Source organism: Mus caroli, unplaced genomic scaffold (genome assembly GCF_978045245.1).
Source record: "Mus caroli unplaced genomic scaffold, Mus_caroli_1 scaffold_2, whole genome shotgun sequence".
NCBI lineage: Eukaryota > Metazoa > Chordata > Mammalia > Rodentia > Muridae > Mus > Mus caroli.
This window is the reverse complement of record NW_028227257.1, coordinates 6,509,964-6,654,142: the sequence shown is the minus strand read 5'-3', so window position 1 is coordinate 6,654,142 and position 144,179 is coordinate 6,509,964. Positions and strand designations below refer to the sequence as shown.

The following is a 144,179-nucleotide window of genomic DNA, read 5'->3' as shown; positions in this document are numbered from 1 at the left end:
AAGTATGAGGACCAGAATTTGAGGTCAATGTAGGATGTGGTTTGGTGGAAAGGAAGGTATTTAGATGAGGGTCTCAGATACCTCCTCATGAAGTCCAGGGAGAAATCACAGCGACATAAGACCATGCATGGGGTCACTCTGGTAAACTCAGCAGCCACCAGGTATGAGGGGCTCCTTAGGTAGGATCCAGTGAATTCAACGTCAGTTCCTTGCCCATACCAATGTGCAGAGGCTTTGCCACTTACTGGGGACAGAACAGACTCAAGGCCACTTCCACAAGACAGTAAGCCCTGCTGCTCCCTGCTAGCAGAGGGACAGAGCAGGAGTATGTGGCTCTAAATGCTCAATGAGAACCCCATAGAATACTCCAACCCGGCATCATCCAGATGGCTCGTGTCCCCAGCACGGTTAGAGGTGTGAGTCTAAGAGGAAGCATATTGACAGCTAAAGAAACAAAGCAAGTCAGGGAGAGTTTCAGAGCCATCACACTCCCACGGAAGGTTCTAGAACCTTCCAAGCCACCTAGAACTGTACAGGGTGGATTTCACCTCCAGCCTTTTTTTCCCTCTAAGCTTTTATTTTTGTTATATACCTGCTTAGCATCCACGTATGACTGTGTGCCACATATATGCTTGGTGCCCACGGAGGCCAGAAGTAGGCAGAAAAATCCCCTAAGAACTGGAGTTGCAAGTGGTTATGAGCTACCACGTGGGTGCTGGGAATCAAACCTGGGTTCTTGGGAAGAGGAGCCAGTGCTCTTCATGAGCCATCTCTCCAGCCCATCCTCCACCCTTATTAAGCCACGGTTGATGAAGTGAGCATTGTCAGAAAGTGTTTGGGGGCACAGAACTCTAGCGGTGGGGACTTGCTGCTGAGTTTTGGTTACCCAAGTCCTGGCTGAGTGAGCCTGGTTAAAGTTTGAGACAATGCTGACAACCCCCTCGAGGACGGGGACTTTGTTATAAGCACACTAGAACAGGCGGTTTACAGGAGGTGGGCCGGTTGGGACAGCAGATCATCAGGAACCTGGATCCCCAGCCATCTTTTAACCCAGACAAAAGAAAGAAGAGGAGGGACCACTGGGGTAAAAAGGCTCAGTTATCAGTTGGGCCACCTGCCTTTAAGCAGCAAACTGCTTCCTTTTACACCTCACTGGCCACATTAACCTGGGATTCTAGACAGATTGTCACCAGCTGGGCCACAGAGTCGGGGCTCTCTTGGAAGAAGAGAAGCAAGGAGGAAAGACACTGGCTAGGTGCCTAGCGACCCCAGGACCCAAAACAGGCTTCATGGTGCCTTTGTCTCCACACTCACAGGAGGTTTGGAAATCCAGCCAGACACATGGATGCAGGATGCAGGGTAGACTCCCAAACTCTACTGTCTAGGGAGGGAGTGATGGGGCCTGCAGCAGCTGGGAGCAGCCAGGCCTGTCCTGGGTTAGCACCCAGCCTGTGAATAAGTTCTAATTTTTGCTAAGTGAATTTAGTATCCCAGAAAGCCCAGGGTCTGGGAAGAGGCTCAGTGGGTAAAGTGCTTTGTCCCCAACACCTATGTAAAAGGCAGCCCTGGAAGGACACACAGGTAATCCCATAACTGGGGTTAGGGGCTGAGACAGGAACACCCCTGGGCTAGTGAGAAATCCTGTCTCAAAAAACAAGTTCCAGAGAAATAGAGGCGGGCACCTGTGTCAACCTCCAGCCTCCACATGCACACAGGTTTGTGCACACTTGCACGGATGTGTACACTCTCACACGTGCAAGGAATCCAGATCACAGAACCCAGTCTCCCAATTTCTGAATGCCACATTTGTAACTATGTTTCTGAAAGTTTTGAAAACAGATCTGGAGGCAGCAGTTAAGAGCACTTACAGAAGGCCTGAGTTCCACTCCCAGGACCCACATAGGGTTACAGCCTCCCGTAACCCCAGTCCAGGGGATTCAGTACCCCTGGCCTCTCTGGGTACTTGTAGGAATGTGCACACATCCACACAGGGACACACATACGCATGGTTTTAAAAGAAATTTTAAGAGCACGGTCAGAGCGTTCTTTAAAAACATCAACACAGTTTGACTGCGGGCACTGGGTTATTCTGCAATGAAAAGCAATTGGCTTCTCATCTAAGGCCCCACCCCATCCTGGAACTCTCCGATGGATTCAATGTAACCCCCTGAAAAGAGAATGAGGAGAGACATGATCACTAAGGCTGGGTGACTAAGACCATGGGTGCCTGCACTGCAGTGGGCCCCAGTGGGCCTGAACCACACAGCATCACGGGATCCTGGGTCCCAGTTCAACCTCCTGGCTTGCCATAGGCACCGACGCTCCCAGGCTACCCAGCAAGACTCTGCTAAAGGAGCGTGGGTAAGGGACACAGCACGTGGCTCTGCGAGTGCCTTGTCAAGGGTGGGACCTGTCAAGTCCCAGCCTGTTCCCACCACTGCCTTCTCCCACAGCTTCTGGGTGTGTCACTCTGGGACTGAGCCAGGTCTCAAAGCCTGGGTCTGGAAACTCAGGGCCTGAGCGACACACAAAAGCTGAAGGGCACGGGCTGACCTCGAAGAACAAGCTCCAGGAAAGGCCCCTGGGCTTCACGAGGGCTCCCTGGGTTCACTGCCGAGACCAGTGCTGCCGTGAGCCAGGCTCTGCAGGAGCTAAAGATCCACTAAACATCAATGAGATATCTGTCATGTGCACAAACCCGTCTGCCAGGAGCACAGCACCCGGCTAAATATGCTTCAAGCCAGCACCAAAAAACCCAGACCCTCACCAGATAGCTACTAGCCCCACACCTATCTTCTGGTGAGCACACCCCCTCCACTGGGCGTCCTAATTTTGGCACTGATGGGGTTCCCAAGAGAGGACCATAGACTCCTTCCGCATCTGCCAACAAGGGTCCTGACTGCCCAGGCAGGGGCATCCTGGGACAGAATGGGACAGGGGTACCAGAATGAGCTGGCCCTCTGGCCACAATTGCCTCCCAGGGGCTGGGGCGGTGGCTAAGCTGGTGAGATGCTCACTCTGTAAGAACCCATGTTAAAAATGAATAAATCCCAAGAACCAATGTTAAAAATAAATAAATAAAGCCAGGCATTTGCAGTGCTTGCTTCTAATCCCAGAGGAGAGGTCCCTGGTGTGACAACAGCAAGAACAACAGCTGGGTGCTGTGCTGCAGGCCCGACATACCAGCTACTCAGAAATGGAGGCTGGAAGATGGCAAGTTCAAGGCCAGCCTGGGTTACATAGTGAACCTCGTCTCTGGATTAGCTCCAGGGCAGAGCACCTGCTTAGAACACAGACGTCTCTGGGTCCCACCAAATGCAGCAACAGAGAAAACAGCCATTATTCAGGTATCAGAGCATTGTGTGAGCACACAGCAAGACAACTAGAGTGTCTGTCTGCAACAGAGGAGAGCCAGCGTCCCACTTCGAATTCACACGCTTCTGTTTGGAGCGTAACCTTCTCCCACCTCACCCAGTTGTGCGCTTTTATTTCCTTTAAGAATGATTTATGCAGAATTTCCAACTAGCAGAGCAAGCGGGCTCTCTTTAGGTCACAGCCCAACAGGTACACACCCAAGCTCACAGATCTGAAGCAGAGACAAGACTCTCTCTAGCTGGACAACTCCCCAGTCGCAACAGGCCACATGGTCCACACCTTTTCAAGAACAGCTCCCTCGTGTAATTAATTAAGCCTGTAATTACAGACCAATCTTTAAAAACGTAATTTGTAGTTTCTCTACAATACTCCTTCTAAATCTAACTTCTGATGTGGGCTAAATTATATTGGAGCCAATTTTTACTACATGGAGACTCGGGATAAACCAGGCTTCGTTGATGATTGATTGAAACACACTGTTTTCATATTTATTGCTTTAATAGCCGCGATCTCTCTGGAGCCCTGGATCTGGGCTAGGCAGGACTCTGCAGGCTTTATTGCCAGCTCTGGGATAGACCAGGAGGCCCCTCTGCCTGTGGGAAGTAACCTGCCCCAGGGCTGGAGTTCCCACCTGCACCTGGGTGTGCCTCAGGATTTTGGTGCAGCGGGGGCATCCTTCACACACTCCTGCAGCCTCTTTATTATTCATTTGGCGGTTGTTGTTCTTGCTGTTGTTGATTCTTCTAAAAGCCACAGTGCCAAGTATAGCTTTCCCTTACAAGAGTCTTTAGGAGCTAGAGCTGGGGCTCGGCTGGTAGGGTGTTCGCCTACTATGCACAAAGCCCTGCGTTTGATCCTCAACACAGCATAAACTGGGTATAATGGCGCATGTCTTTAATTCCAGCCCTGAGGAGGTGAGGCAGGAGAATGGGAAGTTCAAGGTCAGCCTTAAGTACAGTTTCAGCTTGGAGTTGCACTGGTTCACAGGAGACCCTGTGTCAAAATAAATAAACAAAGCCTCTGGGTTTGAGGAGTCTCTTGCACACAGGATAAAGAGGCAGGGACCTTTAAAAAGAAAGCATCCAGGCCACGGGCGCTTGCCAAATCCTTCAGGCCAACTTTATTGACTTAGCCTAATAGGAAAAAACGGGGCCATGGTGTTCTGGATTCCAGGGTGACTTTAGCTTTGGTTTGTCCCCTGACTCCTGAAGTAAGAAGGCCAGGCTAGGCACAGACTGCCTGGGGGAAAGCTAAAAGAAAATGATTGGGGGGAAGGAGTCAAAAGAAGTTGGGTGGTGGTCGTTGCTGCAAAGCTAGCTGTGAGAGTCCAGCCACGCCTTCTCACCCCTCATGGAGAGCCAGCACCTCTGAACAAAAAGTGCACCAGAGACCACCTCTCAGCTGCCCAGGAAATGGAGGACCACCACCAGCACTAACAAACCCGACCCTGCCCCCTACCTTCCCACCTCCCCCCACCCCACCCCTGTATTTCTGGACCCTTTAGCATAGTCCTGAGAACACCTGGATTTTTTTTTTTTTTTTTTCTCCAGAGCCCTCACCAGGGAAGCCGTCACTGGCTCCTCTTGGGAACGAGGCCTTGCTTTGAGCAAACATCTGCCCAAAGGGTCTAACACAGGCCTTTCTGCCTAAAGATCTCCTTGTTTTGGATTTTCACCCCGGAGACAATTTTCTCATTAAGTGGCTACTAATCGCTCGGGATTGCTCATCCTGACTCTGGGGAGGAGCTGCTCCGCTCCCAAAATACCTTTGAGTCACTGGGGTTTCTATCACCTTGCATAAACTTTGAATTATTCTTTGTGTTGAGAAGATTATTATTAAGAAACACGCCCTCGAGCGGTCTGTACTTGCCTTCCCGCTTCATTCGGCAAAGCTCTGCGGCACAGGGCGGCTGCCGAGCTGCTCCCCAAGGCTTGCCCGTGTGGCCCAGATGCAAAGACCCCTGGGCGGGGCTGCCCCAGAGTCAACTCCTCAAGAGCCCAGACTGCCTTCCCATCCTGTCTTCCCCGACAACGCAGAGTTACAGCGAACTGTTCTCTTAGAACAGGATGCCAGCCCCCTCCCATCCTCAGCAACCCCTCCACCTCCCCCGATTTTTATTTTTATTTTTTTAGTGTCTTAATATGTAGCCCAGGCTGGTCTTGAACTCGCACCCTTCCTCAGCCTTCCGAATGCTGGAATTATACGCATGTGCTATCACACCCAGCTGAATACACGCGCGCGCACACACACACACACACACACACACACACACACACACACACCTTGCACACCTTGCCTCTACTTGATAGAACAGCGGTCTTAAGGACGCGGCTGGCACTGCAGAGCCGGGGGCAGCGGGTTTTAATACTCTCTACCCATTCACACTTGCACCCCGAGCAGGCGTAAAGATAGACACTTCTACTGGGGACGCGATTCTCCTACAAAAACGCAAGGTGGTTAAAGCCTGGCCAGGTAGACGCCACAGAATTCCGTGCAATTCCAGCAGCTGGAGGCCCCGTTGGGATGGATGCGCGCTCCTGCGGCCCCCTCTGCTGGCAGCCTCAAGACTGCGCCTTCCGGGGAGGTGGCCAAGCAGGAGGCTGCACAGCCAAGCCCTCAGACCGGGTTTACAGCTATGGGATGTGAGATCCCAGCCACCATCCCACCATTTCCACAAAAGAGAAGGCGTTTCCAACAAAAACACAGGAGCGCACAACTGCAGAAAAGATCAGCCCACAGCCCGTGTGCAGGCCTTGGCAGTGATGGACAGCTCTGTACGGCATAACTGAGTGGTTATTAGACACCCAGAGAACGTATAATGTCCCCACCGCCCTGGGGTTCTGCACGGTTCTGCCTTACAGTATGCCTCAAGCACCACGCGAGGCGTTCTGAACGTTAAAAGTTGGCTATTTATGGGAATATTCATTTATCTGGGTATTTAAAATATTTTGCCTATTTCTATGTAGCGATGCTTTTTTTTCTCTAGCCTCAGACTTCTAGACTCCATCTTGCTTGTGTTCAGTTACCTGGAACTCAAGGGCTGCTTGCTTCCAAGGATGAAACTTTATTGGTCCCCAACAGTCCTGAAAATCTATTGCTGGCCAGGGACTGGGTTAGAAAGATCATGTGACATAGTTCTGGCCAATGAGACTTGAGGAAATCTGCATCTTTTGGCGCCCGAGAGAAAGCGGTGCGTCAGGTGAAAGAAACCCGGCTTTCTTCCTGTCTGAACAGGCTGAACCACCTTGCAACAAGGAGGGATGCCTGGGGGTGAAGGAAATATGTGAGAACAGCAGAGTAGAAAGATGCATCTCCCCCCACCCCCCCTACCCCACCCCTGGCTCCTGAACCTTCAAGTTGGTGGGTCCTGGAGGCACTGCTAACTGGAGTTAGCAAGGACTAAAGTGGTGCCTTCTCCTCCTCGCTCCTTCCACGCCAAACACAGCCCAGGGACAGGGAGGTTTCCTTGGAGAGGAGCATCCGAGCTTGTGTGTCCTGCTGAGGGACTGCGTCCCACGCCTTAATGTCAGGTTGCTAGCAGCAGATGTGTGTCCCTTAGGGCCATGCCTCATGGCGGAGGAGCCGACTAATGTAAGACCAGCTGGTGGTTTTCACCCTGGCACAAACCTCCCAGAGTGCCAGGGGTCCCAGGTCCCCGTTACGGACGTTTCCTGTTTACCGACATTCTGATTGGAGACTAGGTTGAGCTGATTGGCCTCCTGGCCAGCAACTCAGGACAGTGTCTCAGTTGATTGTAACTGTGTCACTGGGGGCAACAGAGTGCATTGTGACAGGCAGGGGGTGTGGCCAGTGCTCTGAAGCAGGGCTAAAAGGAATCCAACTCTAGAATCCTTCCCCAGGGACCTGGGACAAATGACCTCAATTCTCTCAGTCTCCAGTTCTGTCCTTGGAGGGTCTGGGACCATCAGGAGAGTTCCCAGGGCTCTTGTCTGATGTGAACATAAGAGGACGGTATGCCTCGTGGTCCCAGCAGCCAATGGTGTGACACAAGTCAAGTCAGAAGACTGAGGGGCCTGCATGATGAAGAGGCCCCAGCTCAGACAGGTGAGAACCTAAGGGTTGATTTCTCCTCCCTGTCCATGTCCCCTCTCCCTCATGGGCTGTCCTCTTGCATGGGGAGAGCCTTCTGCTATGCCAAGCCAAGTACGTAGATACAAAGGCAGGTGGCACAGACATTGTGGCACAGGTCTGAAGTCCCAGCATTCAAGAGGCTGAAGCAGGAGGGTACCTGTGAGTTTAATGCTAGCTTGTTCTAGAGAGTGAGACCCTGTCTCTAAATAGAAGAAAAGAAAGGAGGAAGGGAGGGGGAGGGAAGGAGGGCAGCAAAGGCTGGTTTCGTTCAGAGATTCCTCAGACACAGCCAGGGTCACCGTTCCCTCTGGCTGCCCATGGAGCAGAGAAGCCTGAAGTCATTCTATGGCTTGTGGCTCCCAGCAGCTCCTGGAGCAGCAGCCTTCCGGGTGGGACCTGGCCTGAGTTTCTACACAGCCATCTATGCCTGATAACCCTGTTCTACCATCGGGACAAAAGGGACTTGGCCTTGGCCTCAGAGGGCTAGTGTCCTCCCGGGAACTCAGGATCTCCACCTTGAAGGACTGTCCCCAAGTGAATGGGGACCACTGGAGTCCACTCAGCTGACACCAGTTCTCAGCCAGTGCCACGTGAGGTCCATTTCCTGGACAGTTGAAGGTGCAGTTCTCAAAGTGGGGTGCAGTTCCCATTAGGAGGGACCACACCCAAGCGGCTGAGTGTTTTGGCTTGAATGTGGCAGGAGCTTTCTCCCCACTCAGGCTCCTCCTGTGTTAGAACACTTGGACCCCAGCGGGGAGTGGTGTTGGAAGGTTGTAGAACCTTCACAGCAGAGGCCATGGGTAGCCTTCATTAGTGCCAAGAACAAACACGCAGCAAGGATTCCTGGCACACAGAGCCTCCCTGCCATGCCTCGCCTGCAGGCCAGACTCTAACCCCTGGACAGAGAACCAGGGTAAACCCACTTCTTGTGTCTGTCAGGTGTGTTGTTGTCATAGCAACAAAAAAGGTAAATAATACAAGTAGCGACAGCCAGTCAAGTCCTGGGGATGGGGTGGCCCATGCTGGGTGCCCTACCTACCAGTGGCTGGTGGGCTTCCAAATGCGTGACCAACACCAGAGTGGAAACTGAACAGCAAAGGCTGGGTGCCCAGTGTGGCCACCCCTAGCCCCTCAGAAAGCAGGCTCTCAAGGGTCATCAGAGCTGGGTGTGGTGACAAACAGTTTTCTTTCCAGTGCTCCAGAGTCAGGGGCAGGTGGCTCTGTAGGTCTGAGGCCAGCCTGCTCTACTTGGTGAGTTCCAGGACGGGCCCAGTTACATAGTGAGATCCTGTCTCAATCACACAAACAACCCCAAAAAGGTCCAAGGGAGTAAATCAGGGGGGAGGATTCCCCATAAGCCCCTGGGTACCTGGGACCCCAGCTCCAGAGAGATTTCCTTAGACACTTGAAGGCAGAGGTCTGTGACAAGAAAGGTTGAGTGGGGGCATGTGGCCACACCTCATCCTGGTCCCCAGCATCCTTCAGTGACCTAGGAGAACAAAGGTTGACCTTTCAGTCCCAGAATCACAGAAGCCCATCAATCTTTCTGAGGTCATAGGTCACATGGCCAGGAAACTCACCCAATGTTCCTCTCATGAGAAGCTCTAGCATCCCTGAGTCTTCCACGGAGTAGCCCCGGAGCCAGCTGAAGCCCACAGGTTGGCTGTCAGCCTGGGGCTTTTGTAGGGCTGGGGAAGAGAGCCCTGAGACAGAGCTGCCTTCACGAGAGTGGGCACAGCCCAGCTCACGTCAGGACATTTGGAGGCATCCCAGCGTTTCTAGGCTCAACAGGGGCCTGAGTGAGAAAGAAGCCACAGGAATCAGGTGGCCTTGAGTGGAGAGCACGGGCCTTCACTGCTGGGAACGCAGACTGGATGTGGGCTGTTCTGGGTCTCCCAGGACCAGGAGCTTGAGGAGACGGGCCGCACTGTCCCAGCAGGCCTCCATCACCATGGGTTAGTTCGGTGCAGACGTGGGCAGAGGGCAGGACTCAGCCTCGCAGGACTTCTTTTCTGCCTGAGAGGGAACAGCTCAGAGTTCCTGGGGGGCTGCAGTAGACTCGCAGTGGCTAGCAAAGCTCGAAGCTGCCTCCAACTCAGATGGGCCAGGCCCAGATGAGGAGCCCCTCCCCCACGCCCACACCTGTCCCCACATTGCAAATCTTGGGTCTGCCGTATCTGCAGGAAGTCTTGGCTCGGGTGGCTTCGGTCTATCCTCAGGTCAGCCTCAAGCCCAGGGACAATCCTGTGGTTCTCTGTTCTCTAGTTTATTGTGTTCCTAACTGAAGCAACAAAGAGACCCGAATGGTTTCAAGGAACTGAGGGAAGGCTCTCCAGCGCCACAGAGAGAAGCAAAAACACCAGGGGCAGTGGGAACGGAGGAGGGGCACTTAGTAGAGACATTCTGGCCCAGGACATCACAGCCGGGGTGTGGTTCCTCTCTCAGGGGTTCTTCTCCAGCCAGACCAATGGAGGGTGACAGTCACCAGGAGCATCTAAGGCCACCAGGAGATGCTCCTCTGATGCCTGTGGGAGAGTCTCCTGACTAACTTCCTTGACGTGGGAAGATGCATCTTAAGTGGGCTAAGCAGCTGAGCATCACCAAATGCACAGGGCTCATGTGGAAGTGATGCGACCGGACCCTTTCGGCTGCTCTGGCCTCCCCACCATGACAAACTATAACCTGGAACTGCGAGCTGAATAAACCCCTTTCCCCTTAAGGGTCTTTGTCAGGTATTGTCACAGCAGCAGGAAAGAAATGGAGACAGCTATTTCATAAGTCACAGACCTCCTGTGGCAAGGGTCCATTGCTATACCACCTGCACCCAGGGGCTCGTTGCTACCCAGCTGACGCCCTGATAGTTTGTGATGACTTCCCTGTTGGATCCCTGGAATACAAACCTGTGTTAAGATCCAGGGTCCTGAAGAAGGAAGCAGTGACAAGCTGTTTAGCTGGGATCCTTCTACTCCATAATTCGTTTGGTGGATGTCTCCCCCAGAGACCCATTTTACCCCTAACATCAAGAGGGATTGATTTGCTGAAAACAGGAGCTAGCAAACCACAGCCCTCCCACAACAATGCCGAATCCTCCCATGTCAGATACCATGAGCATCACGGGTCCTTCAGAGAGAACTCCGTCAGCCTTGGCAAGTGGTTTATCAAAGGTTGCTGCCCAGAAGGGGTGAGAGCTTTGCCGCAGAGGCTCTGGGTGGCTTTTGGGGAGCCCCTCAGCTCCCATGAGTTCACGTCCCTGTCTATAGACTCAAGGCCTTTTGCACCTAAGGCCCTCAGCACCGTGACTCCATGGTGGCACTCTAGTGGGCTTCAGGGTATTCAACTCACCCCCAAAGAGAGGCTTGTCAGAGGGATTTATGGCTTGCTAACAAGAATCAAAGCATGGCTTACAAAATCCCAATTAACCAAGCTGGCCTTGAGCTTACGAGCATTTGTAAAATTAGAAAGAGCTGAGATTAAACCCTCGGGTGGTTGAGCAACTGGTAAGACATGGGAAACTCGCCCCAAGGCATCTTTTTGGGAGCTTGGGTTCTGGGTGTGGCTCACCCTCTGGGACCCTTGTTGTGAGTTTCGAGGCCAAGCAGGGGTGGGAGGTTGGACAAGAAGGAAGGCCAAGACACCCACAGCGACACACACTGAAGCCTGAGAAGCCCCTCCACGCCTCCAAGGACCTCTTGTCCCAGACACAGGGTGGCTACTGAACAAAGAGCTTTCATTGTGTCCTTTATTTCAAACATCTCCCTCATTAAAAAAATAATATCAAGAACATATGTATTGGCCAATCTGGACACATGTGAGGCCAGAGAACAGCAAGCTATGGGGAGGCCTGCAGGATTACTCCACCCTGAGCCTACAGCCTGGTCCTCTGCGCAGCTGGTAGCTCCACGCCTCAGAGACTCAGTTTCTCCACTAAAAGGGAATCAGGTTTGCCTCGTGGCCAGGGCTCCTGCAGCGCCCCAGCAGGCTGCAGGTGAAATTTAATCCATAAATATGGGCAAGTGGCCAGTGAGGAGAGAGCCACACAGGCCCTGTCCAGCAAGGCAGGCTCAGGTCTCGTTTGAGGTCACACAGCTGGGCCTCAGCACAGCTCAGGATTAGGAGGTCTTGAATATCAGTGATTTCCTGGCTCACACAGCCTCAGTTTACCAACCTCTCTGCCCAGAGAAAGACCTCAGAAACAACTGTTTGTAGGTACAGGGTCTGAGGCCATCCCAGTGTGGGGAGCACAAGGCCTGCCATGCTGAGGAAGGAAAACAGCCTAACAGCCAAGAGTGCTGCTGCAGCGTCCATTCAGCCAGCAGAGGGCAGCAGACTCAGGGAGGAGCCTTGGGCTGTTACCACCAGGAGTTGTTGGGCATTATCCCCTCTCTTTAACCTGTGACAAGGCTGGTGGTGATCTCCGGGGCCCTTGGGTGTACACACATCCTTGAGAAGCATGCTGTATTGCTGTGGCCAAGCCTACCGAAGAGGATGTCTGCCACAGGGTGGTGGGGTGGAGGCCCTGTTGTGGCCACCCTCCTTCAGGGTCCAGGAGCTTCCAGCAGAAGCAAAGCAGAGGCTCAGAACCAAAGTGATTTATCCAGGGGCTTCAGAGCAGTGCCCCCCAAATGTCACCTTTCCATCTTACCCCCCAGAGCCCAGGCGACACTACCTGTCACAGTTGCAGGGACCTCTCAGATGCATCTGGGAAAGAACACTGGCGTGTGGAGATTTTCCTCAGTGGCCTGTGTGCACCCTCACAGGAGGGAGACAAGAATGACAGGAAGGTGTGTGTCATGGATGCTGGGACCCAGCTGCACAGTGTCGGGGAGGCGTCTCGTGGTGAAGGTTACACCTGGCACACAGTAGCTGCTACATAAATACTTCCCAGGGACAGAATGTCTGATGTGCAGAGGGGCTACTCAGCCCTCTGCAGCTCCTGTTGGCTGTCATTATTCTGGGCCTGCGGGGCAGGAAAACTCAACCACCAGCAGGGGGCGCCTGTGACCTTTGACTTCATTGAGCCCAACAGGACACATGGGTTTGCTTGCTCTCTTGCACTCTGTCTCTCTGTCTCTGTCTTTCTGTCTGTCTCTTTCTTTCTCTCCCCTGTGTCTCTCTCCCTCTCTATGTCTGTTTCTCTGTCTCTCTCCCTCTCTCTCTGTCTCTCTCTTTCACACACACAAACACACACTCATACATGCACGCTCACTTCTTTCCACTGAACTGGTATGCCCAGGCAGGCCTGTCACCATGATTAGTGGGCACTTGCCCCTCAGGACCTAAACCTGGAGCCCTGGCCTGGTCTCTACTGATAACACTAAGCCATGCCAGGCAGTGGTGGCGATCGCCTTTAATCTCAGCACTTGGGAGGCAGAGGCAGGCGGATTTCTGAGTTTGAGGCCAGCCTTGTCTACAGAGTGAGTTCCAGGACAGCCAGGGCTACACAGAGAAACCCTGTCTTGAAAAACCAACCAAACAAACAAACAAACAAAAATCACTAAGCCATAAACCTGCAAAGAGAGCCAGAGACCAGGAGGATGGCTGTATATCCCCAGCCTGAGATTCCCAGCTAGGACCACAGGCTGGGAGGGTCCTGATGCAGTCAGCTGGCACAGCTGAAGGTTCCCCCCACCCCATCTCCGTCCTGCAAATACAAACCCACAAACCCACACCTGTGTGACTCTCAGCCCCTCCTACCTCTGTGAAGACTGAGCCCAGACGAGGCAAGGTTGTCTCCTACCCATGTGCCCAGGACACAGCCGATGCTTCTCTTCTGCATGTTACAGACAGAGCACTGGGGTACCTCTGTAACCTCTGATATGACAGACAGAGCATATGTGAAATCAGCGCAGGTTAGCCACGTCTGTCTGACTCCACATCAGAATGTGACTCTAGGCCCCTGGGTGTCCAAAAACAGGAGCTGACAGTTATGCAGAAACAATGATAGCTGTCTCCCGTCCTGCCTGTGCTTGTGTTGCTCCCTGGAGGGGCTAGACATGAAGCCCCCCCCCTCATCACCTATGTAAACAGATTCTAAAGTTCATTGTGGAAGTTGTGTCCACTGACCTCCTTGGGCTTGCTTTTACATGGGCCACATTCAGGTCTGGGTGGAGGGCAATGAAGGGGTGCTGTCTCCAAGGGTATTAGCTGGAGCCACACAAGGGAGAAACCCACTGTGGGGATTACACACCCCCCACCCCCACCCCTGCCTGTCTTGGAGCTGTCCCAGCTTGCCTGCCGACCCTCCCCAGAAGCCATTGCTCCTCTCTTCAGGCTGGGTGGCAAAGATGGGTCAAGACTGTAAAAGCATGCCCTGGAATTCCCTGGAGGCAGGATATCCCTCCTCCCCCATAAAAGTCTCCCTGACTCTGTCGTGGCCAGTTGCCAGGGTAATGGCCGGTTGCCCAGGTAATGGCTGTGTGCAGCTCAGCTTTAAAGCCAAGGCCCAGTAGGTTGTCAGGAACAGGGTTCTCAGAACGCTTTTCCTGGCAGGAAGAGATGGAGCACTGTCTGCAGTCACTGCCTGTGGGAGAGCCTAGCTCGTGGCTTGAAACACGGCAGGGGAGGGACACACAGACTCCGTGTGACCCATAGAAACAGCAACCTAGGTCAGCACTCCGCTCTGTCCATCGAAGTTCTTTGCACCCCAGGGTTTCTCGCCAGAATAAAAGTCCCAGCTCCTTAGATGGCAGGGTAGAGGCTAGGATCTAGAAGACCAGGCTTGAATCTGGGTTCAAGAGTCGTTTGCTTGTAAACTCTTTTATTTTGTTTCTTTTGAGGTTCTGTGGATGGAGCCAGGGCCTTGCAAACACCAAGCAAATGCTCTGCCCCTTAGCCACATACCAAGACCTTTTCCTGGTTTTAATTTGGAAACAGGATCTCACTCTGTTGTCCAGGCATACCTCAGGATGTCAATCCTCCTGCCTCAGCTTGAGTAGCTAGGATTGCAGATCTGTGTCACCCAGCCCAGCTTTAAAAAGCCACCTTTCTGGATCCTGGCTCTGGCCCCAGGCCATCATGCTCACCACTCCACTACCCAGAAAGCCCTTCCCATCTTTCTGAACAGTGGCTCTCCACCTTGAGAACCTGCTAAATTACACCCTCCACCAGGGAGTCCTCCCAGACTGCTGTGGTCACAGACCCACCCTCCCTGGCATCCCTCCTGTTTTCAGGAGCCCTTCACTGATTAACAGTTACCTCTCATGTCTGCCTGGGTAGATTCACCTACTTGTTTGTGGATGTCTCTTCCCCTCAGTGTTAGTCAGCTTTTTTGATTAGCACCCGAGGAGACTGTGTGGAGAGTTTTTTTTCAGTCCTTCCTCCTGTACATCAGGCATGGTGTTGCACACCTGAAACCTCAGAACTCGGAGGCTAAGGCAGGAGAATCATGAGTTGGCTGACCTATGAAGCAAGGTTCTGGGTCCCCAAAATAAAGTTCGTCCAAGTCTGGAGGCTCATGTACCCGGGAGGCAGAGATAGGAAGGTTGCAAGTTCAAGTCATCCTACGGTATCTATCTACACACAAGGTCCTAGGAAAAAGAGGCAAAGGCACACAGTGGGTCTGACTGTGCCCTCCCCCGGCTCAGGTGGAATTGGGTAGACACAGGCTAGCGAGTTCTGACCGGGTTCTTTGTTTTCACACCTAACATGGTAGATCATCCCAGCACAAAGACTGGCCTTTGGGATTCCCTGGTCAAGGCCCAGTGTTAACATTGATTTGCCAACTCAAAAGGTTATAAAGTATCCTTAATATATAAAGAATTCTTAGAGGCCAATGACAAAAAGACAAACCATTCATTTAAAAATGACCTCAAACTGACACATTTCCAAAAGAGATGGCGCCATCAATTGTTAGAGAAATACAAGTTACACATGCATACACACAGACTCACACATACACATAGACATACACAGGCACACATAAACATGCACAGACACATGTACACACATGCACAGACACACACATATATGCATACACATGGCACATATACCCACATGCACACACAGACACATATTCATAAACATATATACAACTATACAGACACATGCACACATATACACATGTATATACACAAACACACATACATGCACATGCATGAACACACAGAGGCACATGCACACACAGATACATACTCGTATACACAGGTACATACGTACATATGCACATACATACATACATGCACACATACACACATGCATACATATACATGCACACATACATGCACACATACACCACAGGCACATGCACACACATACATATGCACATATATGCACACATACATGCACAGACACACATGCATGAACATACACATGCATGCACACAGATGCCCCCCACACACACTCATACACACACAGGCACACACATACACACGCACATACATGCATACATACACTCAAACAGACACAGGTGCACACACATACACATGCATGCATATACACACACACAGTCATAAAGAGGACATAATGTAACAAATGGAGAATTACAAGTGTTGGGAAGAAAGCTGTTGGTAATTTTGTTGAGATTCTCCTTGAGAGTAATCCGTTGCTCGATGAAAATTACAGAACATGCGTGCATCTGTTACCTCTCTGTTTCTGTGATAAAATATCCTAGCAACAGCATCCTAAGGAGGGGAGGGTTCCTTTTGGCATACAATTTAGGTACCATGAATCCTATTGGCTGAGGCGCTAGAGGTGAGGTGGCTGCCGCGTGCAGATGTGGTCAGGCAGCGGATGCTGCATCAATTGTCTTCCTCCCTTTAGTCTCCCAGGACTCCAGCACTCAGGGCGAGGCTGCCCATGCTTAGTGTGTGTGGGGTCTTCCCACCTCAGTGAACCTAACCAAGAAAATCCCTCCCAGGCACACCCAAGCTCCTCTCCTGGGGTTCTAGATCCTCCACGCTGACCTGTGAACTGTCGGTGCTGTCTTTTAAAAACTTTGCTGCTTCTGTTCTTAGAGAAGGTTGGCAGAGGTGGCATACGACTTTAATCCCAGGTAAAGCTAGGCGGGTCTCTGAGTTGGAGGCCAGCCTTGTCTACAGAGCCAGTTCTAAGGAAGCCAAGGCTACACAGAGAAACCCTTTCTCAGAAAAACACAAGAAACTGGAAATAGAGAGAGAGAGAAAGAGAGAGAGTTCTGCTCTGTAGCCTAGGATGACCTTGAACTAGGGGCTTTCTGGGATCTGCCTTCTCAGTGTTGGGATTACAGCTAGGCTGTAACCACCATGCCTGGCTTGGAGATACTTTGGTTTTTTGGGATTTTTGGTTTTTGGGGTTTTTGTTTTGTTTTGTTTTTGTTTTTGTTTTTGTTTTTGTTTTTGTTTTTTCGAGACAGGGTTTCTCTGTATAGCCCTGGCTGTCCCGGAACTCACTTTGTAGACCAGACTGGCCTCGAACTCAGAAATCTGCCTGCCTCTGCCTCCCAAGTGCTGGGATTAAAGGCGTGTGCCACCACCACCCGGCTGGAGATACAAGTTTTCAAAACGTTTTATTGATTCTTTGTGAATTTTACATCATGTACCCCAATCCCAGCTATTTCTTGGTCCTTCCATACCCACCCTCCACCCTTGCAACCTCCCTCTAGAACAGAACAAAACAAAAATCTCATCGTGGAAGCTGCAGTGTGTCAAGTGTGTCCCACAGTGCACCCCTTTGTCCGAGCAGTTCTTCTTGCAAACGTTCATTGCATGAGTCACTGGTCTGATCCGAGGCACCTGGCTTCTGCTACTCACTCTAGCAATACTGGATCCTCACCGGGACTCTTCTTGGATATCCTGTTGTTGCCCTGTATCATGGAGATTTTGAAGCTTTGGATCTGGAGGACTTTCACACATTCCAGCAGTTCATAGATGGGTAGAAGTTGAGGTGGACCAATTCAAAGCCATAGGGCTAGGCCTGATTGGTTGGTCTGACAACTCTCCCACACTCATGCCAATCAGAACCAGCTCTCCAGCACCCATACCACCTGGGTCAGCTCTCTAGCATTGCCCAGGTGAGGGGCGGGGCCAGCCTCCAAAGTGAGGCAGAGAGGGCAGTGCACAACTTGCCCTTCCCCCACACCACAGCTGACATTGACATGACCCCAGGCAGCAGCCCCGACAGACAGGGACATCTGATGGCTTCCTGGTAACTGTCCCCTGCTGCTGCAGGACCACAGATCCAGACATGATCCTCAGCTTCTGCCAGGACCTTACCATGGCCGCAGATGACATCGCTGGCTGCTCACACCAGACTGGTCCTCACTCCCCTCCAGTCTCCAGCTCCCCACCCCTTCATTGTGCATGCACCGATCTGTTTCTCTTTCTCCTCCATCTCTCCACAACTTACTTGCTCATCTTAGTGGTACTAGGAGCCTCTGAGGGTCTGGGGGTCATCTCAGGAGTGCTATGCCCAGCCCATGTGGCACAAGTTTTAAATCTACATCACAAGTCTCTTCATCCTCAAATGTCAGTAAGCTCCACCCTCCTTAATGGAGAGGCCATGTCTACGGGGTCACATCTCAGACCCGGTGTTTGCCAGAAGCGTGGCACGCAGTACTCTGAGACGACAATGGTCCATGCAGCAGTATAGCCAGCTCTACTTCATTGTGGCCAAGACTCTTTGCATCTCAAGAGTTGTCACTCCTGTGACTGGAGGCTGCTGTATGGCACGCGTAACTCTAAGGAAGGCCTGGCTTGGATGGCTCTGCCCTAATCAGGAGACCCCTGCAAGAGCCTCCTGGACAAAATTAGGAGCCTGGAAGATCTGACCTAAGGGCAGGGATGTGGGTCAGTTCCTGAGTGTGTGTGCCCATAGGTTAGGTGTGGTGCTGCTTGTCTTTCATCCCCATTAGAACAGAAGAGGCCAGGTAGTATAGAATGAGGCTGGCTGTAGGAGCTGAGAGGTCTCCTGCCCTGCAGCCTGTGGAGGGGCAGGCTCTGTGTCCTCCTTCCCCAGGGATAAACTCAGCACACAGCATGAGGAGGTGACAAGTTGGGACACCTGACCATGTAAGCCCAGAGCCCCACTGTGCATGGTCTAGCCTCCACACAGCAAAAAGGAAGGGCCATGTCTGCCCCTGTCTGTGGTCAGTCATCTGCAGTTCTGAAGGCTAATGATGCAAATAATGCAAGGTGGGGGCGGGAGTGGGGGTGGGGTGACCCTGAGTGCCTGCTGAGGTCCTTCCCACTGTCCTGGGTCCCCCCCCCCCCGCTCCTAACATGCCTAACATGGTCTCTTCCTGTGAGGACCATGTGCCCACTCATCCTGCAGAATACAAAAAGGCCTTAAGCTCCTCAGGTGGGAGCTGCAAACACTAGCAAGTTGGCACCGGGATGCCAACTTCCAGCTGCAAGGATGAGGGGTGGTTGGCATAGGGGTGGGGGAGGTTGGGCCTGAACAAAGCTCTCTCTTTGAGGTTGGCTGCCAACAGAGAGGCCTTTGTTCTGTGGGGAATTTAAGATTAGTGCTGGAAAGGAAGGGGACACCGTGACACAGTCGTATCCCAATCTGGCTAAGGAGAGTGTATTTCTTGAACTCCTTGGCAGAAGCGAGCATATCACATCGACACTTCCAACATCCGTCTGATATGCTGGTGAGCCCTTGGGGGTCATGGTTTGATGACCTCACGCCAACAGCAGAGAAGTGGGGGAGGGAACCTTCCAGAACATTGTCTCAGAAGGGAAGGGTCAGGTGTGCATCAGCTCCAGGTCCATCTGATCCAGGCTGCGAGCCCCCACCAATAGGAACTTAACACCTATGGTCAGCTTAAAGACTAACGACCAGCTCCTCCTGGCCTTGCCTACATCAATGGTGGTGGCTAAGCGTAGGTTGGGATGGTGGAGTGACTTCACCTGGGCCTCCTGTCCCACAGTTCAGCTGGGCTTGGTTACAGTAATCACAAGCCCCAAGGCTGATGTCTTCTACAACCAGCAAGATACCCCCATTTTACAGGTGGGGAAACTGAGGCCAGGCGAGGAAGTGAGGCAGCATCCTTCCCTCAATGAGGTCAGCACAGCATCCAGTAGGAAGGGAAGGAGGCCACTCACGGTAAGCCACACAGCACTGTGCTATGGCGGAGAACAAAGCTCGAGGGAGTTTGGAGAAATCAGCTATTTAATAGATCTGCCCTGCGTACCATAGGCTGGCCCCATTGTGTGTCTCTCCTTGTACCACCAGGAGAAGGCTAGGGCAGCAGGGAGCTGTTTCCTGCTGTGACTCCATGACCCAACTTTCTGCTTGTATTCTTGAATCCTCCAGCCTAGGATACCCCTGCTTGGCACACTGCTCCCATGAACCTGAGAAGAGTCCCTTGCCGGCAGCCAAGCTAGGCATGTGCATCTCCAAACTCACAGCATTCTGATAACCTCAAAGGAACCAGAGGCTCTCTCTAGTCAGCTATACCCATCCACCAAGTTGTAAGCGCTCCCTCACACAGCAGAGCCCTGACAGCCTTTCTGTAAGGCTGGTTTCCTCGTTGGTCAGAGCAGCCAGGATCCCTGTAGACTGGCAGTAAAAGCTGACCTTTCTTTCAACTCAACTTAATGAGTACGTGAAGGCCGGAGCAGACCCCAGGCGGCTTTGGGGTGAGGCCTCCTGCTGAGGCCAGCTCTGTGCATTGGTCCTGAGCTATGAGCTATGTGTAAGACCTGGGCTCTGAGGCCACAGTTGGAAGAACACCCCTCCCCGGGGGCTGTTCTCAGAGCACCTGTCCCACAAAACTCTGCTCTGCCTGCCCTGAGTGATCTATTCCACAGCTCCATCCCCCTGCCTCACACTGGTTTGAGGCTTGGGCAAGTGGCTTAGCCTCTCTGAAGGCAAAAAGATTATCTGCTAGAAGAGGAATGTGCTCCCAGTTCTGATCGCCACCACAGGTGGGACATACCTCACTGATTTGAACAGCAGGGTGCAAAAGAACAATGTCCAACCTAACATGGAGGACCCTGGGATATAGGGCTCATCTCTTCCATCAGAGAGCAGGGACACAGCCTGAGGGTGGGATCTCATCACCCCAACTGCACCCACTGCTGAAGACACACACCTTCAAGAAGGATTGGAAAACAGCCACAGGGTGTCAACATCCCCTACCATGACCTGACCCCTCCCCTTTACTCCAGAGCATTGATCACAGGCTGCAAAGAAAGTGCCCTTGCTGTGCACATAGAAGGGACCTTAGAAACAGCAGCTTCCGGAGTACAGGGAAGTCAATGCTTTGGAAGGCAGACCCCACCACCATTTCCAAGGCTGTCTGTGCAGGCTGTTTCCATTCCCAGAGAGGACACTGACCCACAGCCTACCAATCACAATGGCCCCTCCCTCCACTGGGAATTCTAGCTAAGTCACCTCCATTCCCTCCCCTAAGCATCAGCAGGACTGGGCTGTTCATGTTCAACACACACACACACACACAAACTATACATACAGACACACATGCATACATATGCACACACACACACTATATATACATACACATACATACATACACACACATATATACAGACACATACATACATACACATACACACACATATATATACATACACATATATACAGACACATACACACACACACATATATACACACATACATACACACATACACACAAACAGACACATATACACATATAACATATATGCATACACTTGTACACACATATACATACATACATATACATAATAGAGAGACATATGCACAGACATGCACACAGACACATATACACATACAACACACATACATACACATGCACATATACATACACACACACACACACATATATATATATAACAGAGAGACACACACATGCATACACAAACACATGTACACACATGTAGCACACACATATACTCACACAGTACATATACAGACACATACATACACATGCACACATATATACAAGGATACATACACATATACAACACATATATACAGCACACATATACTCATATACAGACACATATACATGCATATACATGCACACACATACACAGACACATATATACACACAACAAACACACAACACACATTCATATACATGCACACACATATACATAAACACATGTACACAATACACAGACACACATACAGACACACGCACACACACTGTTCTATTTAATCAGCTCACAAGGGTCAGTTATGTGAATGGTGACTGGCAAACCCAATAGAAAGAAAAACCAATCTGGTACTCAAATCAGATCCCCTGCCAGCTGCGCTTGGCAAAGCATGCTGGTGATGTCAGCAGACGAAGTTCCACCTGCACCAGCATTTAGCATTGTGGAAGCATGCTTCAACTGGAACAATCAACCAAAAGAGGTCAGGGAAGAAAGAAGGAGGGTGCTACACTTCAGATTGGTGGCAGTGGAAGTCAGAGCATTGACCCCTGCTCACAGGGCTCTGTGGGTTCAAGAGCCAAGGCTTCACACTGCAAAGCGTTTGAGCTCTGGAGCTGGGGACAATGGCCTTGGGATCCTCCAGGAGAGATACTGTTTCTATTCTGTGCTCGTAAAAGTTAATACTCCTCCCACCCTGTTCAAGGCCTTGGCATCCCCACCCGGCAAAGCAGGAAACTGGAAGCATGAAACTTAGACGTGGGGCTGCGCCTGGGGCCATCTCCAGGCTGGTCCAGGAGCTGAGTGGCTCTAGCTGTCTGGAGATCCAGCTTCTGAGATTCCGAAGCCTCAGAACCTAGAGATCCCCTGGAGAGTCAGGTGAGAGTCCTACCACGCTTCCCTCCTCGGCTGCACACTGTGCCGGAGAGTGTGGCTGAAACTTGCCTAAGTGGTTCAGGATGTCTCCGTGATTAGTCATGCCTGCTGGGCACAGCAAGGTGTAAGGGGAGACAGTCTGCCACGTTTTCTGATGTGAACTTCACTGTGAGAAGGGGAGCTGGTAACTAGGAGGATGAAAACATACACACACAGACATGCACACACATACATACACACATGCATGCATACATACATACATACATACACACACACATACATTCACACACATACATACACACACATACATACACATGCATACATACACACATATACATACATACACACACAGACATGCGCACACATACATACACACATGCATACATACATACACACATAAACACACATACATACACACACATATATACACATGCATACATACACACACATATACATACATACACAAATACACACATGCATACATACATATATGCATACACACATTCACACACATGCATACATACACACACCTACACACATGCACACACATGCATACATACATATACACACACACACCTACACACACATACATACACACACACACACAGATGGACACAGTGGGACTTTTGTAGATCTGTGAGGGAGCATAGAAGGTCAGCCCAAGAGGAGAGGAGAGAGCAGGCTGGGCCTATGAAGGCAGTAGGGGTGAATGGAATAGTCTCGTGGGAGCTGCCCCCCAGACCTCCACTTCACAGGACTCTTGCTTCTCACTGTGGGAGCAAGGCTCAGTCACCTGTGTCCCTAACTGCGATTCTATTACTCCAACCTTCCTTTGATCCCCTCACCCTGTCCTCCCTCAGGCAGGGTTTCCCTAGGTCTGAAGACAAGCTGATAGTTTTACAGGGTCACTGTGACCCCAACCAGGAAATAAAACCTGCCCGTGGCATCATCTTTAAGGAGGCTGTGCTCCACAGGCCTCCCACTCGCTCTGGCCCAACCTTTGACCATGGCATAGGCTAACAGGTGCCGCCTGCATCTTACTCAGCCTCACAGGCTCAGGAAGGAGAGGCTCTCCTCACTTGGCCCCCTGCAGAGAACTGAATGGGGCTCTTGAGACTGGCAGGGTTTTTGGAAAGCTGTAGTTGAGGGTAATACTAGTCAACATCACCTGGAGGATGGTGCTCCCTCTGCAAGGCCACAGTCCTCCTCTTGGATTTGACAGTGGGTACAGCACAGAACATAAGCTGATCAGCATCTGAGAGCCAAGGGGAAGCAGGCAGGTGGGACAGACAGGGCTCCAACATCTGCTGGCTGCTGCCCTCCTCCTCCCGAATGCCCTCAGCCCTCTCCAGCCTGGGTGTGTGTGTGTCCGCAGCTCAATACAGAGTCTTGTCCTACTCCCTGAAGCAAAGGGAAGGGGGCCACACCTTCTTGGGAATCCGTCCTTCCCACACCACCCTCTCTAAGAAAATCGAACTCAACACTCCTCCATTGTTGGTGGGATTGCAAGCTTGTACAACCACTCTGGAAATCAGTCTGGCGGTTCCTCAGAAAATTGGACATAGTACTACCGGAGGATCCAGCAATACCTCTCCTGGGCATATATCCAGAAGATGTCCAAACCGGTAAGAAGGACACATGCTCCACTATGTTCATAGCAGCCTTATTTATAATAGCCAGAAGCTGGAAAGAACCCAGATGCCCCTCAACAGAGGAATGGATACAGAAAATATGGTACATTTACACAATGGAGTACTACTCAGCTATTAAAAAGAATGAATTTATGAAATTCCTAGCCAAATGGATGTACCTGGAGGGCATCATCTTGAGTGAGGGAACACAATCACAAAGGAACTCACACAATATGTATTCACCGATAAGTGGATATTAGCCCAAAACTTTGGATACCCAAGATATAAGATACAATTTGCTAAACGCATGAAACTCAAGAAGAATGAAGACCAAAGTGTGAACACTGTGCCCCTTCTTAGAATTGGGAACAAAACACCCATGGAAGGAGTTACAGAGACAAAGTTTGGAGCTGTGATGAAAGGATGGACCATCTAGAGACTGCCATATCCAGGGATCCATCCCATAATCAGCTTCCAAACGCTGACACCATTGTATACACTAGCAAGATTTTGCTGAAAGGACCCTGATATAGCTGTCTCTTGTGAGACTATGCTGGGGCCTAGCAAACACAGAAGTGGATGCTCACAGTCAGCTATTGGATGGAACACAGGGCCCCCAATGGAGGAGCTAGAGAAAGTATCCAAGGAGCTAAAGGGATCTGCAACCCTATAGGTGGAACAACATGATGAACTAACCAGTACCCCAGAGCTCTTGACTCTAGCTGCATATGTATCGAAAGATGGCCTAGTCAGCCATCACTGGAAAGAGAGGCCCATTGGACTTGCAAACTTTATATGCCCCAATACAGGGGAATGCCAGGGCCAAAAGAATGGGAATGGGTGGGTAGGGAAGTGGGGGGCGGTATGGGGGACTTTTGGGATAGCATTGGAAATGTAATTGAGGAAAATACGTAATAAAAAAATAAGTAAAGAAGCAACTATTATAGAAAATCACAACTTCACAAAGACCAAATGGTTCTTAGGGTAGAAAACCCCAACAGATATGTATGCAATGCAATCCCCAGAGCAAAGGCGGGGGGAACAAGACAGAAAAAAAAAAAAAAAGAAAGAAAATCGAACTCCAGGCATCTCCTGAGGGCCCTGTTGGAAGACTGTGTGGAACTGACAGCAAAGGGGTCCCTTCCTGAATTGCTTTCAAGAAAGGTTGATTGGTTTAGGACACTGGCTACCATGTGTTCACCATGAGGCAGCCAAGCATGGAAGATGCTGCGGAGGGGTGACTGCATACGGCATCAGAGGCGCCTTGGCCATTATTCTCTGGGGTCCTGGGCGTGAGATGACACAGTTCAAACTAGTTAGATGGCTGTGCGCTCCTCGGTGATAGAAGTATCCCTACTAGGTACACTTGCTGGCTGTGCTGGCTATGTGAGCCAGAAGCGTTCCCCGTGGGCTCATGTGCTCCAATACCTGGTCCCCAGCCCTTGCTGCTGTTTCAGGGGATTGTGGACTCTTTCGTTGTGGGCTTACATACAGACAAGGTTGCTAGGGGTGGTCTTGAAGGTTGTTCCCACTTCCGGCTCCAGCCTGTACCCTGCTTGCTGGTCTAGCAGCCACAGGGTAGCTGTGCACCAGCCTTAACCGGGCCTCCTGCACTGTGTCAGATGGAAACTCTACTGAGCCTGTGAGCTAAAAGCAACTCCTTCTTCCCTCAGCTGCTCCTTCTTTCCTCAGCTGCTCCTTCTTCCCTCAGCTGTTCCTTCTTCCCTCAGCTGCTCCTTCTTCCCTCAGCTGCTCCTTCTTCCCTCAGCTGCTCCTTTGGGTGTTTGGTCAGAAGGACAAGAAGAGTTCTGTGGAGTGTGTGTGTGTGTGTGTGTGTGTGTGTGTGTGTGTGTGTGTTGGTTATGGCGGCCTGGACTGTTGCTCTTCACAGTCCCATCCCATCTCGGTCTCTATGGCGGGACATCTCCTCTACCACCCTGCCCTGCTGCTGGCAGGCCTGGAGGCCTGACTCTCTTTGGCAGAGTCTTTTGAGGTTCTTGCACCCTTTGTGACTTGGTGTGTCATGCCTACCACAAGCAGGCTGCACACAGGTAAGCTACTGCCCCTCTGGGCCCCTGAGCAAGCACCCTGTAGCTGAGAGGATCACCGTGTGTGTCCTTTTAAGGAGGTCTCCGGGGTCAAAGGCTGGAGTGGAGAGCTCTGTCAGGCAGGGCTGCTGCTGGCCTCTCCTATTGCTTTGGCCCCGAGTGCCTCAGCTTGGGATGAGACATTACACAGCATCATGATGTCCACAGCTGACTGATACATGATGGTCACACAAGGGGTTTGCACCCTCTCCTGTCCCCAGGACTCAAGAGTTCAAGAGACAAGGGAGACAGAACCTGCGGAAGGCTGCAGAACAGCCGAGGTGGACTAGGCAGACATGGAGGGCAAAGGGACAGACCGTGTGGTAGCTAGAGGCTCCTGCAGCCACGGAGCCAGTGTCATGTCACAGCTCAGACTGAAACAAGACCACCCAACACCATCTAGAACCAGCTGGAACCAACATGGTTGACAGAGGGGACGCTCACTGTCCTGTGCTTGCAATTACATCTGCATATTGTTAGTCTCTCAAGTTGACGGCTCCCACCAAACATCCCATACCACGGCGCATTTGAAAGCAAATGCAAAGACAAAAGGGGGTCTGTAGTTCGGAGTAAGTCCTATCCTGGGAAAATCTCAATCCACTCCTGGAATCACACACACACAGACACACACACACACTCACATACATAGCACATTCACATACTCACTCAGGCACACACATTCACATACTCACACTCCTCACACACACAGAAACACACACACACACACCCCTTCCCTCCATTAGTGTCCATCAGACACTATCCAAGATCCTGGGCAGGGTGACTCTCTAAGAAGCCACTATGCACGTCTCCTTCCTGTGCCATTTCCTCCCAGTCCCTTACGTTGACTGCCTCTGTCTGGAACATGATCATGATCCAAGAAACACTGGCTACAGGTCTCCATCCTCCCAGCCTTCTCAGTCTTCACCACCAGCAGCACCCACCAGTGACAGAGTCCAGGGGAATTCTCCACATTCCAGTGGATACACAAAGGAGCAGGTGTAGAAAGAACTTCTGTCTGAGGTGCTCACAGGGGTGAGGTGCTCCCCGAGGTGGGGTGCTCACAGAGGTGGGGTGCTTACAGGGGCAGGGTGATCACAGGGGTGCGGCCACTCAAAGCCCCATGGAACCTCGAGAAGTTTCCCTGGGTCCTGGAACTATCAGCCAGCTGTGGATGGGTGAACTAAGGAAGAGGCACAAACCACGGGAGTGGGGGTGGGGTAAAGGGTGACCGCCTAAGTGCCAGGGTAGGTAGCCCAGGCTAGCTATCACTCATGCCTGAGACGCTGTGGGACCCCACAGATGAGAAGGAACACTCGGTGAAAGGGACGACCCACCCCCGTAATAGGGGCTTTAACTAAACATTCACTTCTCTGAGTTTCACTCCTGGTACAGCCGATCAAAGTCCTGCCCACTGTGAAGGCAAACCATTCCACCCCACCCCCCACACGGCCTGCTTCAGCTCTGTCTCCCGCTGCCCTACAGAGGAGCTGCAAATAAAGGCCCAGGGGCAAGATCTGGCCACCGATTCTCTGTGAGTAAAGTTTTACTGGGATAACCACACCCCTTCGCCTGTGTCTTGTCCAGTTTCCTAGGTAGGACACAAATCAGGCTGGCTCCAGTCTTCCTCCCCTTCATCGCGCTGCCTCGACTTTCTTCCGGGTTTCCTTCACTCTCTAGATCCCGCCATACTCTGCTCAGGCCTGGGAAGGAGCCACGCAGCCGGTGGTAACTCAGACCCACGAGTGGGCCTGCCGGATTCCTCCACAGCGCACAGCTCTCCAGACTTTGCCCTCCAGTTAGCCGCTGCTGCGTGGGGCCTGCCCGAGTCACATGGCACTTCTGCCAGTGCCCTCTGTCCACCGACAGTGATCTTTTTTCCAGCCGCTGCCCCCTCCCCACCCTCTCTCGCCCTGTGTTCCTCCAGAGAGGCCCCCAAAGAACAGAGGAGCCTCCGGATTCCAGCCCTGGCCCGACTCCACCCTGCGCGGATGCCAACAGAAACCCCGTGTTTGCCTCGATTAATCACAGGCCCAATCTGCAACTTGAGCCCCATGCACCAGAAATAAATGGAAAAGTGCAACCTGACCACAGAAGTATTATTTTATAAATAAGGCCCTTCAGTAGTGGCTAATTGGATACACATTTTGCAAGATTCGGGGAAACATTAAAACTATCTACTCCAATTGGCTGGGTGGGTTCCTGTTACAGCCGGGTTGGTTTTCTGTCCCACACCAGGCCCCGGCTTGCAGAGTCTCTCCAAGCCGTTCTTTCTCCTCAAGTCCATTGCTCCTCTCCCCAGTCTGCGATTGATAACAGTTCTATAAATCACAAGACGGAACAGCCCCCTAATCCTGCCATCCAGGATTCCCCTGAGGCCAATGCCTAAAGGGGACACCAATCCCCACACCGACATCCCAGCTGATTGATGCCATTCCCTCGTGAGCATCAGACAGGGTCAAGGGGAGTTCTGTCCTCCGTCTCAGAAGAAGGAAGAGCCGTGAGAAGAGACTCTTCAAGGTGATAGAGGCCTTTGCTGTGGCGGGGCAGAGGGAGACCAATACTAAAAGCTGTATTCACGTCTGCTGTAAATGGTGGCTCAGCCACCCCCATCACTCAGAAAGCTGAGGCCGGGGGATTACAAGTTCAAGGTCTCCGTGACAACTTAGCGAGACCCTATTAAAGAGGAAAGAGGACGGGAAGTGAAGCTCCATGGTGGGTGGTGTGATGGTTTATATCTGCTTGGTCCAGGGAGTGGCCACACTATAGGAGGTATGGCCTTGTTGGAGTAGGTGTGGCCTTGTTAGAGTATGTGTGTCACTGTGTGGGGCGTGGCCTTAAGACCCTCACCCTAACTGCCTGGAAGCCACTGTTCCACTAGCAGCCTTCAGATAAAGATGTAGAACTCTCAGCTCTGCCTGCACTGTACCTGTCTAGATGCTGCCATGCTCCCACCTTGATGATAGTGGACTTGAACCTGTAACCTCTGAACCTGTAAGCCAGCCCCAGTTAAATGCTGTCCTTAGAAGAGTTGCCTTGGTCATGGTGTCTACTCACAGCAGTAACACCCTAACTAAGACAGGTGGCTTGCCGGGTGTGAAGGAAGAGGCCAAGCCCAGTTTCTCAACTCACCCATGAAGATGAGCCAGAGAAGGATGGGAGCCTCTCTGTCAGGGCCTTCAGAGTTCCCGGAATCCTCCTGCAGTAGAAGCAGCTTCCCTTCACGTTCGACTTGCCTCCTTGGTGGAATTGAGGATATGTCTCAGTTATTCTCCCAACCCTGTGCTACAAAAGCAACTGGTGGAAAGGGGGTTTATTTTAGCTCCCGGGTCAGAGTCGAGCTCGTCGTGGTGAGGGGTGGGGGTGGGGCAGCCAGCCTGAAGCAGCTGGTCTCTTGCTTGCATCCTTGATCAGGAAATACGGATCGATGACACAGGCTGCTGCCCAGCTCCCTTCTCCACTCAGACAGTCCAGGATCCAAGCCAAGGAATGGTGCCACCCACAGTGGGCGACTCTCTCTACCTCAATTCAAAAGTTGGAAGATCAAATCAAGATCACCCCCCACAAGCATGTCCAGGGGCCCTGTCTCTGGGGTGTTTCCATGATCTGTCATATTGAAAATGAATGCTAACCATTACTGTGGGTTTTCACACTACAATGATATTTTAACTATAAACAACCTAGCCCCAAATGTCAATATAATATCCTTTTCAGAGACTGGGCTGCAGTTAGTTCTTCTGGGACATTTCTGGATCTGTCACCCATTGGTTTGTCCTACAAGCTAAATATGTACCAGAGAAGCCAGGCTTTCTCTGTCTAGCTTAGTGGCTCTCAACTACCCTAATGCTGCCACCCTGTAATACAGTTCCTCATATTGTGGTGACCCCCCAACTGTAAAATTATTTTTGTTGCTACTTCCTAACTGTAATTTTGGTACATAATGTAAATTTTGAATCATGATGTAAGTTTCTGTGTTTTCCAACGGTCTTAGTCGACCCCTCTGAAAGTGTCGGACTCCAAAAGAATTGGGACCCAAGGGTTGAGAATAACGATACACATGTGATTCCGTGTGGCCACAGTTTGAACAGTGGCTCCCCCTGCTGGCTGGGTGGGGTTCTGCAATTTCCACAGTCCTCCACCATCCCCTGGATTCTGGCACCAGGCTTGGGCTCCTGTATCACTTATCTTCATTTGGACCTGGAGTATCTGAGGATGTGGTGTTGTCTTAGAACTCCTGCATTTTGGGTACAGAGTGCTGAAAAGCCACAGAACGCTGTCGGGAAGGCAGCAAGACCTGAAAGGAAGAAAAGTCCATTCACAAAACAGCCACACAGGGATAGGCAAACCAGTGCCGCTCAATGAAGCCTTTTTATTTCCCAGCCTACTTCTGATGCCGCACAAAGTGATGAATTAGAGACGCTTGTTTCCTTTGGTTGAAAGAGGAGAAAGCAAGAGAAAAAAGGCAGTGTTCGGAGAGAAGTATAGGAAAGAGGTAAACGCAACCGGAAGCCTTGGGCAGGTCGGCTTCCTTCCAAGGTCCCCACTGGGCCTCTGCTCACTGACCCAGGAGCATTTGTCAGAGAGTCTCTGGAACTCTTATACATCACTTGGAAGTAAGCGAGGATCAACGCGTTGTTAACTCTTTGATCTCCAAGTCCGAATTAATGATAGGCATTTTACACAAAGGGAAAATGCGAACTTTCAGAGACGATTTAGGCTAACTGAAGACATCCTGAGCCATCCTGTTGAGGTGCGGGCTGCTTCCTGTGGCACAGCTGGTCCACGTTTGCTGTCTGCGGGTGGCTGGCTGGCAGCAAACAGTAATCTGAGCCAGACAGAGGGTGTGGGGGGATGAAAATATGGGAGGGAAGACGCCCAGGGACTGGCTGCAAAGGGGATCCCAGGATGGAGGTGGGATGCTCTGGGGAGAGATGGGAGTGTCTATGCCTGAAGATTGAGCTTTATTTATTCATTCATTTCTTCTCAAAATACTCGCAGAGCCTGACTGGTCTCTGGGGCTCCAGAGGAGACAGCAAAGGACCAATGTCTTTACATGTTGATTTTGAATTTTGGACAAAACCTTTCGACTGGCAGGGACACAGAATAACAAGTAAGAAAACTCCAAGTCGTAACCTGTGGCTTGTTGAAGTGGCTCACCGTTCAATACACTTGTTGCATAAGTTTGTTGATCAGAGTTCGGGTCTCAGCATATCTTGTAAATACCAGACAGGCATGACCAGTATGCAGACGACAGAAAAGTCAGAATTTACCCAGAAGGACCACAGAAGGGAGTCATCTTAGATCAGTGGCTGAGAAAGGCCTCTCGGAAGCCAAGGGTCGGAATCCCCAAGTAAACTGAGAACAGGGTGAGCTAAGCAAACCTCTAAGGTCTGGGCAGAGGCAATAGCAAAGTCTCTGAGACAGTCAGAGGCTTGGAGTATTCCAGTCACCGGGAGGCATAGGAGGGAGGACAGTGGGTGTGAGGGAGGTTACAGGGCAGAGACCATGATATCTGCTCCGGGCATGATACCTCTGTTAGAAGGGTGTTCACTGGCCCAGATTGTGACTCTGGTATTTGAGAGGTGAATCCCAAGAACTGAAAGTTCAAGGCCAACCTGGGCTACAGTGAGACCCTGTCTCAGAAAGCAAACAAAAATGGAATTTAGATCAAATACATAAGGGAGGGAGAGGTAGCCTGGACCACACCCCTAAGCCAAGGGTAGAACAAGAACAGGGCATGTGGCTTGGCACTCGGTGGTGGTTTGAATGAGGATGGCCCCATAGGCTCAAATATTTGAGTGAGTGGTTCCCAGTTAGTGGAACTGTTTAGAAAGGATTAGAAGGTGTGGCCTTGCTGGGGAAGGTGTGTCTCTGAGGGGGGCAGGTTTCCAGTTTCAAAAGCTAGAGCCAGGTCCAGTCTCAATCTCTCTGCCAGCAACTTTCTGACCATCTGTAAGTTCTCAGTTACTGCTCCAGTGTCATGCCTGCCTGCTGCCATCTTCCCCTCTGTGATGACCGTGGACGCACCCTGGAACTGTGAGCATCCCCCAATAATGTTTACTGTTTTAAAATATTATATTAGGGGGACATCAAGATGGCTCAGTGAGTAAAGGTGCTTGCTGCTGAGTCTGACAACCTGCGGTTGATCCCTACACGGTAGAGAGAACCAAGTCCTGCCAAGTCAGTCTCGGGCCAGTGCTCCAACCACAAAAACAAACAAACAAACAAACAAACAAGTGTAATGTTTAAAAAATCAAAGCATTACACTCGACTGGATGTGACAACACACATCCACAATCCCAAGAGTCTGGTGGTAGAGGCAGGAATATCAATATCCAAGGACATCCTCGGCTACATACCAAATTCAAAGCTAGCCTGTGCTACTTGAAACTCTGTTAAGTGCACTTCCCCAATCATAATCTATGACACAGAATCTTCTTGTTTTTGTTGCTGTTTCTTGAGTCTTGCTTCTTTATATTTTATTTTATTTTATTTTAGGCAGGGTTTCATGTAGCCCAGGCTGACCTGTAACTCCTTCCCTATGCCAGACTGGCCTTCAATTTACAGTTCATTTCCCCTGCCTCAGCCTCCCCAGTGTTGGGATTGCAGGTGTGGACCACATGACCTACATGCCTGTGTTTCCATGTAGGGTCTCTCTATGGGGTGCACGCTAGTTCCCAGGCACCTCTTTTTTTTTTTTTTTTTTTTTTTAAAGATTTATTTATTTATTATATGTAAGTACACTGTAGCTATCTTCGGACACCCCAGAAGAGGGCGCCAGATCTCGTTACGGATGGTTGTGAGCCACCATGTGGTTGCTGGGATTTGAACTCTGGACCTTCAGAAGAGCAGTCGGGTGCTCTTACCCACTGAGCCATCTCACCAGCCCCCCAGGCACCTCTTACTAGGAAAGCATAGCCACTTCCCAATGTAGATGCAATGAACCCTCCTCAGTGTCATTTTAATTGGACTTAGGGTCACCAAAAGGTGTGTCTGTGAGGCAATTTCCAGAGAGGCTTAACTGAGGAGGGAAATTCTCCTGGGGTGGGAACAAGCTGGGGTCCCAGAATGAATAAAAAGGAGAAACTGAGACAGCCACCAGCCTTCATCTCTCTACTTTCTGACTGTGGACGCAGTGTGACCAACCGCCTTACACCCCTGCTGCTGTGCCTTCCCTGCCATGATGACCAAGATGGACCCTCCAACTGCAGGCCAAGCAAACCCTTCCTCCCTTTCAGCAGGACAAACATGGCCGTATGTGCACTAGGGCACCAGCAACCTTGTTTTGTTTTTTGTTTTTGTTTTTGTTTTTGTTTTTTTGCCTTATGTATTTGTGTTTGAACATTTTAGGGACACACAAGAAGCTTGTGGCTTAGAAGCAATGGCTGAAGTCAAGGGTGAACATGACAGGAAGGGGAAGGTGGTGGTGTTAATTTCAAGAAGATGCTAAACACAAGATGTGATCATTTTATAGGCAGAGATGAAAATCATGAAGGATAGTGACTGGCGACTGGGGCACTCCCCAGGGATGGTCACAAGCGCAGGAGAGAACCCAGTGGATGTGTGTTAGACCTGTCTCCAGAGGAGGTGACAAAGTCTGGCTTAATCCCACACAGGCAGAGGCATAGTGGGGGCAGAAATGCTGGACTGTACATATTTAGGTTATAGTTAGTTGTTTATTGTGGAAGCATGCATGCACATGCCTGCATCTTGCCAGCAAGAACGATGCTGCAACAGGATCCTTCTGCACACGTTTATTGGGAGAGCTTGATTGTAGAGGCGAAGAGACCCCAAGCCCAGAACTGGTGCTGCTTATATAGACCTAGGAGAGGCGTGTCTCACACCCGGATTGGTTGTGCATTCTACCTCATTTGCATGTTCCTCATCTGATTGGTTATTCTCTCTCAGTACCTCACAAAACCTCATTAAGATACCTCATTTGCATGTCTCACATCTGATTGGTTATTCTCTCAGTACCTCATTATCATACTTCATTTGCATGTCTCACATCTGATTGGTTAACTCTCTTAGTACTTTGCAGAGCCTCATTATCATGCCAGGGTCAGGCAGTGTTTTGGCGAAAAAACTTTACTGCATAAGTACGCATTGGTTGTTTGCCCAAACTTATGCATGGTGGCCAGCAGTAGCCTGCGCCACCCTGCAACGGCACATGTGGCTTCCCACACCTGCGTGTGGAGATCAGAGGACCACTTTGGAGGGATGTCGTCTCCTTCCACCATGAGGGTCTCCGAAATTGAACTCAGGTCCTCAGGCTTCACAGCAGGCACCTTTACCTGCTGAGCAGTTTTGCCAGCCGTGGATTATGAATTCTTGGTTCTGACATCTTCTCAACTCCTGCCAAGCTGAGACCTCACCGGCTACTCTGCTGTGGTGTTTTCTCAGACTCAGCCCGATTCTGCTTTTTTCAAGATTTTTCTGCGAAAAGCCTTACCTTGTATGATGTCCGCTTGTCCTCGGATCCCCTCCACAGCAGAGGACTCTCAGGTTGGGAGAAGGCGTGTGTTAGATGGAGGCCAGAGGTCTTGCTGAGTCCCCATGATGCACAGTGTGGCCCTGCAGCAAAGAAGAGCTTGGTCCCAATCTAGGAAGCCCCAGCCTTTGGCCACCACCATACATCTCTCTTCCTCCTCAAATGACTCTCAGACTGAGGGCCAGGAAGGCGGCTCAGTGGTATGTAGCTGAGGATGCCCTTGGATATTCATATCCCTGCCTCTATCACCAGACTCTTGGGATTGTGGGTGTGCATTGTCACATCTGGTCAAATGTAATGTTTTGTGGAGGCAGATGGATCCCCAGCTAGCTCCAGACCAGTAATAAACACCTCAAAGGAAAGAGGGAAGGTGTCTGAGAACCAAGAGCAGACACTGCCCTATGACCACTACACACAAACGTACAGACTTGCAGCACCCACACCGGAAACAACACACATACACACATGCATACATATACACACACACATACATATACACATACGCGCACGCACACACACACACATGCATGCACGTATGAAAAATTCTGGCCATATACCTGAAGTTGCCCAGAAATAAACATTTTCAGTGACTAAAAACTGTGCTGTGAGCTGGGTATAGTGGCGCACGCCTTTAATCCCAGGACTTGGGCGGCAGAGGCAGGTGGATCTCTGAGCTCCAGTGAGCCTGGACCACAGAGTGACATCCAGAACAGACAGTGCTACACAGAGAAACCCTGTCTCAGACAGACAGACAGACAGACAGACAGACAGACAGACAGACAGACAGACAGACACTGAGCCATCTTTGCTCACATCAAGCTGTCACACGATGGTGGCTTTAGCAAGACCTGGCGTTTATAGAGCCCTGGGTTAGCCAGGTACTATCCCGGGGACTCTAGCACATGTTCTCAGCACTGCCCAATCAGCTCGGTGCAGAAGAGGAAACTGAGGCCCAGATAGGTCGTACCTCCCGGAGGCTGCACAGCCTCTACCCCGGAGCCTAGGTTTGACCCCGGTCCTCTGGCTCACAAGCCTGGGCTGCTGTTCAGAGAGCAGTGTGCGGCCCATGTTAGAAGATTATATACTTTCCTTGGGACTCACTCAAAAGACTTTTGTTATTAAAAGGGGGAAGCAAGCTCATGTTGCATTTTTATATGTCCTGAGTCGCTGTTCATAGAGGAAGAACGCGCCTGCTCTTGCCACCCCCACTCCACCCCTCCCATCTCCTTGCATCGGGCTCCCTCACTACACTCCCTTCCTCTGCCTTTCATTTCCTTTCCATCCCTGAGTGTCACATAAACCATGATGTGGGGGAGTTCACACAGCAAGGACTCTGCGCTGCTTCCCCAGCTGCGACAGAGGGTTGCCAGTCACAAGGCTAGCTCAAGTTCTTGCACCCAGTGTGCAGCTGAGCGGCACAGGGCTGGCTTCCCACTGGCCTACCTCCCTCCTGTACTGGACTCTGCAGACACGCCCAGGGTATACTAGCAACTCCTAGGCAGGGGTCAAGCCACTCAGCCACCCAGAAGAACCTCGGTTCTCTCCATATTTGCAGCTCAAAGCCTGAGGCAATACTGTCAGCTCCTAAGCTGGGCACAGCTGCTCAGGGGTTGGCATTTAGAAGCTGGGCTTGTACTGTATGCACTTGGTCTTTGAGCAATCCTGAAGGTCGTACAATCCTAGGGACAGTCAGATAGATACACATTGGAAGGCTCAGGGACCCTCTGGCACTAAAAGTCGCCCATACCAGAGGGGGAGCCAGGATTCAAATTCAGTTCCTTAACCTTCAGAAGGCAGGCATGCTGACTGCTGTCACAGTCCCTACATGGGTACCTTACCCATGAGCCCCAGGGGGGGCAGCGTGTGCCATGGGCATAGACAGTGACCTGTCCATGGTTGCCATGGCTCTTGTCCCCACCTAACAACTCCCCAGCCTGGCCGCCAGCCTTGGCAAGGATATTGACCAGCTCCAAAGTGGAAAACATGTCTCTATATGCTGTATTAAGGGGGTCCAGAGTAGTGGGGGGTCCCAGGGGCTCAAAGCCAACTCAACCAACCGGCAGCCTTTCCCTGTAGCTATGACAGGAGCCAACCCTGCCTGCTGCCTAAGGGGAGCTCTGAAGCTAGTGTCCTTTGTCCCCAAGAACTGTGTCCCCCACCCTACCTCCCTGGCTCCAGGCAGACCTCTCCACAGGAGGTCAGATCTGGAAGGTGTCAGGGTCACGAGCAGCTGTGGGACATGGGAGGGACAGGCCTGGAGGTACGCCTCTTCATGTGCAGGCCAGATGCAAACCAGGGAGCCCCACCCACATCAAAGTGGATGGATTGGGCAAGCCGAGGAGTCCCACAGCACAAGGACCGAGCCTTGTATCCTGCACAGCCAAGGCAAACTGTGCTCAGAGACAGTGGTCCAGCATGAGGCTGAGAATGTGGGCACCTCAGGCTACTGTGCCTTCAAGTTTAGAGGCTGGGCCAGGCTCTGTCTTGTGAGCCAGACCGTATGAAGTATCACGGTGTAGATTCCAGCACGCCCTGGACCAGGGCCTGGGCTCAAGCTGCAGCCCCACTAAGTCACTAAACAATTCTGGGCCTCAGTTTGCCCATTGATAAAATGGGATTGATAGGGGCCTAGGCAGATGGCTTAGTCAGTAAAGTTTCTGCAACACAAGCATGTAGGTAGGAGCTCTGATTCCCACAACCTACATAGAGAGCCTGGCATGAAGCAGTCGCCTGAGACCCCTGTGCTGGAGAAGCAGAGAGGGGTGACCTCGTGGAACTCCGTGGCTGCTCAGTCTCGCAACTGGTGAGCTCCAGGCTCAGTGACAGAACCCGCCCCAAAGAACAAGATGGAGGGAGAACAGAGAGGAGGCTCAGAGGCAGAGCTCTGGGTGCTCATCCAGAGTGTCTGGGTTCAGTGCCAGCATCCACACGGAGGATCTCAACCGTGGAGGGTCTCGACCACAGAGGGTCTCGACCATGGAGGATCTCAACTGACCTCACTCCGGTTCCAGGAGATCCAGTGCTTGGGCGGTGCAACGTTTGCCTAGTGTGCAGGGACCCCTGGGTTTGGTCCTCGGCTCTGTGTAAGTTAAACCCAGCAAGCACAGTAGTGATCCCTGTCACCCCAGCACTCGGGAGGTAGAGGCAAGAGGATCAGAAGTTCAAGACCATCCTTAGCTACATAGACATAGAAGCCAGCCTGGGCTTCATGAGACACTATCTAAAAGATATCTAAAGGGGGGGGGGGAGGGGGAGGGGAGGGGAAAGGGAGGGGGAGAGAAGAGGAATACACCTGATGGGAGCTTTGATCTATACACCCACACATACACAGAGACACACAGACACACTGACACACCCAGACACAGAGACACAGACACACAGACACAGAGACACATACACACAGACACACAGAGACAGATAAAGACAGGCAGACACACACACACAAAGGTGTTGGCAAGAAGAAATAGGTCAGCTGGTAGCACAGGGCAATGGCCCAGGTAGGCTATCTGAATGCTGGCTGCAGACCTGCTAGCCTCTGTTCTCCCCTTCTGCATTGTCCTTGGACTCCCCAGAGCCAGAGCCTACCCCCAAACATGCCTGTGGTGTATTCGTTCCCTCCCTGACTCACTTCCTTACTCCCCTCCCCACAACACATCCCACAATCCTGTGCCACCTTCTGCAGCCAGCTGAGCCCCACAGATGACTTGTCCAGCCCAAACAGCACGGTCCTTCTGCTGCTACTGCTGCCACCAGCCCATCCCACACTCAGACTGGCCCTGGACAACCAGGGCCATGAATGTCATACCCATGTCTTACCTGGGGCAGGCAGACAAGAGTCAGACATTCTTAGAGGTAACCATCAGGATGGGTTGTTCAGAGTCTGGCATAACCCTATACATTGCCACTGCGTGACAGATGCCAGCCTTTTGAGATAGAATTGGTTGGATCCAGGGGCAGCCTGTGGGTGCAGTCTTTACCCTCATGGAACTCCAAGCGCTGCATAAAATTCTTCTACTTAGGATCTTGTGTGGCCCTGGATGGCTTTGAACACGCACTGCAGCTGACGATGCCTTGAACTTCTCATCCTCCTGCCTCTGTCTGTCTTCCAGATGCTGGGCTGCAGCACAGCACTTAGCTTAAAGGTCCTAGTGAGGTCTCGACATTCTCAATGGCTTCTCAGCGAAAGGCCCCAAGCTCCCATGGTGCATCAGGCTCTGCCTTCAGCTGTGCTCTTCACCTCAGCCCAGCTGCCTCTTCGGCTTTTGAGAATAAACCTGGGGAAGTTAATACGCAGTACTGGATCGGCTGGAGAGTCTGGATGCGTGAGAGTCAGGGCTCACTGAGCACACTGCTCTTCCACACTTCCTCCCCCAAGAATTTTTGTTCTGTTTATTTGTGACAAGGTCTCACGTAGCCCAGGCTGGACTCAAACTCACTGTGTATCTGAGGATGGCCTTGAACTCCTGACTCTCCTGACTCCACCTGCCAAATGCTGAGACAGATGACAGGTACGTGTCGCCACACTTGGCTTATTCGCTTAAAAAATTCTTTTTTAACCAGTTCATTCATCCACCCACATGGTGGTGGCTTTTAATACTCCCAAACATTACTGAGAGCCAGGGCTCTGTCAGTCTTCTGTGTGACTGTCCCTAACTGTCAGACTCCCCCACATGATGAGAGTGAAGAGGACACTGGGGCATGGTGACTGGGTTATAATGCCTCCCCTATCAGCAAGAAGCTCAGCTCTTCAAGACTCTCCGCATTAGAGAAAATGGGGTCAGAGTAGGTTCCTGGCCACCTCTTCCCATAGCCCCCACATGTACTGTAGTGACCACACCAGGAGTAAAGCCTCTGTCTTCCTTTCCCATCTTCCCCACAGTCTCATGAAGCAGGTGCTATAATTATACCCATTTTGCAGATGAGGACACCAAGGCACTGAGAGGCCAAATAACACACCTAGCGAGCGGATGGGTCTGAGATACCACCACCTCAGCATCTTGGATGTGGGCCTCCCTCCTTGCTAGCTGCTACATCTCCAACCATATGCCTTTCGATCTAGTGAAGGACCTCCTGTAGGCAGGTCATTCAGGAATGGGAGACCCCCCAGTATGATCATCAGTGTGATAAATGGTGCCTCCCAAAGGAGCACTTGGATGCCAAGAAAGGCCTGCCAGAACCCACCTACAGACCTCACTGTCCACTCACAGGGACAACCCAGTGCCCTGCCCCTGACTGAGTCCTCCAGCCTCCCTCCAGGTTGCCCCTTTCCACTGCCTGCATCCATCCTGATCTCTGCACACAGCTCTTGTTTGGACTGAAAGCTTTGAAAATGCCGTCTTGTAATTACAGAGAGTGTGCGGGCAGAGCGCACCAGGCCGGCCCACTCTGCCGCCCCCGGCAATTTCGGTAATGATAGTCATGTGCACCGTTTATCTTTGGGGTTTCCAGAAATACAGGGACTTTTCCAGACACTTGTGAGTGCTTGAGATGAGTGACCCAGTCACCGTGATCCCAGGAAGCCTTGGAGATGTGGCTCCAGGGTGGCTCTGCAGGAAGCTCCCGGTAAAGGCGGGTCCAGTCACCCCACCATGGGTGACCTCAGTGGTTCATCAGGAGGGAGGCTGTGCCTAGTGGGGTTTCCTGGGATGAAAGGCTCCCTGTTTGAAAACCCACAAGTCCTAGGCAGAGTAGGACATGGGGTCACATGCGTGCATTTTCTTTTTGCCTTGCTTCAAAGGGAATTATGTGAATTGTTAAAGAAAGATTAAAAAAACACCAATGACAGGCAAAGAAAAGCCCCTGAGACCAATGAATATGAAGTGGAGTGAGGAGGCCCAGAAACAGAAGGCCCAGGAGCAGGAGACCCAGGGAGCAGGAGGCCCAGGAGCAGGGACTCCCCAGTCACATCCCTCTCTGGAAACACACGCAGTGAGTACCAACCTGCAGAGATGAGGCCCAGTGTCTCTACAGCCAGTGACCAGCCAGCCTCCTACAAGAGCAGGCCATGGAGGTCACGGGGTACAAAAGTGAAGCCCTTTGCCTCCTGCCCCAGGGAACCAGAGTCCAAAGCCCAGGCAGAAAGCAGCAGCAGCCAGTGCTAAGGAGGATGCAGGCTCTTGCATCCACCCGGGATGCGTTCTCAGCTTTCCCCAAGAACTCGAAAACCTCCGGTCATCTACCCGCAACTTCTTTGGGGTTTGGGTTTGGGGTTCTAAATCCCCACCCCACCCCACAAGCAGAAAGTCGAGGAGTAAACCGGGAATGGCATGTGGCTTTTGAACCCTCCAAGCCCGCCCACCCCAGTAACACACTTCAGTTGTGGATGGACCTGGTGCTGTCTGTTTGTTGGTGTTAATTCTGCTCTTCTGGGAGGGGCTGCGGAAAAGAAGTGAGTCGTGTACTCAGGTGACTTCTTGTGAACCAATCCCTTAATGAGTAAAGGAGCCAATCACTGGGCGAGTAGGCGGGACATCTGGGTTGGACAGAGGAAGAGAGGAAGAAGCAGGAGAGAGTAGGGTCCTTTCGGACAGGGATAGCGTGAAGACCCGATGTAGTTATGAGTGTCTCCTGGTTTCCATGGCAGATCCATCAGGATTCGCCACCAGAGGATTTAGAATTAATAAGGCATACAAGATAATGTTTTCGTTGTTGTGCCCAGCGATTAAGTTACCGTTGTTTCTGAATTAAGTTTGTGTTGTGTTTTCCTTCACGAGATGTCTCGTCTGGGTTCAAGAAAGGTACGCCAGCAAAGCGTGGGTTTGCCTGAGGTGCACCACAAAGGCTGTGAGGGTTTTGAAGCACGGGGTTGATGTAGTAGTGACCCGCCAGTGGGAACCCAGCGAGCTCGGTGGGTGGAGAGCTCGTGTAGTTCTGAGTCAGAGTCTCCACGACATAAAAACAAGTCGGCCATTGCTGCCAGTGCATGGCCAGCCAGGCCGCCGGGGCAGAGAATTGCCGGCACAAGTGCAGGAATGTGCCGGTTCATTAATACTTCCTGCAACATACTTCCTCCATCAAGGCAACGCCTCTTCAACCTACCCAAACAGCACCACCAACTGGGGACCAACTATGAAACACGTGAGCCCGTGGGGGTCACTGTCAATCAAACCACCACAGAAGGGTTGGTTTCTAAGGACACCATTTGCGAAGTGCTCTACTTTGATTGATGGGTTGGTGATCGCATGGTCACTACTCCTGCTCTGCATGCCCCCTTTTCATAATGCCTCTGATTGCAATCATATGCACGCCCCATTATGCACAGGCATAGACGGTAAAATGGGGATCATCCCTAAACAGGTACTAGAGGGCAGAGTTCTGCCTTACTGAGCATGTACTCAGAACCAGCTCAGGCTAGGTCAGCCCTACTCGTCATCTCCCAACACCTCAAGTATGCTTGAATAGAGACGGTCTAAACTTGATTGTTGCTAGGGGTGGAGAGATCTGTACGATTGTTCAGAGGTGGCATTACCTGAAGTCTGATGCAGGGGGAGAGTTTTATGGACCCTGAGACTTCTAGGTGTACTGTTGTGGAAAGACATGTGTGTGTGTGTGTGTGTGTGTGTGTGTGTGTGTGTGCAGTACATGTGTGAGAAGAAGCTGGGTTGTCAAGTTCACTGTTACAAGAGGTCTATGTTTGCATGGCCCAAACTAAGTGTGAGCCCCAGGGTACTAAACTGTCACCTACGCTTGCTTGCATGAAGACACTAATTCCAAAGACCTTGTCTTGTATGGTCACATCACAGTTAGCTTTAGCTGTCAACTTGACACAAACCAAGGGCCACCAAGAAAGAGGGAACCTCAACTGAAGAATTCTCTCCATCAGATTGTGGCTATGTCTCTGGGGGGGATATTTCTTGGCTACCCATTGATGCAGGAGGGCTCAGCCCATCATGGGCGGCACCATCCCTCGGCAGGTAGTTCTGTGCTGCATAAGAAAAGTGGCTGAGCAAATCAGGGAAAGTAAACCAGTGGGCAGCATTTCACAGTGGTTTCTAATTCAGTTCCCACTTCTGGGTTCCGGTCTTGAGCTTCTCTTTGGTGCCTTAGTTACTGCTCTATCGATGGGAAGAGACATCGGGACTAAGGAAGGTAACTTACACAAGAGAGCCTATCATTGGGGGTTGCTTACATTTCTAGAAGATGAGTCTCTAGACTCATCATGGCATCAGGCAGGCATGGTGCTGGAACAGGAGCTGAGAAGTTACTTCTGAACTACAGGCATAAGGCAAAGTGGGGGAGGGGGAATGAAAAGGAAGGGGGAAAGGGGAGGCATGAGGAGGGGAAGGAGGAGGGAAGGGGGAGGAAGGGAGAGGGTGGGGGATGGGGGACAGAAAGGAGAAGGGAGGGGGAGGAGGAGGGAGAGGGAGAATGTAGTAGCTAGAAATGGCATGAGCTATTTAAACCTCAAAGCCCACCCCCAGTGTCACACGTTTTCCAGCAAGGCCACGCCTCCTCATCCTTCCCAAGCAGTTCCACACCTTCAGACAAAGCCTTCAAATCTACGAGCAAACGGGAGCCACTCTCATTCAAACCACCACGCCTGGCTTTCTTTCCTAATGGACTGTGATATGAAAGCTGACCCCAAATAAATCCTCTGCTCTTCAGGTGGCTTCCGGTCGGTGCTTTACTGTAGCAAAAGAAACCAGACATGTCAGGCTAGGGTACGGATTTAGTCTGGGAATTTGGAGAGGCATGGACATTCAGAGCAGAGGAGTGGGGGTCATTGACAGTAGAAAATAAAGACACACTGTGTGTGTGGTCAGTGTCATCTAAACAGAGACACATGTCAGCAGAGATAAGGAACAAACACAGACCGGCTCTTTGGAAGCCTTGGGGCCCAGACTTCATGGCCTGGTCATTTCCCAGTGTGACCTGTCTAGACAGAACAACAAACGTGTGTCCCCTTGAGAGTCGGTGCCAGTGGTGGGAACCTCCACAGAGCTACTCTGTATTTTCAATCTTGTGACAGACTCAAGTACTTATTTGTCATTAAGGTGAAAGTTTAACCCTGACAGGGTGGTTTTCTGTGGAAAGGAAGGCAACAGGTCCTCCCTCTCAGCACATAAGCCCCGCATCCCCAGCTGACTCTCAGGTTGGGGTAGATCTGAGAGCTCAGAGGATGCCCGTGTTCATCGAGTTTCTGTGAGCCCAAGACAGCTTCCACAAGAGTTTATTCTGGCTTTACGGTTCCAGAGCGTCCTTCACGGAGGAGACAGAATGGCAGCAGGAAGCAGCACCTGCCTGAGCCTTCACACCTTGAACAGTGAGCACAAGGCAACAGGCACCAACAGGAAGCAGTCAAAGCTTTTCTCTCCCACAGCCCGCCTCCTGTAACACACTTCCTCCAGCAAGGCCACGCCATCTAAACAGCCTCACACAGGGTACCAAGTGTGCAAATCCCCAAGACTATGGGAACACTTCCCTTTCAAACCGTTACAGCCACCAGAGGGCTGGCAGTGTTCCTATGAAGGTCAGGGTTAGGGCTGAGCTCCGCAGGCAGTGGCCTTGAAGGCTTGGAGGCTGGACCCAAGGCATGTGACTGGTGGCTAGACCAGGGAGGAGGACTTACGGGACCTAAGTATCCCCGGAACCTAACTCAAAGACTGTAGGAAGCAGCTAGTGTCTCCTTGCTTAAGATGTATATATTTCTACTATTTGATGAGCATTTTTATTTAATGTATGTATTTTCACATATATAATTTAGTTTTTTGTCATTAAACAGATCAGTGCTCACTGGAAATGATCTTAATACTGCAGGGAATAAATGCACCCACTCTTCCATCCTCCCAAGGCCGTTGATACCGGTCTTCAGCTTCTTTTCCATTGTTTTGGTTTAGTGTTAACTTGTTTTGCTTTGTTTGGGAAATGGGGTTTGAGACAGGGTCTCAGGTGGCCCAGATTGCCCCAGAACTCACTAAGTAGCAAGGGTGACCTTGAACCCCTGATCTTCCTGCTCTTAACTGCCGCGGCCTGGGATTGCAATCGGGTATCCAATCCTAGCATCTTTTTCTTTAGAGTCTGGGTGGGAAAGGTGCCAAGCCATGGGTGTCTAAGCTGGAGGCTTGCTGGGCCAACCTGGCATTAGGGGTGAGGTGGGGCCAGGGCTGTCCGGGAAGAGGTCTGGTGGGCACATGGGCACAGGGCACTGGGCAGTGAAGCTGGAGAAGAGGCTCCACTGGGGCCTCCCAAAGTGGGGTTCACTGGACAGGTTTGAAGCTGAGGTGAAGAGGGCTTGATGCTGATCGTAAGAGTAGAGATGGGTGCCTCAGAAGCGGGGGGGAAGCTTTGTCTTGTGGACTTTAGTGGGTCAGAAGGACCTTACAGGAAGCTGCCTATGTGGCCAGAGGACATGTCTGCAGAAAATGGGGAGGGGTTAGGAGGAGTGGGGGAAGCAAAGGGCTCTTCAGAGTCATAACCACATGTGAACAGCCCCTGGGTACATGTGTAAAAAGCTCAGCCTAATATTGATGCAGGCTGGATGCAGGTGAGCCTAATATTGGCCAAGCCAGAAAACCAGCTCATAGATGCCAGAGTCTGGGTCAGAAAGGGATTCTACAGGGTCCAGGACAGTCGGAGGGACCCAGATCCAGATCTCTGGAGGAACTGGGAACAATTCAGAGAGGCCGAGTCACACTTGTGCCCAGATTCTCATTGGAAGTACAGTGTACCCCAAGAAGGGGGATTCTGTAACCAGAGGGCACGGGGAACTGTAACAGGGGCTCGAGGAGAACCAGGCAGAGTCATCTTCATGAGGAGGAGCAATGGAGAGAAGAGACATATGGTCAGTGTCTGCGTAGGCAGGAAATAGGAACCACACAGCTGTCCACATGGCCACCACCCCAGCGGAGCGGCAGGCAGGCTCCTGCTTGCTGGGCTCAGTCAGCGTGCTCCTAAGTAAACCACAGCAGCAAGCTTATGACATCAGCCTCCCCCTCCCGTCTCACAGGTGTGAACACGGACTCAGAGGGAGCCCTGCCAGCCCAGTGTCCGCAAGCAAGAAGCCCGGCCCTCACCCAGCTGCCTCATGCTGGCCACTTGACCAACGACCCCTCGCTCGCTCCTCAGCCTGTGCCCCTTCTGTGGTGGCAGTGATGGACACATGTGCTCAGGAGAGAGGGGTTGTTTGTGTTCCTCCAGGACTCCGAGAAGCTCGGGAGGATGCCTGGGTTTCTTGCCTCTCTCTAGTCACTGGGATAGGAAAGTTAACCCACTGTATACTCATTCCCTTGCCCCAAATCCATTGAATTGTGGTACACGTGTGGAGAGCGCCGTGTGAGGGAGATGCAGATGGTGGTGATGATGATGACAGAAGGGGTGTTGTTGATGGTGATGATGGTGGTAAAGGTGATTTTGGAGCTGATGAAGGTGCTGTCAACTTCACACGCGCTCTCTCTGAACCAGGCTCACCTCTGAGTACTGTACATCTTAACTTATTGTGTCTTCCCATCCCTTTTATGAGGTTCAAGAATAATTTTCACGCATCAGAACTGAAAAAGGGTGGCACACGCCTTTAATCCTAGCACTTGGGAGGCAGAGGCAGGTGGATTTCTGAGTTCGAGGCCAGCCTGATCTACAAAGTGAGTTCCAGGACAGCCAGAGCTATACAGAGAAACCCTGTCTCGAAAAACCAAAAAAAAAAAAAAAAAAAAGAACTGAAACAGGGGATGGAAATATTGGAGGCTTATATGTGTTCACTCAGAAGTCGATAGTAGTGCCTGGGAGGCTGAGGCAGGAGGCTGTTAAGTTTGAAGTTAGCCTGCGCTATGACATGGGACTCTGTGATACAGTGCGTCAAGGGAATAGGTTACAGAGACGAAGGACAAGCTTTGTTGACATGGGAGAGACACCCACAGGGAAGTCTGGCAAATGTTCAGTGTCCGGCAAGAAGAGCCACTTTCTGGGCGGTGCCTCTCCTCTTCCCGTATGCCCTTCCTTATTTCCTAATCACGGCTGGGAAAACCGAATGAGTGCCAGCCACAGCCAGGAGACGCTGCGGGTGGGCGCGATGGCGACACTAAAACAAAGCATCCTTGACCAGCACAGCTGGGCCACGGCTGCACCCTGAGGCAGCCCCTGGATGTCCCTTGACCTCACAGCCTCAGTCATGCAGGCAGACTGCAAAATGGTTCAAGGTGTCTGTCGCATACCAGGTGCGCCCACTCTGACTCTGCCAGCAGGTGTCGAACCCGATGGAATATCATCGGGACAGCGGATGCCAAGGCCTGCCCGTTCATCAGGGGCTCTCAGGCACTTCTCCATCCGGGCCCCAGCATTCCAGGAGGACCTGCTCGCTCGGCATTATCAGCAGGCTCCGCCAGAGATAAGCAGCCTTAATTCGACCCGCTAATGGTATTATTTTAGGGACCACTCAAAGGACATGTTGGAATGGAGGCCCGGGTCACCTGTCATTCTTTCTGTCACCGACACCCTAAACAGGTCAAACAAAGACCAGTACTTGTACACGGAGGGGGTGGGGGCATGGGAGCACGCACCACTGAACGACTGGAGAGAATTCTCGAGCTGAAAACAGCCGCTCCCAAGAAGCGGCAGGGGAAAGAATGTGTTCAGAAAGCCTCCGCCTCTCACAACACTCCTGGGTGAACAACTCCCACACTGCAGCCAGGGTAACCGTACAGGGCGGAGGCAGAAGGCTCCTACCACGCAGCTCTGTGTTGAGGAGACGTGTTAAAACCTGCTCAGACAGACCTCTGGCCATCTCTGGCTTCTGTTAGGAAGGGTCAGAGCTCACATGTGTAATTCTCTGCTTCCTTCAGTGGCTGAAACTATTTTTTTTATGCAGTGTAACTGTTAGTTAAGCTGGACGCTCACCATCAAAGGTCAGGTGGGAAGGTGCAGACTTCTGAGCTCATGGTGGCCAGGCTCCATGCCCCGCCATCCTCCACCACCCTCCCACAGCCTCCACTGCGCTCACGTAAATCATCCTGGGAGAGTATTTAGTCTGTTACTCGTGGCTTGCCTATGGCATTAAACAATGACGTGAGTTTGGGCAAGCAGGCGGCTAATGTGTCCTTCTTAGCCTCCCTAGTCACTTCCTACGAGAAAAACAGTACAGGAAACAGCTTGTGTGGAATGAAGGTCTCGGCTCCCTCAGAGCCCATGGTGTGCACATCTGTGAAACTCAGCCCAGGACCACCAGAGTCATAGAACAAAATCCCACTGAGTTGAACATTGCATGGCCCGGAAGACCAGCACGCAGGCTTTCTCCAAGGTCACCTGACTGGTTGGTGCAGCACCCACATCTCCTGACTCCCAGACTGTTAATAACAACAGACATCTAGTCATCCAGACCCATCCAGTCAGCAGTGCTGAGTGTGAGCTTCCACTCGGTGACACAACGTGGATAACATCACTGGTCATCAGTGGCTGCCTGGGCCAGCAAGCCCTGCTCCTTCAGTCCTTGAGGCTGAAAGTTCAGCTCTCTTGACCCCAAGGGTCTTTCACTCAACATTAAGAAACACCATAAGAGCCCGACAATGGTGGTACACATCTTTAATCCCAGCACTTGGGAGGCAGAGGCAGGCAGAGCTCTGTAAATTCAAGTCCAGCCTGGTTTACAGAGTGAGTTCTAGGCCTACACAGAGAAACCCTGTCTCAACCCCCACCCCGAAACAAACAAAAACAAAATAAAAAACAACCAACAACAATGAAAACAAACCAACAAAACAAAACAAAACAAAACAAACAAAACAAAAAAAACTCAAAAATCACCATAACCTCGGGTATGGTTGACAAGGTTTGCTGTGAACGACAACAGATGTTCTTGTGCCTACCAAGGAATTCCAAGGGTGTCAGAAACTGTGCTAGAACAAACACAGAATTCTCCTCCTCCTCCTCCTCCCTCCCCCTCCCCCCCTAGGCTAATTACTAGTTTATGTGTTGGGTATTTTGCATGCCTGTCTGTGTACCAAGCGCATGCAGTACCTGAGAAGGCCAGATGAGGGCATTAGATCCCACAGAACTTGAGTGACAAACACTGTGAGCAGTCGTGTGGGTGCTGGGAACTGAACCTGCAAGGGCAGCCAGTGCGCTTAACTGTGGAACCATGTCTCCAGCCCTCCACCCTCCTTTTTAGGAGACTTTGGGGACAGGAAGTTTAAGCGACTGGGCCCAGCTCACGATAAGCCCGCCCCAAACTCTGCCCCGCCCCCTGCTTCTCACGTGACCCATGCCCATTCCCCCCCCCCCCCAGGGTCATAGCTTGAGAAGACCTTCTGGGACCCTGGGTACACTCTGGTGAGAACTTGCTGGTGTCTGGCGTTTTCCTTGATGGCTTATGGTTCTCTGTATTGTCACCTGCAAAAGGACCTCATCTGCTCTTCACAGCGCGCCATGCCCAAGACACCACCTAAGTTAACACAGAGACTCTAAGAATGTCCTTGGTGAGTGATATGTGAAAGATGCCCCACTCTAACCTTCGGGCACAGGATCTGTGGGGCCCCAGGGGAAATAAAAACATAGGGCTCTTGTCCAAAGGCAGCAATCCAAGCCAGCCGCAGCAAAATGTCAGACAACATCCAGGGCCTTTTGGAGGGTGGCGCCTGTGCCCTGGGACCAGATTTGAGGTGGCCTAGGAGAGCTGATAATTTATGGGTTCCAGTCAGCCCTTACTTTCTGAATTGATCAGAGTATTGGCCTTGCCCTGCAATGAAGAGCAGTCTGGGAAACAGAGACCAGCAGAGTCGGTGCAGTGGGGGCAGCACTGTCCTCCTGGCCAGGTGCACTGTGCCTCCATCCAAGCAGCTGCGGAACAGCCTTGGAAAGCCGCGTGTTTTCCTCTTCTATTTTTATTTCCTCAAATCTGGAACCAAGAGAGGCCAGCGCCAGAGTGCTGAAGGGTCTGAGCCAGGAGAATGGGGCCCACAGGCCAATAGGAAATGTCTAAAGAGGTCATCACGCATGCCTTTGGCAGGGGCAGACACTCACCACCCCAAGTGTGGGTCGGGAGCAGCCAGCCTGAAAATGCTGAGCCCTAGAAGAGACTGAGGCTGGCCAGGGCTTGCAGCACACACTCCCTGGAGGTGCTGTCCATTAACATTGTGAGCAGAACCCCACTAGAGGCATTGTTTTATGGTGCTGTGTGCAAACGGTTGTGTCTGCATAGCTGGGCCCTGTCCAGGAAGACCATTCATACCTGTGCCGTTCCCACTACAGAAGCTGGGGACAATGCAGCTCTCAGGCTTGCCCTGAGCCTGTTTGAGTGCAGAGTACTCAGTGTCCTGAGCAGGTCTCCTCTGTGTAGAGCAGTCAGGAGCAGACCACCCTGAGCCCTTCCCAAGTGTTCCAAGGAGCCGTGCAATGAGCGATCGATCCTCTAAAGAATTTGGGGGACAGGTACCACACACCTAACTGGTGTCTTGGAAGAAACCCTGCATTCAGCATCACCCCACAGTTGGGCTTGCTGTTGACTGACAGTCTCTGTGCTGGTTCCTGGTATCGACAATGAAGCAGCACTTCACGAGGCTTTCAAGAGTTCTGCCCTCTGTCCAGCAAGTCCTTCCTTGGATATGGTGAGCATTGTTCCTAAAGAGAAGGCTTTGTGCAGGCAGGGTCCAGGTTTCAAAGTAGTAGAAAGTGCTATGTTGGCCCCAGGAGACACTGACACTTACCTTCCACAAAGACTCTTGCAGAGGAAACGGCGATGATCCCGTGAGAGGCTCCTACAGAGGTACCCCATGGCACTGACACCCCTCCCGGCTTCCACACTGGTCACCAGACTCAGGGAGGAGAAGGGAGGGACCACAATGGATAAGCTGCTTGTTCAGGGCAACGTCATGGGGAGCCTAGTTCAAGGTCATGTCTGGAGATGCAGACCCTTAAGCTGTCTGGAAGCAGGAGAGAGATTTCATGCTGAGCTCACGCACAGTGCAGAAACTCAGCCTGGGTTCAGAGACTAGCATACAGGGTTGGGGAAGGGTGCCTGGGTGTCAAACCATCAATTCCTGCTTCTTAAGCAGCCCCAGGACCTGCTGGTGCCCAATGTCAAACAAAGCTTGACAGAGTTGGCAGCCAAGAGAGGGGAAAGGTGATGGGCTATAAGTTCATCTGGTCTACCACACGTGACCATAGAGCCTACTGTGGGAATGGGCCAGCTGGAAACAAACGGAAAAGCCACGTTCCTGTCCTGAAGCAACATGAATGGCTTCCATTTTCCTATTCCTTCTGGGTCATGGGCACAAGTAGAGGTCTGTCTGCCATTTTGAAGATGGCAGCTGACCTCGACCATTTGTGGACGAGGCCATGGGGGGGGGGGGGATGGTGACAACGGCCCTGGCACCTCTGTTCAGTTAGGAGCAGCACACAGGGAGGAACCAGGTGGCCCGCTCAAGAGAAGCCCAAACTTCTTCTTTGCAAAAACATATTGGCAACGGATTAGTGTTTTTTAAGATGTGTAAACATCACTGGGGTTGGGGGTGGGGGTGGGGTTGAGAGGCTAAGGCACACATCTGAGAGGCCACATCTGGACCTCCGGCTTGTGGCTCTGGGCTTCAGCCTGGAAAACAGAACAAAAGCTGAGTTGTCGGGACAGTGACAGGAAAGGTTTAGAAATCGCAGGGGCTGGAATGTGTTAGGAGCGGCTGGGTTGCTGGGTCTGAGTCAACAGGGGAAGAGAGAGCAGCCTGGGATTCTAGAAACATCCCTCAGGTGACCTTCGTGCGCACTTCAAAGACCGATGTAGCCAGATGAACGCGGCCCCAGGCTTTGGGGGGGGCACTCCTTCTCCAGTCCTGCGGTGGGCTGCCCACCTCCACAGCTGGCCTGCGAGGGCAGCCCCCAACTGCCCGGGTGACGGGCACTGAATGACGCCAGCTGTGAGGCCAGCACGGCTTTCAAGTTTGGGGTATACACCCCCCTTCTCTCTTGTGCCTCTATTTTATTGGGATGACTAAATCTTTCGACTATGTTAGCAGTAAACACAGCTAATTTACCCCCTGCCTCTTTGAAGCAGCTGCTGACAGCTGGGCTGTAATTCAATCAAGGATCTTTGCCATCCAGCCTACCAAACTCACATTTGTTGTTTGGTTCCGTCTCTCCCGCCCCGGGAGCCCCACACAGCTGCACCAAATATTGACGAGCGCCCACTTCCCCTGGGCCTGGATGATAAACATCCCGTTAACAGTGAGATCAAGGTCGAGGGTTCTCAGCAGATGAGACTCCAGTGTCCAGGAGTTCAGGGGGAAAAGACACAAATACATACATGGATCGGACAACCAGAACCAAATGTCTCCTTTTATTGCAAAGTCAAACCCCTTCTTACTCTATTTATACAGAATTTTCACTAAGGACCACTTTATTCGACAGCTATGGGTACATCGGTCCAACTGTTAATAAATAGTCTTAAATAAGAAAACAAACAGACTGAAGGAAGTCGGCCTCATTGTTCTCTGTGAGGAGCCTTTGGAAAGAGCTTCAGATGGAAATAAATAATTTCTTTGTCTTGTCACAACTATTTACACATTTAAACGTATAAGAGGCACTGACTGCAGGCAGACTAGGGCTCTAAAGTAAAATGTGTACCACAGGGGGAGTCACACAAAAAGCCCCAGATCTGCAAACACACAGAACAAATTACAAGAAGAAATGGCCTTTCCCCCACATCGATCGGGCAGAGTAGAAGCTGCAGCCCAAGCTACTGAAGAAGAAAAACTAAAACAGAACAGAAGAGAGCCCAGTGTTTCCAGGGACACAGACATGGAGAATTGGTTCCCCACCTGACCAGACTCGACATGGCCATAGATAGGTCCTGCCTGGCTAACCTCATTCTTTGTGTGGATGCAGGAAACACTGGCAGTAAGTTTAACCCTCTGCATTTGAAGCTAGGAAGCACTGGGGCAGCTGTGGCTCTGCAGACCCAGGCAGAGAGGCCTTGTTTGAGCCATAACCAACAGCCCACCTCTGAAGCAGGAAGCATGGTTGAACCTTCTAAGCCAGTACAGCCCTGTTCTGCCATCTCCCTCAGATCCAGTAACCAATCTGTTGCAGAACCTTCTGTTAGGGGTTGAGAGTGAAGAGAGGCAGCTGTGAAGGCCAGGACCTGACTCCGGAGCTCGGCCACAGAGGTGCCAGAGGGGCCTTGTTTGGAGGATAGTGTCCTGAAGACCCTGCATCACCTGTGCTTCCTCAGGTAGTATCAGCTGTGCTTGTTAGCTTTGCTTTTTCTCATGGATTTCCTACCACGGGGCAGGAATTGGGGCTGAGGGGCTGGCAAAGCCATTCCAAAGTCTACATGCGCTTCAGATGTGTGTGTGTGTATGTGTGTGTGTGTGCCTCCCTCCACCTTCATCCCAACACCCTTTGAGGCCACATCCCTCGCTGGCCTCTTCTGAGCAGACATCCTCCTTCTCCCTACAGGCTGGCTGGATTTGGGCAGGTCTGGTAAACACACACCATGAGACGGAAAGGAGGGGCCTCTCCATCCTCCACAGCTCCGGCTTCTGTTTACGAAGTCAGAATAAACCAAGAAACGGGGATAAATTGTTTAGGAAGATATATCTGTAACATCCTAACCATTTTCATTCATGGGCTTTATTGTGACATTTCATTACAGGGACTTCTGCTTGGCTTTCCTTCAACACAGACGTAAGCGCCCACCCTGGCTATGCCCTTCCTTCTGCTGCAGCTGAACGAGGCTTGTGATTACTCCTCAAAGACTCAGAGCACCAGGGGCCATGTGGCCAATGGACACTTTCTTGGAAGACATTTTTCCTGCTCTTAGACGTTTGCTGTGGTAGCTGGTAGGATCTTGTCCGTCACGTGCTGGAAGGAAAGGGCGCTCATCAGCTGCCAGCTCGCTCAGGTTTCTGGAAGCCTTACATGCTCCCGGTTGGGGAGGTGAGGGGAAGGCTCAGGAGAGGTTGGTCTGTTGACTCCTCGCCAAGGTGGGCAGTGAGAGACTTAGATGGTGAGACATCGCAGATTTGGAAAGGTGTGGCCCCCAAAGGTCAGGGTCTCAGGAAGAGCTAGTGGCAGCCACAGGCCCGGACCACCATGTTTCTGTACTTCTTCAGGATGACATTAGAGCTGTCGTCGAAGTAGAGGACAGAGATGGCGTTGAGCTGGGTGGGTGCACAGCAGGGCTTGGGTACCGTGTCTGGGTTGATAAAGTGAACCTGCAAGCCACCGACATGAATTATGGTGAGAGGCGGCGAGGCCTTCTGCCTGCTTCTAGATTTCTCTAAAGAACATCTATTCTCTGGCTAAGATGACCATAAAGGACACATGCGCATGTCTAATGACCCCGCTTGGCTCAGGACTTGCCTCCACCCTGCAGATGAGGGAATGAGGGGGCCCGGTCTTCTCCATGCACCCGTCTGATGTGGAGGAGACAGCTGGGGCTCCAAAGAGGCTGTGGAGCATCCTCCCTGACTCCTGCCCATCAAAAACACACTCTACTTTTAAGGGCTGGGTTTGTAGGAGTGGTAGGGTTCTTGCCTGGCACTCACAAGGTCCTAGGTTCAAATCCCAGCATCACAACAACTAGAGGTCTGCTTTTGCTCATGGGCACCTGTGTGCCCTGCAGAGTAGAGGCTCAGACAAGGAAAAACTGAAGTGCCCAGCTGGTACTGGGTAAGCACCAATGAATAGTAAGGTAAATCGAGAGTAGGCAGCAGAGAGTGGTAGGGAGTGAATCAAACAACTGGAGAGACAGAGAGACAGAGACAGAGAGACACATAGAGACACAGACACAGAGAAACACACACACACACACACACACACACACACACACACACACACACAGAGAGAGAGAGAGATCAGCTATTCACCAAAGCTGATCCCAGTCCAGCTGACCCCAGTCCAGATCAAGAGAGCCCAGTGCTCAAGACAGATCAGATATTGAGTTCCTCTCTTGTGTTATTGCTTTGAGACAGGGCTTTTACATCTCAGGGCTGGCCTTGAACTTGCTACATAGCCAAAGATGATCCTGAGTCTCACACCATTTAGCCTCTACTTCCCGAGCGCTGGGCTGAAATGACAGGCCTAAGCCGCCACATCCACCCAGTTTACACAGCACAAGGGACTGAGTCCCAGGGTAAGCAGTCTGTCAACCAAGCCACACTCCCAGTTCCCGATTTGTTATTAATGAGCAACTCAAACAGGGTGTGGCAAGCCAAGTATTCTATCCCTTCTGGTGGGCAGTACCAAATTCTTACCCTCCCCTCCCCAACTTGCTTCTCTTTGACTAAGTTCAATGCAGCCCCAGGTGTGTTGGCTAGCTAGGATGCCAGATAGCCAGTTCTTAAAGATATGCCTTGCTGCTGGCCTTGGGATGGAGGCCTGTAATTCCAGCTACTCAAGAGTCTGACGCTGAAGGAAGGATCACAAGGTCACAGTGAGATCAAGACCAGACTGGATGGTTCAGTGAAACCTAAGGGCTAAGGATACAGCTCTGTGGTAGAGAGTTTGGCGACCATGTGTGTGGCTGTGTGGTCCATCATTTTAACCATGAAAACAGGGGCAGGAGGAAAAGGGTGAGAAAGGGAGAGAGAGAAGGAGGGAGCTGGGCCGCAGAACCCTTTCCCTGCCAAAGGGCAAAGCTTGGACTGACCTAAGGGCGGAGGACTCAGAAGAGCTTTTCATCTCAGACTTACAAGCAAGGAGTAGGATCAACAGAAATTTAAATAACAAAGAGAACTGCCAGGGGATTCAAACCAGCATGGGTGATCAGTTGTCCAGAGAAGCCCTGACAACAACCACTGCTGAGAACAAGGTCACCTAGAGCCTGGTGGAGCATCAGTCAGAGGCTGTGTGCACCAGCGTGGGATGGAGGCTGTGTGCGCCAGTCTTATGCTTAGGGATGTGGGGGGGGGGGGGCCCTCACTGTGTGCACCAGTGTGGTACTTAGAGCACCGCTCTCACCACATGGCTCTTTCCAGTGAGTCCCAGAGGCTGACTGAGTCAGCTGCTGCCCCCCACCCTCCCGTACACTCTCCCCCTCTGAAATTCTCTCATCTGCTTGGTCCATTTAACTCCCCTAAGGACAAGGATACTGGGCTGTTCCCTGCAGTGTCCCCAGTTCCTGGCACACAGCAGACAACAGAATAAAGCTTCTGAATTAGTGACCTGAAGGTTCAAGTTCAAAGCTGGAAGAGAAAGCTGTAAGCTCTGAGCTAGGCCTGTGGGTCTAACAAACTCCATCTGCCTCTCGCAGGAGGGAGGACCAGGAGCCAGCAGGCACATCTTATCGGAACACAGGGTGGCAGGCTGACAGCCAAGAGGATTGTTCCCCACAGGAGGGACCCAGGGTGAGGCACAGTGACTGTCCCCACCAGGAGGGGACCCAGTCTTCAGTGAGGCACAGTGACTCATGGTCACAATACCACAAGAGCTTGTTTTAGCCTTATATAGAGCAGGTACCCACAAGAGTCATTTGGACACTTGGACAGACAGCTACTTGGGTTCTGGGTCAACAGCAGGAGAAGCCACTCACAGCCCCACTGGCCACACCTCCCAGGAGGCACTCACAGCCCCACTGGCCACACCTCCCAGGAGGCACTCACAGCCCCACTGGCCACACACCCCCAGGAGACACCCACCAGTGTCTGGACGATGGCGTGGTTGGTGGCGTTCATGTAGGAGTTCAGAGGGAAGGCACATTCTCCCTCACAGTAGTAGGCAGCATAGCCTTCAGGTGCAATGATCCAGTCCTGCCAAGAGAGGGGAGTGAGGCCACACCTCAGTGAGACTATGCAGAGGGCCCAACTAGGTAGGGTCCCACCCTTGTGTGTGGTACCTCTGTGTGTCCCACTCCTGCGTGGACTCCCTCCTCATGTCCAGTGGACATAGGCTCAAGCTATGCTCTCCTGACCTGTGGGAGTCCCTGCAGGGGCAGGGAAGTGAGCATGGTATTTTGTGACCCCAGCAGAAGGAAAAGAAAAAGGACTCGGGGTCTGGAAGGGACAGTCTTGTGTTGTGTCTCATGGATCAGAGGTGGCATAGCAGTAGGGAGTGAGACATGGGTCAGAGACTACACCTAGAACCACCCTGTCCTTGCTCCAGGTGGCATGCCTCAGCTTGCTCCCAGGCGTGTTCAGGTTACAGCCTCGACCTTGCACTCTGGGTAAGGACGGCTACAACTGCAACCCAACCCAACACCATAAACGGCGTTAAAACATTTTAAGTCTTTCTCTTGGTTTTGTTTTGCATCTTCTTTGTATGTACGGTTTCAGAGTGAACTTTGTAGGTGGCAACGTTTTGCACCACTGTCAAGACTGGACGGGTCTGCAAATCTACACCAAGCCCCCCTGCCTGGTGCAAGAGGCTTGTGACCCACTGAGGCTCAGGTAATCCAGACAGGGCATCCCCTGAGTGCTGGAAATGTGTGTCAAACTGTTCCACAAGAGTAGGACATTCTAGGGACTCTAGAGAGCTCATGCTGACAAGGGTTGGACGCAGCACACAGGAAACACTTGTTATGTGCAGAGCTCACTCCCACCACAAAACCTGCTTGACTCGGGAACACACACCTGATCTTAAGTCACAGACCAGGACAGACAAAGGGCAGACAGAGAAAACTGACTCTCCAAGGCTGGATTTGAACACACGGCCTTATGTGAGAGAGGCAGCCAGCCATGGGGTGGGACTAGGGTATGCACGAGGTTCAGACTTCAGAAGGGTGGTGTAGTGCGGGGGTGGGTGGGGTCTGATGCTTTGATCAGGAATCTGGTTAGTGACGCTGAAGGTCCTCGCCCCCAGTTGGCTTTTGATCTATCAATAAAGATGCCAGTGGCCAATGGTTGGGTGGAAAAAAAAGAGGCAGGACTTCCAGGTCCCTGCAAGCTAGGAGAGAGGAGAACAGGGGAGATCTAAAATGTAGGCAGGGAAAGGAAAGCAGCCAGAGAGCGTCTTGGGCAACCTGGCCAATGGGCTTCACAGAAGGTAACTGAGCAGCTAAGCTGAGGATACATTTAGAGGTGTTGAGCTAGAGGTGAAGGTAAGGGCATGTTAGCCGCAGGAGGGTTAGAAGTGCTCAACCAGGGCTGGAGAGATGGCTTAGCAGGTAAGAGCACTGATTGCTCTTCCTTAGGTGCTGAGTTCAAATCCCGGCAACCACATGGTGGCTCACAACCATCCGTAATGAGATATGATGCCCTCTTCTAGTGTGTCTGAAGACAGCTACAGTGTACTTACATATAGTATCAAAGAAGAAGAAGAAGAAGAAGAAGAAGAAGAAGAAGAAGAAGAAGAAGAAGAAGAAGAAGAAGAAGGAGGAGGAGGAGGAGGAGGAGGAGGAGGAGGAGGAGGAGGAGGAGGAGGAGGAGGAGGAAGAAGAGAAGGAGGGGGGAGGAAGGGGAGGAGGAAGAAGAGGAGGAGGAAGAGGAGGAGGAAGAAGAGGAGGAGGAAGAGGAGGAGGAGGAGGAAGTGGTACCTGACCATTGAGCTAAAAGCATATTAAAAACAAACGTGTGTGTGTGTGTGTGTGTGTGTGTATGTGTATGTGTGTGTGTTTGTGTGTTTACTACAGGGTAGTAAAAACTACATGCTACAGTGGTGCTTCAAGTTCTGGCCATGAGTTGCTCACGCTGTGGGTGACACGCCACATCATGGATGTCCTCATACGTTCAGCCCAAGTCCTCCTCTGTGGTTGGGGCTCCTGGCTTCTGACATCTCACAAGCAAAGACAAGGACTGTGGGCTGGGACTGAGTTGTTAGAGTGCTTGCCTAGCATGCAGGAAACTCTGGGATCCATTTCCAGCACAGCACAAACCAGGCATGGCCGCACACTCCTGAAATCCCAGAACTCGGGAGATAGAGGCAGGAGGAGTCAAAGTACACAGTGAGTTTGATGCCAGCCTGGGACATATGGGACCATGTCTCTAGGGGAACAAAAGACAGGACCTGTGACACACTGTTCCAACAGGGGCAGCCCTGTGGTCAGTAGGGACAGAGCAAGGCCCGGTGTATGGAGATCCAGCTGTCCTTACCTGCCAGCCAAGGTCTCGGAAGCTGACGTACAGCTCGTGTTTCTTGCAGGCCTGCCTCTGGTCACTGCTGCTGTTTTCTGCATGGGCAAGGAGGCAAAGAAGAAGCCAGGGAAGAGAGAGACATGCACGTGTTCAAGTCCCTTTGCTTTTGCAGTGGGAAAGCAGCCTCTGGAGCCAGGGCCTGAAGGGCAGCGATGACTCACAAGCTGCTTTAGGACCTGTGAGCCCCCAAGGTCACCTCCACCCTTTAGAAGAGGCCCCCAGTCCCACTCAGACGTATCCTGCTTCTGGAACACTCTGCCTGTGGAGGTCTGGCGGGTCAGCTCCAAGATGCTCATGCACCTGTCCACAGTTGGGGTGCAGAGCCAAGGATGGCGATGGAAACCAGAGTAAATCCCACAGCCCCCAGGAGCAAGAACAGTGTGCTTGTGTTTTCCAGGATAGAAGTGTGTAGCATTTGCGCCAAAGGCTGTACTCTGTAAACACTGTGGGAGTATGTCTGTCCACTCATCCCTCACACACAGCTATGGAATCTTTTCTGTCCTGTAATTGCACAAGTGGTTGGTACTTAATGCCTTTCCCTAACCTGAGACTCCCAGGGCCTTCCTTCACCTGTCCTTGCCCATAAAGCCCAGGCCCCTGATCTACACTATAGAGCCCTGCAGACCAGGTGCCCGAGTGCTCAGGCATTTCTCATGTCCCAACACCCTGCAACTATCTAAACATGATGACTGCTCCTTCTGAACCCACTGACAGGCTACCAGGCGTCTGGTGACAAATGACACATCCCCCACTTCCCAAGATGCACAGGAATTCTACCTGCATAGCTCTGAGGTCAAGAAGAGCAAGCACAGGCCAGTCTGTCTTTAGCACAGGAAGGTCAAGGGTCAAGGCACCACCCTAGCACAGTCCACAGAGCCTGGACAACTGGTCTACCTTCTGGACCAGCTATGGACTGGATATCTAAGGTGAACTCTGTGCCATAGCTGGAGGCTACAGCTAGCACTACCTACCTGACAAACCCTACTCCCCTCTCCCTGCAGGAGCAGAGAGGGCTGTGGACTACCTCCTCAGGCCACGGTGAAGCAGCCTGAGCTAGAAACAGTTCTGAGTAGGCTCACTGGGACCAGACTGCCCATAGCTCCCCATCCTGAGTAAGGGTGGATGCTGAAGCAAGACATGGGGGAAAGCGCAATGGTTATTAATGACCTGAAGGGAATGGGTAAAATCTCACTGAAGGTCTTAGGTTTAGTGTTGGCAGCCAGCTATGGGCATGCTGCGGGGGATGGGTCCTTGCTTATCCTATCTGAGGTTGTAGCCGCCCTGGGAGAAGGTTGTTGGAATGCCCCAGCAGGTCCTTCTTAGCAGAAAAGCAAGGGAAGGGGATAAAGGAGACACCTAGCTCCCTTACCTAATCCTGTTCCACTCACCCCACGCAGCACAGCAGAGGGCCTGTGAGTAACAGGCAGTGCAGGCCACCAGCCCCTGAGCAGCTACCTCGGAAAGGCCCTGCCCGGAACAGATGCTCAAACTCGCTTCCACATCCAAGGGTCAGCTGGAGGAAGTGACCAACTACTAGGGTGTTGGGCTGAAGGGGACAAGGGACCCAGGTTCTCTACTTGCGTCTCAGGAGCAGCTGGAACCCCGAGGCAGGGGTGGCGGACAGGAAAGAGACTTTCATGCAGAGGCATGCTGGGACGTGTGTCTGCAGCCGGACACATAAAGGATGATGTGTGTGCAAGAAAGGATTCAACTTGTGTGGCCCATCATGTGAGGTGTGAGCACTTCAAAGGCACTGGGCACACGCCTACACACACGCACAGGCTGCCTTACTAAACCAGGGTGGAGTCCCAGTCCTGAGTTGTTGGTTTGTTTTTTTTAATGTTAAACTTCCAGGCAGGGTTTGGAAGAACTTAAAACGAGAGTAGGGTAGGGAGTTGAAGTCTATGGGAGTAGGCAGATTTCAAGCTAGATCCAGATGGACTAGCTGTCATTCAAGGGAGCATCCCAGAGCTATGGAAGTGGGCACTCTGTGGGACACTGTGGGGTGGTCAGCCTCCAGTCCCCAGTGTCCCTCTCATTCTGCAGGCAAATGTCTGTCATAGATCTTCAAGATCCATGTTGCAGATCTACACGACAAGGGCGGCTTTGCTGGGATGGGTCATGCCAGCTGAGTTGGCAAAGGCTTCTGGGAAGTTTCCGATTCAGAATGGAGCCCTCCTTCACCCCGGGCTCTACCCATCCTTCCCAGAGCAGCCAGCATGACCTCACACCTACGCTGCACACAGCCTGAAGCCATCAAACTCCCACTCCTGCTTGGGAGGGATTTCAGACTCCAAGATGAGACTCTCAAGAGAATGTCCCACCCACCCGGGGCTTCAGCTGCTTCTTCCTTCCCAGTGACCAGTCATAAAGGCTGGTGAGAGAAATCAGAAAGGCTAAGGCATGAGACTTTGTACCCTTGGGGTGCATGGGCTGCAGGAGTGGGGAGCAACCTGGCCTCACTCAGAGCTCTCAGCTCAGTTCCCAGGAGAAGTATTTCTGCACCCCTGGAATGAGCTGAGTTACCCAGCCACTACCCCGACTCCTGGGCCTGTCACTGCATACAGATGAGGGTGACAACCACATCTACCTGTCCCAAATAGCTTTTATAGCTAGGCTTCCACCGCAGAATTCCAATCCCAGCATAAACAAGGGCCCCAAATATGAAAGAACCCAGTTTTTCACTAGGGGCTCACAGACCCCTTTGAGGGGCCTAGAAGCAGCCCCATCTGGCAGAAGAGAATGCTTATGAAGAGTCCAGTCTTCACGACCCATACAGGCCACTGTCAGAGAACAGGCAGTGACTCTGTTCAGGACAGCAGCTGCTTGCAGGCAGTGCCTCGCTCACGGTTAACACGTTTTACTGTGCTTTCCTGAGCTGTCCCATGTTGGGTCTGGGTACTGAGGCAGACAGACTCTGCAACTTATTTAAACAAGTAAAACAGGACCGTCAGCCTCCATACCAGAAGCTGCGACCAACAGGTAATTTATTTGTGCCTGTAAACAATGCCGTCTAGGAATCTATCTATGTCAGAAACACCAAGAGCCATCCGTCACACCAGATGAAACTCTCTCATCTGGGCAAGGAACAAAGAAGCACCCAACACCGACAAGCAGGCACAGTGACCCAGGTCCTGCATCGGTCATGAACCTTGCATAGGAAAACTGCTACAGGGAAGGACTCCTCCTGTCCCCTGGCTCCAGGTTCAGCCCTACCTGTCACCTTCAGCTCTCTGCAGGTCAATACTAAAACTTACCTAGGTCTACATTTGACAACTCTGCCCTGAACAGCCCAGAGCTGGTCTTGAGACTCCTTTAGTCCCTTCAGAGACTTCCCCTATGGCCTCTCCAGCTTGGCATATCCAGCATTAGGGGAGCCTCGCTGAGCATCACTGCCTCGTCCTGAGTTATAATGAGCACTGTGTAATGAGTGTGTTACATACGCAACAGCATGCTGCATGTGTGCACAGTGTGCTAAGAGTTTAATAGCTTAGCAGTTGAGATTGACTTACTAGTTAAGATTGGAATAAAACCCGTGATTGGAAGTGGCCATGTCTACCAAGGTAAAGGGCTTCTTGATGAATTAAAGCCAACGAAACAGGCATAGCCTCTGAATTGGTATACACCTCTCCCTACCCACTGACAGCTACACAGGGTACTGGGAACAGCCTAGAACCAGTAAGTCCAACCACCCCTGCAGGCTACTTTCCCTCTTCAGAAATAAAATGACTAAGGAAGAAGCCATGTATAACTCAAGTTTACCTGGAGTGGAGGGTTGGGAAGGGGTGGATCAGTAGGGGAATGGCCTGTGGTCTCACACTTAATTCTAAACAGCCCAAAGTCCCTTGTGTATTTCCTCAGAATCCTGAGGGCAGGAGCTGGAAGACTGAGTCGGCTTAGGGCCCTCACAAGAAGGCCTAGTTGGTTTGTGTCTAGCCCTTGCCTTGCTTCAGGGTCACCAGAACCCTGGAGAAGCTATATGCTGAAAAGACACGTCCCAGGTCACAGGCTGATGTGTCTGTGATGAGCCTGCAATGAGCTGGTCCCCTCCAACTGCTCGGACCTACCTGCCACGCTGGCCATCCTCAGGGCCTCTTGGTTCTTTGGCGTCTTGGAGCGGTTCTGGCTGCGCTGCTTGCCCCCCGTGGACCGGATACTACGGAGATGGACCTCCGTGGCCTTGAAGAAGGCCACCATGAAGGGTTGCTTGTTCTGGGGTCCATGCCGTCCAATCAGGCCTGCCAACTTGGGGTTGATGCTCTGCCCTGCAGGGGAGGTATTCATTACACGAAGTCCAAGGGACAGGGATGGGCTGGGGGACATGATTCTATTCCCACCTCGCAAAACATTCGCGCACTAGCCGTTCACTTATCCAACAAAGACTGGCTGGGCTATTCTAGGAGCTGTCTTAGAAGTGCCCTGGCCTCTGGTGACCCCTGTGGGGCAAGGGGCAGCACACAATCACCCAGTGGTGACCCAAACACTAAGCAAGGAATGGGAAGCACGAGGAGCCAGGCCAAGACCAGCAGGGAGAGGAGCCAGGAGGGGAAGGCTGTTGTCTCAGGCTAGTGAGTTGGTCACTTGGTCAGCCAGGCTTCAGGGGATGGGAAAGTAACTGCTAGGTCATAAGCATGGCTGCCAACAGTCTGATGACAGTGGAGAGGCTACCAAAAGGAAGACAAGGTGGCAATGAAGAGTGAGCCCCAAGTGGGAAAGGTCACTATGGGTGTAGAGCACAGCACAAATAAAGACCTGGCGGAATTAACCGAGGCTGGAGTCCAGGAGAGTGAGAGCCTGCAGTGTGTGTGTGTTGGGGGAGAAGGGTAGGGGATGACAGAAGACAGCAGGCTATAGGCACCAATACCTCCAGGCCAATGGAAGCATTTTGCCTGAACAAGGTTTTTGCAGGTGTAAGCCCTTGATAAACAGCCAGGACAGGCAAGACAGGCTTCACGCCAGGCGCCAGTGGCTCCGTGAAAAGAGAAAGGCCACACGTCACCATGGATGCCAGGAGACGGAGCTTCCTGACGTCGGGGTGGCAAGGTGCACAGTCAGTGACACCTGGGTACAGGATTTCTGCGTTTCCGTGGGGACAATAAAGCTCTGGCACTTGGGAGACGACAGCTTGTAGGACTTGGTCATGATGGCCAGTGTGGGACAGGAAGCAATTGTAAAGCAGAGGGAGGGACTGGGCTGAGAATCTCAAGTATTCTCTGTGATGACCTTGGGCTGGCCCTGAAACCAGACTGCAAGCTGAAGAACAGAAGCCAGAGACCGGGCAGCCCTAGGAAGGTGCCAAGGGATCAGCCTGGGGCAGTGGAAGTGAGCCTAGTGGGACAGGATCAGATTCTTGGATGCCCTTCCCCAGACACCCTCCAGCTGGTCCTTCACTGCTGCCTGCTTAACACTGGGAAGCTGCTGATTTCAGTTTTCTGTTTGGAAATAGAGCACATGAAATCAAAGTTAAGGGTGGGGAGGTAGGCACCAAGTTTGGGTGGTACATGCCTGTCATCTCAGCTGCTCTGGAGGTTGAGGCAGGAGAATTGAAAGTTCAGTTCATGTCAGTGACTGAGAGACAATTGCCTCAAAAATATAGAGGACTTGGGATGGGACTTAGCTCAGTGTAACAACATATGCAAGGTTGTGAGTTCCACCCCAGCATCAGAGAGAGACAGAGACAGAATCAGAGACAGAGACACAAAAAGACAGAGAGACAGAGAAACATGTCCCTGGAGGTCCCGTTTACCCACCAGCCAGTTTTCTCCAATGGGAATGCCACTGTAATGAGTTTCAGGCCTAGAAAATGGCAGGTTCTGCTGTGATTTGAAGAGAACTGAAGGAATTCGCTGAGAGACTTTGGTAAAGGGACTGAGAAAAAGAGTCCTGTGAGACTGGCACCTTCTTGCCCTAAAGCCATAATGGCTTTCTGAAGATGGGAAACCCAGTGAAGGGGCTGCAGAGTCGAACAAGGAAGACAAAGTTCAGGGTTAGGGCTAGGGTCATGTGGCCAGTAGGAGCTCCCAGCAGGAGGGATGGACAAGGCATCCTGGGTGGCTGTTCTCTATATAACAGACCCCTCCTCCCACATGGTACAGAGTTGTGCTCAGTTCCGTTTGAGGGAATTTGAGGCTAGACAAACATGACAATGGTGTCCAGATCTCTTCCACAGAGAGTTCAGGGGGTACAGCACTGTGCATAGGTTCCCCTAATTAAGAGGTGGGATAGGAAAAGGAACTCCAAGAAAGCCCGGGGTTAGAAGCCAGAGTTAGAATGTACGGAAAAGAGCACCCAGGATGTGACGGCCAATCGTGATTACCAATGGAAACAAACCTTTGGCTATGTCTATGAGGGAGTTTCCAGACTGGGTTAACAGTGCTGGGAGGACTAGCCCTAAGCTGGGGCCTTATCCCATGGGCTGGGATCCAGGGATGAATGAGCATTCCAGTCCATCTCTGTCTGCTTCCTGGCTGTGGACGCAGTGTGCTCAGCTGCCTCACGCTCCTGATGTCCCGATGGACGGTACCCTCGAGCCATGAGACGCACCAGACCTGTGCTAAGTGCTTTCGTGGGTTAGTGTGTCCTATCACTGGGAAAAACAACTCACACCCAGGTCCTGGGCTGTGCCAAGGCCCTGGTGATGAGCATGCTCTGTGTGTCTCCCCATGGAACAACAACGATAAGATCCTTAGAAACACTGACCACCCCATCGGGTGACGAACACGTCAGAGCAGGGAGACTTCAGATGGAGACAATGTCGACTGCCCACAGCAGGACAAGATCAGAGAGGCTGAGCCACCTGCCAAAAAAAACCCCAAAAATCCGTGCAACCCAGAGAGCAATGGCAACAGCACTCAGTCTGATCGCAGAGGAGGCTCGGGAAAGGGCGTGGCTTCACCAGGGCAGCTACTACACCCCCAATCAGTGACAGAGCCAAGGCCAGCAAAAGTGATGGTTAGACGTCACACCAGCTAGTGTTCCCCGGGCAGGTCAGAGATGGGGAAGCCCAGTTTCCAGTGCCTGGCTTGGTCTGGCAGTTAGAATGGTTTTTAAGAGTTTGTGTTTAAGAAAACACATTTCCCAACCCCCACGATTCACCTTCCCCTCCTTTCGGCGTCCGTCTCTCCTACATTCTTGAGCAGGGTCCCCCCCAGTTCATCCATCTATAACGAGACTGAGTCTAATAAAAGAAACCATTAAAGCTGGGCCCTGAGGAATTGCACTTCCCCCCTGGAAGGCTTTTAGGATAGAGTAAAAATGCCTTGACTCAAGCCCCCATGCCTCTCTGGACCCCTTAAATCCAGGCGCCAAGCGTGGCCCCGGTCCCCAAAGCCCTTCTGACCTGCTGGTTGGGGCCAGAGGCTGCCAGCAAACCCACCTCCACCCACCTCAACCTCTACTTAGAGGGAGCCAAAAAACGCACACTTGCACCAGCAGCCCGCACAGCCTTGATTTCCTCCCATGTAAATTGGATGAGGCCATTAGTCTCATATCCCCGTGTCCCTAGTTAATGGCACGCCATTCACCCAGGCAGCTTTGCCCAAGTTCAGTCTGCCCTGGCCTCAGGGCTGGGTGGCAGGCAGTTTGACGAGAGGCACCTAATCCTCCCGTAGAGTCGTTGTCACTGCCCAGAGGTGAGACGTGACCCAGTTCAGTCAAAGCATGGAAGGGAGAAGTTTCTAGAACTTTCCAGAGAAACTGCTAGAAAGCTCTAGAAAACTCACTTGCTGTTCTCATGTTCAGAAGAAATCTATTCTCAGCAGTGCAGAAGCTATCTCCACGTACTGACTCCAGGGAAACCATGTTTCCAAACGAGGGCTACCGTGGAAGGACACCTCAGAGAGGGGCTCCTGTGACACAGCTGTCACTGGGTCAAGCCAGCCTTCAGCCTACGTTCTCACGCCAACCATCGCCATGAATGTCTCACCCCGATGACAGCGACAGAGAACATGGGCACAAGGGCTGGCGCTCGGGAGCAAAGGGGAACGTGGGGAAAGAGCTGGGGTTTCTGTGTAAAAGGCTGGAAGACAACCCAACTGCATTCGACATCGTTAGAAGGATTTAAACACACCCCATTGAGAATGACAGCTAAATTTAGAATTAGAGACACACCTCTGGGGGTGGCTGTGAGGTACTTTCCCGAGAGGTTTAACTGAAGATGAAGACCGCTGTGAATGTGGCCCGAGGTCCCACACTTGAGTGAGAGAGAGTGGGCTGAGTACCAGCCTTCATCTCTCCCTGCTTCCTGACTGCTGGGGATGCCCTGTGACTGGCTGCTGGAACTCCTCTGCAGAGACAGACTGGATCCCCACACCATGAGCCACAGGAAGCCCCTCCTCCCCGAAGTCATTTTCGTGGGTGTTTTGTCACAGCTATGTAGGTAATACAGCCCACTCCACACGCCACACATTAGAGCCCACAGCTGTGTTCTTACTGATAGCTAGAAGCAGAAACCACAGTGTGGCACGTGGAACATGGATGGGGCCCTGGGTTTGTGGCCAGCACTAGTAAATGTTACATCACGATGCCATAACCTGTTATATACAGGTATGCATATACACACTCATACACATATACACGCAGGCACACATACACTTGATATAGTAGAGTCTCACTACACGACCCAGGCCAGCCTTAAACCCACAGCCATCCTCCTTCCTCTCCTCCTGGGGGCTGGGCTTGCAGGCGTGAGCCATCATGATGTATTGTTTTTGATACTGAACAAGGGGGCAGTCAAAAAAGGGTAATTACAGGAATTTCTTTCCCGTTGAGATGCTTCGCACGGCAGTTTCAGTTAATACTTGTAATTATTTGTTTATCTGTATTTAAATATCCAGCAAAGTTACTGAAATGAGGCACAGGGTAGAAATGGGTAAGTTCATTAATGTAGGCAGAAAACACACACACACAATACTTCAAACCATAAAGTCTGTCTTTGGCAAAACTAGAAAATATTTCTATTTTAGTTGAGGGTTAGGTGGACACGTGTTTTTCTCCAAGCCCATGGATTTGCCTGTGAAAAGGCAACTTTTGGAAATAAGGAAGCAGGGGCTGCCCCAGCTGAATAGGAATTTCAGAAAAACAAACACTGTCGCTACATGCAGGACGGTGCTGAAGCAGTCGGGATGGATCATCGGCCACTCAAATTTAACTGGCACCAACCTGCCTGCCTGCCTGGAAGTTTGGATGAGGCCAGGGGTGACTGCTCCTTCCTGGGACTCTGCTGGCCCTCTTTGTTGCTGCTCCCCAGTTTTCAGACAAGGTTTCATGTAGCCCAGGCTAGTGTTAAATGCATTATATAGCTGGGGCTGGCCTTGAACTTCCTGTCCTCCTGCCTCTACCTCTGGAGTGCTGGAATTCCAGGCGTACACCACACAGCCCCTTTACGAGGTGCTAGAGATCAAACCCAGGTCTTTAAACAGGGTAGGAAGTCTCCACCAAGTCACAGCCCGGTCTGTTGATTTTATTCCTTTTAAAAGTAAGAAATAATAAAAAATGACTTTTTAGAGGTTGGGTTTTGTTTTGTTTTGTTTTTAATGGTGTTGCAAATATGTATGCCGCCATGGGTGTCAATTCCTGCAACAGCCAGCTGAGTCAGCACACACACACACACGCACTCACTCTTGAGTGCATGCGCATGCACACACACACACACACACACACACCCCACACACACACACACCACACATGGAGCCTCTTCCAGTTCTCAGCAAGAGGCTGCTGCTCTCAGAGGCCACTAGGCCACCTACCATGGTCTGGGGATGTGTATGTCAGAGGGAGCCCATTGCTGCTGCCATTGCACAGACCCTAGGCACCTCCAGCTAGTTAGTTATCCAGTTTCTCCAGTCACTATCCTGATCCATAAAGTGCAATTTGGGGTCTCACTGGGGCACTACCACATTTTCTTGATGCGTCACATGGACTTGCCACTCTTCTGCACCAACTTATTTCAATCTACACGTCTTCCAGATTCTTCCATGAAACCCCATGTTTGTATTATTTACCCTTTTCATTGCTGAGTAGTATTTCACAACACACACACACACACACACACACACACACACACACACACACGAGCCACAGTCCATTTATTCTTATGAACACAGTGGGAAGCAGCCATGCAGAGGTTGTCATGGGAATCTGCCTTCTCATTTCCTGACCAATAGTTAGGAGCTAGGTCCTTCATGCCTCCAGTTCCTGCATCTGGCCAACTGTCTGCTTTAGCAAATAAAGTTTTATTAGAACACAACCAGTGTGCAGTCACAAAATGCAGCCTCTGGCTGCCCTCATGCTAACTAGTGTTGGTAAAAACAAGCAACTCCCCTCTGAACCTGACGCCTCTGGAATGTTCTACGGGCATTTGCTGGCGTTCACTGTAACACGAGTTGACCAGGCCTGCTTATTCACACCTCACAAGGAAAACTCCAGGTGAGTTGTTCTTCATCAATTATAGAAAAATTGATTCCAGTCACTGCATTGGAAGGACCAAGGCCCCAGTGACAAGTGAGACTGTCGTGAACACTTGTGACCTTCTGGCCCCAGTGACCCAATTCTACCCAGACCTAAACAGCCGGCTGGACCCTGGGAGGACAAGAAGAACCACTGGGCCTCTTCTGTTCTCTGTCTTTTGGGATTCAGGGCAAAAAGGAAGTGATGTAATCCTGCAGTGCAGAGGCACCTCTAGCCAGCTGTGCTGTGAGAGAAGCTACCCACCAGACTGGCCTTATGCCAGAGTGTCCCCAGCCTCAGGCCGGACGCTCGGCCCCTGCGTTCCCCCACAGATGCCTCAGCCTCACATCTGGACAGCACATGCCCTTTGGTTCTTTAAATGTCCTGTGACCATGTCGGATCCACTGGGGATGGTCAAGAAGAGGAGCACACGTTCCCATGTGCCAGAGCAGAGACTCCCTGGGCAACACACACACACACACACACACACACACACACACATACGGAAGGAGGGAGGGAAGGAGGGAGGGATAACCTTGAAGATCGGGAGGTGAGGCGTAAGCCCTGGAAGGCACCAAAGAAGCAGTTGTGAAGAGACTGAGAGGTGGATGGATCTGGAGGAGAGCACCAGATCACAGGGCCTATAGGTGTTTTCTCCTGGAGCAGGCAAGAGAGCCTGGGTGGACCACAGGAAGTAGGATGGCTGGGCTCCTCACGATGGAAACAAGGTGCCTCTGCATGTGCAGGATACAGTGTGTGTCTAGGACCGGCTCCTCTCGCTACTGTAGATGCTGGAGTTAAAGGGCACTTTGGGAAAGTAGGTGTGTCCATCTGTGGACCACGGGAAGCCCTTCCGAGCAAGAACTTGTCCACCCAGTCTCTGTCTTTCTCCTTCAGTGTGAGGTCTCCGTTTACCGTCCACCACCTTGGGAGAGGCTGTGGGTCACATGACACCAAATCTACTTTTCAGGCTTGTTTGTTGAATGACTTCCAACCAATGTGGATCAATAGGCTATTAGCTGCAGGAAGATGCTTCTAACACGTGGGCATGGGGAAGGGGTCAGCGTGGCTCCGCAGTGCCATGGACCACCATATCAAGCAGGACACTGAGGGGTCTGGGAGTGGGGTCTGTTGACTCTTCAAACGTATGCCCTGGTGGGAGGTTTTAGTGCGGGAGGAAGCTTCTTTTGGTTTGGTTTTGGTTTTCTATTTGAGTCTCAAGCTATAGCTCTAGGTGGCCTAGAACTATGTGAAAGAAACCCAGTATAACTTCAAATTCATGGCAATCCACCTGCCTCTACCTCCCACTTGCTGCGACTGCAGACGTCACTCGCCACCCTGCGGAGAAAATGTCTTATTTTCACTGCCGACAGGATAACACGGGCCACACAATCATAAAAAGTGCAGGCCGTGGCACATGGAGATACGCTCATCCTGTAGGCCCCACAGGGAACCCCTTCTCTCCTTCTAAGGTCTCTCCATCCCAGGGGAGAAGACGGAGGATGACAGTCGGGTGTGGAGAGGCCTGAACTCTGTCTGATCTGCCCAGCTGGCCTTAGCACAGCCCCTTACATGCCCACTGTCCCCTCAAGCCTCTTCCCCACCAGGTCATTGGTACCCATATTTCTAAAAGGCTTTTCCATTGAAGAACAGGGGACCCAAGTCTGAGCCCCAAGTTCAGCACTGAGAGCCATGTGACTTAACCCCAGGGCTTTTTACTGCCTCAGTTTCATTTGTCAGTGACTGCTGGCCTCCCCCAGCAGGGAGACTGTGAAGAATACACCAGCAGTAATAAAGACATCTGGGATTCAGGAGCACAGAGGCAGGCCTGCCCCGGGGCTCGGCACGTTCCATGAGCTCACTCTCCTCTTCCTCCCAGGCGTCATGTCGTCATGTTCATGGAGAACATGAAGGAATGGAGACTCCAAGCGGTTGGTTGGGATGAACCTGGTGAGCAGCAGTGGTGCCCCCAGGGACCACGGGACTGTCCTGCTTCCAGAAGCAACAGGTGAGCCAGAGCCTGGTGTGACACCAACTCAAAGCACAGGCGCCTGCACAGGCAGCCCCTAGCTTCTCTCCTATTCCACCCCACCCCCACCCCCACCGCCACGTCCAGCACCAGCCTGGTGTGCAGGACATGGCTGGCCAGGAATGGGGAAAGAAGACCATGGAGTCAACACCTTTCCTGTGGTCTTTTCTGTATGAAAAACGGGGTCACCAGGCCTCACCCCACAACATTCACCCATCCATCCTTCCCAATGCTGCATGTCTGTCTCTGGGAGCCGAGGTGTCCAGAGGGTATTGACTTCCGCCCCACACCACACGCTCGCCCCCGAACCCAGCTGTGACGCTTTGGTGACTAACTGGGGGGGGGGGGTGTGCGCTACAGCTGGAAGGAGGGATAACAGGCAGGCTTTGCACACTGCCTGGGTGGTCTGGGAAGGGCACCTCTGACCCGGGACCTCCCCCAGGGCCAGATGGAGGAAGTGAGCATTCAGCAAGCCAGGGACTCTGCAATTTGCCATCCAGTAGGCTCTGACGTCAGGCCGGCAAACATCAGGCTTCCAGAAGGAACTCTGCGGTGTCCACATCACACTCGGATGGAAGCAGATGTCCTGGAGCAGGGAGGGAAACTGAGGCCTGGCGGGCAATCAGTTCCAAATTCTGGCGGCCACCAGACGGGTCTCCTCCACCCACGTGGTGTTTGTGGCCTCAAGGTTTGGAGGTCTTGGTTTACTGTTAGTCAGGGTAAGGACTGGTTATCTGCCTCCAGGGATTCTGGTGTTCCCCTGAACTTGAGCTCTGCAGGAACTATGAACACATCAAGTTCCCAGGGTGGGCACAGGGTACTCTCCTGCCAGCTCAAGGCCCAGCACACAGTAGCTTCTGGTCACCCTGACTTCCCAGGGGGCCCTGTGAGCCTTATACCCATGTGGTTGCAGGAGGGGAAATCTGTCAGCCATCCAGCTGTCTACATAAGCATGGTGTCTTCAGAACGGGATAGGAAGGGTCCCAGTGCTGTTGTTACCTAGGTTACCAAGGTGCCCCAGAAGACAATCATGAGACCCCCAGGGACTTGCTGGTGGTGCTTGCGAATGGGACCTATGCACCCAGATGACACTAAAGGACCTCTCACTGGAGACCACCGGATGGGGAAGACCACGAACCCATCGGAAGGCTAGGAAGTGCCCAGTCACCCTGTCCTGTAGCCCATCCCAGATGTCCTCACCCACACAGCCAATGACCTCAGTGTATTGTCTGCATGGTTTAAGGGCAGTCCTTCCCTGGCCAGGCGACCAATGAAAGGCCTTCCTGGGAAAGCGCTACACCTGGACAGGGACGCCTTCCCTTCTGTCCCTTATCCAGGAACAGACAGAGCCTCGCCCCGACGGCTCGAAATTTCTTTAGCTACCAGCCAGGAGAGCTCCGCTTCCAGATGAGCTGTTGATATTTGGAGCCCTGTGGGTTCTCTGGGTATCAGTTTCCTCGCCTGGGCCCGTTTATTTTCCTCAGCTGGCATTCCTCATCCTTAACAGACCGTGAACCCCTCCCTCCGAGGGGCACCTGTGGCTCCTCAGGAAGCACCGGCTAAGGGAGGCTGGTGCAGACCCAGTGCCATAAGCTCCCACCAAAGTTATCTCTTTCAAAAGAGCCAATACGCCCAGCTTGGCAGGTTATCGGGTGTCTCCACAGCTATTCAACTCTGTGATCGGAGCTCAAGGGCTGCTGTGGACCACAGGGTCAGACGGGCGTGACTGGTGCCACCAGACAACGTCTGTGGACGCTGAAGAGAGTATCACTGTTTGTGCCAAGCGGAGTTGTCTTCTGGTTTGTTGGAAATCATTTTAAAATATGAAGACTCGTGCTGGGGAGATGTCTCGGTGTGTCAAGCGCTCACCAATCAAATGCGAGGATGTGATTGGATTCCCAGCAACCACGTGAGAAGCCGAGCATGGCTGAATGCCTGGGTAACCCCAGCACCAGGCTTGGGGGGGGGGCGGAGTAGAGACAGGTAGATCCCTAAAGTTCACTTGGCAGCCTGTCTAGCCAATCAGTGAGCTGTGGTTCACTGGGCAGCCTCTCTAGCCAATCAGTGAGCTGCACATTTAGGGAGGGTGGGACCCTGTCCAAAAGAAAAAATTACGTGGAGAGGGCAATAGAGGAAGTGGAAGGCAGCTGACCTTGACCTCTGACCTCCACGTGCCCGTGAGAAAATGTTATCTATGCACACCCACCCAGGCATACCCACACCTACACACATGTAAACATTCACTCACACAGGAAAAAACAGACTCCAAAGTGAGAACAGCAGCCTTCAGGTCGAGCGTAGTCACCAGGGTGACGACATTCATTTAGCAACTCCTGAGGCAGATGACGGAACTCTGGAACTTTCAAGAGGCCTGAGTAAGGCTCTGGGGCAGGGAAAGGGTAGAGACTGGGAGAGGGGGAGACAGCACAGTTCAGAAAGCACAGAGATCCTAAACACTGCGGTCTACACTCAGCCTTGAACTTAGGTGAGCTTTGGGGAAAGGAATGTTCTAGAAGGTGGGGGATAGGAGGACAAGCTCAGGATAGTTCCAGTTCTCCACATCTTGCTCCCACAGCCCTGGGCTGCAGAAGAAAGAAAAAGAGGGGGGATACCTAAGCCAGACTGTCCTTGTCATCCTCGAGATTCTAGCGAGGGTCCAGACTGAAGCCATGGCCTCAGAGGGCCATGCTAAACTGCAGAGAGCTGGAACGAACAGAAGAGGACCACCGGAGCCCCAGGCAGATGACAGGAAGAGACAGTATGGTGCAAGGTGGCTCAGTCAGTGAGGGGCTTGCCTCCAAAGCAGGAAGACCCGACTTTGATCTCCCAGAACCCATGTAGAGAAAAAGCCAGGGGATGAAGAGGCAATATTGCTCGGCGGGTAAAGGTGTTTGCCACCAAGCCTGACCAACTGAGTTTGGAATCCGCACGATAGGAGAGAGCAGACTTCTTCAAGTTGTTCTTTCACCCTCATGTGTGTGTCATGTGTGTGCGCGCACAAATGTGAAGTTTCTTGTAAAAGCTGTGTTATTCCAACACCAGGAAAACGCAGGTCCCTGGGCTTCTTTGGCCAGACAACCTCACTTACTTGGTGAATTCAGCCCAGTGGAAAAGGACTGGAGCCTCAGTCCTCACCACGGAGGAGAAACCATCAAGGCTGCAGCCCTCATGGCGGTAGTGACAGCCACAGTTTATCCAGGCTACACCTGAGTTCTGACCATTCATAGAATGGTCCAGGACCCAGCATCCAGCATCCTGGGGAGACAAGCTTTCTTGTACTCCAGACCTAGTCTATTTGAATCTTCATTTTGAAAGGTGCCCTGGGAGATCCTCTGGGAAGCACACATGTGCCAGGGTACACGTGTAGAAGACGCCTTGCATGGATCCTACTCTATGGGGCTCTAGGATTAAATTCAGTCAGTTTAGCGGTAAGTGTCCCCACCCCTCTGGATGTTCCTACTGAGACACAATTTTAAATCTCTTCCCTCATACCAACTCATGAAATCCTCTAACAACCCTAGGGCCACATCCCTTACCACCTGCATGTTGGAGACAAGCGTGCCAAGATCCGGACAGGTCCAACGTCACAGACTGAGAGTAGGCAGGGCTCTAGACACTGAGGGTCATAAAACATACCTGAAAGTGAATTAGCTCTTTAAGAGCAGATGGGGCCTGATACGTTGCCAGTTGAACATTGCGGTAGTTTGAATGAGAAATGTCCCCCACAGTCTTTGGCATCCAAACACTTGGTCCCCTGTTGGTGGCACTGTTTTGTAGCCTTGCTGGAAGAAGTAAGTCATGGAGGCTGGGCTTTCAGAGTAAAAAGTCTTTCCTACTTCTACCTTGCTGTTCTATGGTTTCCGTCTGAAGTGAGCTCTCTGTCCCCGTCTCTATGCCTGCTGCCTGCTGTCCTCACCATCAAGGATGCTGAGCCTCGGGCACTGTAAGCCAAAAGAAACTCCTTTTCCTATAAGTCACCTTGGTCACGGTGTTTTATCACAGTCAGAGGAAAGTATCTAAGACTCACAACATCCTCTGCGTGAGAACCAAAACAGACGGTCAGAACCTCCAGCCAGTTCTTAAGCATCCAGACGGCATCCCTGTAAAGGCACTCAAGAGTCACCTCTGGGAAGTGGAACTTAGGACCTGGGGGAAGGACACTAGGGAAAACTCCTTTCTGTGACACACTTTCATCCTGTTGTGGGGGGAGTAGTTCCTGAAAACAAGGTGCTTTCCTCCCCTCCCCCACCCCCCAAAATAACTGTTAGAAATGGAGCCGGAAAGATGGCTGGAGATTGATAACCCTTCCTGCTTGTGATGGTTTGTATATGCTCCTCCCAGCGAGTGGCACTATTAGGTGTGGTCTTGTTGGAGTGGGTGTGCCCTTGTTGGAGTGGGTGTGCCCATGTTGGAGTGGGTGTGGCCTTGTTGGAGTGGGTGTGGCCTTGTTGGAGTGGGTGTGGCCTTGTTGGAGTGGGTGTGGTCTTGTTGGAGTGGGTGTGATCTTGTTGGAGTGGGTGTGTCACTGTGGGTGTGGGCTATAAGACCCTAGTTCCAGCTGCCTGGGAGTCAGTGTTCTGCTAGCAGCCTTCAGATGAAGCTGTAGACCTCTCAGCTCCTCCTGCTCCATGCCCGCCTGGATGCTGCCATGTTCTGCCTTGATGATAATGGACTGAACCTCTGAACCTGTAAGCCAGCCCCAATTAAATGCTGTCCTCATAAGAGTTGCCTTGGGCTGGGCAGTGGTGACACACATGTCTTTAATCCCAGCACTTGGGAGGCAGAAGCAAGCAGATTTCTGAGTTTGAGGCCAACCTGGTCTACAGAATGAGCTCCAGGACAGCCAGGGCTACACAGAGAAACCGTGTCTTGAAAAACAAAAACAAAAACAAAAACAAAAAAAAAACAAAAAGAGTTGCCTTGATCGTGGCGTCTGTTCACGGCAGTAAAACCCTAATGAAGACCAAAGACCGGTTCTCAGGACCCTCATCACTCATCTCATACCCCCTGTAACGCCAACCCCAAGGGACCTGATGCCCGTTCCTTGCTCTGAGGTCACCTTCACTCATGCGTGATACCCACAGAGACATATTCATGGGAGGGAGCGAGGAAGACGCATCAAGAAGGACCAGCTAACAATGGCGACTCAGACCACTAACGTGTCTTCAGTGCTCCAATCGCCCCCCAATAAAGAACATCTGGCAACGTCTGAAGACTTAGAAGGCTGAGGATGCCAGCAACCATGCTTCATTTCCCAGGAGGCCAGGAGCCAAAAACCTGGCTGGCACTGCTCTGAGTGTATTATATGCCCTTGAGGCTCTAGGCTTGTGAAGTTCTCATGTAGCTGGTCTCGGCTGACCCAAGACTCTGCATGTCCAACACGACTGCACCCCTGCTGACACTGTGAGCAGCAAGGCCATCTCTGGCCCAGCTTGCCTAACTCCCAATCTTCTTGTGTAAGCGGCAAAGGCATGCGTTGGGTTTAGGTGAGAAGCCACAGAGTATTGAGGCTGGTTGAGATGGGAGCAGGCAGATAACAAAACAAGTTTGTGGACGGCAACTGAGCCCCTGCTGAAGTGCACGGGTAGGAGGTTCCCCTGGAACTCACCATCCAGGGTCTCCACAGAGAGCTGTAAGCCCAGGTTGTGCCGAGGGTTAACCACCCAGTGGTTGCTGGTGGCTGTGATATCAAACACCAACCAGCCCTCCTCAGAAGCCCAGATGGTGCGGCTGTCCAGCAAGAAGAGGTCCGACTCCCTGGAGAGGAGAGACAGAAAGACACAGGCTCAGGGTTAGATAGGTCACAGCTCTGCCACACTGACAGCTCAGCGGCTTACAGACTGGAGAAGCTCTGTGTAACACACCAAGCAGAGGGCAGGGCACCGGTCCTCTAAACACAGACTTGTCAGAATAGGACACAGGTACAATGACCTCTTAGCAGTTGTGACGGGGAAAGAAAGTAGAGAATTTTCTGGAATAGGGAACTGGCACAGGCCATTTCACCGTACCGTATGTCAGGGGACCCCAGAAGAATTCAGAAGAGATAGGAATTATACAGCCTGCAAGTGTCTGGGGCAGAAGGTAATACCCACGAGGTCATCCACCACGTGTCCGCCACCGTGCCAAGAACTCCACACACCCTGTCGAAGATGGAAGGTGGCTGGGCTAGTTGGCTGAGAGATGGAGCAATGGACGGATTTATGGATAGAAGATGGATGGGTAGATACGTCAATAGATAGGTTCAGTGAGTATATGAACAGACAAATGAAAGATGGATGGGTGGGGAGGTGGAGAGAGATGGACAGGGGATGGATGAGCAGATGAACAGATGGGCAGGTGGGTGTGTGGGTGGATGATGAATGCATGGAGAGATAAATGGATGTGTAGATGGGTAGGTGGATAAATAGAAAGATGAACTGATAAAGAAAGAGACAGAAGATGGGTGGGTGGGTGACAGATGAATGAATGAAAGGTAGATGGAAGCATTGGTGAATAGAGGGAGGACAGATAGGTAAAGAGATGGATGGATGGATGAATGGATGAGTGGATGGATGGAGGGAAGGATGGATGGATGATGGATAGATGGAGAGAGGGATGGATGGATGGATGGATGGATGGATGGGGGTGATGGATGTGCAGGTATGTGGAAGTGGGACAGTAAATGGACACCACTCCAACCTTGCATATAATATATAAGGTATTCAAATCAGCTCTTGGGGATTTTTAGTTATTGAGACATGATGGTCAACTAAAATACGAAAGCCTCCATACTATGCTGGGCACTGAGTTTAGTGATGCCTCTCTCCAACCTAGGCCCTCCCCAGGGCCCCTCACAGCTACCATAAGCCCTGGGGTTACTACCTTCCTGGGAACAGGAAAACATTTCACCATTCATACAGAAAACCCTCAGATACGGCAACTGTTGGCTGAGCACAGTTCACTGGCCAGGCTCTGGAGAAGAAAACTCAGGCAGCTTCCTGTCACCACGTCCTCACAGCAACCCTGTGAGCTGGGGATCCTGGCCACACTACTGGGGAGATCTCTGTGGGCAGGACTGTGATGCAGAAGGCAGGCCTGGCGGGACTTTCTCGAAACTCTCGGAGCCTTTGATAAATCAGACTCATTGTCGTGTGTCCCACTAGCAGCAGTCGGAGCCAATACCAGATGCCAGCCTGAAAAGACTGTCCAGTTGGTCCCAGTCCCCTCCTCCTACCCCCACGTGTCTCAGAGGTCACCAAGTTCTCTCCTTGCTGGGAACCATAATGCATTGTACTGCCACCAGGCCCATCAGCACACCCAAGCTGGTGCTTTTAACTTCTCTCCACTCAGAAGCCATCAGCATTGCTCTGGGAGTTCCATAGTCACCCAGAAACCAAACGTGGACACAGCCAGTGCTGAGGTTGGTGTGAGGGGACCCGTGGTCTCATGGATCAAAGTCACCAAAGGCACAGAGAACCTAGGTGGCCTAGGCAAGTCACATGTCCAGGCTTGGAAGTGGTGGGCAGGGGACTCCAGACAAGGACAACATCACCAGGACCATAGGTAGAGGTGTGGGTGGTCCCGATGCACACTGCCCCACACCCGATTTAGAAAACGTTGAATTTCATCATTGCTCCAGCCAGAGAGTCATGCCTCCTTCCAAACTCACGTTGAAAGCTAATCCGTAACATGACGATATTAAGAGGGGAGCTTTCCAAGCTGGCTAGCCGAAGAAGATGGGGCCTGTGGGACTAGACCAGTCCTTGTGTGAGGCTTTCAAGGAGAGCATTTGAGCCCCTTTGTGCTTTCCCGCTTCCACTGTGTGAGGACATAGCAACAAGGCACCATCTTGGAACAGGGTAACATTTGCCAGATCTGGTTCCCACCAGCACCTTGACCTCCAGCCACCACAACTGTGAAGTTCCCCAGTCTTTATTTATTTTTTTTAAGATTTATTTATTTATTGATTGATTGATTGATTGATTGATTCTATGCAAGTACACTGTAGCTGTCCCCAGACACTCCAGAAGAGGGAGTCAGATCTCGTTACGGATGGTTGTGAGCCACCATGTGGTTGCTGGGATTTGAACTCCTGACCTTCGGGAGAGCAGTCGGGTGCTCTTACCCACTGAGCCATCTCGCCAGCCCCCGTAAGTTCCCCAGTCTTAAGAAATTTATCACAGCATCATAAGCCAACTACGATGCTACAAATTCTCATCTTAAACCAGGAAACCATCCACCTGGTAAGAGCCTATGCTGTCGCTTAGGGGGCCTCCAGATCTGTAGTAGTTTGTCTCCTCCGTGACTTATTACAGAGGTGAGGAAGCTTCCTAAGGGCCCCACAGGGCTTGAAAGACCCTAATTTTGACTCTGATGTCCACACTGAGTAATAATAATAATAATAGCCTACTCCTCAGGTTCTCGAACCTGAGGCCCCTTTAGAGGTGACTTCAGAACTTGTTTGGGACACATCTTACATAGCTTTCAAAGGCGCACACAGGGAAATCTGGCTGGCTTCATTTCCAGTTTGCCTGATGGCTTCCCTGACTCTGGAGAGCTCCCTGGACCGAAGCAGCTCGCTACCCTGATAGACAGAGGATGGAAGATGTCACTCCAAGTCAACTGGGGACATCTGCTCAGAGCTCGAGATGTGAAACCTGGGTGGCGATGCTGTTGGGAATATCAGATGTGCAGGGAGAGGGAACAGTTGCTGGCACAGGAAATGATGCCTGTGACCGGGGGACTGAGCAAGTCTCCACACAGGCTCTCCCGCCCATGGATTCTAAGCCTTCTTTTATGAAAGGCCAAGACACTGAGGCCAGATGTGTCAGGCCAGAAGTGACTCGTCACCGGCGGTGGATCACCAAGAAGGCGGCCACTCCCCGTTGTCATCTCTGTTTGAAGCTTATCCTAGGCATGCATGGAAGAGCCACACCTGATCTGAAGGGACAGAGGGGGATAGAGGTGGAGATCCCTCACCAGAACAGATGCAGGACCACTGGAGAGGGACAGCAGGTACCCACTCAACAGCACTTTCCCAACTGTGTAGGAAAATGGATTCCTGGTCCAGCTCACAGTATTGCGAAGGCACTCAGAGAGCCGTGAATGGGCCTCCAGGATATTCTTCTATACCTAGAGCACAACTGCTGCCTGCCCAGCCCAGGTTGAGTGCAGAGGTGGGGAACCCACAAGTGTTGGGGCCCCAAGGAACAGACATGCATTCATTTACCTTCACCACTCCGGAAACCTGGGTGCTTCCCAAGCCTGGAACTCTGAACTTTCCCCAGCCCTCAGACATGGTCCTTGTCACTCCCACGTCGGTAGTCGTGGCACACACCTGTAATCCCAGCACCCAGGAGGCCAACTCCGGACTGCTACAGGTCTGATCTATGTATGAGTTCGGGCAGTAGATACGGTTTCCGCTTCACATGTGGGCCTGGGGACACATATCATTGCTCCAGGGCAAGCTTTAGACATGGTGGAACTAGGTGTGGCATAGGAAATCTAATTTAAGAATCACTATCCCACGTTCTCATCCCCTGATCCCCAGGTCACATCTCTGCAGGGAGGGAGAGGGATGCAGTCCTGCATGGTATCTGCCATTCTCTGCACTGTGTGGGATAGAGACATCCCCAGAGGAGGGTGGGATCCAGGACGAACCAAGACAGCCCGTCCTCAGCCCTGATGTCTTCTGGGTAAAATGGGAACAGGGTCATCTTGGGTGGTAATTGGAAAGAGCCAAGTGAAGACAGGCACACCTCAGGTGTTCCAAAGATACACACTACCAGTTAGGGTATCTCCCTGCTAAGCTTTAGGAAATCCTAAGGACTTGCTTGACAATTCTCAGCAGAAAGGCCTCCATCCATACAAAGACTGTCAACTTCACACATGTGCAAAGGCACTCCCAGCTGTGCAAGACTCTCTAAATAATGACCAACAACAACTCCTCCTGTCTGTACCAGGATGTATTCCTTCATATAGCAGAGGAGGCCGATTGTGTGAGCTGCTGGGTCAACAGGTCCCTATAGGAGCAAGGTTTAGCTAGGACCAGGACTTGAGAATCTGAGTTGCTTCTAGATTTACCCCCCTGGAAATTGAGTCACCAAGTTGGCAAGCCTTGCTACAGTAGAAGTTGGGGGAGGGAGACGAGGGGGTCCTCCTGTGCTGGATAGTTTTATGCCAACTTGACACAAGCTAAAGTCATCTGAGAGGAGAGAACCTCAATTAAGAAAATGCCTCCATAAGATTAGGTTGTGCACAAGACAGTAGGACATTATTTAAATCAATGATTGACGTGGAAGGGCCCAGCCCATTGTGGGTGGGGCCCTGCAGGGCTGGTGGCCCAAGGTTCTATAAGAAAGCAAGAAGAGCAGTCGATGATGAGCAAGCCCGTAAGCAGCACCCTCCATGGCCTCTGTATCAGCTCCTGCCTCTACCTTCCTGCCCTGTTTGAGTTCCTATCCTGACATTCTCCAACGATGAACAGCGATGTGGAAGTGTAAGCCAAATAAGCCCTTTCCTCCCCAACTTGATTTTGGTCATGGTGTTTTGCCGCAGCAATAGAATCCCTGACTCTGATACCTCCTGAAGAGGGGGAGAAAGATCGTTCCGCTGGAGGGTCTGCAAAGAGAGCATCAACCACTTTGCTGTGACTGTGATAAACATCATGACCAGCAGCAACTTAAACAATTTATTTATTTATTTATTTTAGTTGTGTCTCCAGGGAGTAGAGCCAATCCATCATATCAGAGAAGACAAGGTGTCAATCAAAGAAAGCACCACAGCAGGAGCAAGAAGCTGGCAGGTCACAGCCAGGCTGTCAATCAAAAAAGCACAACCGCAAGATCAACAGGCTGGCATGAAGTGGAAACCTAAGGGTTCTTTGGAAAGTCCGTTGTGTTGGGTGGTGTTTTGCTGGGGCAAACATGAGAAGGAGCGTTTAGCTGAAGCAGACACAGGTGAAAACTCAGGCAGACTCATGGAGGAACATTTAGCTGAAGCAGACACAGGAAAGAGGATGTTCTGCTAAGGCAAGCATGAGAAAGGACACGCGATGAAGGATTCTTCGCTAACAACACGCATGTATTGGTCTGCCTTACATGCATGGTTGAGCTGCATTTGCTGGGACACCATAGAGAACCCCCCTGCCCCCCATTAATGATGTGCTGCAGTTTCTTGCCACTTCTGTGGACTTTGGCTGCTTGGCAGAGTGATGTCAGCTGAGGCAGACACACGTGCTGAGGCAAGACCTGTGGGCCCGTTTAGGAGGTACAAATGATAGGTCTAGGCAGACAGTGACAGAGGCTGAGCTTGGCTGACTCTGCTAGGCAGTGACACCACTGCTGGTTGGTGTTTGCTAACCCAACTCTACCGAACTGGACTGCTGGTTTATCCGTGAAGGGTTTGCAAGTGGATGGAGCCGCCTGCTACTGCCGACCTGTGAACGGAACTGCCAACCTCCAGACAACACAGATGAGCGTTGCTCCAAAGAACCTTTCTAAGCAGGTCCATTTCCCCTGGATCCTTCCTTTTCCACTCCCTCTGCTGGGTGGTGGGCTAGAAGGGAGGTTAAAGTGTTTAAAAATAAGGTTTGAAAAGAATTAAAGTTACCCTGGCAGATCACAGTTCAGCCATACACAGAGAGGAGAGAGAGGGAACGGAGGGTGGGGGGGAGCACCAACCCCCAGTGGTGTACTTCCTCCAGGAAGGCTGTACCTCATTAAAGTTCCATACCCTCCCCATCACCATCCTCAGCTGGAGACTAAGTCTTCAAATCTGAGAGCCAACCGGAGCCATTTCTTGCTCAAACCACCATAGCGAGGGAGGAAGAGGCCCGCCACGCATAAGTGGGGTGTCAGCTTGGGCATATCAGCTCCCAGCTTCATTGGTGACCTCAGATGGCCCCGGGAACAGAAGAACCACCTGGCTAGGCTCTTTCCAATCCCTCTGCAGCAGTGTGGCTGTCACTTTAAGCTATGCACCGTGGATGGTCAGCTCCAGAGACAGATAACCCAGACAATACTCAGGACGCACAGTATTGAAAACTGTCTCCCAAGAGGACTGCTCAAAACACTACGGTATGTCCAGGGCAAGAGAGCGCTCTATGCCCACTTCAAAGAATCACATAAGCCTACTTGGTGGCAAAGGGACATAGGCACTGAGCCAAAGGTGTGTACAACAGTGACGTCTGGGGACACAATCTAGATCAGGGAGGGAGGGAGGGAGGAAGGGAGGGAGAGAGGGGAAGAGAAAGAAAGAAGGAAGGGAGGGAGGGAGGGAGGGAGGAAGGGGAAGGGAAGGAAGGGAGGAAGGAAGAAAAGAAGACAGACAGACAGAAATACTCTAGTGCTTCAAGTATGCACTAGAGAAATTAAAGCGTAAGGTGCCTTCCCCGTCTTCACATGATTCATTGGTTCTTATGAAGTCAACAGTGGGGCTGGAGAGACGGACGGCTCAGCCCTTAAAGGCTGGGCTCACAACCAAAACCATCAGCAATCCCTTCTTATTCAAGCTGGTCAAGAAAGTGCAGGACAAGCCAAGCGTGGTGGCACATGCCTTTAATCCTAGCACACGGGAGGCAGAGGCAGGCAGATTTCTGAGTTCGAGCCCAGCCTGGTCTACAGAGTGAGTTCCAGGACAGCCAGGGCTACACAGAGAAACCCTGTCTCTAAAAAAAAAAAAAATTAATTAATTAATTAATTAATTTTTTAAAAAAGAAAGAAAGTGCCAGTCAGGAAGACAGGTTTCAAGCCTACATGGCAAAGTGAGCATGTCGGTGCCTCAGAGGACAAGTGTAGCCGATTTTGATAGGCTGCTCTCTAAAGACAGCCACACAGCCAGTGGGCACAGGGAAGACCTTCAGCTGCATTCGCTGTCAGGGAAAAGTGGAAGAAAAGGGGACTGAAACTCAGGTGCTGCTGACAAACCTGCTGGCCAGAGTTCAAAGCCCGGACCCACAGGGAAGAGAGAGGAGTCGCCGGCCTCAGCCCTCGGCAAACTGACAGACAAATTGGAAAGAGACAAAGGACAGGGAGGTGTCCGTCAGCAAAGTGCTTGTATGGCTCCCTTCTCTTCGCCATACTGTAACTTTTTTTTTTTCTGGCTTGAGTTTGAACAGATCTACTGCACACTGTCACACCTACTGTGCGTGTTATTTGCAGCAGCCCTGCTGTGTCCCGAAGACAATGTTCCTTTGTAGTCAACCACCACCTCTGGCTCTTACACGCCTTCTGCAATGATCCCAGCGTTTAGGGAGCGTGTGTGTGTGTGTGTGTGTGTGTGTGTGTGTCTTACACTCCTTCTGCAATGATCCCAGTGTCTAGGGAGCGTGTGTGTGTGTGTGTGTGTGTGTGTGCACGTGATAGAACCACCCCATTTAAGGCTGAGCACTCTATAGTCTCTTATTCTCTGCACCCTGAGCAGTTGTGGGTCTCTGTGTTAATCTCCATCTACTGCAACAAGAAGCCTCTCTGGCGAGGGCTGAGAGATGCTCTAGCTTTTGAAATGTATAAAACTCACGGGTGGGGGTGTACGATGGTCAGCGCAGCGCCCCTGCAGGAATAACTTCCTGAAGGCTGCAGCCTGCTTGTGTACTCTTTGGACTCTAGAAGGTGAAAACCTTAACTCGTCTGAGGTTGTCCTCTGGCCTGCATGGTAGCATGTGCTTGTGTACATGCAGGCATGCAAACACACACACACACACACACACACACACACACACACACACACACACACACAGCATCAAGACACAGAAGGTCACCTTCTCCCCTCCAGAAACCCAGGCTTCCTTAGAGCCCTGCTCTGTACGGTGTGAACCTGGGCTGACCCTGATGCACGCACTGGGATGTAAATAATTAACCACCTGGCTGTGGACTGCAAGCTGCTGGGTCCTGGCACCTCCTCCCAAGGAAACCTGTGAACTGCAGAAACCTAACCCTGGAGGGGAAGTGGGTGGAGCTGCCCTCCACACACACATCAGGACTCTCAACACACCCTCCCCTGGAAAGTTCTACCACCATGGAAAGTGGGTATTTTAAATCTCCAGTGTAGGAGGGTAGAGAGTCCTGTCTGGGACTTCTGACTACCCTGAGGCTATTTCTAGTCTGCAAACCCCTGGAGCCTCCAGCCATTCCCTTGGGGATGCCCACATGTCCTCATATCAAGACTACCGAGAACAGTCTTTTTCTTGAAAGAAAAAAAAAATGATCCAAGGTCCCCTCTGGAAAGTCTGAGAGCAATCAACCGCAGTGAAGGCCTGTTTCAGAACCCAGTCCCCTCCTTGGGGAACATACCTTATTTGATTCCTGCCAGAGGGTCCAGCACCCAGGGTCGTGAGGGCCCAGGAGGACCTTGAAGTCCCTGCAAGACATCTGAGTTGCAGCTGAGAATGGGGAGTTTCTGCATCAATGTTGTTGATGGTGGCTGGAAGGGAGGGAGAATCTGGGTGGTTGCCACACTCTTAAAAGAGATACCACTAAAAGTGTTCTCAAAGTCACACATGGGGGTGTAGGCCTACAGTCCCAACTACTAGGACAATTTCGAGTTCAAGGCCGCCTGTGCAATCTGGATAGAGTCTGCCTCAAAATGAAAATGAGGGGTGGGGGAAGACTGGGTTGTGTGCTGTGGGGAGGGGTGGTGGGGAGGGAGCGGAGCTCAGTAGTAGAATACATAACAGACTCCAGGCTCTTGAGTGCAAGATTCAGAATTGAGGGGGGGCTCCCCAATATCATAGCCTGAGACTCAGCTGGAGCTACTCCAGGGACCCTCAGGCACAGTGTACCACCTGCAGGGACCCTCAGCAAAGCTCACCACCTGCAGAGTCTCACAGGCATAGCCCACCACCTGCAGGGACCCTCAGGCATAGCTTGCCACTTACAGGGTGCAAAGTCACCACAGAGTCATCCTTCGTAAACGGAAGACAGTGGAGAGTCAGACTTCAACATGATGTGATATTGGCAGAGCACCCTCAGCCAAGAAAAGAGGCCACTTCTAGAAGCCAGGAAAGGCTAGGAACTGAGCACACACACACACACACACACACACACACACACCACCACCACCACCACCACCACCACCACCACCACCACAGTCCAATTCAGACAACTAATGTCTTCCTCTGTAATATCTATGCCATTTTAGTTTTTGCAATAGGGTCTCTCTGTGAACTTGGAGCCTCATGTTCAGGGTTAACCAGACCAGCTAGCCAGCAAGAGCCCCAGGATTCACCTGTCTCTGCCTTCCATGGCGGGATTATAGATTCACATCACTGTGCCCTGCCTTTAAAACAGAACACAACCAACAAACAACAAAGAAGCAGAGTCTCTCTGTGTAGCCCAGGCTGGCCTCAAATTCAGAGATCTGCCTGCCTCTACCCACTGATGCTGCCATTAAAGGTGTGTCTACTTGCCCAGTATGTCCTAGCTCTCCTATGGAGTGTGATGAGCGTCTAGATCCAGGTCATTATGCTTACGCATCAAGGACTTTATATGCTGAGCCATCTCCTCAGCCCTAGAGTTTGTATTTTAAGCCATTGAATACTCGGTCCCTTGTTACAGCAACCTGCTTAGCATAGCATCAGGGAGCACCTTCCCTGCCATGCCTGTGCCGGAGCTGGGGACAAAGACAGCCAGAATGGGGTCTGAGGACCAGAGACCAGCACAGTGAGACACAAACTGGGGGACCAAGACGCTAACAAAGCGTCTCGAAGAAAAGATCTATGAAAGAGCAAAGGGAAAGAACGAGACCTGGGGGTGGGGGGAAGGAGACTCAAGCGGACACCCCAGCAGGAGGAGACTGAACGGAACCAGTATAGACCAGTATAGACAAGAGGGCTTGCACAAGTGTTTCTGATGGAGGGGCCAGAGAGGGCCACTATGAGACCAGTGAGGAGACAGTGCAGATGGCTGTGTGTGCACAGCCTGCAAGCCTCTGGCCACTGTAAGTCAGGTGCTAAGCGCTGGAGAATAAAGAGCACGTCGGGGGTGCAGAATCTTTGCCGATTATCCCCCTCACCCTCCACACCTTCCACACCTTTATTCTGTTGGACATGATGGGGAGGGGGGAGGGAGAGAGAAGGAGGCAGAGGGACAGGGAACAGAACGAACAAGTATTCCCAGGCTAGCATGATGTCATGTGGGTAGAGCCCTCGTGAGTCAGGAGAGAATTGGATGGTATACCTGGAGCTGGCCCAGCACGTACACTCCAGGCTCAGGGAGACCCAGGAGGCAGATCAAAGTCCTGAGGCCAAGTTGGCCCTGCAGGGTTGGGTCACCAGGCGCCTGGAGCTGCCCACCTCAGTGTTAGGAAATGCCCTGCTTTTCCAACGAGGGCCTAAATGGTCCTGGCGTCCCGGAGACTGGCCGATGAAGTCAGAGAGGCCGATGCTTTTTATAAACCACTTTCTGGAGGCCTTACATATCCAGGAAGACCAAAATTAAGTCGTTTGGGAGAAAGGTGGAAAAACAGATGAAAAGCCACAACACCTCCTACCACAGACTGAGCTGGGGCCACCCACGGCCTTCCCACCCACCCCAGGACTGGCAGGCTGCCCACCGAGGAAGCCCACCAGACATTCGAGGAGGGCGCGGGACATCCTGCACAGAGACCAGAAGAAGGGCCGTGCTGCTACATGCAGGAAACAAGCGGCCATTCATGCCCAAGGGCTTCAAGAGCCTGTCTGCAAGAAGATGGGTTTGGAATGTATCAGGGTCGCCAAAGGGTGCCTCGTTAGCAGAGGGCCAAAAGCTAACAGGGCTTGCAGTGAAACAAGCATGGTGACCTTCAAAGATGTCATACTACACATGCGTGCATTAAAGGCTCTGAGGGGTCTCAAGGTGGCTCAATGGCTCAAGGGGCTTGCCACCAAGCATGGCATGGACCCCCAGGACCCACACAGTAGGAATAAACCAAGTTCTTCAGATTATCTTCTGGTCACACACATACAAACACACCCAACAAATACATAAATACACAAAATGAATATGGATGTAAACAAATGAAAGAAAAAAGAGAAAATTTGTCTCTGGATTTCACAAATATCCCCTGACATGGACTGGATTCCTAATTCCCTGGGACCTCTGCCCACTGGTCATACTCTGATCTCGTTGGAAGCTCACTCCCAACTCCCAGGATGATCACAATGAGACTCTGGGTACCTCCTCCCACCTCCTGCAGGGACCCTGGCGAGTGCTGTAGACTTAGAAACTGGGGGCAGGGGGGCTGCCCTCCTACTCTCCTTGGTGAGATCCACTTGGACACAGAGCAAGGACTGAGCCACACTGTTCATCCGATGACACATCAAACATGGTCACAGTGAGACATCGAGACCTTGGGAAGCCCCCCCCCGAAACTGTGGGGAGCCCTGTGGAGCCTCTGAATCAGCTCTGTCCTCTTGATGGACCCCTGACTGCTGCTGGTGGTACAAAGGCAGATCTTTCCAGACTGGCACTGGTCGCCCGCATTTCCTGCTCCAGCCTGAATGAGACAGGGCAAGGAAACCTCACTCTCCTCACAAACACTCATGGCATCAACACGCCAACACGGACAGCTTTCCCACCGCGTCACCTTTCCAACCTGAAGGGAAAAGAGACCCACAGACTGTTTTAAGATTCCAAAACCCAGAGACCAAAAGAGGAAGGGAGCCTGGTATAGCAAGAAAATGAACTTGACATTGGCAGCGCATGGAGCTGCAGACAGAAGCAAGGGATGCCATGCCTGCGGAAGGCAGGCGGTGCCCCGCCCTGAGGCCCTCTGTAGTGTACAGACAGTCCATTTACCTTCAGGCTTATCTCACCCTCACAGACAGAAGCTCTCAGTGTTCAGAGTGAGAGCTGAGGCTGTTGAGAGAACAAACCTTACTTTTGCAAATCAACACTCCTCGTGGTCCATACAGCCCAAACGGGGGGGGGGGCACAGACCGATAAACAACTGATTTATGCAAGTGAGATATGACTGGCCATCAAGTAATCAGATTAAGTCAGGAACAGGTGGACATGTAGGGGAATCAGAACCACCTCAGAGAGCTAAAGAGATGAACTGGTTGGTAAAGTTGCCTTGCGGAAACACCAGGATCTGCGCTGACTCCCCGGCACCTGTGTACAAGCTGAGGTATGTCCTTGTAATACCAGCACTGAGGAGATAAAAGACAGTCAGGTCCCCGAGGCTCGCTGGTTGCCCAGGCCAGCCTACATAGAGAACCACAAGCAAATGAAAAAACTTCATGTCAACATACAAAAAACAAGGAGCTGGGGAGACGGGTCAGCAGTTAAGAGCACTGACTGCTCTTCCAGAGGTCCCGAGTTCAATTCCCAGTGACCCCCATGGTGGCTCACAACCATCTGTGACAGGATCCGAGGCCCTCTTCTGGTGTGTCTGAAGACAACAACGGTGTACTCACATACATAAAATAAAGAAATCTTTAAAACACACACACACACAAAAAAAAAAAAAAAAAAACAAAAAAACAAAGCGGATGGTATCTGTGGTTGTGGCTCCAACATGCAAGTACACACATGTACACCTACACACAAACATGCATGCACATGGGCATACATAAAGCCATAACAGAGTTAAAAGGCCCGTTAGTATGTCAGGGATATAAGGCCAGCAAGCGATACACCTGCCTCACCTGAACCATGCAAAGTGGGGGGCACCTGGGCCAGCTCAGCAGGTCACTGCATTTGTCCCCAGGCCTAATTACCAGGTATAAAGACCACAGTATCCTCAGTGGCTTAAGGTACTTGCCACCAAGCATAATGACCTAAGTCTGATTCCAGGGGCCCACACGGTAGGAGAGAACCATGCCCAGAGGCCACAAGGAACGCTGTTTACTAGCCTGTGGCATTTCAGAAATGTGGTGACCAGGGCAAGTCTGGCAAGATCCGCCTCTAGGCCACCAGCCGCAGACAGAGGTCCATCAAGAGGACACAGCGGAGCTGACTCAGAAGTTCCACAGGGCTCCCCACAGTTTCGGGGGGGTTCCCAAGGTGTCACTGTCTTACTGGGATGATGTTTGATGTGTCACCAGATGAACAGTGTGGCTTAGTCCTTGCACTGTGTTTAATCTCACCAAGGGGCAGGGGGTTGGGGGGGAGCAGACAGACACACCCCCACTCCAGTCCCCAAGTCGACAGCACCAGCCAGTGGCTTAAGTATGCTCCCACCGAGGAAACGGATGCAGCTTGTGAATGTTATCAATAAACTCTGACACTAGACAACATAAAGCTGCAGTGCTGTGGTACGGACAGTGTGCTTGTGACCAAGCTTAAGATTCTCCACCGCTAAGGCTAATGGAGACCTCAGAAAGCAGGACAGGGAGCTAAAAAAAAAGGAGCAGCTAAGAAAAGATCCCTGCTAGGTGTTGAGAGCCAGGCCAGGCGCTGAGCAACCCTGTGAATGAGGCTCTTGGATCAGAACGGAGGGTCTGGATTCATCTCTAATCTGGGTGGGATTCTGGGAGCAGGTAGATTCAGGCACTGTAGACAGTGGGAGCCTGGTGGCAAGGCAAGGCAGGACTGGGAGGCATGAACAAGCTGAAGGGGAGGTCGGAGTTAAGGCTCAGCTCTGGTTCCTCCACGGGGGCTTGTCCCAAAGGCTGGCACACCTGGCCACCAAGGCCCCTGGGCTCTCACTCTTGGCTCTTTGTGAACTGGAATCCCTGCCCCACCAGGGCCACTCTGTCCCTCCAGACAAGTCCACTGGCTATTCTGTTTCCACACCTTGGTGCTACAAGGTGTGCCAGAGTCTGGAGAGGCCACTGGGTCATCAGCGACCCCAGAAAAGGCTCAAAAGCCCACAGCACCAAAGCTAGGAGCCCTGCCTGAAATGATGTCCCATGGAGGTGTAAATACTGCAAGAAGGGAATGCAACTTTGTCTATGAACTGCCACCCGAGGCAGGGGAGTGACCGCAGCTATCCCCTGGGGACCCTGCCCGGCCCCATCCTCCCCTCCCGGCCCCACCCCCTATGTTCTTATAGGCCAGTCCTAGAAATCTTCTACAAACCCTCATTTCAGGGCTGGGAAGATGGCTTTTAGGAGAGAGCTAGGGACCCAGCTCAGGTCCTTAAGCTTTCAGGGCAAGCCAGGCAAGGAAGTGCACCTAAAATTCCAGTGCTAAGGATGTGGAGACTCAAGGGTCCTGGGTCTTAGCCAGGCAGATGAGCCAAACTGCAGATTTAGTGAGAGACTCTATCTCAGAAATGAAAGTGGGGGGTAACTGAGATACTGATTTATGTTCTCTGGTTTATGTTTATGCACGCACACGCGCGTGCGCGCGAGCACACACACACACACACTCACACACAGACAGGCCACATGCGTGCACACACACAGAGACCCACACGTGCATGCACACACATACACATACACACACGATCTCACATACACAGGTATATACAGCACACACACACTCTCGTGAGCTCCAGCGCATGCACAAAAATGCATGCATGCACACTTCACAGTTGTCCTGGAGAAACCTCCACCTGAGGCCAGAGCCCCGCAGGCTTCCCTCACTAGCAGCTTCGCTTGGTCAGCAGTGGCTGCGTCTCTCTCTTCACACAGCTGCACGGCGGACCGCGGGAAGCAGTGCTGTGATCCGTTAGTCAGCCCAAGAGAAAGAAGGGGGCACCCATGGGGGTGGGAGTAGGAAGAGGAGGAAAGAAACCAGAGCTTGAAGAAGCCTTGCATGCTCGCTGCTTCTGACCCGGGTTTAAGACAGCGGAGGCCTTTGTGGAAATGGTGGGTCGCTTGGAAACAACACCTGTTTCCCCAGTCCTCACAGCATTAGCGTCCGAGAAGGCATTTGTTATCCCGCCTACAGCTGACCGCTTATAAGCAAAGTGAAAAATATCGATTCCTGTTGTTTCCTGCCAAGAAGGCTAAAGCACTTACAGGCCCTGATATGAAACACATATGTTAATACATTTGGAAAAATAGGTTGCTATAGGCAAGCAGAGGTCACAATCCAAGAACGGAGTGCTTTCGGAATTAAGGTGTCTGATCAACTTATCCAGACAGACCGGATCCTACAGCCCACTGTCCCCAGATGCAGTCTAACATCAAGAACCCAGGGCCCCAGCACCTGCTGCCATCCCCCCTGTCAATAAGAGCCCACCGACCCTGGACACCGGGGCAGCCCCCAGCTCTGCGTAATATAATTACAATCATCACAGCAAAGCTCTCGGAGAATCGAGCGCGGGATAATGGTAGGCAATTTTCGCTTTTTAGAAATTGAGCGCAGATGCTGAGGTAAGATTGAAAACAAGGCAGTTGGCAGGCATGGGAGGTAGACCAACCATCCACAAGCAGATGCCCTGGCACTAGTGCATGTAGTAGGTACCTGTGGGCATGTCCCATGGCCCTCAACACCCCCACGCAAGAGGCCCTTGCCCTACAGCAAGAGGCCTGACTATTCCCACAGTAGGCATTCTCTGAGTGCCTACTGTGTGCCTTAGATTTCACTCCTGCAGAAAGCCTCTGCAGCTGCCATTCAGAATTCACTCAGAGTTCTACAAGGCTCTGCCAGGCCAGCTGCCAGTTGGCTCTGCCAACTTCACACACTCAATGGCACACACTCATGCATCCAGAGGTGGCTGAAGGTGGCAGACTGGGTCGTTTGTCCTGTCTTTCTTACCTCAGTTTCCCTGGTAGAAATCTGGCTGACCTATCACCCAGTTCACAGAATTGTGTGAGGATGGACACAGTACCCTCATTAGCTTTCATCTTGGGTCCCTCGACTCGATTCTCTACAAAGTAAGGGGAAGAGGCAGCTTCTACAAGGTTTTGTAGCCACATAGCCAGAACCTGAGATCACTGCTGCTCAGGGGGACATCTGCCACGCTAGCACAGAGGCAGATCTCTGCGAGAGGAGGCAGAGAACTGTATCTCAAACTTGCAACAAAGAACAGCCCTCCCAGTACACAGGTCTACAACAACGCTGGGCCTGACTGGGCACCCCTGCCCAGACTGACTCTGTGGAATTCCGTGCTGGATGGGGCCTGAGAAAATGAGAGCCCCCTGCCAAGCACCCTGCTGAACCCTGACAGGACTCTATCACAAGCTCCCTTATCACAGATCTGCCCTGTTACCACTGACACCCAACTGCCGCCACCCAGCGCCCATGAAGCTGGGCTGTGGGTGACTGATGGAAGAAGGAGAGGCACAGAGATCAAAACAGCCGCCAGAGCCCACCAGCTGGCCTCAGACCACAGGAAAGGAAGCCAGAGGGCACTTGGCTCCAGGACACAGAACAGGATGGGCCGGCTGCCTTTCCAGAACTAACAAGATTGGACACAGTGGCTTGCCATCCTCCCTGCTGGGTGGCACTGAATGTAAGCTTTCTCCAGAGTGATCCTTGTAAATTAGTGAGGGGCCCTGAGAGGAAGCAAGCAGCAGCAGGGACTGTACTTCCCTGCCCATGGCTTAGAACTGGGGTCTCAAGTGTGACCCAGAGAAAGGAGCCTCAAGGAGAGGTGCCCAGGTGGCCCTAACCTGGGCTTTCATGGCCTCTCTCCTATGATCTTCCAGGACAGCACTGGTACTGCAGCTACACAGCGCTCACTGTTAAGGCAACGCAAATCCCAAGCTCATGCCCCTGTGCTGAGATGTGGTGGCAAGAGATAGAAGCCAGGAGACACAGAATGCCGACACACAGGCCTTTAGGAGCAGGAGGAAGGCTGGAAGCTCCTGGAAGGATCCTTACTCTCAACTAGTTTCCCCCTGCCCCCATGCCAGTGAGATGGACAGGCAAGGCCTGAACAGAAGTAGGTTTCTGTCCTGTGAGGAGAAGAACAGTCTGCAAGGGGGCAGACAGACAAGCCATTGATAACCAGGGCTGAAGCAAGAATGGCCCACATTTTACTTATCTGACATGAGAGTCAGCCAACATGGCAGCTGCTTGCTCCAAGCTTGGCACCTGGAGCACATGGGCGGCCTCAAGAAATGTCAGCACTCAGCTCAGCCCACCCGCACTGGCGGCTTTATCGGATCTTTGATCAGCCTAACTGATGGTAATGCATAGACAGAGTAGAGAATGTCACTGATGTCTCTGTGGCTCAGAATGAAAGTGGTGCAGGATGGGTGCAGAACCTCACAGACCTGGGTTCAAGCCCTCCCTCTGCCACTTCCCGACCATGGGACCTCAGCTGAGTCACCCCGTCTGTGGAAGGGGGATAACACTGAAGAGGCCCGTTGTGGAGGCGGAATACCCACCAAGTTATTACAAACAGATAATCCCAAAATTGGAGGTGTCCCAGCCCTGGTGCTAGTGATGTCTCTGTGCTGTGCCTGAACGTGGTTTTATGGAAGCCTTCTCATAGTATGGTCACCAAATCCTGAGCCTGCACCCAACGTGATGTCCACCTGAAAGTCCCCACAGAGGACAGGGTGAAGTGAGGTGGCATCCGAGGGGCCACCTTGAGACCACTGTGGGATATGGAGACCAGATACCCTTTCTCGTGCCCTCGGCCCCAGCAAAGCTCTGCAGCAAAGCCCTGCGGTCCTCCATGCATGTCCTGCGGTGCAGAGTCGTGGCCTATCCCATCCTCTACCTGCTCACCCTGGGATAGAGGGGAAAAGGCAGACAGATACCTCAGAGGATGGATGCAGCAGGCTGCATGGAAGAGCTGTGAGCAGCTGCATAGCTGTTCTTGCAGCAGGAGCACTCTGGGTAGGATACTGCCTCTAAGTAAGGAGTAAAAGCCAGATGTCCTGGAGGGGACACCCACTACCTACAGGCACTCAGGAACAGGAAGGACTGGACTGGATTGAGGAGGGAGCCGGTAAGTCATCCCCGTTGGCCTCCTCTGCTTGCGAATATCTCTCTGGAAGGACAGATAGAAACAGCCCTCTCTCCCTCACAGTGACTCAGGCTGAGGTTGATTCAAATCCTGGCATTAGAAAGGCTGAGGTCACCCTCCTGGCAGTCAAAGACCCTGGGATGGAGCAGGGGACATTTTTCAACCAGCTGCAGACAACATCTCGACCTTGCGGGTGACAGGGCCTGGCCTCCTGGGGCTCAGGGTGCAAACACACACACACACACACACCGCCCCCCATGCAGGAGGGGCATGCCTGGAGGCTCCCAGGAAGAGCACAGGTTGGGATGGAGTGCCTACTGTAACCCACCAGCTTGCAGAAACAAGCCCAGAGCATGGAAGTTGGTTGGTCCAGCCTCGGGCTCGGAGTCCAGGAAGTAAGGCTAAGCTCCTGCTCCTCCCATATCAACCCCAGCAAAGCCTGCAGAATGAAGCCACCATCTCCAGGCCCACCTCTGAGCGCTGGCTCCCCCACAGATGGCCAAGGGCGACTCGGTCATACCTCTCCCGCCTTTCCAGCTATCTGGGGCTTGGCTTGAGGCAGGGACAGACGGTGGAAGGCCTCCAACTCCAAGAGATCAAGAGGACTTGGTGGAAAGTGACTCCCACAGGGGAGAGATGCTGAGGCCAGCCCACAGCTGGCTAATCCCAGCACCCCTGGAGGGTCCCTGGAGCCTGCCAGGAAGCCAGATGTCCAGGCCCTGAGCAGCTGGGTGGCTTGGGGCAGCAGAGCTACATTCTCTAAGCACAGATCCCAGGGAGGTGGCAGAACTGGGGGGCTGGGGGAGGGGCAGGCACTGGGCTCCTTAAAGGACCGGGCAAGCAGGAGGCTTGTAATGGAACACACACAGTTGGGGACACGCAAAGGAGCCATGCATCTATATCTGGCTCAGGCCTGTGTCCTCTATGCTTAAAGTATACAAGTATTCAGAAGCCCAGAGAGGAGGGCAGCTCTGTGGAAGTCTGACACTAAAAACTCTCTCCCTCCTACAGTGAGAGAGACCATTATTGAGCACGGTTAGTGAGCATTTACTGTGGAAAATATTCTCTAAAAACCTTCTCCATAACCCTGGGAGGGAGACGCTGTGATCATTCCTTCTCAGAGGAGAAACTGAGTCTCCAAGGCTGTGGCCACTCTAGTAGGATCGGAACCCATGTTCTTGAAGCCGGGTTGGCCCGCGCGCATGCCTCCAGAGAAGTACCAGGTTCAAAAGCAACTAAGAAAACAAACTTAATTAAGGAAGCAAGCTCAAGCTAAAGCCCAAAGCTCTTCAACTCCTGAGAAAGGTCTCAGGGCTCCTGCCTGTGGGGCTCAGGAAGAACACCTACTAGAGGCACTATTCCCGCCTTCCTGCTGTCAATCAACTCTTCTCCCTCAAGGCCACTTCCAGCTGCTCTATGTTCCCTCCTCGGCTCAACCTTGAGCCCCACCCCCAGAGGCAGGCCCTCAGCAATAAATAAGCCACCCATGATACCAGCACACCAGGGAGCTTCTATACCACACGTCCCTCTGTCAACTACAATCCATACCTCCTCATTGCCCAGAAATGGCATGAACCCATCACATGATCTCAGGAGCGGAGAGAAGACACACAAAGCCTTATCTTTTCCACAAGGCCTGAGTGTAGAGAATCCATCCCGTTCCAGAAGCAACAGGTCTCTTCATGCTGCCTTATGTGATCATAGGACCCTTGCTCTGTCCTCTATTGACAGACCTTCTGTCACTCAAACACCCTAAGGACATTGGTGGCCACAATACAGATATTTGTCATGACACCACCTTCAGCCACAGATCCCAGCCATTCGCTTCTCTCTTCACTTGTTCCTGAATTCACATCTTCCTGTTACATCGAGTAGAATTGTACCAAAAAGGAGATTCCAGTCCTAACCCTCAGACCTGTCAACGGAACTATCCTCACTAAGAACTAATGTCTCGGGGCTGGTGAGATGGCTCAGTGGTTAAGAGCACTGACTGCTCTTCCAGAGGTCCTGGGTTCAATCCCCAGCAACCACATGGTGGCTCACAACCATCTGTAATGGGATCTGATGTCCTCTTCTGGTGTGTTTGAAGACAGCTACAGTGTACTCACATACATAAAATAAATAAATAAATCTTTAAAAGAAGAAGAAAAAGAAGAGGAAGAGGAAGAGGAAGAGGAAGAGGAAGAAGAAGAAGAAGAAGAAGAAGAAGAAGAACTATTACTAACGTTTCCGCAGACAGACAAGTTAAAATCCACTCACTCAATCCACTCACAGCGGATTGGGGTGAACCCCTCATGCCACAGGGGAGCCCAGGTGGAAACAGTCAGGGTCATGCTCAGAAGAGACTGAGCCTGAAAGCACCCACAGCTGAAAGCCACATCAGGAACCTTCAAGAAGAGAACAGGCGCGCGCGCACACACGCACACACACACACACACACACACACACACAGGTTTCAGAGAGGACAGGCACCACTAACTAATTCTGAAGTTACAGCCTCCAGGGCAGCTCTGGCCTGCCATTTGTGGGACTTCATCATGGCTGCATGATGGGAAACTCAGGCACTCCACAATCAAAACTTCCCATGGCGTTCACGCTCTGGAAGCCCCTCCCCCACTTAGTTCCACTGCCTGACCCCTGAGAACAGCACCTGGCAGGTGCGCACACAAGAAGCTGATAAATGAATCATGGAGTCCATTGTTTCATCCATGTCACGGCCTAGACTTCCTTCCATGAGTGCCACCTAACCCACCTTGTGGGCCCCTGGCCTTCAGCACCTTTCACTGCGGGGTATGGCGGGTACTCCCAGGCACGGGACAGACACCCGCTGCACAGGAAGAACAGCACGCAAGGCTGTGGCATCAGGAAGTGAGATCTGCACAGTAAGAGAAGCTTAACATGAGAGGTGACCTCCAGACCCAGCGACTCTCAGCCACCAGCAGGGCACATGCTCCTGCGGGAGAGATGGGAGGAGAGTGTGCACATGACAGTAACCTCAGGGTAGGCTGCGCAGGACTCGCTGGATGCCACTGGATGCCAGGGAGGCATTCTGAAGGGCAGGTTTGGAGGCCAACCAAGAGCCCCAGGCACAAGTGGATACCCCACATGTTGACAAACAACCTCTGGGTACATGCCTTGCCTAAAGCCAACCAAGATATCTTAACCAAGATAAAACTCCACGGTCTGGCTAAGCGTCTTGATGGCCTGGGGGTGGAGCACTGACTTGCCCAGCTCACATGAGGACCAGATTCGATTCCAGGCATCGCAGACGAACAAGAATCCCGGGGTAAAAATGTTCCCAAGTGCACAGCAGGTGCCGGAACTCCAGAAGATAGCCCATGCCCTTTTCACGAGGCTGGGACTGAGGACCAAGCTAAGATCCAGGGGGCGTCTGAGTGCCTGGGAGCTTCAGAGTTGACCCACGTGGCTGCCTCCCTGCCCCCAGCCACCCAGCTCCTCCCTGTGCCATGCCTGCCCTAGAGTTCATTGCTGGCCTCTCTAGCAAGAAAGCCCTGCAGGGTTGAGCTTGGTGCAGGGCAGCAAGGGCTGTAAGCATAAATTAAAGCCACGCCAGGACGCCATCGTCACCCACCGGAGTGGTAGGAGGTCTTGCTGAGTGGGGACAACCTTCCTGGTGGGTGGGGGAACCCTGGTGAGCTCTGCGAAGGCCATGTGTGGGTACGTGGGTGTGCACACACCTGTGTATAACATACCACAGTTCTAGAACACCAGGCAGACATCCTCAGGAGCGAGGCCACCCAGCCCCACAGCAGCAGATTGGAGGTCACGACACACCAGTAGGCACGACACACATCACAGACCATCCCACGGGACTGTGTGGAAATGAAAGAACCAGAAAGGGAGGTGTCGAGCAGATTGCCCCCCACTTAGAAGCAGGAGGGACTGGGTGGTGGTCTCTCCTCCAGAGAAAGAGAAACGGAGCGGACATGGCCACCTAGGGAGGGGACTGAGGACTCGGCGTCGGTGCGAGGGTCCGCTTCTCTCTTCAGCGCTATTTCCTGTGTGTCTTGTCTAAAACTACTTTTTTTTTTCCTTTCTTGCTTCATTGAGGACTAACCCCAGGGTCTTGTGAATCCTAGGTAAGCCCCTCTACAACTGAGCTGTGGGCCCCCGGCCCGTTATTTTACATTTCAGTGTGACACAGGGCATCACTAAAGGATCACAATAAGTCTTTCAAAACAGACTTTGGTTCGGGACCTAGCAATTCTTGGATAGCCAAGAGTTCTTCAGGTGTTTGCTTTTTTGGTTTGGATTTTTTTTTCTTTTTCTGCCCTTGGCATTTGACTATAAATGGCTACTTTTCATTGGCTGTCTGACGTCATCTAGGGCTTGGATCAGTGAATAGAAGGACCATCAATACCAGCTCTCCAGCCTCCTCCTTCTCTGAACACACTGTACCTAGATCGTTTACATAGACTCCCAATATCCCTGCCCAAGTTTGCATGGGGTCACGGTTTGAAGGGACATTCACACATTACACACCATTAAGAGTCATCTGGACCAGGGCCTAACAGGGGAAGGCACAGGATGTCCCGCCCCCACCCTCAGCCCGTCACCCACTCCTTCCTCTGCGGCTACAGGAAGCTGAGCATGCCGCTCCCACACCGGTGCAGACCTTACCTGCCTGAGTGCTCCTGGAGCACCTGATAGACTGTGATCTGGAAGGTCTCATTGTCAAATCGCTCCCGGATGTAGTCCTTATAGATCCTGAATTCGGCTGCAGTCACCGCTTCACCCTCGGGGATCTTGGAAAGATCAAACCGGAACTCCCGATGGTGGTATCGAGGGTGGAAGAATTCTTTGTCATGTTCCACTGGAGGGGAAGAAAACACACCAGCACCAAAACAATTTAGTGTCCGATTCCTCTCTGTCCATGCCATTGACCCGAAGTGAGTGGCCACTGCCTACAGCAGCCTCCGTGACAACCTTCCATTCCATGTAGGCACACGGTGGATTTTATGGTCACAGGCTCAGACCCCAAAGCCATCCTCAACAAAAAGAGCATGGCTCTGTATCCACCCTGCTGGGGGAGACCAAGCACAGCCATAGAACAGCCACATTAGACTGGAGTCCTAGCAGCTCAGGACTGGGTTCAAACCCAGCCTCGGCCACTAAAGTAGCTGTGTCAGAAGAAAGATTCAAGACATCCCACCTGAAACTCAGTTCCACCAAATGGAAAATGAGACCAAATTTACATAAGCGACTGATAATGTTATGGCGAGGTAACTGTCACTGGTGAACACGGGCCTTGCTAGACCTGTCCTGGGACAGTGTCTGACAGTGCGGTCCTCAACCCTGGCTGCATAGAAGAATGACTGAATGTGCTTTTAAAAATTAAAGGTGTCTAGTCATGGCGGGCTGGTGATATTACCGGCTCTCAGAAGGGCTTGCCAATTCCTATGGTGTAGACGATACTATTGAGAGAGAGAGAGAGAGAGAGAGAGAGAGAGAGAGAGTGAGTTCAATGGCCAACACGGAGGCATCGACCTCACAGGTGGGAAGAGAAATACGCCATGAGCAGCCACAGCATGCAGCTCATACCCGACCCCAAACCAAAAGGGATCAAGAGCTGCTCAGAGAGAAGTCCCCAGAAACCCCCCATGTGTCTTCGATGTCAGCTCTCCTCCTGCCTACTCTTCATACCACAAGGAGCACACCCCTTCTACATCAGCACACGGGAAGGACCAGCTTACACATGACAGAGAGGAGTCTGAGATGCCACCAGGCCCTCGGGGTTCCTGACAGAACAGGGAAGGAAGAGTTCCCTTTGCAGCAGCTGCTGAGCAAGGCAGTCTCCTGCACGTCGGGAGCTAGGGAGGTGACCCCAGGATAAGGAGGCAAGGCAGGAAGCTTAGGGTAGTCCCTGTCATCTGCTACTTCCTCCCATCCTGCCTAGCTTCATTTCTGTTGCTGAGAAGACAACCTGACACAAGGCAACTTATTTGCCTTACAATTCCAGGTTACAGTCGATCATAGCAGGGAAGTCAGAGGCAAGAGCTGGGTCACAGACAAGAGCAGAGAAAATGAATGTACCCTCTCTGCCTGCTGGCTTTCTTCATTCTTCTGTAGGCAGGGCTTCCCTGCCTATGGAATGCCAACACCCACAGAGGACTCGGTCTTTCTACAACAATTAGCAATTAAGACGGTACTCCACAGACAGGCTCACAGGCCAACTCACAGGTGGTTCCAGGCAGTGTCTATTGGTAGTTAAAATTAACCAGCCCACATGCCCAAGTCACTTTAGGAGGGGAGCATGACACAGCAATGGCAAACATGCACCCGAGACCCCATGGTGTCTAAGAGCCTGCCTGGAGCGACAAAGCTGGGATTCAAACCAGGACCTGCCAAACCGGAGACCTTCGCCAACACATCCGTGCTGAGAACAGTTTGGTGAGATGCTATACCTGCTTGTTTAACAGACTTCACCTTGTATACATGTGTACATATGTGTGTTGTGCTCGTGTATACATGTGTACATATGTGTGTTGTGTTCATGTATACATGTGTACATATGTGTGTTGTGTTCATGTATACATGTGTACATATGTGTGTTGTGTTCATGTATACATGTGTACATATGTGTGTTGTGTTCATGCATACATGTATACATGTGTACATATGTGTGTTGTGTTCATGTATACATGTGTACATGTGTGTGTTGTGTTCATGCATACATGTGTACATATGTGTGTTGTGTTCATGTATACATGTATACATGTGTACATATTGTGTTGTGTTCATGTATACATGTGTACATATGTGTGTTGTGTTCATGTATACATGTGTACATATGTGTGTTGCGTTCGTGTATACATGTGTACTTATGTGTGTTGTGTTCATGAATCACACATGTAACTCAGGGGACTATCACACAAGCCCCTCTGGATGATCAGCAGAGTGCACCAGCCTTGCCTAGCCTAGATCCTCCAGCCGGGGGCTGGGTTTGCCTGTTTCTAGACTCTGACAGGAATGACAGTATAGTGTAGGTTCCTCTGCATCTGACTTCCTTTGTGTGCTTATGATGCTTCTCTCTTACAGTGAATGTTCATGGCTGCATAAAATGCCACAGTTCGATTACATCTGAATCCCCTGTTCTATGGGTCCTGAGAGGGGGATCCTCCAAACCAGGAATTTTTTTTTTTTTTGATCTTTCCAGACATGATTTCTCTGTATAGCCCTGGCTGTCCTGGAACTCACTTTGTAGATCTGGCTGGCCTCAGACTCAGAGATCCACCACTTCTGCCTCTTCTCTGACACCGAGAGTACGTTTTTGATGGTGGCAGTGTGTGCAGACTTGCGCTGCATAGTTTTATGTCAACTTGACAAAAGCTAAAGTCATTTGAGAGGAGGGGATCCCAATTTTTTTTTTAAAAAAGCTTCCAAAAACAAAGGAATGAATGAATGAATGAATGAATGAATAGAAGATGCTTCAGTGGGAAGATCAGGCTGTAGGCAAGCCTAGTGGGCATTAACTAGTGACTGCTGTGGGAGAGCCCAACCCATTGTGGGTGGGGCCATCCCTGGGCTAGTTGTCCTGGGTTCTGTAAGAAATCAGGCTGAGCAAGCCAGTAAGCAACACTCCTCCATGCCTCTCCATTAGCTCCTGCCTCCAGGTTCCTGCCTATCTGAGTTCCTGTCTGGACTTCCTTCCATGACGAACAGTGATGTGGAAATGTAATTCAAATAAACCCTTTCCTCCCCCAGTTATTTTGGTCATGGTGTTCCATCGCAGCAATAGAAACCCTAATACTCTTTCTGCCAAAGCGCCAGGGAGGCTTATGAAGGTAGCATATGGAACATGACCCACAGGAGGTCAGTCCTATGAAGGAAACAGGGAAGCACGAAGCTACACAGGAGCTAAGGCTCAGGAGGAAGACACACGGCCTGAAAGTACTTCTACGGGCAGCCAGTTCCTGTGCCTTCACCACCTCAGGAAGGCGCTTCTAGTGCACACACCAATATCTCTACCCAGGCAAGGTCAAAAAGACCATACTGCAACCAGCTGGGACACAAATGGCCAGCCATAGTCTTCCTGGCCTCCGGGAGGTAGCACTGAACACATGACTCCTGCCTTTGGATACCACCTTTCCTTTCTCCCTCATAGGAACTGTTAGGGGCCCTCCTGACTCCCAGTCATCTCTTCTTGGTCCTAACTGCTGAGCTGCCCTGCCCTCTTCTGCCCACCTTGCAAGAATTCCCTACACCCAAGCTTGGCTTCCTCACATTCTGCAGCCTCCCTGGAGAGCTCATCTACTCAGGACCAGATCACAGCCCACAGACAGATGGCTTCCTGCATGCAAATGACCCCACCGACAGAAGACCGCTTACATGCTCATGGCTCCAACATAGAAAAAGGTCTGCATATAAATGACCACACACACACACACACACACACACACGCCAACAATCATGGTTTCTCTCGCACCTGGCTGTCTCCTCTGAGCCTCGGCCTCCTGCATCAGGTCCTCTCTTGATAGTTGTATTGTAGGCCTCAAAGACCAATGACAGGTCAGACCCCAAATCATTCATAAACCACCCCAGGCAAGCCTGGCGGTCTCCTAACACATTCTCAGTGTGACCAACCTGCCCTCGTCCCTTTCTGCTCTGGCAGAGCCCCCACAACCACCCCAATGCACCAAACCCATGCACCAAACCCCTCCCCTCCGCATCCTAACGCTCGTGGGCACATCTCTCTATGTCCTCCCCTCTGTCCCCTCCTTTCTTTCCAGCTGCACGGTTGAGTTTGGATGACTTTGTCTATAGATGGGACCAGGCTATCATGGGGACATCTGCTTTGGATCCCATGGTGCTATGGAGTGACAGGAGAGTCATCACGGCCCCAATCCCCCCACTGCTGAGAGCTGACTCTCACTATGTCTCCCAGTGTCTTCTCTGCTCCTCCTACAGAACAGGCCAGGAAGAGCCATCCCCTCCCCCTTCCCTTTCCTCCCCACCTCCTTCCCTTCCCCTCCCCTTCCCTCTCCTCACCTCTCTCTCTTTCCCCTCCCCTTCCTCTCTCCCTCCCCCTCTTTCCCCCTCCTTCCCTTCCCCTCCCCTTCCCTCTCCTCACCTCTCCTTCCCCTCTTCTCTCTTTCCCCTCCCCTCCCCCTTCCCCTTCCTCTCTCCCTCCCCCTCTCTCTCCCTCCTTCTTCCCCTCCCCCATCCCCCTCCCCTCCCATCTCGAACAACCAGGTTTCCCAGAGCAGGTGATGTTTCCAGGCCCAGCAAGGAGAGAGCTGCCTTGTGTCTGTCTGCCTAGGAACACTGTGGGCTCCCAGCTGGAGTACAGTCAGTCCCCACAAGTTTTAGGCCCGGGCCTCTGAGTTTCAGAACAGTTCCACCGGCAAATGAAATGACCAGCCAGGAAAAAGGACAGCAGAGGGGACCTCTCTCACAGCCAAGGATGGCTGAAGGACCCAGAGATGCAGAAGGCACATGTCTTGCTAGTGCTGAGATACCCCAAGATGACCAGCTGTGGCTGGTGTCTGGGGGGTGTGTGGGGGAGTGACCTGTAAGGTTGGAGGGATCCCTGTTTTGCAGAGGAAACTGGGGTTCCAGGAGGCCAGTGAGCTTGCCCACAGTGCACAATAGGTGACTGAGCAACTTGCAGCCACGCACTTTTGACCTCTACTTTCTGAGGCCTGGAGTCCAAGTCTGGTCTCCATTGTGCCACTGACCAGCTGTGTGCTCTAGATCATGTGACCTGTGTGTGCTCCATGTGCTTCGGTGTCCTCGGAAGATGGCGGTCACAGAGGGTGGCTCTAAAGCAGTGTCTGCCACTGTCACGGTCGCTCTAAATGATGAGGCAGGAGAATACCCATCAGTGCAGACAACAGGATGTTACCTGTGGCTGTTTACATCGTAATTCCAGGATAGGGTCACTTGCAAAAGGGAAACAAGGGATCAAGGCGAACAAACAAACAAGCAAAAAGCGACCGTGGTAGTTGCTTTTCTGTAGTGATAAACAGCTCAGGACTGAGGCAGTGTTAGCAGGACAGGTTATCTGAGCTTATGCCTCCAAAGGGGTAGAGTCCATCACCACAGTCAAGGAAGCACGGCAGCAGGCAGACATGGGGGCCGGAGCCGGACGCTGAGAGCTCACATCTTAAACCGCAAACAGAAAGCAGAGCGAGAGAACGTGGGAGATTAAGGAGCTTGGAAAGGCCACCGGGGGTTAGGGGGGTGGCGGGAGGGGGCACTCATAATCTGTGTGAGCCCGAAACCCTGGGCCACTGGAGGCACTCATAATCTGTGTGAGCCGGAAACCCTGGACCTCTAAAGGAAGGTGTGTGCCCGCTAACAGGGCAGCACCTTAGGGGAGAGGCCAGGATGTCCACATTGTCCTGGGGGAGGGAGGAGACAGGTTTGCTAGGAAACAGTTTCCATACCCACCTCATCAGTCAACCCAAGGCTTGCGGAAGCCTAGGCTTGTATTCGAGGCCCTGGCTGGTCAGTACCTTTTCCGAGGTGGCCTCTAGTCCAAGCAACACAAAACCCTTACAGTTGGTGATTTTTAAAGATTCTCTCTCTCTCTCTCTCTCTCTCTCTCTCTCTCTCTCTCTCTCTCTCTCTCTCTCTGTGTGTGTGTGTGTGTCTGTGTGTGTGTGAATGTATGCCTTATGTGTGTATGCCTATGCACTCTGTGGAGGCAAGAAGGTGTTGATTGGATCTACCTGGACCTGGAGTTAGTTACAGGTGGTTGGTGGGCACTGGGAACTGAACTCGGATCCTGTGGAAGAGCAGTGAGTGCCCTTAACTGCTCGGCCATCTCTCTAGCCCTCAACAGCTGCTCGCTCGGCTTTCATGTTCACATGGGAGGATGTGGGTGACAAAGCACTGCCTCACCACCTGTGAGCAAGCCATTCAGTTGTGCGGGACACAGTCACACACGGCTGTATCTAGAACTGTTCACCTGGAAAAGGTGACACTCTGTTCCCCCTAAATGCTCACGTCATTCTCAACTTCCTCAGCCCTAGAGACTGAGGACTGCATGACTTCCTGTCATGGCGAACTCCTCTGAGGACCCCCTATCAGAGTCTGTCCTGTGACTGGCTCATCCACTCAGCAATGTCCTTGAGATTCCTCAAGGATATAATGGGCGTGCGAATGTCCCTTTTCAGAGCTGAGTAATATTCCATTTTACGGTTAGCCCACACCCCGTTACCTACTCATCCTCACGTGGAATGTGGGTAGTCTCTCTCTCTCTCTCTCTCTCTCTCTCTCTTTCTCTCTCTGCTGCTGTGACAAATGTCACCAACAGCATGGACATATGGACAGTTTCTGGAGTCCCTGCTTTGGATTCTGGGAAAGGACAAAAAAGGGAATGGATGAATCCTAATACTAATTCTGTTTGTTCTCATGAGGAACTGCAATCTCACCACTGATGGACAGAGCAGCTGCCCATGTCACCAATAGTGCACTGGGCCCCGATGTCTCCACTGGTCACCAGAGACTGCTTTCATCCTGTTAGCAAGCGGCCACTGCAGCTGACAGGTGTGAGGTGGGCAGCCACTGTCTTCAGGGCCTTCTCAGCTAGGAGAGGTTGGGAAGGACTTGCTGCAAAAACCTGGAAATAGATTCCCATCCCAGGACCAACGTGGAAAAGCCAGACACAGCGACATGAACCTGTGACCTCAGCGCTAGGGACACAGCCACATGAACCTGTGACCTCAGCGCTAGGGACACAGCCACATGAACCTGTGACCACAGCGCTAGGGAGGTGAGACAGGTGGTCTGTGTAGCTTACTGGCCAGTCAGTCTTGTTTAACTTAATGCTGAGTTTCAGGTCACAGTGAGAGACTTTGTCTTCAAAATTAAGAAGGACAGATTCTGAGACATGATACTTTAGGTTAACCTCCAGTCTTCATACATACATACACAGACAGACACACACACACACAAACACCCTACACATACACATACAAACATACCCTTACACACAACACATATACACACATACACCTGTGAGGAGTGGGTGTGGCAGCAGTCCCAAGATGGCTCCCGGGACTGCAGCTAAGTCTTATGACTTGCACCTGACTTCCTCATACACCTGAAAATAAGCCACGACCATCGTGAGAGCTGCACAGGTGCACCATGATGCTGGCAGTGTAAACAAGTTCATATTTGGTGGAGACATGCCCCTGCCGCCCTGACTGGCTGAAGCTGCGTGCCTGGTGAGGTAACGTGGCCTGCTGTGAGTGGATGGGGGCTGAGAGTATATAAGCAGACCTCCCTGGGTGCCCAGGGTCCCGTAGCAGCATCAAGGCGTTCCATGCAATAAAAGCTGTTGAAAAGAATCCAACCGTGTTGTGTCTTCCTTGCCGGCCGAGGTGGGCATACACCCACAAACACCTTACACACAATCACATAAAACACCCCCTACTCTACATACACACACACAAAGACCATACACACAAACATACCACACACACACCACATACAGAGAGACCATACACATACAAATAGCACACACCAACACTCTATCCACACATATATACACACATACAACACACACCAGACACACAACAACCATACACACAAACACACCACACATACCAGACACACACAGATCACACACAGCACACACCAACACCCTATACACACATATATGCACACAACACACCCACACACATACCATACATAGACATGTACACACACAAACACCCCCCACATACACACACACGCTGCACACATATACACAGTCTCTCTCTCTCTCTCTCTCTCTCTCTCTCTCTCTCTCTCTCTCTGTCTCTGTCTCTGTCTCTCTCTCTCTCTCTCTCTCTCTCTCGCCTGGATACCCCACCTCTATCCCACACGTCCCATCTTTGATGCTTACAAGACTCCTGCTCCAAGGCCGGTGTGTCTCATAGCTGAGAACACTAGAGCTCAGTATGAAGTCTGACTGCAGCCACAGAGACCTGGAGACCCACAGGCCAGGGCCAAGCCCCCACCACCCTGACTCACAGCCAGCCTTGTACTGGGGAGGCATCTGAGCAGGGAACCCGGATGTGCAGAGCCTTTGGAGCTCCCCAAAAGTTCCCATCCACCTCACTGCCACTTCAGCTTTGGAAGGCCACCGAGTACTTGTGGTAACTAACCATCAGGCCGCCAAAGTTCCCATAGCAGCTCTCCAACAGGGTCTTTGGAGACAAAGCCTCCTTCGGAGCACAGGGCTGTTGGCATTGGGAGGGGGCGTTCTGCTTTGCACTGGGGGATGTCTTTCTGCTCTGGCATTGGGGGGCAGGGTCATTCTGTCCTAAGCCTGCAGCCTACAGAGATGTCAGGACAGAGGCAGGGCTAAGAATGAAGTCTCCGCTGCAAGATTAAACACTTCAAGGTCCACATGTGCACAGCACAGCTCAAACAATGTCATCATTGTAAACTGGATGAAGCTGAGGGTTTGGGCTCGGGTGGAGAAGGGGGAAAGATGGGTCTAATTATCTCTCCAGGGCTGGGCCAGTTGTTTGCCTAAAAAAACCCAGAATGAAAAGAACCGAGAGCAGAGACTGGTCTCTGGTCTAGGGCCTTCCTCCCTCACAAGCCGGTGGTCTGCCTTGGCCTGTCGTTCACGTTCCCAGATGGGGATCCAGATACCCAGGGCTATCTGGTATCTAACAGAACACTGGAAAACAGTATCAGTCATGATGGCGGTCCACCAAACCAGCCTTTCCCAGTCAGGGCAGCTTTGTCCCCGACCCCTTCTGTTCCTGGCCACTCTTGAGCAGCACTTGGATTGGTCTGTGGGTATCACACAGGTGGGCAGGGTTATTAGAGTTACGTAGGTGGAGGTCATAATGTTGCCACACCCCACAGTGCACTGCCCGACTCCAAAGTGCAGAACAGCAAAAGGGGATTAACAGTGGCTCGAGCCTGGAATCCTAGCGACTGGGAAAGTTTGTCTTTAATCTCAATGCTCAGGAGACAGAGGCAAGCAGACCTCTGTGAGTTTGAGGCCAGCCTAGTCTACAGAGTTCCAAAACAGCCAGGGATACTCAAACCTTATCTTAAACGAACAAACAAACAAACAAACAAAAAGGTTACTTGCACCTACAGGTTCAAAGACAGCCCAGTAAAATGGTAAGGCCCACTCTAATTTTTTTCCTTTTCTTTCTTCTTTATTTATTAATCCATTACAGAGAGAGGATTAAACCCAGGGCCTTAGTCATACCCCAGACAAGCCCCAATTTCTTGTGGCTTAGGCTAGCTTTGGACTTGCTGTGTAGCTGAGGGTAACCTTGAACACCTGATCCTCTGGTCTCCATCTCCCAAGCGCTAGGAGTGCAGGCGTGTTTCCCAATGCCTCCCAGATGTTATTGTGTGGTGTTGAGAGGCTCTGAGCTAGCAGGACCTCAAGAGGTCAAGGATGCTGGACTTGGTCCCTCTCTGGGCTGCCAGCCAGCTGGGTGGGACCCCAATGCCTTTCATCACTCCCAAGTCCTCTTGCTCTTCCAGTGGGTCATGTCACACAGATGTGCCAGCATCCACCAACCTGACCTCCATGTGGCTCAGGATAAGCCTCCCTCCACGTGCACCACCCGTGGCAGTAGCCACGGGCCACATGTGGCCGCTGTGGCTGGGGGCTTTGATTTGTTGTTATAGTTAGTTTAAACTTAAATAGCCACTTGTGGCCTGTGGACTCTTCCCAGACACAAGTCTTCAGCGTGATGGATCTGTTCAGCTCTCTGCAGCACCCGGTACTGCCGGCTCCAAATCAGTCAACTTGGATAGTGCTGATACAAGAGAGGAGGAGACACGTGTGTGGGACACACAAGGAGGAGGCATGTGTGTGGGACACACAAGATGACTATCTTCAAAGACAGGAGGCTTTAAGGTGAGAAGACCTATGGATGTCAGAATTCCACTGAAGGACTATGGGAATAGCTTGGTGGGTAAAGGGTCTGCTACAGAAGCACAAGGGAAAGAGATCCACACCCAACATTAACTTTGACCTCCACATGCACCACATGTATGTGCACATGCACAAACATGCACACACACAGGCCTCCACATGCACCCACATACATGTGCACATGCACACTCATGTATGCACACACAACAAACACACATACACCCCTCCACTACAGAACTTGGGGTCTGAGGCTCATGTGTGGTTTTCGTGGACCCTGGAGACTGACAGTTCTGGTTTTGCCTGCACAGCTAGCAGAAAGACTCCTGCTCAGACGACAGCGTTCACGGAAGCAGGTGCTCACACTATACATGCGGCTGATGCCATTGTATGGACAGTTGTCAGACATGCCTAGGTGACACACGTTGGGCTCTGCCCCAGACTCACCTGGCCCTTGGTCCCTGGTCCTTTCCCAACTGGGCAGAAATCAGCCCGGCACGCACAGCTCATCACTAACCTCATGTGGTCTCCATCATGCCCCATCTAGAACATGGCTATTCATGTGTTTCCTACCGCAGGAACCAAACATCGACTTCTACTGTGGGTCAGAGCTGGGGTGAGCCTCCACATCCTGGGTATGTGGCTTTTGCTCCAGATCCAAGGGATCCACCTGAGCCATGGGAGGGTCAAGACTTCTCCCTCTAGATGCAGACTGTCACCATACCAACGTCGTGGTTGGACATAGCCTAGTCCCAAGGATGACAGTGCTGCCTACAGAGCCACTTTGACAACTGCTGGGACACATGACATCTGTGGAGCCTCCAGTACATTCAAAAGTCTTCAAAGATGGCTGCCATCTCTCTTCTGTTCACCTCAGCTCTGCCTACCACCCATCAGTCAGCACCTCAGCAGCTTCTCTGGGAAGGCATCAGAGGCCATGAGCAACACCCCACCGTGCCTAGAACTCCACTCCACTCCACTTTTTTTTCCATTCCACTCAGGAAAAAAAAAGCTGAGTGTGACCCCAGGGGCTTGGAAGTCCAGTGGGACAGAGCCCCTGTCTGCCACTGACAGGGACTCAGGACAAGTTAACCCATCTCTAGAAAGCTCGGTTTCCCCCTGTGACACAAAGCCACACCAAGAGCCCTACTTATGGGACTGTAGAGAAAAGTGTCACCAACAGAGGCCAGCATGCAATACAGCAAAACCACTACACAGCCTGCCGGGCAGGGGCCCAGGCCCAACGGCCGGCCAGGTGGGAGTGGGGACGTGGCCTCCTCCTTCCCCACTGGGCAAGGGGAGACCCAGACCGGCCCGGGCAGCTGGGTACACACAGCTGCTTTCAGGCACTCAGCAGCGAGTCAGATCACATGAGAATTTATAATCCTTCCTGGGGTCTGGGTTCCATCAACCTAAACCCATTAGCCCCAGAGATGCAGGTGCCTCAGAGAGAAGCAGGCTCCAACTCCTTCTTCAAAATAAGAGTCTCCTGTAGAGCTGACCTCAGGCCCCAGACCAATCTTGGACAACTGAGAGCTCCACTTCACTGCTGCTGTGGAGGTACGCGGAGACCACGTCAGAGCAGCTGGAGACGGTTTGGTGGAAACTGGAAGTCTTCAAGGCCTTCACTCACTTCCTCAAGTTCACACGACACACAAACTCCGGGTCTGGACTACAAAGACACTCTTCAAACTGCCTGTAGAGTTGGGCATGGCAGTTACACGCATGCCTTTAATCCCAGCACTCGAAGCAGAGACAGAGACAAGGGCACAGGGATCTCTGCTGAGTCCAGGCCAACCAGGGCTGCGTGGTGAGACCCTGTGGACTCAGTCTGGACTGAGGAAGAGGCTCTTTCTACCGTAGATGCACACCAAGCCCCAGACGGCCTCATGCCGCTCCAAGCTCCGAGCACCCTTCCCATACAGGGCTCCTGCAGTCTGCCATTACAAAAGGGACTGGCAAATAATTTTCCATGATGCTTAGAGACAGGTAGTGATGACCACTGAGTGTGAGAACCTGGGGCTCCAGAGTGGGGGGGGGCACCCCTACATCTCCTTTGCTCCAAGTGTTCAATGTGCCTGTTACAAAAATAAGACACTATGAAGACGACAACGACAACTAACCTAGCTTCAGTCAGAGAGCAGGCACAAACCCCCCATATCCTCAGCACAGTCACAGGCGACCACAGGCTGACTCCCAGCCACCCATCCGTGTGGTAAGATCTACCTTCTAAAGCAACTGAGTCATGGGAGAGCACACGATCAAGCCTCATTAACTTGTCTCTGCCGTCTTTTCTGCCACTTTGCCTCCGTTTACATAGTGACTTCGAATCCCTGAGCCTCCTGGTCACAAAAGGGCTGCCACAGAACCAAGCATGGAGTCTTCAGAGAACCACACTCAAGACAAGGAAAGAGAGAAGATAGAGTTGTGTTTGCTTTGCAGTCACTCAGCAGGAAGCCAATTTTTTTTTTCTTCCTGAACCACCTCCTAACACATTAGGTACAACCTGCCGGTTTCCTGTCGTGTCTGCTCATTAGCATAACATCCTGAGGCTGTTTTGAGCTGCAAGGGAAGCTGAGCAAGCAGACAGGGAGGAGCTTGGGGCCTATCCTGTAATCAAGAGCTGTGCCCTGTTTACTATGATGGGCCAGGTAGCAGAGGAGGCATGGAGGGCTTATAGTCTGCCTACTGACAGTGCTGGGAACCTCTGTTAAACCCATCCTGCACCCTCTCCAGGACTTGGTAGAGATTGGCCTAGTATGTCCATTCTTCACACTCAGGAAGGCGCAGATCTCCCCCAACCACACAAACTACTCATTGTTGAACTGTGATGCCCAGGACTAGAGAGCTCTGACAGATGAGCTTTTGTTCCCAGCAGACGCACACTGGCCAGAAAGCATCCTACAAATATCCACCTACCCTTCTCCTTCCTGCTCCACTGTCTATCAGAAGAAACACCCAGGCCCTGTCCCAGCATCCCCCAAGGGAACGAGCCGCAGCAGAGTCAAGGCCAGACACCACCCATGACAAGGTCTGCCAGGGTTCAAAGTCTCACCAGTGGCTCTCAGGCAGAAGGCCTTCTCCACACGGCTTAAATGTGGACCAGACTCTGAGAACACTCAAGGCATCTTGTCCTTGTGTAGGCTCTGACCAGGGACACAGCTGCCACGGGTCCCTGAGCAGGACCCAGGCGGAGGTCCATCGAGTTCTGCTTCCACCTAGGGAACAGGGCTTCTGACCTCCTTTGATCACGGTCAAGAGCTTTTGCCCCGGCAGGACACCGGAAGGGGTCCGCTGGTCCTGTTACTAACAAATGCTGAACTTCTGCTGGGTCTTCAAGGCCAGATCTTTGGGGCTGGGGTTAAAATGAATCTATCAGCAGCCGGTGGACTGCAGAGTTTGGTTTGATTAATAACAAGCAACGTGCGGGGGGCACAGCTTGGAGGTGGAGCATTGGCCTGGAGGTTTAAGGCCCTGGGTTCTGTCCCCAGTACCAATAAGCACAAAACAACCATCACAGGTGGCCAGCCTTCTGTTCACATGTACTGTGGTACACTGCTGTGTCTGCAGGCTTTGGAAGCTAGCTTGGGCTCTACTTACCTGTGCATGCCTTCCTAAATACAGGTATCAGTGTAGGAAACCACAAGACAGGGAGAGCATTTTAATCCACTAAACACGGCTCCAGACAACCACATCGAGCACACCTTCCTGCCCTTGCTTGTAGCAAGCTGTGTCCTTATAAGCCAGTCTCCTAGGGAACCTCGGAGGAGAGGTTATGCGTATCTGTTCAGGGCACTCGTCCAACTGGTCCCCAGCTATGTTTCTTTAAAAAAAAAAAAAAAAAAAAGACCAAAACCCTGACCAATGACAGATCTTAATCAGCAGAGAGATAACTTTCTAGTGAAACAGGATCAGCCCGGTGTGATAATACCAACTTCCTGTTTTGCCTCGTGCCCTGTCAACACAGGCAAGCTTCTGTCTGAGCCAGTGTCTTTCTGCTCAGGCATGCCACCTCCATCCAGTGCCCTAAATGTAGGGCTGAGGCACCATGTGGGGGGGGGGGGGCGTGGCTGCTGACTACCTTCATAGCCTGCACTAAGACCGCAGCTGAGGTTCCTGGTTGTTGAGTATACATGCTGACCGCCTCTCTGCCCCCACCAACTGGGCACCCCAGAGTCAGGAAGCAGGGTTAACTCTAGAGATGGAACCAAGTCTCTGAGCCCAAAAAAGAGGTCTTGGATCTACCAAGAGGTAGGAGTAGGCCTCAGGGCTGGACTGCTTATGAGATATTCTTCAACAGGGATGAGATAGAGACCTGACCACTTGGGCCAGGTGGTGTGAAGTACTGACTTGGGGTGGAGGGGGAGGGAGATTCACATCAGAGGAGACAGAAGTCCAACTAAAACCAGGAAGGAGGTACTCTGAGTAGGGTAAGGAGGTCCCTGCAAAAGGATAATGTACTCAGACAATGTCTGTCACAGGAAGTCATCAACAGAGGATCTGGGGGGGGGGGGTCCACAAATGATCATGGCAGGGCAGGCAGGAGACACTCAGACTTTGGCCACCACAACATCTGACAAAGCCACAGTAGTGGGCCACTATATACTATAAATGTCGGAGCACACACCCAGCCTGTGTGGAGCAAGACATTTATTTAACATCCCTGTCAGTTGGGTGGTGGGTAATTGTCACTTGTGACTATTTAACACGTGCTCTTAGAGAAACACAGTCAGTAGCTAGGCTGAGCCTCAGGCTACGATCTGAAGCCAGCTAAGGTCCAAGGCGGTCTCTATGCTTTGTGGAGCTTTGAAGCACACAGGAAGCTGGCTTGCCCATCTTCTCCATTACCCAGGCTAGAACACTCAGCCTCCTGCTGGGGAAGCTGGAAGACAGCTCATGAATGGGCCCAGAATGGGTGCAGGCAACCAACAGGTCAAGGTGTACATTTAAGCACCTTCAACCTGTAGGGAGTGGGAATGGGGACATCTATTTGGGCAGCAGAGAGAGAACAACTGGGCCCTAGAGCCCTCAGGGTATCCCTCTCCACCTTGTTCTCTGGGGCATCTCTCAGGAAGGCAGCAGGATCCAGGAGTGGTCCCACTGTGACTGCAGTCTTTCTTACAGTCAGAAGGGGACCCATCCCCAAGAACGTGTGTATCCCTTATAGCTTGGCTGCTGCAAGCCTGTAGCTGGTTCTCTAAACTTCCAAAAAATCACTCGGAGTCAGTGGTCTCCAGCTGGGGGGGGGCGGGGGGGTTTGCCCTCACCCAGGAGATTCTTAGCCAGGTCTGGGGGTGACATTTGAGTGTCACGACTTGTGATACAGACAGTCCTCCTAGCATCCAGTGTGTGGAGGCTTAGGAAATGGTTGGATATCCCACAGTGCACAGAGCAGAGTGACCCCACAGACCACCCGCAGCAGCTCTCTACTATCTACAAAAAAAGCCCTCCATGCTCCTAGGGTATTGAACCACACTGCCCACAACATTCCTGGATCCCCTTCCGCACCCTCCTCGTCACCTACCCAACCCCCGCTGATACATCAAGACAACCCAGAGCTTGTTGAATGGGTGAAAGGCAAGTCACTCCGTTTATTGTTTCCTCCTGAGGGGAATGACCAACCAGTACCTCCATCCTATAAACATTTACTGGCCCTGGAAGGTTCCAGGCCCCGCTGCCATTTTTAAGGGCTTGTCTCTCAACAAATGTGAAGGTCAAGTGAGTCAGAAAATGGAACTTGAGAAGGGGAAGGAGTGGGGGTTGGGGGTTGGTGTTTTATAAAGTTCAAGACCAAGAAGTAAGGGGAAAGACCCCAGACAGCCCCTGCCCTGTGAACAAATGTCTGCTTTATTCTACGCCTTTCAGGACAGGCAAGGGAGCTTTAAATGTCTCTGGGCACTGCCCCACTGAGTCTCCAGTTGCTCGCTGGGGCCCCCTTTGTGCTAATGGGTCTGAAGACTGATTGGTTACTGACCAGAGGCATGCTACCACAGAGAGAGGCAGCTGGGAGGAGCCGCCTGGCCTCAAAGCCTTGAGACCTGATATAGACTATACCTGGTGAACATCTCCAGTAGGATTTTGTCTGGTGTATCCAGGCTTGGGGAAAGCTTAATCACATAGCATACGGTAGAGACAAGCATGCCGGGTACCCACGTGCCCACCAGAGGTAACATTCTGGCGGGTAAATTAATTTGGAATAACGAGAGTCACAAGGGAATCTCAAAGCTGGTGTGTAGAGCTGCTATCTGTGCCCTTTACCCATGTAAGTGTGGACCAGAAACACAGGCTTGTGTCAGAATGGAGAGTCACTCTAGTGCGCTGCTGAACCTGAATCAGCAGGTTCACCCTGAAGGTCACAAGTCCTTCCCCGTGCCCAGGGCCTCACCATGGTATGCAGAAGCCTACAGCCTGCAGCCATTCCTCGTGCCCAGGGAGCCTGTGTGCTGAGCCTAGAGATGGTCACACTCTAACCACCCTCTGCTCCTCACTGTCTCTTCAGACATGTTCTAAGTCATCCAGGATACAGACAGAGGTCTTTACATTTGAACTGCACAGCTCCATTTGTTCCCAGAGTGTTCCCCACAACACATGTATCACACGCGCGCACACACACACACACATGCATATGCATCTATATACACACAAACAGCCACATGCACACACTCTCGTCTACACCCATTCACATGTGTGCACATGCATAGACACATGCACACACACACAGAGGTCTGACACATCTGTTGGGGCCCCACTTATGCCACACAGGCCCTTTGCCCTGCCACAATGGCAGAGAGAGGTCTTATAGCAATCAGGATGGAGAGCCAGAGTCTGCTGCTTCTCCTCCTACGAATCAGAAGGCACCACAGAGTCAAGATCAAGGCCTAGCATCTATTTCCAGGTATAGTATACTATCTTCCTCCGTGCCTGCTCCCAGGCCAGTGAGGTTTGTGTTCATTCACAAAGGCACGGCCCTCGCTTACTAGGAACGATATGGCTGCCCAATGTCACTTACCCTGCAGAAAGCTGAGAGTTAAAGGGGTGGGGGGGGAAAGCCGGGCTGAGGCAGGGGGATGCCTAATTAAATGGCTACATAGAGAGCTAGTTCTAAATCTACAGGGTCATCCATTTCAGAGAGGGTTAGATAAGACCCTGAATTCTTCGTCTAGGTTCAGCCACAGGAGTCCTGTGGGGAGTGAGAAACTGCCTCTATTGCCTGAGAAGACAGAACTCTCCACTCAGGCCAAGTCTTGGGGACAAGGGACAGTCAGTATCTTCTGGGAAAACAGCGGCAGTGTCCTCATCACCAGGAACTCACCCATAAATCATACGACGACGTCACCAAACAGTTCCGCAATGTCCCGAAACACCGCCACCAGCTGGGCACCAGGTGTTCAAACACGAGAGCTGGTGGGGACAGTTCACATGCAACGCCTCCTCATAATAAACAAATGGGAAAACCTGAGTTGTTTTCCTCTCTGGGACCCTGTTAACCCTATTAGTCTCAACTATGCCTTCATAAAGCAAGAAAATCCCCCAACATGCCACTTACTATGCACTTTGCTTCTACATAGGCTAAACACCCAAAATGTACCAGGGGGAGACCGTGAGATCAGACACACATACAGGACTCTGCCTGGAATGTCATCACCCCTCCCACGCACAAAGACACAGACAACTGGCCGGCCAACACCTGGTGCACTCTGGGAATTGTGCAAGGCAGCAAGGAGGGCTGGAGTCCTTCATCAAAAGCCAAAGCAACCAGACACTGCAGGCTGTATGTATTACGTGTGCACATGTGTGGACAGGCACACACGTGCTCTTTGCATATGCATGCAAGCATATGCTTGTCTCTGTGTCTGCATGTGCACGCCTGGATGTGCATTTGCATGCGCACAATTGTGTGAGGTCACCAGGTAGGTGAGCCCATCAGATACAGAGACAATGTTTAGTGCCACTTAACCGTTTAGCAACAGTGACAATGCTGAGAGACAGTAAGAATGCACAAGCCTTAGACCAGGGCTTCGGGACACTCAAGAGCACAAGACCCTACTCACTGACAAATTTAATTAAGCATGACTACAGAGAGGGAAGCCCAAAGGCTTCGGGGAGATAAAGATGAGATAGAACATGTGGTCTCAGAGATGCTGAGAAGTCTACACACCACGTTGGACTCTCCAAATGACATAGAGAGCTGAAGGAAATTTGTGGGGCCCTGGAAGGAGGGCGCCCACATCTGCCTCAGGTCTGGGACATGATCTCTCAGCTCCTTGGCCTCTAAGGAATCCACACCAGGCTTTACTGATGTTGTCTGCACAGAGCCAGCTGCAGGAGTCAGGGGCCCCTTTGCACCTGCTCCAATCACAAGTGGGAAGCTGCAGGCTCAGTTAATGAGGGCCCTGGGCTTGTCACTCCCCCGAAGTCAAAGCCTATTTGTACTTTGACTGGCTTCCAGAAAGGGGAAGAAATACTTCGGTAATGAGATTTCCTTTTTAATTAAACTTTTTCATGTTGGAATAAGTTTTTATTTGAAGTTTCTATACAGACCCTTCATTCCATTTCGGTCTCCCAGGTAGTGATTAAAAAAAAAACCACAGATGTTAATATCCAGAGAAAGAGTCAGCATTTTGCTCTGTTCCCCTCTGGTGAGGTGGGTGTTCTGTCCTCATTTGTGTCAGATGGCATCATGAGAAGGGACACAGAGCCTTCGCTGACCTGGCCGGAGTGGATAGCGGAAAGTCAGTTTCTACATCTCTGAAAAAAGGAGGAAACTTAACTCTGGACACTTTCTTATATTTCAAATACTTGACCACAGTTTCCGTATATGTCTGGCTTTTATTTTTAATGTGTAGCCCAGGCTGGCCTTGAAAGTGATCCGTAGCCAAGGCTAGCCTTACACTCCTGAGCTTCCTCTCACTACCTCCCAAGTGCTGGCATTGCACATCTGGTTTGACGTGTGGCCTGGGGTTCGTTCGGACCCAGGGCCTCCTGTGTGCTAGACAAGAACTCTGCTAACCAAGCTACACACCAGCACTTGATCTCAGTATTTACAGTCAGCCACTCAGAAACAGAAATTTCTGCTGGTGAGATGACTCGATGCTTGGGGCTCAATCATGAAGCTCAGAGTCGTGACCCCAGCAACCACATAAGGAGGCTCACAAATGCCGGGGACTCGGACTCAAGGGATCAGACAACCTCTTCTGGCCTCGGTGGGTAATACACACACATACACACACACACACACACACACACACACACACACAGAATAAATAATAGCTCAGCAGGTAAAGACACTTGCAGCCTGCCAAGCCTTACCAACTGAGTTTGATCTCCAAAACCATCATGGTGGAAGGGGGAAACTGGCTTCCACAGGTTGTCTTCTAACCCCCATGTGCCACAGGTGCACCTCCTGCCCAATAAATAAATGCAATAAGTTTTTTAACTGAAATTTAGACTAACATACCAAAATGAATACAGCTTTACCCACCCCAACAACAAGAAGTACATTTACTATGCACCTATTTCTGGGATGATAAGACTTGTGTTTTCTTGAGAGTCTTTTAAAGGAGAGGACTGTTCCCCAGCTTTTACGGAGTGTGGGGACAGACTCGGAGACGTTAAAATAGCTCGCCCAAGGTCACGCAGCCTCTATTCTACCATGGAAACAGACGCATGGGTTTAAGCCGCGTCTAAAAAGAATTACTGTGGATGTTCCTCAGGGCTCCCTTGCCAAGCCACACCCACCGCTGTCACCAAGAACTTCCGTTCCTCGCAGGGAAGCCCCCAACCCCCCACCCCATAGATCATCCAGAATTAACTGCAAAGTGTCAGGAAACTGGGCCAGGCGGCCCGAGCACGAGTGAGGGCTGGAAGCCTTCACTGTGAAGCCCTTTATAGAAAGCCGGTTGGCAGCCCCGGCTCCTGCATGGGAACAAATTAACAATGGCATCCCAAACACAGGAAAGGAAGGAAATTGGAAACACAGTTTATGCTTGGCCGGCCCTTTGAAATACTGTACCATGCTACCGACATCAATTAATGAAAAGCAGAACTGTGCTGAGCGGCTCCGGTTTGGAAATGCATTAACACACGTTAAACATGTTGGTACAGGAACCAGATTATAAGCACTCTGGTTCTCAAACGATAAAGTAGTTCTCAAACCTCTGGTGTTCGCAGAGGCCTCATTAATTCGATCCACTCCTAGAGGATCAGCAGAGGCTTTGCGCCGCTCCCCGCAATGCCTTCCGACACAAATGTTGAAAGGCCAGCCTGGCACACGCTACTCGAGCTTCACGACGGGGCGTGTCGGGCTCTGTGCACTCCTGACATCCCCCAAATCATAAACAGCCCATCCTGGAGGGGGGGGGGCATTTCCCAGCCCAGCCCTGGTGTTCATCTGCTCCACCATTGCACTTGGGGGTCGAGCGATTTTTCACCCGGGGGAGGTTAACCGTGAAATATCTGTTCCACATTAAGAAATACCAAGTCACATTTTTTGTCAAATAGTGTTTGTCAAATGCCATTTGCTGCAAAACCCGGGGAATTCAATCCCAGCTGAGCACACAGCTAATACCGACCAGCTCACATAATAGCCATGGTGGTGCATGAGAGCAAGCGAGCTTACAGTGCAAGCCATCCTGCCTCTATAAACACTTGCAGGGACTAGGAAGGAGAGTTCTGGAATAAATAAAGCACGTGCCCCCAAGCTGCCCCCGGCACAAAGAACCCCACATGCTGGCGGCGGAGCCCCTGAATGGTTTGGCAAGAATGTTCTAGGGGGTGAATTGGTGAATCTCCGCTTTTTTGACTGCCTATACAAAAAGCTGGCTTCTTTGTTAAAAGTCCAAGGTCACCATCACCGACTCTAAACACACACACACCCTCTGCATCCCAACATCGGGGTCCAAGTCCTAGGCGTCACCGATGTCCCTCTTCCCACTGACATCATCCCTCCCAACCCCAGGTCGATCTGGGATCCATCAAGCCTGGGTCATAGGAGTGTGTGAAGCTGAATGTGTTATCAGTTTCTATGTAAATATTGGTATTTCCTCACCCCACGGAGGCAAGGGGAGGCAAAACAGCATGGGCGCGTTTGATTTAAACTAATTAAAAGCAGAGGGCTGTGCAATTCAATATATTGATTTTACCAGTGGGACTTAAATCTTTTATAATAAGTGTACACAGCTGCGGCTCCCTCCCACCACCTTGCTCTCCCGCTAATCCCTGCGTGCATTCCTTCTGACAATAACAAGACAGATCCTATACATCCCTGCCTGCGCCCTGACCCCAGAGACACAGCAGAGCGCTCACTCGTTCGCTCTTTCGCTCGCTCACTCGCTCGCTCGCTCTCGCTCTTGAAGGCAGGCTGTGCAGCCGCCAGCCACATCCCCTGTGTGTCGATGGGCCCCAGCCATGGCCTCGGAGCACCGCGGAGCACCAGACTGGGTGGGAAGTGTTCTCCATTCCACAGCTACACGGAGGGGCAGGGCGGGAAGGGTGGAGAAGGCAGCCGGAGGACACTGTGAGGCTCGATGAGGGCCAAATATGACCTTAGTAAGTGGGGTGGGCGAGATATGAAAGCGACAGGGTCATCAATCAACCTCCACGGGCCTCTGCCTGGGATGAAATCATCCTGTCTTCCAGTTCAGAGGCATATGACATGTGCTCACACCACAGGCATGCCAGCGGTCAGGGGACCGTCCACCCTCTGCGTTAATCTAGGCAAAGGCTTGCTGGCTGCCACCATCTAAGGTGGCATACTAAGGTAAGGCCTCAACCCAGTTCTCTGGAGCTGGGTCTCTGAGGGTCTCACTTTCTTTTCTCGGTGCAGGAAAACAATTAACCAGGCTCCTCCGCACCACCTCCCACCTTCCAAGGGAACCTCAGACCCAAATGACCGCCCTGGGATAAAAATCCAAAGCAGCCATCTGAGCTGCCATCCAGGGCCCAGCCTTAGCCTGCCTTGATTGCAGAAGGGAAATACACACAAAAGATCCAAAACAGTTCAAATCTGGGTCACATAATATCCTTGGGAAAAGGGGAGGGGAGGGGGGAAATCTTTGATTTATAGATCCAGGAAAATGAGGTTTAAAAGTGACTTTGAAAAGGTTACTGAAAACACAGCTGTTGGTGCACCCCTATGGCGAAGTTGATCTGAGGAGAGGAGAGGAGAGGAGAGGAGAGGAGAGGAGAGGAGAGGAGAGGAGAGGAGAGGAGAGGAGAGGAGAGGAGAGGAGAGGGAAAGAAGGTGAAGGGAAAAGCCATGTGACATCTCTATTAACCTTCCTCTGCTAACCAGAAAAGGCTGGAATGTGAAGGAGCCCCTTCCAAATTCTAAGGCGGGCCAGCTTACAGCTGCAGGCGCCTGCAGCCACGCTCTGTGGCGCACTCCCCAAAGGCCGTGTTTAAATTGTAACAGAACCTTTCCCTACCACTCCCCAGTGGTAGGGTCTGTTCGGAGGGTTAAAGGAGAGATCTTAACTGCCAAACACTTGTCTCCAAAAAGGACAGCCAGATGGGGGTAAAGTGAAAAACCAAACTGCTAGGCCTCACTTCTGCTTAGCAGAACAAGTTAACAAAAGCCACTTTTATGCGCTGGCTACAATAATGACAGGGTTCTCTTTCTAACTCAGCTTCGAAGATTAAACAAATTTCATTCCTTCCTAACCTGGCTGAGGGATAAACAGGAGTCACACACACCCTCTCCAAGACAGTTGGCTTTCTAGAAGATTCTGAACAGGGTTGTTTGGTTTCTCTTCCCCCCCCCCAAAAAGAGTAGCTGGGGTTAATGGCTAGACTCGGTCTCTGCAGGATCAACTTTGCCTGGGGACTGTTTGAGAGAGTGTGGCCTGTTTTGAATTCCAAAATGAAGTCTACCCAGAGGAGTAGGGGGCTTGTTAATCCAAACCAGTTTACAGATCTTGCCATTGAACTCTGGGGCCAGAGCCAGGAGGATAGGTGTCCCACGCAAGCCGCAAGTCTCTGGCTTCCCCAGGGACTTTACGGTTCGGGCTGGTCTTGTCATCTGGGACAGTCAAGCCTTCACATGGAGCACCTGGTTTTGTTGTAAATTTTCCTCTTGTGTAGATCCCACTAGGCCTGGCAAACCGCTCAAATTCCAGGGAGAACAACTTATAAGAACAAAAACCAGTTTGGCTGCAGACAGGACAATAAAGGTAGCTGATCTGCAAAAGCCCTCAGGGCTGAGGCAGGGGTCCCCAGGCAGGCAAGCCTGGGGGTGGGGGTGGGGGAAACGGTGGCAGAGGTGGGCAAAGGGAGCAAAGGGTAAGAGTGAACTTGACATTCTAAGACTCTTGTCTTGCTTTCTCAGCAGACTCAGTGTGGGAATAAGTTTCCAGTCACTACATGCTTCTCCAGCCCAGCTGCCATCCCCCAAGTCACACCAGCAGAAACAGGAGGTTCCTGCCTGTGCTGTGGCCCAGCAGAGATTAAAGATGCACCTACAGGAAGCTCTTAGCAGCTACAGTCCTAGGCTTCCCCTAATTACCTCTTGTTTAGCGACAGGGAGAGAAAGAAAACAAGATCCAGTCCATGGGTTCTGTTAAAAGCCACTCTGCTATCTAATTAGGAGTGATGATCCAGAGAGCCAGGCCTGAGAAAGTCAGGACCGTCCCACAAAAGCCCAAAGCCAGCCTCGCTGATTGAGAGGCTCAGACAAGCTAGGCTTTGTCCTTTCAACATGAAAGAAAGAACGGACTGAAAGGTGTGTGTGCAGCCAGAGGAAGCCACCCAGCTGTGGCCTCCCCAGCATGCCCCAGCTTGTACCCAAGGCCAGGGGGGAGCAACCGCCCCCGCCAGGTTCCCAGCAGGGCCCTGGGAGCCGCCCTGGAAGCCACCTGGCCCTTTGGGATGCAGGCGGCCAGCTAGGGCCATACTGCCAGACCTGAAACACAGAGAGTGGCACCAAAGTCAGGGATTATCTATTGCTGCTTGATGAGCCAGGCAAGGCGCTGAATTGTCAGCTAGGACCCACTGCCTTGCTGGAGATCACAGGAGAGAACAGAAGAGGCCATAAGCTCTGACCCTCACCCAGGGAGAGGGCCTTGTTAAGCCTGGCTTCAGGATGGCCTCACAGATCCATGCTGACCACATGCTGCTAAGCATCTATTGAGTACTCTAGTTTAAGGTGATAAATCCACATATTAAAAAAGAACAGACACAGTGAAAGGCACCCTCCATCTGCCAGTACCCTAAGCCCTACCCCCAGGAAAATCTCTCTGCGATTGGCCTTTCCTTCCTTCAGGACCTGGAGGCCATTCCAAAGCAGGGCCTCTTCTTAACAAGTGTCTAAGGAGAATTAGAATTTGCTCTATATTATTTTGGCAGCTCTATCACCAGCCTTTACACCCTGACCCTTGATTCATTATTTTATATTTTTGACCTTTAATGGAGCCAGACAATATCTCCGAGAAGCTCCAGAGCTTTTATCTGGAGCTGAGAGGATTAACTGGGACCCTGTCTTCCCAGAGATCCCTTCGGAGCCCCGGGTGCCCAGCGAGGGAGGGGTGGTCTTCAAGCTTCATTATTTCCAAGTTGACACGGCGGGCGCCCATGGTGCGTTTGGTGTCTTGACCTGGGGTTTTCTCAGCAACTTCCACAAGCAGAATAAAAGCGACACAGGAAACGGCACTATCAGGACTTGTTATCACCAAAGCCAAATATTTGATGATCTACCCCACTGCGCACGGCTGGGGGTTAGTTTGAGCAAGTTGAATACGTGTGCGCGCACAGATGCAGGGGGAGCTGTACTCAGACCAGCCGCAACCCAGCCTCGCATCACTCACTGGGTTGACTGGAACTCCAGACGGGAAACGGGTTCCCCAGCCATTCCATGGCGGCCTCTGTTCCGAGGTCCCCAGCCACCCAATCGCCAAAACCCGTGGTTTGCGCGCCACACGTGATAAACGCTGAAAATGGATTCTGCCCGCCCGGGACCTATCATTAAACATTTAAAATAGAAAACTCGCAATGGCAACGTTCTTTCCCCGGCTCCAGCCGAGAGTCCAAAGGTGGGCGACTGGCGCGGCTAGTCGAGGAGCCCCGCGGCACTCCGAGCCCACGCTGAAACCAGCGCTCTGCTATGGGACAGGTAGGGCTGGTCAGAGAGGGGAAGAAAAGGGGATGCGCGGGATGCCAGAACCAAGCTGGCCTCAGAGGGGCAGAGGAAAGGCGGGAAGGCAGCTTTGCCCACAAGGGCCCTTTAAATCCAGGTAGCGCGGGCCGCTGAAGCCGGTTCAGCTCACATGACCCAGCCGGGCGCTTTGAACTAAGCCGCTGCCGAGCCGGGACCTCCCGCCCCTGAGTGAATGAACCCGCGGCGGAGCAGGCAAAGAAACTCAGGGCTGGTCCGGATAGCCCGGACAAACCCTCCGAGCCGGCAAGACTTATCGGAGGCGCACAGAGCTTAAAGTCTACTAAGACCCCGGGGCGAAGAGTCTCTGGCGGGCACTGATGCTTTGCAAGTGGAAAGGTGGACCACAGTGGCTGTAAGCAGAGACCCTCTCCCAATCCCAAAGTGACCCCAGTCTGAAATATATCCCCTCCCACCGCCACTCACCTAGGTTGACGAAGCTCATGACCATGTCGGCATCGGTGAGGAAGTGGCTGTCCTGCAGGCTGGCTAAAGGGGGGCCCTGGGTACTGAAGACGGCCTTGTAGGGGTAGGAGAAACCCTGTCCGTCCGGCCCGCTCTCCTCCACCGCCATGGCGTTGTACAGGTCCAACATGAACATGGGCGCCGAATTATGCTTTCCCTGGAGGTGCGGGCGCGGGCGATGGGGCAACCCCAAGATGGACAGGATCTCCCGCTGCATCTCCCGCCGCTCCTGGCTGCGGAGGCGCCGGTGGATGAAGCTGGAGTGCACCTCGTTGTCCAGGCTGAAATCGGCCAGGGCGGAGCGCAGCAAGAACAGAGGCGCCCAGAGCGCCACGAAGCTGTGTGGCGCCGCAGCGCGCAGCGAGCGCACGTGCATCGCGCCGGCTCTACGCGCGATCCGGGGCACCGGGCCCGCGCCGCCCCAGGTGGCAGCGGAGGGGGCAGGGCAGCGGTCCACGACCCGAGGTCACTTGCTGCAGGCGAGCTTCAAGGCGGCCTCGCCACACATGGCCACTCCCCGGCCGGCTGAGCTCTGCCCGGGACGCCCCTGTCCTTTACTCAGTTCTGGCCCGGGGCCCCTCGGCCCGCACTCGCCAGGACGCACGGCAAGGCTAGCACAGCAACTCCGGAGAGCGAGCAAGAGAGCGAGGAGGCGGGCCGGGGTGGGAGGAGCAGCAGCTTGCAGACCTACAAGTCCGGAGAGCGAGTGCCGGAGAGGCAGCTCGGCGCTGAGCGAACCCTAGCTCCCTCCTCCCGCTCTGATCGCGCTCGGGCCCGCGGGCACCAGCAACAAACCCCCTTCCGATCTCTTGCGTGCCCAATACAAGGGCCCTGCGCGCCCCGGATCGCCCGCCAGCCGCCTCGGGAGCCCCGGAGTTGGGCGCGCTGGGGCCGGGGAGCGGGGGAGGAGCGGGAGGACTGACTTCCCCGCCCCTCCCGCTCCCGCTGCCTCCCACCTGCGCCTGTCCCCGCCCTCCCCAAGCCTGGCCCAATGGCTTCATTCATTCCTCCCAGGGCGCTCTACAAATATTTACCGAGTGCCCACCGGGTGTCCGGCACTGGGACAGACGCCGCAGGGACCCAGAGAGAAGAATCCCAATCTGCCCAACTCTCTCGGGACTCGCACTTGGAAGTGGCCAAAGTGTAGCAACTAAGGAAGGCTGTGCTAGGAAAGCATCCAGGAGGGAGCGCAGGAATCCGAGAAGGCTCCTCGGAGGTGGCCACTCTTGGACCTGGCTCATCTTTCGAACCGCCCCCCCCCCACGCGCTCGCAACACTCCATTTGCTCCAGTCATGCAGAACCCCCTCAGTACCCCACCGCCTGCCCCTCTGCTATCCTGGCTTTTGCTCCTCAGGGAACGTTCTCTCCCTGCCCCTCCCCCCTCGGGTGCCACTTCCTCTGGGAACCTTCCAGGGCGGGGAGAGATAATGTGGAGATAAAGTTCTTTCCACACTTCACTCCTTCTCTCCCCCAACACACACATACACACACACACACACCTTCCCTCAAGTTCAGCACCCAAGGGATCCGGGCCCAGGTACTTCTCGGTTTTCCTTCCCAAGTATCTTTAACCCAAAGCCTTCGAACCCCAGATGTTGCAGCTGTACAGAGTACATCTGGGACTAGAGAATGCTCCCACCCACCTCCTCTCTTGGGGGGCGGGGTCCTGACACGAGTCCTTTGGTACCTCACTGTCTAACAACCCCACCCCTAGCCCCAGGTAGGGCCTGAGGAGTAGGTAGTTGGTACCCAAGTTCAGAAGAGCTCCCGACTGCATTTTCCTGTCTCAAAGGACTAGCCACCCTCTCCTCCCAGGAGGAAACGTCCCAGACAGATACTGGGTCTCTCAGTGGATTGCTGCTCTTTGGAGCCTCCATTTCCTAATCTGAAAAATGGGAGCAAAGCAGCCTTCACCCAGAATGGCAGTGAGTGAGTGGGGATGGTGATCCAGGCCTCCCTGCTCTGCTGAAGGTGGGCAGCAAGAGTTATCAGGGGAGGTAAAATGGCAAGTAGGGGCTGGGGAATGGCCTTGAGTAGGGGGTCCCTCTTGAAGTCCTAGGGTGAGATGGAAGCCTGGTCTTTCAGGCTTCCTGGAACAGAGATAACTACCTAGGTCTCCCAGGGCTCGTTGGTAGGAATTTTAGACCATGAGGGGCCAAAAAAGACATGCAGGTCTTAGCCCAGGCCTTGGATGCCACCAGTACTGAGTCCCTGGCCAGTGCAGACCCTGTACCTGCTGTGGTGGGTGAACTGAGGCCAAGCAGGCTGTGAGCTGGAGACATGACCTCCGGTGACCACGTTACAGTTCTTGATATAGAATAAACAAAGGGGCCCTGCCCTCATTCTGAAGGCTGTGTGTGGCCTTCTGTGGCCTGCATGGGTGCCACACACAGGCCAGGCAGGAGGACGTTGGATGAGTGGGTAGGCAAGCATGGCGACCTCCACGGCTACCTGGTTCTCGGGCCCCTGGAAACACTAAGGACCTTCAGTAAGGTCCGGGACAGAAGGGTAGCAAGCAGTCTTTCCCTTTTCTTCTCTCTGAGAAGCGTCAGAACCCAGTCGGAGGAGGCACCGAAGAAGGCAGAGATGGGACACCTGGCTAGGCTTGGGTAGAGGAGGGATGTGTGACCCATGCATGGACGGCAGCCATGACAGGAGAACCACCTTATTCTCTGTCCATAAAACAGAGCCCTGGGCCACTGAGTCTCCACAGAGAGACTGGGCCACACAGATGAAATGACAGGTGGGACAGACAGCTTCGGAAGGAAAACTTTTCCTGGAAAAAAAAAACTATCAAGAAGAGTCCAGCCAGCCCGCATTTGCCCACAGAGCAGTGTCAAGAGCTAAGCCAGCCCCAGGCCTCTGCTGAAGCCTCTACAGGCACTTCCTCCTAAAGTCTAGGCTGACATCAGGCTAAGGTGTGCTGCCCACAGAAGCCTTAGTTCAAATCCACCCTCCATCTTTGGGAGCATCTCCCTAGCCAGCAAGGAGCAAGGTGGGGGCTTCAAAAGGGAAGAGCAGGTCAGTTTGCATATGGGAAACACTCATTTGTCAGGGGTTCCTCTGGGCTCCTCTACCAGATGAAGGCCTACCAGAAAGAGGCTCTACCAGAAAGAGGCTCTCCGTGGGGACCTTCTTCCCACCACAGAAGCACACGTGTGCACACACACACACACCAGATATCTCCTCATCAAGTGTCTGTTGGGTGAATGGTAATCACCCAGACCTAACCTAAAAGGCCAATGTGGTGGGGGGAGGTGGACCATGAGAGGCCACCCCTTTCTTCCCAGGCCCCTCTCCCAGTACCCACCTCCCAGAGGCCATCTTTTCTCATTCCTAGGACTCCAGAGATAAGATTCCCTCTGAACTCCTTCCACCCCATTATCTCTCAGTCAAACCCTGGGGGAGGGAGGATGCTTCTGCACTTCCTCTCCCAAAGGAGTCCCCAAGACCTCACCCAGCTGTTTCCTAAGTGACCCTAAGGTCGCCCCCAGAGAAGACTTTGAAGATGTCTGGGGACAACCTTGTGGGGAGGAAGTGGCAGCCTGGGTCTTGGTTCTTCCAGCTGTGCACAGTGTGAGAGTAAAAATGGCTGGCTCCTGCCTTAGTTTTCCCATCAATCAAATGGGAGACTGGGATCCTCCCAAGATGGCTTGAGGATCTGTGTGTCCCCGTCCCCACCCCCCATGGAAAGGGACCTGCCAGGTGCATGGGGTACAGAGGACATCCTTGGTAAATGTTAGTTGCCATCTGGTTAACAGAAAACCCACCAAGAAGAAGTTTCTGGCAGTTCAAATGAATCGAATTTTCCACAGTGCTCCACAGTGAACAGAGGAGCAAGAAAGACAGCCCCGATCAAACAGCCATGGCCTGAGAGGAAAGGAGGACCCCAGCCAGCATTAATGTTCATCTATCCCTCAATCCCCTGCCAGCTCCCCATTGTCCCCCAGTCCCCACCCCAGGCCAGCCTTGGTTCAGGGACTTGCTGAGTAGCCAGGCCCTGACCCACATCAGCCTCAGCCCCAACCTGGTTCCCCACCCCCACCCTGCCAGGGCACCCAGCACAGGCTCCAGAGTGTAATGCGATCCCCCTAGGCTGTTCCACACCTGGGCCACCTGGGCCCCAAATGGAGGGGTGTCGTTGTGTCTGGAAGCTGCTCTCTACTGCTGGCCTCCCGGCCTGGGCAAGACATTTTCATCTGGTACACCACTTCATATCCTGCAGAGGCGATTCTGACCCCAGCCACTGATGTCTCCAAGGCAATAAAAAAAAAAAAAAAAAGAATTCTGCTGACATACACATTTCGGAGCAAGGTGGGACCTCATCTTCGACTGCAAAGTCTCATTCCATCTGCCTGAGGAGCAGGAGACAAGCCAGGGGTGCCTTGGACCCAGGGGTACAGGCAGTTCCCTCTGGCCCCACCCAACCTGGTCAAAGCCTGATGGCCTAGATCTCAGACCCTTGGTCAAAAGCAAGCTGTCCCCACTCTTCCACCCTCCATCAAACCTGGGATCCAAGAGTCAACACACACACACACACTCTCTCACACACTCTCACACACTCACACACGCACACACACACACACACACACACACACACTCACACACACATACACACACACACACACACACACACACACACACACACACACACTCCTGTGTGCCTAGAGCACCACCCCACAGGGTAAATGTTTTTCTGCACACTGGCCATGCCTTTCTTCCTAGCAAACATTCCCCGCATCAGCCTCCTGTGCTCTCTTTGCAGACTTAAACAGGAATAAGAAATTCTGCATCATCCATCAGCCCAGGGTGGTGCTGCACCTGATGGGCGAAAGACCCCAGGTCTAGAGATGATGAGGCAGGAGGACTGTGAGATCGAGACCAGGCTGGGCTCCACAGAGCCTCTTGCCAGAAAGAAGGGAAGCAGCCCAGGGAGATAACTCGGTCTGTAAAGCGATTCCCTTTCAAGGGTGAAGGGCTGAGCTCATCCCCAGCCACGTATGACCCTGTGCCCCTGTAATCCTAACACTGGAGGCAGAAACAGGGGGATCCCCGATGCTCACCTGTGAGCCCCAACAACCTAGCGTGATTGTGAGCACCTGCTTTCCTTGGAAACCCTGACCAGAGACAAAGCAGACGGCTCCTGAGGGGCACACCTGAGGCTGACCTTTAGCCTTTACACACACACACACACACACACACACACAAACAAACACACAAACAGAGGGAGAGAGACGAGAGAGAGACAGAGAGAGAGACAGAGACAGACAGACAGACAGACAGAGAGACAGAGAGAGGATATCCTTTGTCCTGATCACTGTGCTTGTCCTTCATTCCTCCAGGTCAAGATCAGCTTGGCAATGGACACTAGCTATCCTTTCTTCCACTTTAGAGGAAACCCTTCCACGAGGTGACAGGGAGCTGCTGACCCACAGGACATAGTTCCTCCACAGGTGGTACCTACTAAGACCACGTCGCAGCACACTTCATCTCCACGCGGTGACACGGCATGAAAAGCCGAGATGACTGAGAGACTGGGAAAGGCTGGCCCAAGAGCCTACCAATCATGGAACCGGATCCAGGGTAACACTACAGAACAGGCCTCGCCGCATTGCTGCTATTTTCTGGGATGCAGGTTGAATGCAGATCTCACATACAGGCCAGGAGGCAGCTGGACCATGCCATTCCCAGGGCTGGCAGCTGCTACTTCTGTGGACTCTCCATGAAGGACCAAACATTCAGCTAAGGTGCCAAGGCTGCAGACTGAAAAAAAATCACACTCCTGCCAGGTAGGACTGGAGTACCTCCTTTTTTGTTTAGTTGTTTGTTTGGTTTTGATTTTTGCTTTTTCAGAACAGGATTTCTCTATGTAGTCCTGGCTGTCCTAGAACTCACTCTGTAGACCAGGCTGGCCTCAAGTTCACAGAGATTCTCCTGCCTCTGTCCCCAGAGTGTTAGGATTAAAGGTGTTTGCCACCACCTCCCAGCTTGGTCAGAGCCCGTTCTAAATTAACCGACCGCTCTCCCAACCACTTGTACCAAGTTCACCATTATTATCCTCAGCTTACACACCAGAAGAGCTCAGCTCACCTGATAGGAACGTGCCAAGGCTGCCCATCACAGCTCTAATGCAGGCTGTCTACTCCTCAAACACTGGGACACCCCAGAACAGGGACATGCCTCATGTGTCTCTCAATACTGGCAGGAACCTTGCCCATCGGTGTCCACAGTGCCTTGGGGCCTGTCCTCTGTGCCTCAAAGCAGAAGGAATGTGCCCCACTGCCACAGCAGACACCAAGGGCCCCACATGGGATGAAGAATGCTTGGTCCCTTTCTGGCTTCCTTCAGGAAAGCAGTGAGCACAGGCAGGAGGCTGGGGACAAGTACTGCTTATAGTAAGGAGGGGAAGAGCCAGGACAGCAATACAATCCCAGAATCTGACCCCAGCTCCCCAGTCAGCTCTGGTCACCAAAGGAAACCGGTACTGAGGCCATATATGACGATACTCATGTTTATTTGACAAGTGCATTGTTTTGTTGTTGTTTTGGTTTGTTTTTTTTTTTTTGGTTTTTTTGGTTTTTTTTTTTTTTGGTTTTTTGTTCTGTTTTGTTGTTTGAAACAGGGTTTCTCTGTGTAGCCCTGGCTGTCCTGGAACTCACTCTGAAGACCAGGCTGGCCTCGAACTCAGAAATCCACCTGCCTGTGCCTCCCAAGTGCTGGGATTAAAGGCGTGCCCCACCACTGCCTGGCAAGTGCATTGTTTTTAAATTTTTTTTTAAGATTTATTTATTTATTATATGTAAGTACACTGTAGCTGTCTTCAGACACTCCAGAAGAGGGCACCAGATCTCGTTGCGGATGGTTGTGAGCCACCATGTGGTTGCTGGGATTTGAACTCTGGACCTTCGGAAGAGCAGTCGGGTGCTCTTACCCACTGAGCCATCTCACCAGCCCTTAAATGGTTTTATTATGTTTATTTACCTCTCTCTCTCTCTCTCTCTCTCTCTCTCTCTCTCTCTCTCTCTCTCTCTCTCTGTGTGTGTGTGTGTGTGTGTGTGTGTGTGTGTGTGTTGCACACATGTGCAAACCCTGCCCTCCTCCAAGGCACTACTGGGGTTGAGCCAGAATTTCCCAGCTTAAGCCTGTGTGTATTGATTTCTCTGTCAGCAGCAAAAGCCCTGGGAATCCAGGCTTCATTGTCTTCCTCTTAGAGCAGGAGAGATGCTGTTTGGCTCTGACTCAGGGTTCAGCTCCAAGCTGCGGTTTGAACCTGCACTCTGTGTGCAGTTACCGCCAGACACAGAACCCTTCTGGGGGACTTTAGTGGGACAAAACTGCTTGCTGCACAAGAAAGAGAAGCATAGTTCAAGTCCCAGCGCCTGCATACAAAGCCAGCGCTGTGGAGGAATGGAGTCAGGAGAACCCTTGGGTTCTGCTGGCTGCCAGCCCAGCTCCGGGTTCAGTGAGAGAGATCCTGTCTCAAAGGTAGACACTGGAGGATGATAGCAAACACCCAAAGTCCTACACGCACCACCCCACACGCACATGCATGAACACACACACACAGATAGGCACAGACACACACATGATCTTTTCTCACTCTGTGGATTTTCTTTCTTTCTTTCTTTCTTTCTTTCTTTCTTTCTTTCTTTCTTCCTTCCTTCCTTCCTTCCTTCCTTCCTTTCTTTCTTTCTTTTTTTGGTTTGGTTTGTTTTTTCGAGACAGGGTTTCTCTGTGTAGCCCTGTCTGTCCTGGAACTCACTCTGTAGACCAGCCTGGCCTCGAACTCAGATATATGCCTGCCTCTGCCTCCCAAGTGCTAGCTAGGGTTAAAGGCATGTGCCACCACTGCTCGGCAAAGCACAGACTTTTAACCTTTCATGGGGTTGTAGGCTTTCCTGTTCCACGGGAGTCAGGAAGGCATATGTGTAGTCAGTCATGAGAATCGAGGCCAGAGTCCAAGTCCAGGAGAACCCAATGCCGAGAGTCCTGTTTTGCTTGGGAGTCCTTACTGTGAGGCCAGTATAAAGTGTAGATTCCATTGTGCCCATGATGCTAACTGTTGCTTAGAACTGCCATATCTGGCAAATTAAAATCAAGACATAGGCTTGGGGACATGGGGATTTTCTCATTCACACTTTACACCACCCAAAACATATAGTTTCTTGTCTGTTGTATCCTTTCCCCTGTGAAGATACAGGGCATGTCGGATGGGACTGAAGAGACAATGAGGGATTTACAGAAAGTTCTGCTCTTGGAGAGGATGCAAGTTCACTTCCCAGCACCCATGCGGTAACCTCCATTAATCTCAGCTCCAGATCTGACTCTCTTTCCTAGCCTCTGAAGACACTGCACTCAAGTGTGCTTATTCACACAAAGGCTCTCTCTCTCTCTCTCTCTCTCTCTCTCTCTCTCTCTCTCTCACACACACACACACACACACACACACACACACATTTAAAAATAAAATACTTTAAAATGTGGAGATTCGGTCTATTCCGAACTATTCACATCCCTGAGAGCTGGAACAGTTTCTGAGTGCATGTAGAGCCCAGTGATGAGTGAATGAATGAATGAATGAATGAGCAAGCTTCCAGAGAGAACTATGGAGTGGCTGGGATGGCACCTGACTCAGAATCTGGAACCAATTGCAATATACTCGATCACCTGCCAAGTGACAGCAGGCAGATGATAGACCCCTTCAGCAGGGCTCAGCTGGCAAGTCCTTATCATACGACTACCAGGTGACAGAAGATTCTAGACGAAACCCTCATTCAGTAACAGCAACTCCCTCCATTCCTCCTGGCAGCTGAGCTCAGGGACGAATCCCTAGGGCTGTCCTGACTGCAAGTGTGCGATTGCTCACCCCAGCATCTCTGCAAACAGGCTGTTGTGCCCACCGGGTAAGCAGAATCAGGGAACACAGCAGCCATGACAGCTGCCAAGGCAGCAGCTGCCATGACCCTCATCACCTTTGAACTCTCCTCGCTTTTCCAAACAGACACCATTTGTATAATCTACAGATGAGGAATCTGAGAGTCCAAGGAACTAAGCATGTGCTCCGGGCCACATACACAGAAAGCAGAGAGCTGCGTCGGACCCACCCAGCCTGAAGCCTCAGCCATTTCAGGTCATTGGTTTTTGTGATAGCGCCACCTACTGTGGATATGTGAAATGACTTTAGTGAAGTTTGGGGGGCGGGGGGAGGGGCTGGGTGGGCTATAAATGGACACACCAACACCTTATGCCTCTCCAGCCAGAGCTTGTCACATACAAGCCACCATACAAGCTGGCCAGAGTGGCAAATGACGCAGCTCTAAGCATGACAACTAAGTACACTTTTCAGATTTACTCTTTTTGTGGACAGAGAGAGAGAGAGAGAGAGAGAGAGAGAGAGAGACTATGGGATCCTGCTCAAGGATGACAATGCAGAGCCAGCATGGCCATGACCAGGGAGGAGCCAGCTGGTGTCACAGAGTGACCCAGGGCTATGAGTGAGGTGATAGACTCCCTACCCAGCAAGCTCTTGTATCACCACGATCATCGTCTCTGAAAACGGCAGCCTCCACTCTAAGCAACTCTCCAAAATAGTCTCACACTCTTATTCACTCGCTGACTATGCGCGCACATTTATTCATTTCCTACAGCAGCAACAATGGAGGATGGCTTCTCGGCCTTTTGGCTAAGATCAAGTGTAGCAACAATGGAGAGACGTTCATTGGCCTTTATGTTTTAGTTGGGAGAGGGAGAAGAGGAACAAGGGTGAATGACAAGACCTAGCAGGGTCACACACCTCAAGTTCCAGCACTCGGGAGGGAGGCAGAGGCGGGCAGATCTCTGAGTTTGTGGCCAGCCTGGTCTACATATTGAGTTCTAGGACAGCCAGGGCTACACAGAGAGACCCTGTCTCAACCCTTCAAGCAAAGACAAAGACCCAGGCAAGGGGAGGCTCTGGGAGGAAGGACCTCTGAGGAGCTAGGCATGAGATAAACCCAGAAGGGTTGGGCAGGGAACAGCAGGTGGGAAGTGAGCATCAGCTGACCCAGATTCATCTTCTAACCCGCTGGAGCTCCAAGCCTGTGCCAGCCCTTTCCGTCTGTTAGCATTACCCCACTGCGTTCACCTGGGTGGCCAAGTCAGTCAGGACCAAATTCCTGCTGCCAACAGAACTCAGCACAGACACCTGCCTGCTCCCTCCCCAGAAACAGAGTCCACAGCGTGCACTATGAGGGCCTTACCTACTACTCCTGACCAAAAAGATAGCAAGACCCCCCCCAGCCTGTTCTGCCCCCAGATCCTCCGGGGGAGCAGTCTGTCTATCCATCAACAAGCACCCCGAGCCAGAAGCTGGCATGCTGCCAGACCCCAAAAGGTCTCATAGCAAACCCTTTCCTTCGGGGGCTGCTGAGCTGTGACATCCCAAGAAGGATAGCAGTCCCAAGCCACACTACCCCACCCAGTGGGAATCTGTGGCTCCCTGTGTTCTCCCCTGTTTCTGGCACAGTGGCCTTGGTTTTGTTAGGATGGGGTAAAAATCCTTTGATTCCCAAATGCCATGTGGGAATTTGCTGGAGAGAGCAGGGCAGAGGTGGGGGGGGGGGACAGAGAAACAAAAGACTGATTTTCGGGGCTTCAAAAGCCTCGTTATAACCAGAAAATTTAATTTCCAGACATTTGGTTCTTTTATTTTCATCTTTGAAGAAGGCAGGAGATCAACAGAGGGCGGCCGTCCTGCGCCCCAGGCTCGGTGCACGTTGGAGGCATCTGGGCCTCAGACACCCTTGTCTTGGAATGAAGCGGTAAACAAGCCGCGCAGATAAAACTGGCCGGAGGATAGGGGGGAGCGGGCCTGGCTCCCAGGCAGGGTTTTTATAGATAAAAACAACATGACAGGACTTAGAAGACACCCTGTGAAGGAGGCCCCATGTGGGCACCAAAGTCCCCTCCGCAGCACAGCTGCACACAGCAAGAGAAGGTCTAGGAATTTTGAGGAGTCCCTGCCTCTTCCAGGCCGCCACCTGGAAGCCTCTGGGACTTCTGGGGTTTGGTTCCTCCTTTGTTTGTTTGAAGCCGGGTCTCACTGTGGAGCCCTGTCTTGAACTCATGACCGTCCTCCTGTCTCAGCCTTCTTGATGAGTTTTATGTGATGTAACCCACCCATACCGCGTTGAGTCTGTCCATCACCAGGAGGGAAGAGCTTTCTGTTGGTAGCATTAGGAAGTGACAGTGTCCACAAAGGTCAGCAGGCTTGAAGAGTCTCCATCTTTAACTATGGAAAGGGGCATTGCTTTCCTGAACTGGTTTGGGGCTATTTTGTGGGGTGCAGGACTAGAACCAGGGAACTGGGGCTTCAAACATACTGGACAAGTGCACCCTCCACTTACCCCCACCCTCATGGGAGGCTGTAGGGAAGATGTCTGACAAAGTCCAGGCCAGGGGGATGTCCCTAAAATGGAAAGCCTTTCTGTCATTCTCTCCTCGGCCCTGTTTCTCTCTGTGTCTCTCTGTCTCTGTCTCTCTGTCCCTGTCTATCTCTCAGCCTTTCCATTACTTTCGGGATCCAAGTGGTGAGAATGAAGCCAGGCTGGCTCAGGGAAGCCCCCTGAACTGGTCTATAAGCAGCAGACTCCCGGAGAGCAGTGCTTGTGACCAGTTCCAGACCCTTTTAGTCCTGAGAGCCCTGGTTGTCAGTGGGTTGGCGACTCTGGGTACTGAGTCATGCATGATCTTCAGGCCCCGCCCCCCGGGCCATGCTGACACCATCATCTGCATCTTCTGGGCCTGACACGGATTCTGTACACAGTTGACACTCAGTAACTCATCTAAACTCAGAAGAACTCTCAGATCAGGTCTGTAGCCATCCCACACAGCACAACACTAAGACACTGAAGGAGAAAGTGACATTCTCCAATGGTTCAGCTAGGTGGACTTTGTACCTCCCTTGCTTGGGTCTTGGACTAGTTTCTCCCTCTGTCCCCTCTTAACCTCATTCTAATTGTGTATGCACCTATGTATGGGTATGGACACATGAATGCAGGTACCCGTAGAGACCAGAAGAGGGCACCAGATTCCTTGGCTCTGGGGTTACAGGAAGACGTCTGCTGCCTGACACAAAGTGTGCTGGGAACCAAACTCTGGTCCTGGGAAAGATCAACACGTGCTCTTGACCACTGAGCCATCCCTCACTCAGCACATCCCTTTCCATGTGCTTGGATTTCTTTTCCTAGAGTCTGCTCCATCTTCATAGGGCAGGCATTTATTGGGAACCGCTGTGTGACAGGCCCTTTCCAAGAGTCTGGGAGGGTATGACAGGGAACACATTTTGTGACTTGGCAGTCTATTATCCAGTGACAGCGAGCAGTGGTCCACAGGGACAGGGCCATTTCAACAGTAGCAACCAGGAAAAGCTGCTTGAGAAGGGACATCAGGGCAGAGACTCTGAAAGCATGGGGGAAATTCCACTATTGGGCAGAAGTGTGGTCTAGCTCAAGGAAATGACGTTCAAAGGTCCTTCCTGGGGCAGGACACATGTGTGTTTTTGCAAACCAACCAGGGGGCTCCTGTGAATGGGTCACCAAGATGTATAATTAAGAACTTGACTCCATGGGGCTGGAGGGATGGCTCGGTGGTTAAGAACACTGACTGCTCTTCTAGAGGTCCTGAGTTCAAATCCCAGCAACCACATGGTGGCTCACAACCATCTGTAATGAGATCTGACACCCTCTTCGGGTGTGTCTGAAGACAGCTACAGTGTACTCACATATAATAATAACTAAATCTTAAAAGAAAAAAAAAGGAAGAAAAAAAGAAAAGAAAGAAAGAAAAGAAAAAAGAACCTGACTTCAAGGACATACCATAGAGTAGTTGCAGGCAAAGGGCCCCCGAACTATAACGCAGGTCCTGGCTAGTCCCACTTCTTGGCATTCCTGTATGGGTGGGACCTGTGACTCACCTCTAGCCAATGGCTGGTGGCACTTCCATGACTGCATTGTGCTGTGACTTTCTTCTGCTCTGATGAGGTTAACCACCTTGTGTGGCTATGCTGATGACCCAAATGACCAAGAGCTCAGGGTAGCCACAATCAGCAAGGGGCACAACCATCTTCCTTAGTCAAAGCCTTAATAAGAATTCGTCCCTGGCTGTGCCCTGACCACCCTGCAGAGGACCCATGAAGCTGCACTGAAGCCCAACCCAGAACCCAGCTCTGAGCCCTAAGTCACTGGGTCCCATGATGATTTTGTTACACAGTTGTATATGTGAGTGCTGACTCTAGACCCAGGAGAGGGGACAGAGCCGGAGCTCAAGGTTACCTAAGAACCAAAGGAGACTATGGGAAGGGGACTGAGGAAAGTCTGGAGCAGCAGAAGCCCCGAAGCTTCAGAGTGGAGATGGCACTACCTTAGACCGGGTGTCAGAGGCAGCCATGATGGTATACGTTGTATACAATACAGCTGGGCTCTGTATTCCCCAGGGTGGAGCTCAGCAATTCTCAAATGAGTCAGGTGCATAGGGATGAAGACAAGTGCTACAGGTTGCAAACTGTGGGGTGGGTAGGGGCAGCATCGTTTAGGGGACACAGGAGAAGGAAGGCCTAGAAGTAGGCAGGGACCACGTCGAGAGTCATGCTCACCAAAGCCAAGCATGGTGGCTCAAGTCTGTAAGCTCAGCACTTTGGGAAGCCTAGGCAGAACGATGGCTCACAGGTCAGCTTCACATCAAGTTCCAAGGTGGCCCGGGCTAGAGAGCGAGAGCCCATCTCAAAGCAACAACAAAAGGTGTCACATTCAACAGGTTTAGGAGTTGCTACCCAAAGGTGTTATTGGGTGAAGTGTTTGGCTGTAAGGGGGCCCAGGCAGCTGTGTCTGTGCCACCAGACACCCCCACCCCCTTCCCAGCCCGTGCCCTCAGAGAGCCATGGGGAGAGAGGCTGTGGCAGCAGGATGGCCCAGGAGTTCCCTGGTAACCACCAGGAACCTGACAAAGGTAGCTCCCCAGTGTACCCTCCTCAGAGCGTCCCTCTTCATACTTGTGACCTTAAGGTCATAAGAGGAAGTCATCGCTCTGGACATTGAGGGCAAGGAGAGGGACTAGTGCCCTCCTCTCTCTTTTGGTTGGAATGAATTCTTGCTAGGGACCCCCCTTGGCCTTCCCTTTGTCAGAGCAGGTCACATGGCCATCTGTGTATGTGTGTGTGTGTGGGGGCTGTCTTCATGGGTAGCTCAGGGACTGTCTTGATACTCCCACTCTACTAGCACAGAAAGTTCTACCCTAAGCCCCACAAGCCTGTAGCAGCTGGCATCTGCACAGAGGGAGAGAAATGACCACAGTTGTGACACACAGAAAAGAATGCAGAAAAAAAAACAAAAACAACATAGCATCTTAGTTAGGGTCTCTATTGCTGTGATAAAACACCATGACCAAAAGCACCTTGGGAATGGAAGAGTTTATTTAGCTTGCACTTCACTGTTCATCACTGAAGGAAAGCCAGGCAGGAACTCAGACAGGTCAGGAACACGGAGGTCTTTAGGAACATAAGGAACATACTCAAGAGTCTGTAGTAGCGGGCTGGTGAGATGGCTCAGTGGGTAAGAGCACCCGACTGCTCTTCCGAAGGTCCAGAGTTCAAATCCCAGCAACCACATGATGGCTCACAACCATCCGTGACGAGATCTGGTGCCCTCTTCTGGAGTGTCTGAAGACAGCTACAGTGTACTTACGTATAATAAATAAATAAATCTTTAAAAAAAAAAAAAAGAGTCTGTAGTAGCAAGAAGGGAAGCTGAGACGTAAACCTAAGCCTGTCTCTAGAACATCAAAGCTTTTCTGTCCTCTGGGGACACACACACACACACACACACACACACACACACACACACGAGTGTTGGGAACAAAATAAAAGGGGGGCCCTGGGGAGGCCATGGGGGAGAAAGGGAAGGAGAAATATGCCACGTCCTGCCAGAGTTCCCCTGTGCTCTGGGCAGGCGGACACAGGGGAGACTGCCAGGCGTTTTCCACAAGGCCTGGATGGAGATCCAAGCCTCTGACCCATGTGGCGGGGAGTGGAGAAGGGGCAGCCCCCGACCGGGGACCCCTGTTGCCCTGGAGTTGTAGGAGAGAAGGATGAGGGAAGGAATTCCCAACACTGAGCAGAGTGTGCAGAGGGTCTTGAAGGAGCAGAGACTCTCTATGGTTTAAGAGCTTTATTATATAAATGCAGGGGGAAGAGAGAAGAGAGAGAGAGAGAGAGAGAGAGAGAGAGAGAGAGAGAGAGAGAGAGGAGGAGGAGGAGGAGGAGGAGGAGGAGGAGGAGGAGGAGGAGGAAAAGAAGAAGAAGAAGAAGAAGAAGAAGAAGAAGAAGAAGAAGGAGAAGGAGAAGGAGAAGGAGAAGGAGAAGGAGAAGGAGAAGGAGAAGGAGAAGGAGAAGGAGAAGGAGAAGGAGAAGGAGAAGAAGAGGGGGAGAGGAGGGGAGGGGGAGGGGAAAGGGGAGGGGAAAGGGAGGGGGAGGGGAGGAAAAAGGGGAGGGGAGGAGAGAGGAGAGGAGAGGAGGGGAGGGGAGGGAGAAGAGGGGGGAGGGGAGGGGGAGGAGAGAGGAGAGGAGAGGAGAGGAGAGGAGAGGAGAGGAGAGGAGAGGAGAGGAGAGGAGAGGAGAGGAGAGGAGAGGAGAGGAGAGGAGAGGAGAGGAGAGGAGAGGACAAAGAGAAAGGGAAGAGGAGAGAAGACAAAGAGAGGGGAGAGAGAGGGTGAGAGAAATGAGAGGTGAGAGGACAAAAGAGTGAGAGTAAGAGAGAGTGGTGGGGGCTGAGCACCCCTTTTTATGGTCTTCACTGTTGCTAGGTAACTGGGGAGGAGTTTAGCCTGAAGGTCAGAAGCTTGTGCCATTGCTTACGTGACTACTGACCATGCTTCCTTCGTGGGTGCTGTAAGAGGTGGTAACTTAGGCAGGGGCCAGAGTTCCAGGAGCATGAGGGAACGCCTACTGTGTCATGTAGGTGAATTATGACCATCGGGGTTCAGACCTCAGCTCGACTGGAGACCAGCCTGCAATTCCCCACACACAGGGGTGTTCTGTGCCAGCAGAATGAGTAAAAGATGTCTACATCAGCAATTTTGAACGATGGTCCTTGGTTGACCGTTAGCCCGTCACTTGGCTCAACATTTGAATCAAGATTGCATTTGGCTTCAGCAGAGGCCTCCCCATGGTAACTGACCAAAAAAGACCATGATAGGTTTAAGCTTTGGTTTGTTTCTGTTTTTGTTTTCTTCAGGATACAGGAATTCTATAGGAAGGAAGCCCAATACTCATCAATGCAGGTTCTCAAACAGTAATTACAAGGGCCTCCTTTTCTCAAGCTCAGCCTGTAGCAGTCTTGGCTTGTGGTCTGCAGTATAGCTACTCCAGTTCCAGGCAGCACATTTCCTTTTTGTTAATTCCAGAGAATTAATGAAAGAAGGAAGAGCAGGAAGCACCTGCCAGCTGAGTCTGTCCTGAATATTTAGGATGTCATATCTCATCTTCAAATTTCCACAGCTAGCACAGCATAGCTGCTAGGGAATCTAGTAGAAAGGAAAGAGGGGAGAATGAGAAACTAGCTGCGGTATAGCTGCAAGGGAGTCTAGTAGAAAGGAAAGAGGGGAGAATGAGAAACCAGCTGCTGTATCCACACATTCCAGGTTTAGACCAGCACATCCTCCTCCTACATCTTCAGAAGGTAGAGTGAGCATATGTCACTAGACCTGGACCCCACACACTGTAGTCTGAAAGTCAAATAAGATGCCTGTTATAGTTTAATTAAGACATGTTACTGAAATACAGCAATGGCCCCTGCTTACATATTATCTATGGCTACTTGGTTTTCTATGTCAGCAGTAGAGGAGATGTGGTAGAGAACCCCATGGTCCACAGAATCTAAACACATGTACAGCCTGACCCTTAGACAGAAAATGCTCACCCATGCCAAGTCCCTGCTCTTTGGAGTATGTCTGTGAGCCAGCAACAATGACTTGTCATGTGACCCAAGTGGCTTTATCAGACCATCCCACTTTGTCCCATTCTCTTTAGAATATGCAGATTCACTCCAAGATAAATCATGGGGACTGATGATCATGAGTGGGAATGTTATATCATAGCTAGGATGGGTCTCCAAGGCAGCATGCCTGAAGGACAGAGCTTCTGAATCTTCCAGGGGAAGAAGCCAGGCTCATTAGTGCATGCTACACAGTAGACTGAGGCAGGACAACCACAAGACTAGGGCTAGCCTGGGCTACTGAGTGAGTTCTAGTCTAGCCGAGGCAAGTTAAAAAGACTGCCTCAAAATACAAACTAGAAAGCGGGCTGGGGACATATTGCCCTGTGGGGTCTCGCTGCTGGCAGTCACATGACCCTCCTCAGGTATTACATGCTGTAAGGTCTAACCCTACCCTAACCCTAAACCCTGCCCTGTGAAGTCTTGCTACTGGGAGTCACATGACTCTCCTTTAGGTGTCACTCTTTCACTGAAGGCTGAAAGCACACCTAACAAGTGACAGGGACAGCTGCTCCTCTTGGGCTCTCTGGCCAGTTTTCAGGGGTGTGCACTAAAGTTCTCCTCGGCCTTTGTGGGTTCTCTGCCCATCACAGATAGCTCAGAGTTGTTTTGGCCAAGCCACCAGCTCACATGGAAGGAACTTTGAGCTGGAAGAGGTCCTATACGGTGACAATGACATCTTCGGGGGGCAAACACTCTACAAATACAAACAAGGAATCCTAAGATCATCAAAGTGAGCCCAGACCCATGTCATTCCCAAACCTCGCCATTGCTAATACTGAAAAGATAAATACAATTAAAAATCAAGGGTTGGGGCTGGAGAGATGGCTCAGCAGCTAAGAGCACTGTCTGCTCTTCCAGAGGTCCTGAGTTCAGTTCCCAGCAAACATATGGTGGTACACAACCATCTGTACTGAGGGTCTGATGCCCTCTTCTGGCACTTGGGTGTACATGCAGATGGAACACTCATAAACATAAAATAAATCTTTTTTTTTTAAAAAAAATCCAAAAACAAAAAACTAGGAACTGGAGTGATAGTTCAGTAATTAAGATCACTTATTGCTCTAGCAGAGAACCTGGGTTCTAGTCCCAGCAATTACAAACATCCTTAACTCCAGTTCCAGGGAGTCAGCACCTACTTCTGGTGTTGTAAGCAAAACACACACACACACACACAAAACAAAACAATTAAGCCATAACACAGGGCAGTACGGCTCCACTTTGGGGTTGTGAAATGCCTGCTTGCTGGGCATTTCCAGGATGGCTATTGGGGAGACAGGCAGAGTAGAGTCCTCCAGGCCATGTGTCCTACCCGGATCCTGAACAAGCCAGCTTGGAGTCCCAGGGGCTGCATACACATCCATGTGCCTCAGCGGATACTGGGGAACCAGTATGAGAGCAACAAACATGCACCCCACTTTCCAGGGAGCTCCGGGGGGTTCTGAGGTCATTCGCATTAGCTCCCTACCAAGGCCGGTCCAGTTTAGGATATAAATTTTCTACTCAGGATGAGACATTGAAGCCAGAGATGGGGAGCCCACAGCTGGCTGCTTCCAAATCTGGGGCCCATCGGGTCCACTTTCAGCTGCAGAGACCAAACTGCAGCCCAGGGAGACAATAAGAACAGATGAGCTTTTGTTCTGACTAAACTGCTTTTTAATGGTTCTTTCCAGGCAAGCCCCGTGGAAGTCTCAACAAGGCTGCCATTGAACCACCCTGAAGTGCCCAGTCGGGCAGAGCCAAGGAGCTGGGGAGAGCTGGGCCTTTGCTCCGCCTTGGTGGTCTGGCCACAAGGGAGGCTGGCTCTTTTGTTTGCTGTCTAAGATGGGAAGTGGGGGAGGGTGCCAGGCAGGCAGGACTGACCCACCATTCCTGTAATTAGTGCCTTTAAAGTGTCAGGAGTTCTCTTGGAGGCACATGGCACGCGCACTAGCATCTATGTGTGCTCTGCTCCATGACACGAGATGTCCTCCAGGAGGGGACAGGGGTTTCCGGAAGTTCAGTAGTGATTCTTTTCTTTTTTCTATAAATATACAAAAACAAAATGTGTTTAATCTAACTCCTTTTACAGTATGAGAAATGCAAGTTAAAAGAACCTCTCAGAT

At 51.9% G+C, this 144,179-nt stretch overlaps 1 protein-coding gene and 1 long non-coding RNA gene across 2 annotated transcripts; one reads left to right on the top strand and one right to left on the bottom strand.

Moving 5' to 3' along the window:
• Nucleotides 1-52,858: 52,858 nt before the first annotated feature.
• On the bottom strand, nucleotides 52,859-125,950 carry Bmp7 (bone morphogenetic protein 7). Its single transcript, XM_021149516.3, has 7 exons — nucleotides 125,011-125,950; nucleotides 99,215-99,407; nucleotides 76,410-76,558; nucleotides 62,394-62,591; nucleotides 58,285-58,361; nucleotides 55,897-56,007; nucleotides 52,859-53,472 (listed from the first exon to the last, which is right to left on the bottom strand). Exons 1-7 carry the CDS (start codon nucleotides 125,423-125,425, stop codon nucleotides 53,323-53,325), a joined length of 1,293 nt encoding a protein of 430 aa, XP_021005175.1. The 5' UTR covers nucleotides 125,426-125,950; the 3' UTR covers nucleotides 52,859-53,322.
• Nucleotides 122,688-133,425, top strand: LOC147005720 (uncharacterized). The gene is made up of 3 exons (XR_015045662.1): nucleotides 122,688-124,542; nucleotides 130,393-130,839; nucleotides 133,245-133,425. It is a non-coding gene; the product is annotated as an uncharacterized LOC147005720 (long non-coding RNA).
• The last annotated feature ends 10,754 nt before the right edge of the window (nucleotides 133,426-144,179 follow it).

Bases quoted from the DNA above. Each gene is read 5' to 3' on its own strand.
- Bmp7 (XM_021149516.3), bottom strand. From the start codon at position 125,425: ATGCACGTGCGCTCGCTGCGCGCTGCGGCGCCACACAGCTTCGTGGCG. The intron at 76,559-99,214 runs GTAAGGTCTGCA...TCTCCTCTCCAG, and splicing joins CTCCAGGAGCACTCAGGCAG to GGAGTCGGACCTCTTCTTGC. The intron at 62,592-76,409 runs GTGAGTTCCAGG...CCTCCCCTGCAG, and splicing joins CTCTGTGGAGACCCTGGATG to GGCAGAGCATCAACCCCAAG.